This window comes from Lepidochelys kempii, chromosome 10 (assembly GCF_965140265.1).
Source record: "Lepidochelys kempii isolate rLepKem1 chromosome 10, rLepKem1.hap2, whole genome shotgun sequence".
NCBI lineage: Eukaryota > Metazoa > Chordata > Testudines > Cheloniidae > Lepidochelys > Lepidochelys kempii.
This window is the reverse complement of record NC_133265.1, coordinates 30,600,828-30,712,040: the sequence shown is the minus strand read 5'-3', so window position 1 is coordinate 30,712,040 and position 111,213 is coordinate 30,600,828. Positions and strand designations below refer to the sequence as shown.

General features: G+C 55.0%; 2 protein-coding genes across 8 annotated transcripts; both read right to left on the bottom strand.

The window, feature by feature from the left end:
* Positions 1-12,050: 12,050 nt before the first annotated feature.
* On the bottom strand, positions 12,051-20,402 carry LOC140918370 (myeloid-associated differentiation marker-like). Of its 3 annotated transcripts, none has more exons than XR_012161168.1 (2): positions 14,329-20,402; positions 12,051-13,447 (listed from the first exon to the last, which is right to left on the bottom strand). XR_012161168.1 is itself a non-coding variant. In XM_073362599.1 (2 exons), exon 1 carries the CDS (start codon positions 15,843-15,845, stop codon positions 14,970-14,972), a length of 876 nt encoding a protein of 291 aa, XP_073218700.1. In that variant the 5' UTR covers positions 15,846-20,402; the 3' UTR covers positions 12,052-12,945; positions 14,938-14,969. The 3 variants fall into 3 exon arrangements, 1 of the variants encoding a protein (XP_073218700.1); XR_012161169.1 differs by having other exon boundaries at positions 12,051-12,945; XM_073362599.1 differs by having other exon boundaries at positions 12,052-12,945; positions 14,938-20,402.
* Positions 20,403-20,493: 91 nt separating this feature from the next.
* Positions 20,494-102,635, bottom strand: SEPTIN12 (septin 12). 5 transcript variants are annotated; one of them, XM_073362595.1, is made up of 11 exons: positions 102,605-102,635; positions 72,893-74,239; positions 43,525-43,719; positions 28,556-28,684; positions 27,617-27,698; positions 26,938-27,075; positions 26,236-26,353; positions 25,475-25,570; positions 25,136-25,232; positions 22,332-22,383; positions 20,494-21,912 (listed from the first exon to the last, which is right to left on the bottom strand). In XM_073362595.1, exons 2-11 carry the CDS (start codon positions 74,217-74,219, stop codon positions 21,768-21,770), a joined length of 2,379 nt encoding a protein of 792 aa, XP_073218696.1. In that variant the 5' UTR covers positions 74,220-74,239; positions 102,605-102,635; the 3' UTR covers positions 20,494-21,767. The 5 variants fall into 5 exon arrangements, with proteins under 5 accessions (XP_073218696.1, XP_073218695.1, XP_073218699.1 ...); XM_073362594.1 differs by lacking the exon at positions 102,605-102,635 and adding an exon at positions 87,924-88,181; XM_073362598.1 differs by lacking the exons at positions 72,893-74,239; positions 102,605-102,635 and adding an exon at positions 58,529-58,598.
* Positions 102,636-111,213: the final 8,578 nt, after the last annotated feature.

Below are 111,213 nucleotides of genomic sequence, written 5' to 3'. Positions count from 1 at the left end.
CTATTACAGCAGTGTGGGCCAAGGGCAGTGTCAAGGTTCCTCCCCCACTCTGAACTCTAGGGTACAGATGTGGGGACCTGCATGAAAAACCTCCTAAGCTTATCTTTACCAGCTTAGGTCAAAACTTCCCCAAAGTACAAAATATTCCACCCGTTGTCCTTGGATTGGCCGCTACCACCACCAAACTAATACTGGTTACTGGGGAAGAGCTGTTTGGACAAGTCTTTCCCCCCAAAATACTTCCCAAAACCTTGCATCCCACTTCCTGGACAAGGTTTGGTAAAAAGCCTCACCAATTTGCTTAGGTGACTACAGACCCAAACCCTTGGATCTGAGAACAATGAAAAAGCATTCAGTTTTCTTACAAGAAGACTTTTAATAAAAATAGAAGTAAATAGAAATAAAGAAATCCCCCCTGTAAAATCAGGATGGTAGATATCTTACAGGGTAATTAGATTCAAAACCATAAAGAACCCCTCTAGGCAAAACCTTAAGTTACAAAAAAGATACACAGACAGAAATAGTTATTCTATTCAGCACAATTCTTTTCTCAGCCATTTAAAGAAATCATAATCTAACACATACCTAGCTAGATTACTTACTAAAAGTTCTAAGACTCCATTCCTGGTCTATCCCCTGCAGAAACCAGCATATAGACAGACACACAGACCCTTTGTTTCTCTCCCTCCTCCCAGCTTTTGAAAGTATCTTGTCTCTTCATTGGTCATTTTGGTCAGGTGCCAGCGAGGATACCTTTAGCTTCTTAACCCTTTACAGGTGAGAGGAGCTTTCCCCTGGCCAGGAGGGATTTCAAAGGGGTTTACCCTTCCCTTTATATTTATGACAGGCAGACGCGCAAGATTAATTTCAGCAGGGAGGGAAGCACTGTCCCTTAAAGTCATAGACCTGATTCAGCAAGGTACGTGAGCATATGAGCAGTCCCAGTGACTTCAGTAGGGTTACAGTCTGGGTGACAATGGGAGCACTCATGTGCTTAGCCACTTACATGCTTCCTGTGTTTGCACCAGAAGCAGCAAGTGCCTGGTGCAGGAAAGTGTTGAGTTTAAGATGAATATTCTCCAACCTCCCATAGAATGCCATGGACTGGGTTTGGGGAAGGAGCACAGAGGTTAGAAAACCCCAGGTGGGCTGCATGCCCCTTGAACTTAGCACTCAGTCCCCTACCCCAGTGGGTCCGAGCAATCAGGCACCCTCTTGATGCAGCCTCCGGTTCCGCACCAGGGAATAATTAGTCCCTAGGCAAAGGCTGCATGGAATGTGCATCCATACATTGCTATGGAGATGCAATGTGTAAGTCTCTTACGTTTCTGCAACACCTTCCTGAAATGCTCTGAAATCACACGTGTTAGCCCCTGATGCTAGTCGGAACTGACACCCCCTGTGACCATCAATCCATCCCAACGTGTCTCGTCTGCACTATCTGTGACCTTGCCTTTCAGCAGAGTACATGAGGCCGTGGTCTTTTCCCACCTCCCCAGCCACCTCTCCTGTAACACTCTGCACTCATTTCATGCTGGGTATTCCACTTAGGGCCTGATTTTCAGAGGCACTGAGCACCCACACCTGGTTGTCCCAAGCTGGGAACCCAAAAACGGCAGTGCCCAGAATCAGAGGACCTTTGTGAGAATTAGGCCTAAATCTCCCTGAGGCTAACTCCAGCTCCTCTCTCTCCTGCTGAACTCAGACCTGCCCTTGGCCCTCATTGTCTGACCCTGGCATCACACCCTAACCTTGAACCCTCCTTCTCCTCCCAATTCTCCACCTCCCTATCTCTACCACTGTCCCATTGCCCCAAAATGTAGGTTGCATTATTCTCTCCATTCCTTTCCCTCGAGTTAGGATTTAACTCCAGGGTTGGTTGTTGCATGGGAAGAACTAACCCCCGCTTTCCGCCCAAAGGTTGCCCTCTCTTCTCTATCACCACTGGCAATTCCACTACACCCTGTCCAGCAGACTCACAACCTTGGTGTCATTTTTGACTCATCTCCCCACTGCACTGATGTTTATCACTAAACCATGCTGCTGTTTCCTTTGTAACATCTGCCTGTTCCTCTCCATTCCCACTGCCAATAAACCCCCTCCGGCCTTGACTATTTCTCATCTCAACCCCTGCAGCTCCCTTCTCTGAGGTCTCCTGCACTCTCACCTCCATCCCCTCTTCAACCAGTCCAGAATGCTGCTGCAGAAGTTGTCCACTGGGCATGCTGCTCTGACTGTGTCCAGACCTTCTTTAGATCTTTTCATTGGCTTTGCCTTCCTGCCTGCATCAAACTGAATGTAAGGGGACTGTTGCCCCCTTACTAACATTCAGTGAGGGTGTTTTTGGTTGGCTAGCTCCCAGTACGAAAAAGGGGGAAGCGTCAATGGAGAATCAGGACCCTGAGACTGACAGCTCCCAGGTACAATGGGGAGAAGCCAATGCTCCAGGTCAACCTGAATGACAGGGCGGGCAGGCTAATCAGGGAGTCAGGAGGCCAGGGAGGCCCCATCCTCCGTGTGAGCTGGATTTGCCTGGGTCAGACAGAGTGGGGCCGAGCTAAGGAGAAAGCAGGGGCCCAAGCTAAGCTGGGAGCAGAACTGTGCCAGATCCAGAGGCACCAGAAAAGCAGCCCAGAGAGAGCAGACCCTGTCCTGGGAGCAGAGCTGCAGCCCCAAAGCCAGAGGCACAGCCCAGAGAGAGCAGACTTGCCCTGGGAGCAGAGCTGCAGCAACCAGAGCCAGAGGGGCCAGAAAAGCAGCCCACGAAGCAGGTCAGTGCTGGGAGCAGAGTCACAGAAGCAGCCTGCAGAGCAGACCTGTCCTGGGAGCAGAGCTGCAGCAGCCAGAGCCAGAGGGGCCAGAAAAGCAGCCCACGAAGCAGGTCAGTGCTGGGAGCAGAGTCACAGAAGCAGCCTGCAGAGCAGACCTGTCCTGGGAGCAGAGCTGCAGCAGCCAGAGCCAGAGGGGCCAAAGAAGCAGCCCAGGGAGCTGGAGGCAGAACAGCAGAGACAGAGGGATGGAGCTGGAGCAGTCCGGAGCTGGGTGCGGTGAGCAGCTGGGGAGAGCGAGGGGGACCCTGGGCAGTGGGCCCAGCACAGGGAGACGCCTCAGCCAAGAGGCTCTGCAGGCCAGGCTTGGATCCTAACCCCGACAGGGCGGGGGTGACACTGGGAAGAAGGGTCCTACCACCTAGAGCCTGAGAGCGTGAGGCCACCACCAGAGCAAGTGTCCAACCCACAGCATCCCTGCAGCACAGCCAGGGCCTGAGAAGAAGGCCTGGGACTTACAAGGAACAAACTGTGAACTGCCCTGATGTTCGAGAGACACTGTCTGTGATGTTCCCTGCCACAGAGCGGGGTGATGTGTTTCCTTTAACCTTTCCCATTTTTCCTTATTCTTTTTAAAATTAATTGTTGATTAAATAACTTGCATTTGCTTTAACTTGTATGTAATGGTCAGTGGGTCAGAGAAGTGCCCAGTGCAGAGAGAGTACCCTGGAGTGGGGACACCCTAGCCACTGACCTACGTGACCACAGCAGGGTTGGGGGGCGAGCCCCCCAGGAATCCTGGGCCCAGCCTTGTTGGGGTTACGAGGACTTGGCCAGTCCTCAAGGGAAGACAGGCCACTGGGTAAAGGAAGTGGGAGCGAGGACTCGGATCCTTTAGCTAGCCCACTTCACTGAGGTAGTGCAGAAGCCAGGAAAGTTCCCCACAAGAGCAGGACTATTCCCCCGCTTACATGAAGCTTCATGACTTCTAAACCTACCTTTTATCTGCTTTCTTCTTGACTCATCTCACCGACCAATCTATGGTCACCCCCCCACCCCCACACACACATCTTGGTCTGTGAGATGGTGGAAGGTTTCTATACTTGACTTCTGCTATAGCCCCAAGGTGCTAAAGAATCCCACAGAGCATTTCATTGGTGTGCTGCAGCCACTGGGATCTGCTCACTTCCTTGTGTGTGGCTCTCCCAATTCCCTTGGAAAACCTTCTCCACCTTGGCGTTTGCTGAACATCTGTGCCCTGTGGTCTCATTCCTCAGGTACGGTCTGTGCCCACCGATGTCAGTGAGTTGTGCCACCGACTCCCCTAGGAGCAGGGTCAGTTCCATGGAGCGCTGCCCTCCTCTCTGCTGCTTGGGAAGTCACCTCTGACCATTTCTATGCAGTTCTGCGAAGACACCTACAAACGCTATGATGCCATCCACTGAGCTGCCCCTTCCCCCACATAGCTCAGTGGCTGATTCCCACCCACTGAGCCCCCCATCCCTCAGGTCTCTCTATGCCTGAACCTGGCGATTCCTACCCAATGAGCCTCCTCTCTCCCTGCAGATTCGGACACAGAAAGGCAGAGCCTCACCCATGTTGGCATGGCATGGCACACACAGGGGGAGAATCGGACATTGGCCAAGAAACACACACACACACAGATGCCCCCTGGCACTGCGGTGCACTCACAACTCATGCCCAGTGAGCGGGATGGCAGAAGCTCACGGATCCACCTTTGCACTGGGACCCTACCCAAGCAGGGACTCACAGGCGAGACACACACAAAAGCAAAGTCACACGGAGATACAACACAAACTGAAGCAGAAAGTCACGTGCCCACCCACCCCCCTGGCCTCCCCCAGCAAAGCAGATTACACAGGCCGAGTGAGTCATATCACTGATGATTTAACTGGGAATTGGTCCTGCTTTGAGCAGGGGGTTGGACTAGATGACCTTCTGGGGTCCCTTCCAACCCTGATATTCTATGATTCTATGATATCCACACACCATCACACCGTCCCAGCTGAGCGGCACGGACACACTTGTGTGCTGACACACACATCCTGAAGCTCTGCTGGATGAAGAGTCTGTGAGCGTGCGACTTGGTAAACGGAGCCCAGAACAGAGCAAGCTGAAGGATTGCAGGTTGCTTTTTATAGCAACGTATCAATCCTGGGAGACAGAGGTTCTACGGAGCGCGGCTCCTCGTAGACACAATTAGAGCAGCTCACTGGTGCAGTGCTTGCGTCAAGGGCCGGCGTGCGTCCCCTGGAGGCATCCTCACGCCTGCGGCCTCGGCTCCATTCTTGGAGTCCCAGCCCCGCGCCGTCGCAGTGTGAAGGGCAGAGCCGAGCCCTGCATCTTTGAGTGTGCTGGGCTTTTCAGCCAGTCGCTTGGTCACGCCTCTACTTTGGGCTGGCTGGTGAACGAAAGGGCATCCCACCCTGCCAGGCTTGATGCAGGGCCTTGTGCAGGGAGGGGCGGGGGGGGGCATGACGACACCTCTTCATAGGTTTCTTAGCTAAGCATGTGAAATGCCTATAACAGGTGTAAACTGGCTCAGCCACCCCCAATCTACCTACCAGCTCCCTGGCCAGCAGCCAAAGCCTGTGCTGTGCCCATGCTGTGGTGACACTTAGGCGGGTCTCCTGTTAGCGCTGCCGGAGTGGTTCAAGGCGTGGTGCCAGGATCTGAAATCCAGGACGGAGCGATGCTCGGGCATGTCAGAAATAGAGCCCAGCGTGCGAGGCAGGAGTGGGGAGGGGCATGGGGCGGGGCCCACAGCAGTGTCCAAGCATGCCCTGTACGAGTCTCCCTACCCCCCCGTTTCCCCAGCCAAGAAGAGGCCAGGAACAGAGGGGCCTGCGCCAGAGGAGGAGGAGAGTGAGAGCTGCAGGGGCGCTGAGTGGCACCGGGGGTGGCACCTAGGCGGCCCCCAGCTGGACGCAGAGCAGGAGGCTGGTTCCCTGGAGGAGGAAAAGGCGGCAGTGGAGGCCATGATGCAGCAGGCGGGGGAGCCCAGGGGGCAGAGCCCCCACTGAGGTTCACAGCTTGTATCCAGACGGGTGCTGGCCTCCTGCGCTTCGTCCTGGTGGCCTGGCCTCCGAACAGGGCCCCCTCCAGCAGGATGTCTCCCACTTCCTGCAGCGGTGCCTGTCCTGCTGCTTTTTTGGCAGGGGCTGCCTGTGTGCCTGGCGGGAGGGGGAGTGGGGGCTGCCCTGCTGGACATGGGCGTGTTGTCCAGCTACATCCCTGTGCCTCCCAGTTTCCTTCCGCTGGCTGCAGGGGGCAGGATCCCCTTGGGATACAGATATGTCTCCCATCTCCCCACCTGGCCCGGGGCCGTGTACGTCCCTGCATGAAACTGCAGCTTTTGGTCCTCTCTGGTACCCCGCACGCGGGAGTCACTGTGTGCTGGTCCGGTACCAGGGTTCCTTTGGTGCACGCGCCCGACCCCTAGCTGTTAAGGTATTCAGAATCCCCTGCCTACGCCAGGAGATCTGTGGGCACGTGGCTGGCATTGCAGGCTGAGCCCCAGCTCGTGGGGGTGGTTGCTCCCTGTGGCCCATCCCTCCACCCCAGCTTGACTAGGCTACAAATGCAACCCCACTGGGGAACCAGCTCGAAGCAGTTCCAGTCTGGAGCAGGGATGCAGTCTCAGGCCAGATCCAGAACCAGCCTGGAGTCTTGCTCTGAGACACAGATACGTTCTGGATTGTGCTACAGGTGGGGCCAGGTTAGCCCACGGTGAGAGCAGGGTCCCTGCCAGGGCTGCATTTGTAGCGTGGGCACTGGGCGGATCCCTGGCAGAGGCCCTGTCTGTACTGCTGTCCCCACAAACGCTGGTACCTGACTTCCACTCGCCTGTGGCCACACAGGGCTCTAAGAGTGGAGCAGAGGGCGTGGCTGGGGCCTGCCAGAGGTTGTGACACCCAGAACACACCCAGCCAGCGCTCCCCGGGACAAATGTGGCGCTGCTCTGACAGGATTTACTCCTGTCCATTGGCCTGCCTTTGAGCTGATGTTTTCTGTCTGGATATCTGTGTACGTGCCTCTCACACAGTGTAGAAGAGGAACTCACCATGGGCGTGCACCTTCCTGGCTGAGTGTGGCGTAACAGGGTCTTCTCTATGGGTGCCCCCGGCCAATGGCTGCTCCAGCCCTGCAGTCATTCATTGCTTCTTACGACTTGGCCAGCGAGTCCCACCTTTCTGGGCGTAAACTGAGTCCATCTCAACAGCAGCCTCCTGGCTTCTTGCTGGGCCTTCAGCCTCACTTCAAAATTTATTGGCTCTCCAGCCCTTGTCACTGGGGACCTTCATGCTCCCATCCCCTGGGAGCCAACAGGGAACCCAGGACCCTGTAGCAAGCAGCTAAACTCTTGTCTATTCAGCCCCACTGCTGCCTCCCATGGCTACCTCCTAGCTCAGCCTGTCTCTAGGCCTCCCTCCCAGCCCCTTCCAATGCTCACTCCTCCACAGATCCCCAAAGGAGGGTGGATTAGTCACAGGGGACAAAGCCTATGCCAGGAGGCTCTGGCATCCAGCAGTCTCAGGCTTGCCCTGGGCTTTTCCTCTTTGAATTCCTCTCTCCAGACTTGGCACCACTCACAGGTGTAACGGGGCATGGCTGATTGAGCCCGCAAGCTCTCCCGAACCCCTTCCTGGTCAGAGGGGGGCTGCAGACGCCATCACACTGGGGGCTGTCTGGGGTTGGTCGGAGATGCATGATGGCCAGCAGGCAGCTTCCCCTTCATAGGCCTTAAGGGAAGTGCTGGGACGGTTAGAACATAAGAACATAAGAATGGCCATACTGGGTTAGACCAAAGGTCCATCCAGCCCAGTATCCTGTCTGCCAACAGTGGCCAATGCCAGGTGCCCCAGAGGGAGTGAACCTAACAGGTAATGATCAAGTGATCTCTCTCCTGCCATCCATCTTCACCCTCTGACAAACAGAGGCTAGGGATACCATTCCTTACCTGTCCCGGCTAAGAGCCATTCATGGACTTAACCTCCATGAATTTATCCAATGCTCTTTTAAACCCTGTTATAGTCCTAGCCTTCACAACCTCCTCAGGCAAGGAGTCCTGACACCTCTGGCTGGGTTGTCTGCGGAGTCCAAACCCCCATCGGCCCTGCAGGGTGACACGCAGGTGGTAGCAAAGGCTCCTGCTCTCAGAGGGTTGCCTGAGCCCCGTCGAGGGGCAGGGGGCCTGACCCCGGAGGGGTGCATTCCCAGGCTGGAGAGGGGCAGGGGGCCTGATGCAGGAGGAGTGAGTGCCCAAGCTGGAGAGGGGCAGGGGACCTGATGCCCAAGGGATGCTTCCCAGGCCGGTGAGGGGCAAGGGGCCTTACACCTGAGGGGTTCGTTCCCAGCCCGGTGAGGGGCAGGGGGCCTGACCCCCAAGGGCTGCATTTCCAGCCCAGAGAGGGGAAGGGGGCCTGACACTGGAGGGGTGCGTGCTCAGGCTGAAGAGGAGCAGAGGGCCTGATGCCCAAGGGGTGCATTCCCAGCCCAGAAAGGGGCAGGGGGCCTGACGCCTGAGGGGTGCATTCCCAAGCCGGAGAGGGGGAGGGGGCCTGACGCCAGAGGGGTGCGTGCCTAGGCCAGAGAGGGGCAGGGGGCCTGACGCCAGAGGGGTGCGTGCCCAGGCTGGAGAGGGGGAGGGGGCCTGATGCCTGAGGGGTGCGTTTGTGACCCAAACACCTTCAGGGTGTGGTGTTCTGTCCCATCTCGTGGCACCGAGACCACTTAGAGAGAGAGATTAATGAGTCTGCTCTACAGCCTTAGCTAACAGGCTTTTAATTCTTGCGGTAGAGGCTCATGCACCAAGCTCCAAAGACTCCAGGCTCCAGAGACTGCAGGTTCAATCCTGCCCACTGACAACTGGGGTCTGTTGCTGTTACAAACACGTTCCCAGCCCGGAGAGGGGCAGGGGGCCTGAGCCCGGAAAGGGGCCAAAGGGCCCTGTAACTCTGACAGAGCGGGGGCACTTGGGGCACCTGCATTTCTTCCCTATGGGAACCTGTGACCAGGAATACGGTGCTTTCTGCAAACAGCAGATTGTCTAACAGCAGGGACAAAGAGCTAGAGGGAGCAGGATTTTTGAACAACTAGTGTACGTGCACATGTCTGACCTAGAGCCCTACTGTAACTGTCCCCAGCAGGAGCTAGAGAGCCCAGCTTCTCCAGCCAGCCCTCCCCCAGGCTCCTGTGTCTGCATGTCTTTTCCATCTGCTTCCCCCTCCCACTGCGCTGTCCCGAGAGCAGCTTTTAAATCCTGCCCCGTTCTTTGTTAGTCTCAGCAGGCTTTGTCCTGCCTGGTCAAACCAGTTTTGTAGGCTCAGCAAGTGATGGAGCAAGAGTCCCCAGAACTAAGTGCTGGCAGCACTATCCCCATACCACCGCTTGAGCCACCTCCATCCTGCCCCACAGCTCCCCTAGGGAGAGGCACTGAGCTACAGAAAACACCAGGCCAACATATGGTGCAAACAGATTATCATCGAGCAGCTCTCTACTCCTCACGCTGGTCTTCCTTTTCCAGAGAACAGGGCCCAGGCAGGCCCCTCTGCCCAGAGAGGGGTTTCACCCCTTGTGCTGCTGAGAGGCACGGGGCACACAGCCCTGGAGAGCGAATCGCAGTGTTTATACACAGGACAGGCCCAGTGCAGGCAGGGCAGACTTCCCCACATGACCCTAGGGGAGCCCTCTGCAAACCCAACCAGGCCACGGATCAGCTGTGATTGGCCAGTGTGGACACTTCTGCATTAGGGACTGGGCTGACACCTCCCGGTACATAACACAACACACACACACACTTTCTACAGACCAGCTGGCAGGTCACAATGACCCACGTTGGATCTGATCTGGTGTTCACAATGTAAGTGCCCCCCCCGTTCCATCTTCCATGCTGTACCACCACAACTCCCAGAACAGGCAGGGCTGGAACAGGCTGGCATTATAAATCAGACACTTGCAGGGTCAAGCCAGGACACATTTTTGGACTGGTCTGTACTGATATCCCCAAGTTTTACCACTAGATGGCAGCTCAAGAGCAATTATTTGTACTGTATTACTAGATGCCACCCATAAATCAGGACCCTGCTGTGCTAGGCGCTGTACGTACAGACTCCCTGCCCCAAAGCTCTTACCATTTAAGTCCAAATGAGGGGCTGGCCAAACTGCAGCTGACAGACTTCTGCAATGTATCCTGCAAGGGTGTGGAGCACATGTAGCATTGCATTCTGGGACTTGTAGTCTTCACAGGCTGCAGCTTCATTGTAAGGCTGATGCTCACACATCCTTAAACAACATCCTCTATTTCATGCGAACTAGGTGGGAACTTGGGAAGCTGCCAACGCACACGGTGACTCAGCATTCCCTTTCTCTCACACTGCAATGGAGAGATCTTCAAGACACTCCAGTCCTGACCCATTCCTGGCTCCTCCTTCCTTTGATCTGTACCTCTTTGCACTTTGCCACCTGCCGCCCTTCCAGTGCATTGGCAGCACTTTGCTTTGCTTCCCACACACTGATAAAGAAACTTCTGGAAAGCCTGCCTGGGGCTTTTATTACTGGTGTTTGTATCTATTGGCTAGAGCAGGGGTTCTCAGACTTCATTGCACCAAGACCTCCTTCTGATAACAATTACTAGAGGAGGGAGAGAGAAGCCTGAGCCACCTACTTAAACCCTGCTGCCCTGGGTGTGGGGGGGAGGGGGGAGCCTAAGCCCCACCACTCCGGGCAGGGGTGCCAAAGCTGAAGCCCAAGGGCTTCAGCCCTAGGCAGGGGGGCTGTAACTTGAATTCTGCCACCCAGGACTGAAGCCCTCGGGCTTGGGCCCCGAGCGGTGCAGCTTGGGCTTCAGCCCTGGGCCCCAGCAAGTCTAAGCCAGCCCTGGTGACCCCATTAAAATTGGGTCCTGACCCACAGTTTGAGAACCGCTGGGCTAAAGCAAGGACTGCTGAACTCTGATCCCAACTTTCCTACTAGCTCCCACCTTCAGCTTGGGCAGGTCATGTCATTCATCTGTGCCTCGGTTTTCCCATCTGATGAATGGGAATTATGCCTCATGAGGGTCTGAAAGTAAAGTGCAAAGCCAGATCGGTTAGTCCACTAAAAGCTGCCTACCATTTCAAGGGAACCATTATGGAGCCCCTGTGCCTTCCAGAGACACCTACCCGACCTACGCCCTGCTGGACTCTCCCAACCAGACCTCTAGGGAGCTCCCATTCCCAGCATACACAGTATCTCTCCATTAGCATGCCATGTGCTCTGGGGACCTGACAGTGTCTGCCGTGATCTGCAATTTGGAGCCTCTTCCTGGCCCATTGCTGCACCTCCCAATCCCAGCTGTCGCTGGAGAAGTCCCACTCCATACTACTCCCAAGGTCTTGCTCCACCCCCAGGACGTTCTGCTTCGCTGCCCCACACACAAGGGTTGGCTGGGGGCAGGTGACTCCTTGGGACTAGACTACCCTGGGCAGGCATTGCCCCACACTGGAGTCCAGGTCACGGGGTAATTCAAGGCAGAGCCCCAGTATCTCTCCTAATGGGAGAGCCAATGGATGAGTGACATCTCCCCTGAAGTGGTGAATGCAGGGTCCTCTCCGATTCTGGCCACTGAATTCCAACTCATAGTCATAAAGCATAAGGCCAGAAGGTACCCCCAGATCATCCCATGAGATCTATCACAGGCCACCAACACCCACCCACTAAACCCAGCAGCCGATGGGAAATGAGGGGAACTTGTGACAGCAGCGGCGGGGACAGGGTCTGCAGTTCGGCAGCAAGACCCGATGTCCCTGTTTCCCTGAATCAGTCTCCTTTGGGAACAAACACAGAAATCCCTGCATGCTGGGACTCATCGCCATAGATAATTTACAGTTCAGACATCACTAAACCCACCACTCTGCTCAGCCAGACTGAAATGGGAGAATGCCTGTTAGTTGTGATGGCATTAGAGAAACAGGAAGTTTCAGTCTTAGAGCCATTGTTCTGGACACACTAAGAAGGCAACAATTATAAATTGGCAGTAGCACCTGGAGGCCTCAGCCAAGAGCAGGATATCTTTGTGCTAAGCACTCTGTGTACTCATAGTGAAAGACAAACGCTGCCCCACAGACCTTACAATGGGAATAAATAGTCAAACAGAGGGTGGGAGAAATCTGGTATTATCCCCATTTTACAGCTGGTGAATTGAGGCACTGAGAGGTTAAATGACTTGCCCAACATCTTCCAGGACGTCTCTAGCAGAGCCAGGAATTGAACTCAGCCCACTTGAGTACCGTAAGCACAATGTCCTCTTTAAAGTGCTGTGGGCCCAGGGATTCCGTAACAGCTTGGGCTGAAACACATGCTCAGATAAAAAACAAAGCAAGACATTAAAACTGTCAGTCCGTGCTAGTAAACTTTATTTACAGTGTGCACCTGACCCCAGAAACAATCACCACACGCCTGTGATGTGCACGGTCTGGGCCGTAACCAGGGCGGGCCAAGTGGGGCAGCTGCCCAGGGTGCAAAGCCGGGGTGGGGGTGGAAAAATGTGTCAGAAAAATGACAAAACAAAACGATACAGGGCACAAATAGGCTTGCTCGTCCCAGGCCTAGTTACAGCTCCATACATGATAAGGATCCCACTGCGACTGAGCACTTCCTGCGTGCTGCCTGGGATTGCTGGCTTAGTCCAAGGTTCGGGACTGTGTTAGCACCTTGACAATGCTGTAGGCAGGGAAGGGTTTTCCATCCATGGGTTTGCAGTCTTCATGATCTCACTCCACTTGGCTTGGACAGAGTTTAATCAGTTTAATCACTAGAGGTGGGATACTCTTTCCTGGGGAAACTTCTGTAACCCTTTCCTCATCATGTTGACTCAGTTTTTCTTGGACGGGCTGATACTAGCCAAAGGAGAAACCATGAACTGAGCCTTCCCCAGCCTCTCTCCAGGTCACAGCCCAAAGGTGACCTGGCAAAGTGTACAATACATTAGCCTTGTGTTCTTTTACTGCTTCTTTATGATGGAGAAAGACGGTCTGAAAGGGTTTGTCATTGAAAAAAAAAATTCTGCTTTTCACAATTCAATTCAAGTCCTGTCTAGCTTGGAAAGATTCGATGGTGACAGGAGAACTTGCGAAATGATGAGATCGCAAAAGCCAAGAGAGCGAAAGCTGAGTACCTGAGTGGGTGAGACAAAGGAATGTCTAATCAGACTGTTTTGGGGGGTTTCGATGGGAGGATGGGGGTGGTTTTCAGGCATATTTAACTCCAATGACAAATTAACATTCTGAAGAAAGGCTGCCTTTGCCGCTAAAGATCAACACACCCAGCCCTTCGCTTCTGCTGTGAGAGCTCACACTATATATCCCTAAGGCCCCCCACACCCGTCAACAAAACCAGGGAGACCAGACATGACCGTCCTGAGATTTCTAAAGTACAAAACAAGCAGGAAAACTCGCTCTCCCTTTTTGCAATCATAAAGCAGCCAAAAAAGAGCAAAAGCTCCATTTAAAAAACTTCCTTTGCGCGTCATCTTTAAACTTCTGTCCTGGGGAACGAGGACAGCTCGCTCAGGTTTCAGGAAGACTATAAAGCTGGAACGTGAAGCTGCCCCTGGAGACAATGCACTGCTTTGGCAGGGGGCACTCACACTGCGTGCATGCTGATGCACTTTTTGCTGACTGAAAAAGAATGGGAAGAAACACGTGGGTGGATTCACAGATAGCTGTGCATAGACGTGCACACACAGAGCTTAAAGCCAGGCCCGGTGCCAGCCCCCCTGGTTTGACGGCAAGCCTTACAATGTTCTGTATACACATGTACGGGTTTGCACAAATTTTGTTTCATTTTTGCCTTCCAGTTTAGCCCTGTTCTAAATGGCGGCCATCTCTCATCACTGTCAGCAGGGCCAAAGCCACAGGCTGCCCTCAGCAAGGTGGCTGCCATGTCCCTTTGACACTGCAGGTGAACAAACACCTTCAGTTCCCCCAGCAGGAATGGCCACCACCTCCCATTGCTCCCAGCGGGGAAGAAGCCAAGCTGCCCGCAGGAGTGGGAGTGGCCATGTGAGGGTCAGGCTGGAGAATGTGGCAACCCGGGAATGGGGCTGCCAAAGGGGACAGGGAGGGAACGGTGCGGTGCCAGACTGAGGTGGGGTGTGGCTCAGGCGAATGTGGGGAAGTAGAGGGGAGCACGAATGCGGAAGCTGCCCATTAGGTAGGGAGGAGGATAGAATGGCAGCTCCCATGCCCCAGGGATCGGGAGGGGAAGTGGAGGCCCGGCTGAGCAGTGAGGGTGTCTTATGGGGTCATGTGTTGCAGGTTGGATTTTAGCCCTAATGGGGCCGGTGAGGGGGGAGCTTTCCCGGAAAGGTGAGACCCTCAGATAGTAGGTCTATGAACACTAGCCTGACTGATCATAAAATAGCTCCACACCCTTGGGGCTGGCCATGCCGGTGTCACCCCTCTGCAGTCAGCCATTCCTACCTGCCACACCCTGCTTGCTGCAGACCCTGACATGCTCCCCTCCCCAGCCCGGTGCCCAGCCCTCTAAGCACACACACCTCTGTTTGCATAGCCACAGCCTTTGAAAGTTCATTTCCTGGAGGGAGGGTGGGAGCCCTGGGCGCTGTTTACCTGCCTTCAGACCAGAGTTTGAGGCACAGGAAAGTTTCTCTGAGTCGCAGCATCATAACACACTAACTAGCCAGGACTCAGTAACCCAGCCTCAGCCCCAGCCCCCGATGCTCCTTGGGCTTCCAGGGCCCAATCCAACACAGGTTGAAATCAATGCAAAGTCTCCCATTCGCTTCAGTGGGCTTTGGATTGGGATCCCCCCATTCCTGACCTCCCCGCCCTTCTGCGGCTCACTCACAGGTTGCTGTACACCCGGGCAACAGGCAGCACCTTCTGTCCCTTCCCCTCCCGACATGTCCTGCAAGGAACGCCCTGATTCCCTGCAGCAGCACCTGGGCCCCAGCGGTAGCCACCTGCAGCTCCTGGAGCAGCAGCCAAATCAAATACACACAGAAGCCCCTGGTGCATGGACATGCCAAGAAGGCTAGGATGTGGGGGAAGAAATGCAAAACAGTTGAGGCCAAAGCAGTTCCCCCTGCGCGACGGGCAGCCCCGGTCCCTTCCCACTACTTCAGTGCTGATGGTTCCCACCGTACCCCCGAAGGTGCGCATGGCTGATAACGCTCTGTTAGGCCGTACTGGTCATGAAGACCATCTTGGAGGAGTACACCAGGTCGACAATGTAGGCGATGAGGTTGAAGAAGGTGAGGAAGGTCACGCCCAGCCGTCTGTTCCAAAAGTGAAGGCTGTCACCTGAACTGGGTCTGGGGTTCCCTCTGAAGTTGAAGACGGGCCAGATGATGGCAGCCGTCAGGTACAGGAGTACAGCCAAGGCGTTGTAACCCACCAGGACTTTCTCCAAAGGGAAGGGAATGTAGGTGAGACACCGGCCGATGGTGAGGATGATGATGAACAGCGTGACAATGAAGCAGATGCTGTAGACAGCTATGCACCATAGCTGGCCGGGTTCGGTTTTATATGTCGTGGGTTTACTCACCAAGGAGAAGATAAGACAAGCCACGTAGGCTTCAAACACCTTCAGGAGGCCAGGGACAGTGGTGAGGAAGCTGCTCCTGTCTCCAGGCCTGGCTCGGGTCAGTCCAACCTCGATGGTGTAGGCAATGAAACAGACGCAGGACATGGCTGTAGTTGCTGCCTGATAAGCACATTTGTTGTCAGAGCAAATGTCGGTGATGAAGGTGGAAGGGTATATGATGGAAGAGGTGAAGATCATGAGCACCGCCAGCATGGCGAAGGCGCTGGTGAAGTCATCCCAGGACAGCGGCAGCTTCTCAGAAAAGCCAAACAGCTCCAGCACCACGATCAGCATGGACACCAAGAAGCAGAAGCACCAGGTGAACATGCACCAGGTCCCATAGGTTCCTTGGAACTGGCCGGAAGCAGCCGCCAGACTGAAGGCCGTGCAGGACAGGAAGATCTCAAAGAACCGGACAATCCCCACAGGGATGATCAAGGAGCGAAAATTCAGCTCGACGACTGGCATGATGCTCTGGGCATGAGAGAACCCCAGCAACCTGTGCCAACTGCAGCAGCCTTTGCCTCTCAAACTGCAGAGCCAGGTGGGAAGGCAAGAAATTCAGGCACCCTCGCCCACAAAGCTTGGCCCAGGCTGGCATGCACTAGGCGTGAAGGGCTGGAGCAGGTCTGGAAGGCTGTATTGTTAGAACAGAGTGTGAAGTGCCAATCTTGGGCACAGCCTACCTGCCCAGCTTGCAGCACCGCCCAAGTGAAGCACCAGGGAGAGTGGATGCAATTGGAGTTTGCTCTTATCTGGGGAAAGGGGGTGGGACCCTGGTCCAGGGAGATGGAGCTAGGGAAGAAACACTTAATAAAATGGCCGATTATCTGACGCTCTGCCTGAGCCCAGCCTGGAGTGAGCAGGAGGGTCCCACTCACAGCACTGCTCCCCGGCTCTCTGCCTTGCACTGTGCTGGCTGGTGAAGGGCTTCTTCGGCATCGCGGGGAATGGCTGCCTGGCTTGCTCCTGGAGCTGAATTCCAGGAGGTGCCCCTGTGCTCCCTCTCGGCTCAGGGCAGGGCAGCAGCAGAGTAGATCATTCACAGGGGAGCTGGTTAAAGAGCAACTCGTGGTGTCGCTGCAGCTGACTGGTTCCTGGGAATTCTGTGTAGCTAGATCGCCTGCCCCCTCCACTCACACGGTCATGCTCCAAAGCTTCTGTCCACACAGACTCACACCTCCCTGAGCCTGCTGCCCCCCCCCAGCCCCATGGGGTCCTTCACACCTGGGCGAGGTGCGCGTGTATGTGTGCGGGGCTCACAGGGCTGATTCAGATTTCACCCACGCTGGTGTAAATGAGGAGGCACTGCAATGAAGTCAACAGGGCTACACCACTGCACAGCTAGGGCCAGGGAGAATCAGGCCCTAGTACCTGGTAGCAAGTGTCAGTGGTACAAGGTGCCATGCGTTCACAATGGCTGCTCACCTCAGTGCTTCCCCCGCAAGCCGGTTCCCCTGAGCTGGGCTAGCAGCTGGCAGCCCACGTGCTTACCTTCTCTCTGTAAAGCAAAGGGGGGGTGCATGCCAGGAGGTTCCCACCTGCGCTGAAGGGAGGTGGAGACAGCGTGAGGCTGCGTTAAAGCCTGTGGCCCTCCAGAGAACGGGAGGTGCCATCCAGGAATGTGAAGATAGCTGGTGTTCTTTGCAGCTGGATGTGCTTGAGGCTAGAGGTGCTATGAAGCCAGGTCCTGAGCCTGCAGCTGGCTCCATGTAGGTGCCAGGGGTTGTGGGTGCAGGAGCGAGGCCCTGGGGTGTGTGTGGCAGGAGGCTGGATGATGCAGTAGCTGTTCCAGGTGAGACTGAGGAGGTTTGGGTGGAGTAGTGGCCCCAGGGGATTCAGCCCTGGAGCGATCCAGGCTGAGTTGGTGCTGACTGGCCCCCCTTTATCACCCTTGGGAGATCTCCTTGGCTCTCTTCCTCCTGCACTTTCATTGTAGGGCTAGGCCTAGGGCTGCTGGGGTATTGCACATCAGGAACTATTAACCCCTTCTCCCCCACAACTTGTAATCCCATGTAGTAAGAACTAGCAGGATGAGGCCTATTGCCTCAGCTACTGGGCAGAGGCTGTGAGTTGGGCGAGGACCTCATTCATCCTTCAGCAACAGCTTTGGCAGGTGACGTGAAAGGAAACCTGGCCCGAGCTGAGCTGGTGGGAACGGCTCTTTGCATAACCTAGTGCTTCACGCTCCTTTGGACGCTGGCCTAAGAACCTGACACGCCAGCCCCTTGTGGGGGAAACAGCCTTTGCTGTAGGAGGCTGCCCTTTGGCACACTCTGTCTGTGGGTTTGGTTTGCTCTGTGCTACTTGATGAATTTTGTTCCTCACAGCAGAGCAGGGTCCTCCTGGCTACTCCCTGTGTCCCAGTGGAGAAGGGACTAGCTCTTGAGATTGAAGCACAAGCCTGGGTGCAGGACTCCTGGGTTCCACCTACCTGCCTGCCTGCCCTCCACCCATCCACATCCTGGGAGTTCCCAGCTGGTGCATTATAACATTGCTGGGCTCTGTCAAACACCTGTTGCATTCTACCCGCAGAGGTGGCGGCATTTCACTGCTGGATGACGGGATTCAGGTGGTGTTTGCACATGCCTTGGTAGGGGCAGGGCTCCAGAATGTGCGAGGTTATTGCATCTGGGTTCCTGAGGGGTGGAGGGTGGTGAAAGGAGGAGAGCAGCATGCTCCTGGCGCAGGCAGTTGCATGTAAAATGGCCCCGATCCTGGGAACTCAGTGCTTGGGTAACCAGCTTGGGCACCTGGGGCCTGATTTCCAGAGGCGGGGCCGTGTGGCTGTGGCTCACCTTGCTATCAAGCTGCAGGTAAGGTACTCAGCCCCACTGAAAACCAGGCACAGGGGGTCACAGGTTGGCCTCCCAAATCAGTGGCTGTAGCATTCCTGGGTGGGAGCTCTCTCTGGCTAGGGGAGATGGAGACACCCAGTGAGCGGAGGGGCCCACTGGCTCATAGAACCTCTCCTTGCCCGCAGAGCTAGGGCAGATGTGATAAGCAGTGCTCGTCCCCGCTGGCACACTGCTGGGAATGAGGAGCAAGCCAGGTGGAGGCGCAGGCTGGGGCAGGGCCAGACTCCTTCTCTGCTGTTTGCGAATAATTAACAGGGCCTGCCAGCGGCACAGTGCAGTGATTGGAGAGAAGAGGCCGGTGCTACCCCCAGAGCTGGGAATGTGGAGGAATGCAGCTCTGTAAAGGGCCGCACTGCTCTGGATGAAGGGAATGGCAGGACTAGGCCTGGCTTGTCCCTGTCCCCGTATTACCTCCCGCTTGCTAGTGGATTCAGCCTCTGGGAAGAGGTAGCCCCATTTTCCAGATAGACAACCTAGGTCCAAGGAGGGGACGAAGCCCCTTGGTAAGGTCGCCAAGCCAGGGACCGTTGCTTGGTGCCAGACCCCTGGGGTTTCCTCTCCGCAGTGAGCAAACAAGCTTTGCAGGGGCAGACTTCGCACTGTCCGCGCATTAACTGACCTACCAGAATTGCAGGCCAACCCCACGTTGGGACCCAGCCTAGAGCAGGGATTCACCCGAGAATAGTGGTGCAGAGTCTTACGCCCTCCTTCCTGGGGATCTCCTCTAGCCTGGAGGCCTAGCCTGTGCCCCAGGGCAGGCAGCGCAGTGGCTGGGGCTGGAGAGCCCCTAGCATGCTCCTGGTAACCCTGTGAAGCCCTTGTACTCCGGGGGAGCGGCAGGGGCTGGGCTGGTGGGAGCTGGTGTTTTTATGCCCTGGCGACCAGTCTGCAGTATTTTATACTCTCTTTAGCAACCAGTGATGGGCAGTGAAATGGGCCTGCAGCACGCTGGCAAAGGAGTGGTGGGACCATTTGGGGAGCTCCCAGCAGCACCATTCAGCCCCAGCTCCTGGCCAGCCCTAAATGGGCAGGGGGGTTGGGGTTGGAGGCAGGCTCTGCAGAGCCCCATGGGAGCGTATTAAGAGCTGCCAGGCAATGCAGGGAGCTGCCCTCCTTCCCACTCCTAGACAAACAGGTCCTGCATGGAGCTCTGCATTGGTGGCTTGCACATATAGCTGGGGCCAGCCGTGCCAGCTGGACAGTACCCACCACAAGGGCTCTGCTCTCAGCTGGGGACTCTAGGGCAATTATCCCAGACCCAATACTTTCGGCCAGCTGCCCTTACAGGTGCATTGGCCCCTGCTGGCAAGAGGTGGGGAGCAGAGCCTTGCAGCCCGAGGGGCCAGCCTGCAAGGGCTGGGTTTGGATTGGGTCTGCTCACTCCTCCTGCCCAGGGGGTCAGGGAGGCAGCAGCCGTGTGTCCCGTTCCTGCCAGCTGCCACCAACTCACTGTGCCGATGCCATGCGGAGTGAGTGTGCTGAGGAGCCCACAGCACCCACAGTGCAGCGGGGGGGTTGGGGCTGGCAGGAATGGGGCATGCAGCAGCCTGCTGTGTTGACCCCACGGGCAAGGCAGCTGGAGACGGTTCATGGGTATGCGGTGTGGGGAGCCCCCTCAGGTCTGAGCCCCAAGGACAAGGGGGCAGGGACAGGGGCAGGGGTGAAAAGGACTCGACTCACTCTTGGGCTGGGTGGGGTCAGCTGTGCCCGAGCAGACCTCTAGGAAGGTGGGGCTAGGGAGCAGGGTGGGGGAATGGCCCAGGGGAGCTGGCTGGAGGGCCCTGTGGAGAAGGCGTCTGGCAGCGTGGGCCGCTCCAGGCTGGCCAGGGCATAGCCCCAGCTGACCACTGCTGATTCCTCTCTTCCTGTGAGGGGCTGGCTGCAGCCTTCCCTGTCGGGCTCGAGGCACTTGGCCTGTTGGGGACCTTAGTCTGGCTGATGCCCCAGGCAGAGCACAGCTGGGTCGGGATGGGGGGAGAGGGGACTCTCTGACTGGAAGGAGTCTCAAGAGCCCCACTGCTCATTCCCTCTCAGTGGCAACGGCTCAGGGCCCCCAGGCCTTTTTAGCCTCTAGCTCCCCTCTGGGGAAAGGCCAAGGGTCCCTGCGGAGAAGGGGGTCCAAACAGAGATGGGTTAGGCATAGACGCACAGGCGGCAGGAAGGGAACCCTGGCTGAAGCACTGTACATGGGGCCGGGGTGGGAACAACTCTGCATGGCTCCCTTCCCTGTGGGGGGATGAACAGGGGGGACACCAGGCCAAGGTTGCAGGGGGATCTTTAATGTGTGACCAGAGACTGCAGCGAGAGAACGAGCCCCAGCCCCAGCCCCAGCTTTTCAGAGGAGAGTAAATGGCCAAGCACCGCCCGCCCTGCGGGCTGGGGGGATTCCCCTGTGATACCCCTCGCTCCTTCTGCTGCCTGGAGCTCAGCCCCAGCCCTGGCCCTCCCACCAGTACCTCTCCCCCTGGCTGGGACAGCCTGCATCCATCTCCCCACCCCCCCGGGCTTTTCCCAGCCCATGTGTGTTTTGAACACACAGTGCTGGTGACTCTGCCCAATGGGCAGTCGGTTGGGCCTCCGTCCCTCTCTGCTATTCCCCAAACCTTAGCACTGCCCACCCCACCTTTTCCCTAACCCTGTGGGGCAGCTACAGGCTCTAGCCCTCTGTAGGATGGGTCATTCCACGAGGATTGAGAATCCGAGAGCGATTCCACGAGGCTGTCCCCTAAGGGCATAGGAGAGGCTGGCTGGCTGGGTACCTCCATCTCCCAGAGCTTTGCTCGCCCCCAGCAGGAAGGGCTGGCTCTGCCTCCCCAGCCCCAGAGCTCCCTCTACCCCACAGCAGGAAGGACTAGCTCTGCCCCTCTCACCCCAGGCCCCCTCTGCCCCACAGCATGCGGGGCAGTGTTCTACTCCAGTCCCCCCTCGTTGGGGGATGCAGGCACAGGGACTCCCAAAGGAGCTGGAGGCTCAGGGCAGCAGCCGACGTGGGGAAGACCAGGAGGGGAGGCTGTTCTCAGCAGCGCAGGCCTGAGGCTGCCCCAGTCCTGGGGACAACGGCATGAGGTGGGAAAGGCCCTGTGCCAACACACCTTCCTGTGGGTGCGTCGCGGGGGGTCAGGCCCACTGGCTCCAGACTGTGCCTCTTTGGTAGGGCAGGGCTCCCTCCAGAACTGGGGCATGCTTGTCGGGGCAGAGGTGCACGGGGTGCATGTGCCAGGAACCTACGAGCTCCATGCAAAGTCGCCAAGGGGGACGGGCGTCGGGGAAGCAGGAGGAACGGATGGGGAGCAGTGGGGCCCTTGAGGCCGCGCCTGGCACGGCCCCCCAGGAGTCACTCCTTGCTTAAGGCTGTTGCATGGCTGGAAGGTGTTGGTGCATCGGCAGAGTCAGTGTCTGGCCCAGCACTAGGGCACTTGGGCAGGGCAGTGAGAACAGAGGAGCTCTGTCCACGGGGTGGGGATCTCAGCTCCTCCCCCCTTCAGCCAGTCTGTGGGCGCTGTCTGGGAGGAGGACGCCCTGCTCTCACTGCTCAGAGGTTGCTCTCCACCTCGTCCTTCCCCAGCAGCCTGTTGACGGGGCTCAGCGCCAGCTGGTTGCTCTCGTTGAGCCGCTGCACGCGGTAGCTCTCATAATGCACATTGTGGGTGATGTCCTTGAGATCCTGCAGGTGGGAACTGGGGCGGGTGGAAAGTGAGAGTTAGGAGGGTAAAGGGGCAGGAAGAACAGCTCCAGCCAGGCCCTAGGCCCTGCAGCCAGAGGCCCCCAAATAGGCTAAGCTTGTGCTTTAAAAGCCATCCCACTATGAGGGGCTCCAGCCCCCTCCCTCTCCCTCCAGTAGCACCACCCCCTCTGCCAGTCCCCCAAGGGCTGCCCTCACTGTCCCATGGCTTCCCCTCCAGGACCCCAGCCCAATCCTGCACTCCCTGCTGAGTGACCCAACCCCAACAGCTTTCCCTGGCAGTGGAGGGTGCTGAGCCCCGCACAGGGATGGGCTCCCAGCTGGGGCCAGGCCCTCCCCAACCCTACCCTGCGTGCCTGGGGCTGTACCCCTCTCCCTGTGCGTTAGGGGGGTGGGCCGAGCCGGGCATCTCACCGGATGAGCAGGTCTCGGAGCAGGGGGAATTCACAGTGCGCTGGGTTCTCCACTGAAAAACAAGACACAGACTAGTTGTAGACCCTACCACCCTGGTGGAGAACGGGAGTGACTCAGATGCCCAAGGAATGCATTCAAAGCCACCCTGGTCAGAGCAGCACCCCATGTCCTGCCACCATCCCATCCCCCGCCTTGTCTTTTAGCTGCATCTTGTCCACTCTGTCCCTTACTGGGAGACTAGATCCTGCCCTCAGAGGAACCTTGGAGCCCTTCACTCCTGCTGGGGAACTGCAAGGAGGCAGGTGGTCACTAGGGGGCAGCAGGCTCCTATGTATGTGCACTGGGTAAATGGCAAGGGGTCGGGGAGGGCGGGAAGGCAGGGGCGACATCCAGGCAGCTGCAATCTCAACAGAACAGCGGCATCCCTGTGTTCAAAAGAGCAGCCCAACTCCAGGGTGCTACGTCTAGGCAGCAGCCAAAGCATGGTGCTCCATGAGGCCTGCCCGGATGGACTGGGCACAGCAACGGGACCCCAACAAGCACTGCAGGGGGACCCAGGAACAGCCCCGGTTTGCACGTCTCTGTTGGGGATCTAGTCATGTCTGAGGGTTGCACGTGTGTTCGTACGTGGAGGCGTGTGTCTGTGGGGCTGCTCCTGGGGGTAGCTATGCGTCCAGTGGTGTTCAGAGACTTTGCATGTGCAGTGAGAGTCTGGGTATGTGAGTGACAGGGAGCACTCACCGTGCGTGCACGTACAGGGGTTGTGAACAGGGGGGGAGGTGGGGAAGCCCTGCGATAATACAAATAAATACACAGTAGCACACGTATGATGGCTACACATGGGTATACCCGCTGACAAACACCTGTCGGGGAGGGTCTAGGTTTCCTTGGTCCTGCCTCAGCGCAGGGGGCTGGACTAATCGGCCGCTCGAGGTCCCTTCCAGCCCATGTCTTTCATATTACGTGTGTCCCCCGGCACAGTTCCACACACACAGCGCGTGCTTAGGGGCTCATGTGTGTCAGCCTGGCTTTGCATGGGTGTGGGAGCGCCAGGCCAGCTCCCCCCTGCAGCCGTGCCAGTCCCCTCCACGCACGGCGAGACGCTGGCGAGCTCTCCCTCTGGCACGGAGCAGCAGCTGGGAGCCTTCAGCCAGCGTTCTGACGGGTTACCTGGCAGCGCCGTGGCCGCACGGTTCCAGCTGTCTTTGATAAATGAAGAGGCCCTTGGTAACGCGCTCCAGAGAAGCTCTTCCCAGGCCCCAGCTGACCCCCAGCACCAGCCAGGCGCAGGTGCAAGGGCTCACAAGGGGAAAGGGCTTGAGGCTACAGCAACTGCTTGGGATGAGGGGGGAGGACGGGTGGTTCCGTTGCTCAGACTGCAGGAGCGCAGGCATGGCAGAGCACCACAGCGTCCCTGCCTGCGGATGAGGCCCATGGAGCCCAGCACACCCTACACACACGGTGCTGGAGGGTGGCGGAAAGCTCAGGGCCGTCTGGCAGATATAACGGGCCACGTTCCCGCTGGCGTCATTGTGACCAGCTCAGCAGGCTGCCCCCAGGGTGGCCCGAGGGCAGCGTATGTCCTGTCTGTGCTGGCTGCGAGGGATGGGCTCGGTGCTGCACACGCTTCACCCCAGCTCTGCCAACAGGCTCTCAGCAGAGACTGCGGATCCCTGGCGCCAGGGAGCAGCACAGCTCCAGAGTGGAGTGGGCAGGGCCCAGACAGGCTCCAGCTGCCCCAGCTCCCCACTGGGCCCCTCTGCACCCCATGGGTCTCTTGGGGCGGAGCTCCCCGCTGCACGGGCTGCATCAGTGCTCAGGAGGATACCTGCTTGCTGCACTTCCCTGGGTGCGGGCAGAGGCCCTGCGTGTCAGGTTTATTGCAGCCCAGGTGTGATGCTGGGAGGGGCGCTTGCTGCAGGTGCCAGGTATCACAGCAGCCTGGCAGATCGCTGGGAGCGAGAGGTGAAGGCAGTGGTGTGATCACAGCTGCATCCCACAGATGCTGGGCAGCGTTACAGGAGCGGAAGGGGGCTTAGCACAGGAGAGTTCCTAGAGCAAGCGCGGCGTGTCGGAGCTCTGGGGAGGGTCCCAGCCGCTTGGCAGTCTGCCCACTGCCCCAACACTCACGCACACAGGCCCCAGGACGGGGGCTGAAGGGCCTGACTAGGGATGTACGGGCAGGATGGGCCAGTCCGAAACTTTGCCCCACTCTAAGAAGTTTGGGCCCCTTTCCTTAACCCTCATCCACTCCTTCCGCCCCAATGCCAGCCCCGGGGGTCAGGGCAGGACCAGAAACCCTCAATACCAAGAGCCAGGCTTGTTGCTGCTGAGTGCCCTCTACCTGAGCCCTTGCTCACTGCTGGGTCACAGCCTACTCTCAGGGCCAAAGGAAACCTTCTGGCCTGGAGGAGGAGCTGGCCTGGAAAGGCGGCCCATTCAGTGGGCCCGGGAAGGAGCTGGGAGGACAGCTGGAGCTGGCTTTGGACACAAGGGCACCATTGGGCACAGGGCTCCAGAAGCCTGCCGAAAACAGCAGGGGCTGGGAGTGCAGATGCAAGAGGAGCGATATGCCGGAGAACCCAACTTCACCAGGGTGTAACCAGGCCCCTGGCTGGGTCGCATCTGCGAGGGACAGTGGATCTACCAGCCCAAGGCTCAGGAGCCCTCCAGACCCTCCGTCCACAGACCAGCCACGACAGGGGGACAGAGCCAGTGTTAGCGGGGGTCCACTGGGAGCTGGGGGACCGGATCCATCTCAGTGCTAGGAGCTGTGCCCCACCCACGTTCGAGGGAGCCGTTACCTTCAATGATCCCCCACTTGGTCTTGCGGCCCAGGACCCTCTTCCCGTTCACCTGATGCTCCTTGTCCGCTCCAACCACTGCGAAGGGGATTTTGTCCTGGACAGGAAGAGGGGGCAGAGTCACTGTAGAACTGGGACAGGCCCACCTCTCCGATCCGTGGGCCCTGGCACTGCAACTCAGGGTCAGGCTCCCTCCTCAGCGCTGCTGTCACTGCCCAGCACAGCTGTCCGTCCGCCTGTCCCAGCCAGAGAGGGACACAGAGTACCCCACCACAGCCAATCACCGCCCAGCTCAGCTCTTTGCCCCCCCCTGCCCCCACGCAGCCTCCCAGCACTCACACGAATTTTATTATTCAATATCCTGTCGTCTGGGTTGTCATCAAAATCCTCCTGGGGATAGACGCTGATGCCGTGGGCCTTCAAGTCCTTCTGGATCTGTAGGAGACAGCGCCTGTGAAATTGCTCTGTGCTAGCAATGGAGTTGGCTACCGTTCATCCTAAAGCCCTCATGAGAGCATATAATCTCTCCTACCACTGAAATGTGGCCACCTCTGGGGTGGAGTGGGAACTTGTTAAACAGCACGCAGCAACACTACCTATGTGCTTAGAACCCTGTATCCAGTTGACTCGCATGGGGGGGATTTCAGGTGGGCAGGGTGTCATTGCAGGAGCTGATATTTGGCTGGGACACTCAGGTTAACCCCCTTACTCGGGTGTCAGATGCCGTGACCATGAGCTGCGGCCTCCTCCTGCTTTCCTCTCTGTCCCTGTTGTGCCTCTGCTCAGCTGGGGGGAGAAGAGACACACAGATGCCTCTGTCTTACCGCAAGAGACCCGTGGGTTTTTGGGTTGCCCTGGCCCTATTGGAGACCGCCCAGCTGTTTGAGGCAATCTTACCCAGGCCGGCCCTCGGTGCTGTGGTCCTGGCCAGTCCCTTTAACGTCGCTCAGCCCCCAACCCACCCTGAGAGGCACCTCAAGCCATGCTGCCTATGCCCAGCCTTGCCCCAAGGGCTCTGGGGTTCCCATGCACAGCTGTGCTGGCCTGCCCTCCTCCCAGGTGAGGTAAAAGCTCCACCTCTCTCTTACAAGGCCCCTCACCCTTTGCTTGAACTCGGCCCGTTCCTCCAGGGTCAGGGTATCCGCCTTGGCGATCACTGGCACCATGTTGACGATCTTACTCAGCCGCCTCATGAACTCCAGATCCAAGGGACGCAGCCTGGGAGGGAAAGCCCTGGCTGTTCAGCGTGGCCAGAGGGGGGCGCTGGCGCAACAAGATTGGAGACGCTCCATGCTCAGGCTGCTTTCCCCGCCTCCCCCCAGACATGGGCCCCACCCTGGCAGACTGGGGCAGAGACGACCAGCCACTGTCCTCAGATCAGTGGCACCACCAGGTATCCAGAGCAGAGAGGCCAATGGGAATGGAGAGCCAAGGCCTCCAGCGACTGACAGCAGCAGCAGCGAGGTGAGTTCACCCACACAGCCCTAGCAGTGGGGCTGACCCAGAGGGGCCCGCTGAGATGGGCAGCAGGAGGCCAGCCAGGACGTGGACTCTCCTTCGCTAGGAACTGGCCAAAGACAGAGTCACACGTTGCACACAGGCCCACAGCCAGCTGAGCTGGTTATTGCCCCGGCCGGAGGCAAGCCGGCTTCCTCATCCTACTAGCAGCTCCATGAGCCAGCCAATCCCTTGCAAAGGGCTCAGGCTGCCCCCCCTAGGGAGAGGTAAGCCCAGCAGGGCATTTGGTTAGCCAGGCAGGGCACTGGGCACTCAGGAGCAGGCAGAGACTGATCACGGCTCACCAGTGGCCAGTAGGTGGCACGAAGTACACACAGCTGTGGACCCTGGTGTCTGGGATCTTCTGTTTGCGGCTGATGAGGATCTCCTCTCTCAGGTACTTCTCGTATTGCTCGTTGATGTACTTGATGATGGGGTCCCAGCTGGGCAATGGGAAAGGAGGCAAGAGATTGATCACCCGCAACCCCTAGGCACTGTGTGCACTGCACACACAGGAACTGTCCCACCCACCACTGAAAGGCAGCCACCTCTGGGGCAGAGAGCAGCACCGGCACACAGCAGAAGGTGCTCAGATCTGACAGTGTGGCACAAAGCCTTTGGCGAGGTGGGGCTGGAGGAAGGGGGTGGTGTTTTAACCAAATCCCTATCTCTTACAGAAGTGTCCCAAGAACTTTGGTGTCCCTGCAGAGCAGAGTACAGCTGGATTTTAGGGTCTCCTCTGAAACCCCCCATAGTAACTGCCTGGAGCTCAATGGATCTAGTTCACACAGCTGAAAGGCAGAGTCCACAGTGCCAGGGTATGACCCTTTGGTGCCAGGGTGTCATGTTATTACCAACCAGCTGCTCAGACTAAGCCTTTCCTGGTGCCCTTCCTTCTATGGCCCACCCCTGGCCAGCAATGCTGGGCTCCCTCCCGCCCAGCTCACATTGCCCTTGGGGTCCCCAGAACCGGGTGGAACTTACCAGTTTTCATTGTTGATCTGGTCGCCGAACCCCGGTGTGTCTGTCACAGTCAGCTTCATCTTCACGCCCTTCTCTTCGATAACTAGCGGGGGCAGAGGGTGCAAGGTCACGGGGTGGCTCTAGGAGTCCCCTGACCCCCCACTGGGTATCCCTTGCACAGAGCCCCTCCCCAGCTCCCGCTGACTTCCCACTGCTCTCTGGGCACACTCCGCTAGGGCATTTTCCCGGACACATGCAGCAAAGCCATCCAGGCCTGGAACTAGCAGCTGTGGGGGCTGGAGAGGGACCTTGGTGACTGTCTAGCACCTGGGGCACAGTGTGGCGAATCCCATCCACTAGGCTTGACCAGGCCAGGGGGCAGCAGCAACGGCCCTGGGGGCACCCTGGCAGGCCGGGCTGGGAGGACGGGGACTGTGGGGCCAGATCCTGCCCCAGTGAAGTCAATGGGAGCTTTGCCGTGGCCAGGGAAGTGCCCCCATGCCTGCTGAGCTCTCACTCCCCTGCCTGGAGCAGAGAGGCAGGAGCCACGGGCAGGCAGGCCTTCCCCTGGGGGGGGTCGCTCTCAGGACAGGGAGCGGCCAAGCCGGAGACTCGCAAAGGAGCCTATGTTTCCCAGGGCAGCAGGCGCGTCTGAAATTGTCGGGAAGAGACTAGCGAGTGCCAGCCGGCTGGGGATGGCAGGGTGGGCTGGGGCCCATGGGGCAAGGGTGAGGCCTTGCTGGGCCCAAAGAGTCCACTCTGCCACTCATGGGGGGAAGGGTCCAAGGCTATGCCAGAACTGCCAGAGGGATGGGGGAGGGGGTCAGGGTGGGGCATCTGGCAGGAGGGGGGGCTGCATGAGAGACAGATGTCATGGGGGCTCCCAGAGGAAAAGACATGGTGGGAGAGGAAGGGGTCCTTCCCGCGGCTCCTGGAGGGCTGAGGAGCAGGGGACCTTACCGTGGGTGACGGACTGCAGCTGCACTGTCTTTGGGACGTGCTCCTCATAGCCGGGGCCTGTAGGTTTCCGACTCACCTTCGACTTGAAGAGGGTGTTCACCATTGTCGACTTCCCCAGGCCGCTCTGCCCTGCATGGGGAGAGAGAGAGGGCCGTGTGAGCTGCGCTCCCACCATGCCCAGAGGCAGCAGATGGGCATGTGGGATCCAGGACACACTCCCCTGTCTTGCCAAACTGGCCACTCCTTTTTCCCCACCCCATCTCTCTGCTGAGCTCCTGGACACGGCCGGCAGAGCATTGCTGAGCCGCAGAGGAAGCAATGGACAGCAGGCAGGGGAGATGGCGGGGCCTCTGGTCCCCAGACATGGGGGTGCAGGATCGGCAGGGCACAAGCTTGGTTCACTCACGAATGGGAGGACACCACAACCAGCCTGCCCCCATCTCCTCCCCAGGTCCTGGTTTGGAAAGCACGGGCCACTGCTCACTTCCCCTCCTCTCTTCCCCTGCTTGGCTTTCTGCTGCAGCCCTTCAGCTATTAGCTTAGCAGAACCCCTGATAGTCCCATACACCCCAAGATGCCCTGGTGTCTAAGCTAGCCTAGCTCCCACCTCCCTCGACAGCCCCACATGCCCCCAGGTATCCAAAAATCCGGATACCCCACATGTCCCAGCACTCCCACCTGGGCATGGGACTAGGGATTTTACTGCTGTCTCCTTAGACTCCCCATGTGTTAGCAAATGCAGATGGCAGGTGTGCCACTCCCCCTTCCACCATCACTGCGGTCTAGGATCTCTTCCCTGCTGGAGACTCTCATGGGGTGACCGGTGACCCCCGCTGGCCCCTTATGTCACCTCAGGCGGGAAACCTAACCCGGGGAGATGCTAGCGGACAGTCCCTGCTGCACTGGGAGGCTAGGCTGGCACAGCCCCAGTGCCCGGATCTTGCCGCTCTCGGAGTCACGGGTGGTTTAAAGAACATTCTTCCCCGGAGCCTCAGTAACACAGACCAGGAGGGAGCAGACCTGGGGATTCTGCACTGGAGGGAGGAGCTGGCAGCCAGACCCCTGGGAAGGAGAAGTGAAAGTGACCAGCGTACAGAAGGGGAGTCATTGCAAGAGTCCATCTAGCCCCGAACACTGTATCCACCTCCCACTCTTCTGCTTCTGTGGTTGGGGTCTTGAGAATGGCAGGAGCTGGTGTTCCCAGTGCCCTGACTGGCCACCCACCCACCTGCCCTCTCGACTCTTGGGCCCTCTGTATGTTCCTCCCAGGGCTTAGGACAGCCCAGCAGGTGTCCAGTCCCTATCCTAGACCTCCCCATTGCCTCCCCATGCAGGACCCTTCGAGCAGCCCTGCACTCCCCTCTTTCCCGGGCTATAGCTTTCCCCAGAGGCTCCAGGTCTCGTCTTTGTGACCCTTCCAGGGTGTGGGCCAAGGAGGGGGCTGGAGTCAGTCATGTGTCCAGAGAAGGAGGCGGTGCTGGGGCAGCTGTTGGATTGCAGGTGCAGGGGGAATTAGCCTGAAGGGACTGAAGCCCACATGAGCGGTGGGGCTGCTTCTTCCAGGGCTGGTTGTTCACCATAAACAAACGCTAGTGGCACAGGAAATCAGCGTGCCAGCACAAGGTCTCTCTTAGCCCCCGGCACCACCCGAACCCGCGGCCAACCCGGCCGGGCCCCTGTCCCAGCTGGCTCAGCCCTTACGCAGGGGAAACACTGCGGCCAGAGGGCATGGTGGGGAACACTGCGCTGCCATCACATCTCACCCCCAGGATGCAACTGCAGGGGTTCCTCCCCCGCCCCCCCCCACAGCTGTGTGCAGATGGGAGGGGGATTCCAACACTGATGTGCTTTGCTAGGGGCACTTGACACAAGGAGGAGAGCAGGGATGAGCCTGCACATGGGTGGGGATTGTACAGACAGGGGAGGGCTGTGCACGAGTTGGGACTGGCACACACGGGGGCAGGCATGCACACAAGGTGGGATTTGTATGCATGGGACATGTATGCACGTACAGGGGAGGCTTTGCACAGGATGGGGTTTGCACGCATGGGCCAGCAGATGGTATTCGCCCATGGTGGAGTTTGCACACAGGAAGGGGTGGGGCTGTGTACAGGTGGGGTCTGCAGATGGAGGGGGGGTGGGTGTGCATGCAGGGTGGGCATTTGCACAAGGAGGAAGGGGTGGGTTTCGTATACAGTGGGGTCTGCAGATGGAGAGGGCATGGGTATGCATGCAGGGCAGGCATTTGCACAGGGGAGGAAGGGGTGGGGGTGTGTACAGGGTGGCAGATGGAGGAGGGGCGGGTGTGCACACAGAGCGGGCATTTGCACGGGGAGGAAGGGGCGGGAGGGTGTACAGGGTGGGGTCTGCAGATGGAGCAGAGGGTGGCTGTACATGCAGGACACGTGTTTGCACACGGAGGAAGGGTGTGTGTGTGTACAGGGTGGCAGATGGAGGAGGGGTGGGTGTGCACGCAGGGCGGGTGTTTGCACAGGGAGGAATGGGGGGAGGGTGTACAGGTGGGGTCTGCAGATGGAGGAGGGGTGGGTGTGCACGCAGGGCGGGCGTTTGCACAGGGACGAAGGGGCGGGGGTGTGTACAGGGTGGCAGATGGAGGAGGGGTGGGTGTGCACGCAGGGCGGGTGTTTGGACAGGGAGGAATGGGAGGAGGGTGTACAGGTGGGGTCTGCAGATGGAGGAGAGGATGGGTGTGCACGCAGGGCGGGTGTTTGCACAGGGACGAAGGGGCAGGGGTGTGTACAGGGTGGCAGATGGAGGAGGGGTGGGTGTGCACGCAGGGCGGGTGTTTGCACAGGGAGGAATGGGAGGAGGGTGTACAGGTGGGGTCTGCAGATGGAGGAGAGGATGGGTGTGCACGCAGGGCGGGTGTTTGCACAGGGACGAAGGGGCAGGGGTGTGTACAGGGTGGCAGATGGAGGAGGGGTGGGTGTGCACGCAGGGCGGGTGTTTGCACAGGGACGAAGGGGCGGGGGTGTGTACAGGGTGGCAGATGGAGGAGGGGTGGGTGTGCACGCAGGGCGGGTGTTTGCACAGGGAGGAATGGGAGGAGGGTGTACAGGTGGGGTCTGCAGATGGAGGAGAGGATGGGTGTGCACGCAGGGCGGGCGTTTGCACAGGGACGAAGGGGCAGGGGTGTGTACAGGGTGGCAGATGGAGGAGGGGTGGGTGTGCACACAAGGGGGGTGTTTGCACAGGGAGGAAGGGGCGGGAGGGTGTACAGGTGGGGTCTGCAGATGGAGGAGAGGATGGGTGTGCACGCAGGGCGGGCGTTTGCACTCAGCTGAGTGGGCGGATTTAAAGCTGCTCTCAGACAGGGCAGAGCGTTTGTTCTAGCTCCAGGCAGCACAATGCGGGTGGGAGGCCGAACGGCGCTCAGAGAGCTGTGATGTGATGGGCCCCCCAGGCCCGGACACACGTGCTACACAGTGGTAGCTAACTAGAGCACCCGCCTCTCTGACTGGTCTCCATTTCGAGCTCTGGAGGGGTGTGGGACGCCAGCCCTTAAAATGCAGGCCCTGCAGGGCTATTGCGCGCTGGCCCAGGACTTGACACAGCCCGACTGACCAGGGTCACTTCCACCCCTGCTTTGTCAAAGGAAACCAGGGCACGGGGGACGAGTTGCAGACTCCCAGGCCAGATGGGCCCATCGTGATCGCCCAGGCCGAGTTCCTGTCTCCCCCAGGCCCATAAGCCCCTGGCTCCCTGACACTCCCAGGCCCCTGCCAGGACAGCAGGAACGTTGCCTTTCTAGATTTTCCTGCCTTTCTAGACCTTCCTGGCATGAGGTGGCTTTGCCCTGCACAGCTCCCTTCAGCGAGGAAAGCAGCCTCACACCTGCTGAACGCAACCCCCAGCCTGCTGCACGGAGCTGGGGAGCGCAGAAGTTCCTCAGCATGATTTCCCTTCCCTTGTCAAGACACACTGGCTCCAGCTGAGACAGCCCTGCCGGCAAGGAAGCTGCTAATGGATCCGGATGGTGGTGTCTGAGACAAGGGCTCTGCGTGGAGTGAACAAGCTTCCTCCACATGCCTCTGCCAAAGCCCCTCAAGCCTGATCTGCAGCCCCACCTGCTAGCCCAGCCCTGCGACTCCCCCAGCTTGGCCAATGCACCTCCACCTTGTCCAGCAGCCCCCTGCCATCCCAGCTCTGCGATTCTCCCAGCTTGGCCAAGGAACAGAGACCTGCAACTCCCCCCACTAGTCCAGTATTGAGTCACTCTGTCCTGTACAAAAAGAAAAGGAGTACTTGTGGCACCTTAGAGACTATCTAATTTATTGGAGCATAAGCTTTCGTGAGCTACAGCTCACTTCATCGGATGCATTCAGTGGAAAAATACAGTGGGGAGATTTATATACATAGAGAACATGAAACAATGGGTGTTATCACACACACTGTAATGAAAGTGATAACTTAAGGTGAGCTATTACCAGAAGGAGAGCTGGGTGGGACCTTTTGTAGTGATAATCAAGGTGGGCCATTTCCAGCAGTTGACAAGAACATCTGAGGAACAGCCGGGTGGTGGTGGGGGAATAAACAAGGGGAAATAGTTTTACTTTGTGTAATGACCCATCCACTCCCAGTCTCTATTCAAGCCTAAGTTAATTGTATCCAGTTTGCAAATTAATTCCAATTCAGCAGTCTCTCGTTGGAGTCCATTTTGGAAGTTTTTTTGTTGAAGAATTGCAACTTTTAGGTCTGTAATCGAGTGACCAAAGAGATTGAAGTATTCTCCAACTGGTTTTTGAATGTTATAATTCTTGACGTCTGATTTGTGTCCATTTATTCTTTTATGTAGAGACTGTCCAGTTTGCAGGTGAATGAGCCTCTGATAGTGTGGCTGATGTGATTAGGCCCTATGATGGTGTCCCCCGAATAGATATGTGGACACAGTTGGCTCGTTCACCTGCACATCTACCAATGTGATATATGCCATCATGTGCTAGCAATGCCCCTCTGCCATGTACATTGGTCAAACTGGACAGTCTCTACGTAAAAGAATAAATGGACACAAATCAGACGTCAAGAATTATAACATTCAAAAACCAGTTGGAGAACACTTCAATCTCTCTGGTCACTCAATTACAGACCTAAAAGTTGCAATTCTTCAACAAAAAAAACTTCAAAAACAGACTCCAACGAGAGACTGCTGAATTGGGATTAATTTGCAAACTGGATACAATTAACTTAGGCTTGAATAGAGACTGGGAGTGGATGGGTCATTACACAAAGTAAAACTATTTCCCCTTGTTTATTCCCCACCACCACCCCGCTGTTCCTCAGATGTTCTTGTCAACTGCTGGAAATGGCCCACCTTGATTATCACTACAAAAGGTGTCCCCCCGTACCCCACACTCTCCTGCTGGTAATAGCTCACCTTAAGTGATCGCTTTTGTTACAGTGAGTATGGTAACACCCATTGTTTCATGTTCTCTGTGTATATAAATCTCCCCACTGTATTTTCCACTGAATGCATCCGATGAAGTGAGCTGTAGCTCACGAAAGCTTATGCTCAAATAAATTGGTTGGTCTCTAAGGTGCCACAAGTACTCCTTTTCTTTTTGTGAATACAGACTAACACGGCTGGTACTCTGAAATCTGTCCTGTACAGAGTGCGCTGCTGATTGGTCTCCAAGCCAGGGTCAGGCTGGTACCATATCAAGCTGACCAGGGCTTGACTCGATTAGTTGACAGCTAGTAGCCAAAAGACAAAGCCTAGTAGCCGGCGTGAAACAGTGGCACCCTCCCCTGTGCCCAAACCACACCCATCCCATGCTGAGCTGTGCTGATAGTGGGCTGCAGATAGCTGAAGTGGTAACCCTTCCTCCCCATGCCGGTAACACACCTAGTGTCCGTACACACGTGCTCTCCCAAGGTGCTGGTCAGGCACAGCACGGGCTCGGTTAGATGCGCTTCAAACCAGGCTAACTCCCAGGCCTTCAGCAGTGCCGAGGACCCCCGGAGCGTGGGCAGGAAGCACTGGTGCAATAGCCCCCATGGCGCAAATACTCCTCAGGTCACCACGGACGGGGCCAGCTTAGTCGACTATTGTGCTGCACAAGGGGCAAGGTTGGCAGCTGCCACTGACTGTTCTACATAGCCCCGGGGAGCCCAGGTGGGGGCTGTTTTGCCAAAGTGTGTTCTGAGGCGCTTGGCCTCTTCTCCCACAGCTCCCCATGCTCCCCCCCCCCCCCCGAAGCTCTGCCAAATCACCTTCGAGCCATCCCTTCGGGGGGCTGGGCTGGGAGCTCTGGGACAGTACCTAGAGAGAGGGCAACTGCAACGGAGCAGTGCAGCACAAATGCAGGGCAAAGCTCCCTGGAGAGCTCGGGCAGCCCTGGGGACACTTACGCCAGGGCCAGCCACCATTCAGTTTGCAGCAGCTCCTGTTGCTAATGCAGATGCACTCTGGTGCCTCTGCTGCTACCTAACCCAGGCCTGCAGGGAGTTTAGCTATTTCACCCTGAGGATCAGACCTCCAGGCCCTCCCCTCTCCTGCCTAAGCTATTGCATTAGCCTGCCTCCATCCCAAGCAGACTCAAGCCAGCATTACGTGGACTTGTGAGTCTCCTGCCAGCAAGCGCTGCTTCTGAGAGCAAAGGAAACGCTCTCCTCGAGAGGAACTGGAGGGGAAGGCAGTATTAACACTCCTGATGGGGTCTGGGCTGGACCCTAGGCATGCCACACACTCCACTGGGATAAAGCTACTGCAGCACAATGCAAGGGGAAAGGTCCACAGGTTCGGTTTGCTCCTATCTGCCACACAGTGCCCCCTATGGGCCATCAGCAAGTAAATCATGTGGGATTCACAACCAGGCTTGGCCAACATCGCAGGACCAGCCTTAACACAGGGGAGTTCTGGAGATTTGAGGGTCCTGATTTGCACTGACATGGAGTTTTTTTTTGCAAAGACACCACCTCTGGCCATGCAGCTGGCCAGTCCCCTGAACTGGCCGTGCCTGGTCTGTGGCGCTCACAGCAGCAGTTCAGATTGGGAACACTGTGGGAACACTTCATTTCCATGTGAATAACTCAAAGCCAGTTGAGCCATGCAGGGAAATGGCGAGATCTTGAAGACGGATATACAGTGCTGGGTCATCTACCTAAGCAAGGAACTCAGACTCCGTGAGGACATTGAACTCCCCACCCAGCCACAAAAGTGGGGCAGTTTTGGAGGAGGGTGAAATAGCCGCCCCATTTTGTAAGGTGCTACATGGCTGGGTTCGACAGCGATCCAAGGTCTCTCAGCACTAAAGTGGCTCCACCGCCGAGTGCAAACAGGGCAAGTTTGCAATGAAACCCCCGTGTCCACGCTGGTATTCTGAGGCACTTCTGGCTTGAGAATGCTTTGAGCTCCGCTTCCCAGCCCCAGATCTGTGCTAGGAGGAGATCACCTTCCTCCGGGCAGGTCACCTCTTGACCTCTGCCCGCAGTGAGATTGTGGCAGCACCACTGGGGGTGGGGGGGTCGGTGCCGCTCGAGGGTGGGGATCAAAGCTCACAAAGCTGGGGGCGGGGGCCAGTTTTACATCACCACAAGCCACAGGGAATTTCAGCCTCCAGCTCTGAGAGCGAGATGGGTGTCCCCTTCCCTCTGCAGGAGGCAGTGCACTGGTCAGCCCGATGCCGGATTCCCAGATCCAGAACAAAGCAGCCTTTCTTCTCCCACCCCCAGCTTCCACTCAGTGGGCGGCTGGCCTCTCCACTCGCTCCCTCTGGGGGTCGCCAGCAGGCGCGGCCCCTGCAGACGAGCAGCAGACGGCGGCACCGAAGACTGAAGTGTGTGGCCATACCGCGCCCGGGTGCAATGCCACTGGCAAAGGCAGCGCCTGCCCACCAAAGAGGGCCCCACTAGCAATGTGCCTATCACTGGCACCCGAGTCACTAATGCCTACTCCACGGCTGAAAGAGCATGTGCTCGTCTGTCAAGGCTCCTCAGCTCCCTGCCTGAGCTAGCCAGGCATGGGCCGAGGTGCCACGCTAAACCCGGCTCTGGGAGAAAGCGAATGCAGACGGGTGTCACGTGAGGGAGGGGCGAGAGGAATAACCCCGCCTAAGTCCAGCCTCGGAGGCATTACAGCCCTGCAGCAAGCACCAGGGACAGTCAATGGGCGTTATTGGGAGTTATTCCCCAGCAGTCTGACTGCGCCCGGGCCCCTCCCAGCAGCGTGGCAGACAAGCAGCAGCACCGGTCGCCCTGCTGCTGCGGCGGGGCCTGCAGTGAAATTGCTTTGGTGCGCGCTGGCAGCACCAGAGCACACGGGCCTCAGCTTCCCCCGCTGTGCTGAGCCTCCCAGCAATGAAAGGGCAGCAGCAGCAGCAGAGCTGGGCAGGGAGAAGGCTAGTGTGGCCCTGACATGGGGAGGGCGGATTGGCAGGCAGGAGGGGCAGCTGCGATATAGGGCTCTCCCCTGGCTTCTGTGGAGAGAGGGAGCCAGAGACGGGAGAGGGATGGCAGAGCTCTTCCAGGTGGAGAGGCAAGCCACTGAGAGGGGCAGGGCCTGGAGCCTGCTCCCCACACAGCTGTTGATTTTATGCCAGGACAGCCACTGGTGTGCATGCAGTGAGAAGAGGAGCCTTATACCTGTAGAGCTTATTCCGTCCCTGGTGGGGAACAGCCACACTGGTGTAAGCACCTTTATCCAATAACTGCACCCACACTGGCAGGTGACACCACTTTAACGAAACCAGTGTAGCCACAGAGCCCAAGGCCAGCAGGGGCGCCCAGATCACCTTGCTTGACCTCCTGGCTACCACAGGCCACCACCAACCTCCAGCACCCACCCGCAAAACCCAACTACTGGAATCAGGCCAAGGCACTCTGACCCTCGGGAGGCTAAACGACTGTGTGTCACAGGCAGAGAACAAGAGGGACTGAGGCGCAGTGCCTGAGGCCCCTGAGGCAATGGCAGGGAATTGATTGAGTGAGCTAGACCCAGATACTCCTGGCAAGTAACCTGTCTCCTGTCTTTTGCAGGGGAAGGCAAAAATCCCCCAAGGTCACTGCCAATCTGACTGCCAAACTCACCACACCACCTGTAGCCATCTCTGATGTTTCAGAGGAAGGAGTTAGAAACAACCAACAAAAAACAGATACAATGAGGAGGAAAGAGTGGAACAGCCCTTTGGGAGCATCCCAGAAAGCTTGGGGCTGACAGGAGGCCCCCAGTCAGATGCAAAGAGACAGAGAGGGGACCCACCCATGCTTTCCGGCTCTGGGCATCATCAAAAGTATTTTAATTAAAGAGTCCAGCACTCTGCAGTGCCCAGGAACTTGGAGGTGCTTGTTTTATTAGAGTAGGTTTGGGGGGGGGGGGCTGCAGATACTCAGGGCTGGAAGCTGGCCAGCTGCAGTTCACTTGAAAATGCCCCTTCCTTTGAGAGGGGGAGGCAGCAGTCACAGGCAACTGAGCAAGGAGAAGCAGGCATGGAGTCAGCCTTGCTATGCAGTAGCTCTATGGTCATGGGACAGCCATGGGGCCTGGTGATAGAGATCTTCCCCCTCGCCCCCCGGCCGCCTGCTAGTTCAGCACATGCTCTCTCGTGGTAGGGTTTATCTGGCAGGAGGGGGTTTCCTCTCCCTGTCCCAGGCAGCTCCAATCTCCCTCCCTCTCCCTTTTAAATCAAAATGTCAAATTTGTCCATATGAAAAATTCCCTGGGCTGATGAGAAGCAGATGTGCAGAGCCCCAGCACACAGCTGGAAGTCCTTAGCTTGAATGTTCCCATTTGCAATTGGCTGGCTTGGCCTGGCCTCCTGGGTCCCTCTACATGCCCTGCTGGGCCCTGATGCTGCTGCCCTCCTGGGCAAGCCAGGGCATGCTAGCAGATGCACACTGGCTCGCCATTCAGCTGCGGGCCACAGAGCCCTCGTGGTTAGAGGCGGGGGTGGCTCTCTTGCTGGGAGAGAGGGCAGATTGCTCCCTCTTCTGGCACCTCCAATAGCCCTGGGGCCCCTCAGACCGGGGGCAGGGAGCTAAGAGCGGGGGCTGTTTGATGTGGGGGAGAGTGCAAACCTGCCTCTCCTCTGGCAAGGAGCCCCACCCCCTTTCCATTCACTGCTCCGATTTCACTCTCCAGCTCCTTCGGGATCTGCCCTCTGCATCTGCTTCCGCCCTCCCCTCCCCGCTGAGGGGAACATGGCCCAGGCCTACAGAGGGAGGTCTGTGGGATGCATGGGATTCGATGCCGAGGTGGGCTCGGTGGGCCCCCTTCCCCTCCCCCTCCACAGTATCAGATGAAGCCCAGCAATATTATCCCCTCCAGTGACTGGGATGCAGAGATCCTATGGCAGCAGGTCTCTCTCTCACTCTTCCGGCCCAGCCCGGCAGCCTCTCCTCTGCCCGGCCGAGGTCACCGCGTAAGGGCCCAGCTCTTTTGCTAAAAAGTAAATTGCCTGTTAAATTCTCCTGAAGCTATCACTGTCTCCTTCACCTGCCTCTTGGCTCCTCCAGTGCGTGGAGGAATCCTTAGTGATTTATCTGACTCCCTTGGGTTTGGTTCTCTTTGCTTTTCTTATCATTGCTTAGCTCTTTTAAAACCATTATCCCGTAATCTTCCCCGTCCTCCTCTCTAGCTGATAGTTTATGCTCCACAGAGCCATCTTTCTTCCTCTGGATTACTTTCTGACATCTCCATGTTGGCTTGTTTCTCTTGATCTGGGAGTATTTATTGCTGGACAGAGCACATACCCAAGGCTTTAGAAAAAGCTCCATAAAGATTTGGTGAGGTACAGTGCCAAGCCGGGGCCAAAGAGAAAAGATTCTAAGTATGTTGGGGGTGGGAATGGAAATGAAGCACTGCAAAAGGTTGGCAGCAAAGTGGGCAAAGCAAGACTCCAGATCCAAATGCCTCAGAGCTTTGGGGAAGTTTGGATCTGGAGGCTGGAGCTCGTCCAAAACTGTGCCATTGGAGGAAAACAATCAGTGAAATATGGTGCAGAGATGAAAGAACCAAGAGGACTGATGGTAAATTTAAAGTTAGATGAATTTGACTAACTGTAGCCCACCAATAGAGGTTGTTTTAAATTAAAAGAACAGATTTTCAAAACTCTAACTCCAAAGAAAATAGATATTTCAGGCCAGCTAAGCAGATGATTTAAGCTAATGTGGCTTCACTAAAGTCAACGGAGCTCTGCTGATTTACACCGGCTGGGGATCTGGTCCTGTTAATTTAAGGGCCACTCAGGTCAACGTTTAGGTTTTGTAAACACAAGGTGATATAAAACTGAACTGCTTCGTGGTTGTTGCATTTTCATTAAACGCTAGGGGTGGATTTAAACATGCCTTATAGAGATACTGCAGCATCCCGTTGCATTCCCCACTGCCTGAGAGTGAAAGGGATTCGTTCAATTGCCAGAGGTGAGTAGAATGCAAGAAGGAAACTACATGAAGAATAAATAGGGGTTTGTCAATTGTTGCCCTTAGAATCATCTAAGGTGTTAATAGTAACAGAGCGAAGAGGTTTAGTTTTTAAAGTATGGTCATGTTAATGTTCTTTCCCCTTTAAATACAGATTCACAAGCTGTCAAACAACTGTTCCATGTGCCGAACTCTAGAAGCTTAAAGCAGTTCCATATCACGAACTGACAGAATGTATCTGAACACAATTCTCTGGCCTCATCTCTGTCCTCCCCATTCTGCTGCTTTAGCTAGTTGGATTTCACCCTGCATTTCCCCACATTCATCCAAAACCAGCTCTGCTGAATCCTAATGATCAGGCCCTTGACTGGTCTCACTCGGGTGCTGAGTACACACATCTGTGGATTACGGTCACTGCCTCTGCCTCCTCCCAGGTCTCAAAAATCAATAGCCATGGCCCTGTGTTTCCAACACACATGATTTTATCACAAGTCTCATTTTTCTTAAAGCTCCAGCTCCTGGAGCCATGGGATCACATGGGAATCCCAGCTGTCATTAAACACTAAGTTCCTAGACCTCAGAGCGGCAGAGAAAAGCTTGCAAAAGTGACCCCTAAAGACTCAAAAGCCAGATGGCAAATACCCTCCCTAAATGTATTATTTTGAAATCTCATGATTTTCGAGGCCTGACTCGTGATTTTGGCACGTAGGGCTGACCTGTTTCTACTCTGCCTCTCCCTGTTACAGGTCATGCAGAGAAAAGCCAGAGTGTCCCTATCCCAAGTCCTCAAATCTAGCGCCAAGCACAACAGGGCCAATCTGGGCCCTCGGAGTGGTAGCACAATACAGATATTATTAATAGTCTATCGTCTGGGCCCGACATTACCACAGCCATGTGCCGGATGCTCTCGCTGATGGTAGGGGAAGGAAGGATGCTCAGCGCCTGGCAGGAGGAAGCCTTTTAGTCCTTCCACCTAAAGTCAGAGTCAACCTTCGGCCAGCTGAGGGGCAAACTGACACCTTGCAGGGAGCGTGAGGGCTGCGCCTCATTCCCATGACAGCATGTTGCAGTCACCTCATCTTTACTCCAGAGGCGTGGCCTGCCCAGACTCCCGATTAGCATACAGTGCGTCTAGGTGGGTTGAGGAAGCAATGCCCGCTCAGACCAGTTCTCTCTATAGACCTCAGCTTTGGATTAAAGACAAGCAGTGTCGGCTGCAGTTAGCCCGTAGCTGGACTTTCTACAGCCATCCTTGATGCAGTGTCCCAGGGCCCATCCTGGGATCTGACTCTCCCATTGCTTGCTCTGTTCCCAGCCCTTCCTTCTCATTTCCAGCCTCACTATCTCTCTAGCCAGATGGTCACACTCCCCCGGTTATTAGGATCCATTGCAGAGCTGTAACACTCCCTCCGCCCCTCTCAGAGAGAGCTGTTCTGGCTCCCAGCCTGCTCATCCAGACGCCTCCTTGGAAAGTGCAGCCCGCTGACCTTGGTTTAAGCCCATGATATGTGAATGCTTCTGGCTTCCCCTCTGGCCCCTGGCAATCTCTCTCCGAGTATGCAGGCACCACAGGAATTCCATACAAGTGCCCTTCTCTCCCGGAGAAGAAATCCGCATGGAATTTCGTAGCTTTGAGAACTCTTTGAACTGTTTTTTGGGTTCCCAGTGGTAGCTCAGGTTCCCAGCCCTTCTCCCCCACCCCGCTGTGGGCACACACTTTTGTTATCTAACCAATCCCAGCCCTTCCCCCGGCTGATTCTTTCTTGACATGTTTTTTCCAGCTGCAGAGCACACCCAGGGTTCTCTTCATAGAGGGCAAGATCCTCAGCCGGAGTAAAGCGACAGTGACTCACTGTCTCCACTGAAATCAATGGAGCTACAGCAAGTTAAGTCAAAGCTAGGCTGAAATCATTGTAGTGCAGAAGCTCTGGGCCAGAAGCTCCCAAAAGCTATTAATTTGTACTGCACTCAGACCCAAAGGTCCCAGGCCAGATCAGGGCCTTCTGGGCTAGGTGTTGCACAACCCCCCAGAGTTCATAATCCAGGAAATGGGACAGATCCAATCAAACCACCCCTCTGCCATCTTCCCCACACTGTGTATGTGCTTCACTCTGCCCACTCTCGCTTCCCTTTTCCATGGCCTGTCATAGACAGAGAGCAAACCCTGAAATACCAGAGCCAGCCAGGCCAAGCCGTCGGTGCTCGCGCTGGGTTTGAATTTAGGCAGCAGGATTTCAGCTACGTCTTTCATTCTGACACCACCACATTACTGGCCCTAAGTTCATTGGCCTCCCTGCACACTGCGCCATTGCCAGCGGGCTGGGCAGTTCCCCGGACCGGTCTGAACAGGCCTCGCCGTGCATGCAAAATGGCCGGTCTCCCTGGAGCTCCACGTGCACATTCGTGACTATCCGAGCTGGGACAGTAACTCGGCAATCCCGGCTTGTTTCCTCTCGGTTCTCTGTCTGCGAGCCGGGCTTTAAGGAAGCAGGGGGCAGGCTGAGTGAAAGCGAGCATTTCACATTGGGGTTTTCCTCTCGAGATAGACATCTTCCCATGGGCACCTTACCCAAGCCCTCCCTCTCTCCCCTCCCCCACTCCTGCCCAGCACCCCCACCTCAGTATTAAGGAAACAAGTTGCAAATACAACTTGCTGTCCTGGGAAGGCTGCTGCAACCTGGTTACCACGACCCCAGGGCCGTGTCTAGGTTCCTCTCCCCTCCCAGCCCCCTGAGCTCCAATTTCTCTGCATCTCTGAAGAAACTGATCATTCCTCTCCTACGCCTTTGCTCCCCTTCCAATATTGATGCAAGCTGAAATAAGACCACATGAACATGGCTCAGCTGACAATGAGACAACAGCTGAGCAGGGCCTGGCACAGTGCTGGGTGTTTTTATCAGCCTAGTGAGTCCAGAAAAGGCTCTGGGAACCCTGAAGTCCTGGACTGGGGTAGGAACTAGTAGGAAGCATCCCTGCTAGGTGGAAAGGGACAGAGGATGTCATGCTGTGATGGATGCAGAGAGAGAGGGTAACTAGCACACAACATCCCAGCAGCTGAAAGAGGGAGAGAGCAGAGAGGAGACCCTTGAGAGAATGACCCCCACAGACAGCGGGCGCGAGGGACATACACATCTCCCAGCAGAGAGAGAAGAATGCATGCCCCACCACACGCAAAGCTGCAGCCTTCACTCCAGGAGGAAGCACCTGAGCTGGGACAGGGCCCTTTATTTACCAAGAAGGTGTTAACACCACATCCCAGGCATCCTCTCTGCCCTTTGCCAGCTTTGCAGGATCATCAGAACTGCTGCCCTAAGCTGGGGGCTGCATGGCACCATGTGACACAGGCCAGGAATGCCTGTCAGCTGCCTGTGCCTCCCTCCCTCTGCCAGGCGCCTGCTGTGACCAAGGTGAGAACAGAGCCATGGTTCATGTTCACAGAGCACAGCAATGGTGTTAGATCCTGGCCAGGTGACAGGACCAGCTGGGACTCCAGCAGTGCGGGTTTCCCCACCACAGCGCCCCCATCAGCATCCCTCTGCAAAGCCCAGAGAGAGGGGGAGCAGTCCACCATGGGAGTTAAACCCAGCGCTCACCTACAACCATGAGGTTGAATTCGAAGCCTGTTTTCATGGTCTTGATCCTCATCTGATCCAGCACCGCCTCGATGCCCACGTAGCCAAAGAGCTCCAGCCCCACGTTGGCCGGGTTAGCATTGCGGGGCGTCTCCTCGGGCACTGGCTGGACGGGCTGCCCCTCCATGCTGATACACCCTGGCTCCAGGCTACTCCCTGGTAGGGGAAGGAGATTCCTGAGTTAGATACTTGGCGGCTTCACCAAGTGATACAAACAAAAACACACAAATGCGTTGAGGTTAGGAATAATCTAAAAATCATTAGAGCCAACCCCTGTGCCCAAAAATAAATTTGTTAATAAGGATTCTAGAGCAGTGCTTCTCACCTAGGGGCACACATATCCCTGGGGTTAGGCAGGTCTTCCGGGGGACTCAACTCATCTAGATCAGTGTTTCTCAACCTGGGGGAGGGTCATAGGATGGGTTTAGGGGGTTGCAAGTGCAGGGCTGGCATTAGGGGGTGGCACCTCTCTTGATGAGCTCATGACCTGGACCACTCTGCAGCTTTGCAGCTAGTTTCCCAGTCTGTCCTCCAGGAGCTGTACAGCTGGCCCCCATCTACCATGCTTCCAAGAGCAAAGGAGAGGATGGCAGAGCAGGGGGCTGTGCTGCACCATCTGGGATTCTAGAGGACAGCAAAGAGGCCTCTGAAGAGAAGGCCAAAACTGCAGAAGGCTTCCAGGAGATACCCACCCTGAAGGGAGCACAGGTCTGACTGCAGCCTGTGTGTTTGCTCTGTCAGTCTCTCGCCTGCTCAGAATCCACCTGAGCTCAGCCCCAGCCAGAGAAACAGGAAGGGCAGCAGTGTCTGGCAGGATCCTCCCCGTTCCACACACCGTGCCCTGCCACTGGCACGCTAGAACCAACAGGACATCACAAAGTGCCCTGTAAGTGCAGAGGCTCAGAGACTGCCGCGGGTCAGGCCTTGCTCCAGCTTGCAGCTCAGGAGTCTGAAAACATTCATTTTGCAAAAATGGCTGAGGAAGTGAAACTCCCCCAGTCCCGTTTACGCTTTCTGCAGGGCCTGGCTGGTTGGAGACAGTCTCTGGAGGCCAGCATGTATTTACATATCTGGAGCTAACAGCAGGGGGTTAGCAGGTAAATCTAGAGATTGGGGGCTGAGGCTTGGAGTGAGAACTGCCTTAAATCACGAGGTTCTGTTTCTGTCACCACCCCCACAAAGGGGCCCAAAATACGCGCTGCCGTAAACCCTTTCTGTTGTGCGCAGCACCTCGACCATCCTCCCCGCTGTGACGTACTAGGGCTGTGCTCAGTCTAGTTCCAACGGTCCCACCACAGGCTGCACCCCAAAGCGCCTGGGCGCATGGTACCCGATTGTTCCAACCCGTGGGCAGGGCTGGGATTTGGTGCGATTACCCTGACAGGCCTCCACAGTACGTGCAAGCAGCCCAGCCCACTGTGTGCAGCAGCAGTTTCTCAAGGGCAGATTCTCCAGGGGGTGCAAAAGCCACAGGAACCCACTTTGCAACTCGGCGATAACGGAGTATCAGCAGTAGAACCCGACTGGCTACTGCGCGGGGAGCAGACTGGGTTAACGGGTGGAAGGGGGCTGAGGATCCCAGCACAGATTGCCCCGACATCAACATGGGAGACTGGTATTCTCACCGGGGCATGGCCGTTGCTACCAGGTAGCAAGCACAACCTGACTCATTTATTACATGCCTTATGATAGCATGTAGGGGCTGCCAACCAAGCTTGGAGCCCTGCTGCGCTTGGTGCTGTACAAACACAAGGAGGTCAGGGTCTGAATGAGTTCGCCCTGCCAGGGCACATGGCCAGCTGGCCACACAACCACAGCTGGGTTCGCAGATTGAGGATTCCAGCCACATGAAGGATAATGGAGAGTCCCATGGAAGTGCCATGGTGACGCACACAAAGCGGGAGGGCGAATATCCCAGACACTACCGTCAAGTCCAAGCAGAAACATAGGCAGCATCTAGTTCCTCTGGTGCCAGACGATGGACTAGAGAGCACACTTCCCCCACCCTGGCTCAATCTCAGACCTCTATGGCTCTGTGACCAGCAGAAGGGCGGTGACGGTTGGTGACAGGACCAATAAAGGTTTCCCATCAATGGCACACAGGAATGTGCCTAGCAAAGCAAATTAACCTTTACAACGTGTCACCATTGGATTGAGGAGGAGCTTATATTACACGTATTACAGTAGTACTGGGAAGCCTCCAATACACTCACATTTTGCTTGGTGCTGTGTCTGACTACCAAAGGCACTAATATGCCCCCCTCACCATAGTATCTGAGCCCCACACAATCGTTAATGTATTACCCTGTGTAGGTAATAGGGCACTGCTATTATCCCCATTCGACAGATGGGGAAACTTTCACAGAGAGGCCAAGGGACTTGACCGAGGTCACACAGGGAGCCTGTGGCAGAACCCAAAATTGAATCCCGTCTGCCAACTGCTGGGCTAGCACCCTAACCCTGGGCCCATTCTTCCCCTCCCCACTTCGCACACTAAAAGAGACAGTCCCTGCTTTTGCTGAATTAGAAGACACCCCCCAGCTTTAATTTATACCCAGGATGCCGGGCCATAGCAAGTGAACATTTTATTCTACAAACACTGCCTGGCAGAGAGAGAGAGCACAACAGGACCCAGATCCCGCCCATACGCCAAGAAACCCTCGTGCTGCAGCCTCTTCCTGTAGGTGGCAGGTGAGGTCACAAGGTACTCTGGGGACAGGATGCCTGAGCACTCAAGTCTCCAGCTCTGGACCTGAGATTTTTACAAGTCACTAGAGACAGGCATGAGGCAAGACTGCTGAATGCCTTCTGGGCCAGCCTCTGCCTGACCAATAACCAGATCGCTTTGGCAGGATATTTCCTTGTTGGTGCACAGCACAGATGACTGACACTCACGCCCAGAGCCACTAGGAGGGTCTCAAGGATAATCACTGGGACACATAATACCTGGGTGCTCTCCTGCCCCCTGGGGCCCTGTGCCTCCTGTTTTGGACTATCTTCTTGGTGGCCCTTAGATGCAGCTTGTGCTTCTCACTCCCTTCTATCTACAATGATGCATGGGTCAGATACAGAATAGTGTGAGAGAGTAGCAGCCATCGCACAAATGTGGCATGATCACTGACCATGCAGCAAAGGGATCATGACACAGGACAGCAGTGGCCCCAGTTACTTTGCACAGTTTTTGCTGTTTGCTGCAGCAGAGGGGGAAAGGCATGGGGCTGACCGAGCGGCGTTTGCAGTTTTACTCCTGAGCCTTTGCACTGTTATCCAGATGTAGCGTGGGATTTGGCTCCCTCCCAGATTATGGGTTGTACACACTGGGAGAAAGAGGGGATGTGGAGAGAGAAGCGCCTCTTTCCAGCTGCCCTGGCAACCTCTCAGACACAGCCAAGGCTGGGACAATGGCTCAGAGTTCATCAACACATGCTTCTTGAGTAGTGACAAGCTCGCAAGATCTGGCTAGGGGCTTGGGGCGCGCCGAGAAGCTTGCAAATTTAGCCCAGGCGCTCTAGTGCAGGAGTCAGGAGAGATTTCATACTGAGGCAGGGTCTGGATTTTTTAAACAGCTCGGTTCAGGCTCAGATGCAAATGCTGCGTGAAAAGCTCTTTGCACTGGATTTCAGAGTCATACTGAAACCAGATGGCTGGCATGTGGGGAAGGGAAACATATGCACAGGAGTCACCAAACTTCTAAGAAGTTGGCATGGAGCATTGGGAGCTCCATGGAACAGGCTAAATTAACAGCTCTGAACCTGTCTATAACCTTCAGAAAAGACATAGCGTGGGCAAAAGCAGTGCACGCTTCCCCCCCACCATCTCATTGATGGGCCTCAACTCTGGGCCAGTCAGGCCCTGTGCCAACAAGAGCACTTAACCCAGCATCATGGATGGCACTTTGTGCTGGGAACACTCACCTGCCAGAGAATTAAGACCTTTGAATCTCAGCCTACATTTCTGGGTGCCTACCACAAGTCAAGCCGCACAGTACAAATGCTGGCCAGACATATGCAGCCATGAAGCCTCTCCAAACCTCAGCCCACGCCCTCCCTAAACAAAGATGGGCTTGCTCTGGCAGATCGAAGGAGCAGATTCCAAACCTGAGGACACCTCTTGGAAAACATACTGTTGGTAGCTCCCTCATTTATACTGGCAGTGTTCAAGCACCACAGCAGATCTCAACTGTGGCAGTACATCATGGCGTGGTTTCCAGGTCCGAGACCATATAGCGCTTCCGAGGTTAAACCCAATGCCTTGAATCCCACCTGGAAGCCGGTACACCTCCCAGAGCACTGATTTAATGAAAGTACGGAGCAGGCTGTGGGATTCTGCACTAACTTCAGGTTCTGGATGGTCTTGGGGTGCAGCCCAATGCAGAGCACATTACAGCAGTCTAGCCTCAAGGTGACAAGGGTGTGGATACTAGTGGCAAGGACCCTGCTTCAGAGACAAGAGGTCGCATTCACTTCGCCAGGTGCAGAGGAAAATACCAGAACTGTTGGCCAAAGACACATCCAGGAGGGGCCCAGGATCTAACACTGCGCGAAACTCAGGCACCTGTTTGACAGACACGGTCCCTCACTCAAGCCAGCCTTCTCTTCTCTGGACTGCGTCACAGCCGGTAAGCCCTCATCAAAGGCCTGGCCTACAGAAGGGTTGCTTTGGTTTAACTACTAGGCACTACTTTCAATGGGTACCTCATTGTGTGTGGACACTCATGTTAGTCTACACCTGGTTTACATTGGGTTAGCTTGCACCTGTACATTTAACTAACTCAGTGTATCATCACAACTTTAGTTTAAGTCAGAACAATTTCTGTATTTAGAAAAGCTCTAAGGAAAGCTCATCTAGCCATTGGCTATTTCATTCTTCTGCTCTGCTCAGGTCAGAGGTGAGAGATGCAGAGCTAGGGGTCAACAGCAATCCAAGGCCTGTTCATTAACTCTCCCAGCAGCCTCATATACACATGGAGCAGAAGCAGTGACAATGTTGGTCACCGGGATCCCTCACAAGACAACGCCTTGGGCAGAGGAATGACTTCCCACTGCTATTCTGAAAGGTAATGATGGATCCTCTCCCCCAGGTCTGCAAGTATGTCAGCAAAAACCTCATTATGAATGGCATCAAAGGCTGACAACAAGTCTGAGAGAACTGGCACAATCAACTTGTTTTCCTCCATCGTTAGGAGGAGATCATCAATGAATTCAGCTGGTGCAGTTCCAATCCCATACCTTGATTAACTGAAGCTAGCAAGTCTGAGATACCAAGAAGCCACCAGAGTTGCCCCAGCGCACACATCTCCTTGTCTAAACATAGGAGACGTGCCATAGGTCAGTAGTCAGCCAGATTGTCAGTGTCAGAAATTGGTTTCTTGAGCATGGCCCTCATCGTCGATTCCTTAAGAGCTACGGGCACTTGTTGACAGCCTTGACCCACAGTGGATCCCGTACTTCCCCGCGAGCCTTCACCGGCAGGAAGGACAAGGCTCCAGCTCATGACTTGTAATGCTGGCACTTTCGCCACCTCAGTGAGCGACACCCGCGGCAGAAGACGATGCACTTTTACTTCCCTCAACACACAGCGCTGTTTCCACGGCGTAGACAGCTGGACTCAAACACATTTCTCTGCAAAATTTTTCTTGGTGGGAAAAGTCGGTCGGATAACCCAGTGGACGCAGCGAGGATTCGCCAAGCTATCTGCCACTCGGGACAGTTGTGTGGCTGCTATGATGGAAGTGAAGAAGCCATTGCTTCCTGTACAGCCATAGGGCACATGTTCCATTGGACTTAGCACAGGACCGCTGCCACCAGCATGCTAGCTGTCTCCCCTCTTACAGGTCATCAGTAAACCATGGTGACTGTGAGGGCAAGGCCAGCACAGAGGATATTTCAGGGCCACTGGAGCAATGAGGGGAGGGATGAAAGACAGATGATGAAATCCTCAACCATCAACAGAGTGGCCTGATTGAACAGCCTTATCTGTGGCGTCAATGGTGTCCTCAACCTCTCAAGGTGGGCCACCAAAACAGGCCATTGGCTTTGTAAGGAGTGGTGTGCCCCAACCTCAAAACTAAGAGACCACGCCGGAGGTCCATGCCGGAGGGTAGCATCAATGCCTCCTCCAACATGCGCTCCCAATTCAAAACCAGACCCAACACAGACAGTCTTTCAAGGGAGCTGACAGCCACTCAAAGCAGTCCAATTGCTGTTCTGGCAGTCACGGAAATCTGAACCATGCCCGGATTGTCATCTACCTGGACATTACAATTATCTAGCACTGCTAGCCCTTGGCTATTTAATCACTACCGTCCCAACGAGGCGTCTGCAGGGTCATCTTGATTATGCACACAAAGACGGGGCCTCATCCTTTATCAAATCCAGGATGGCATTAACTGTGCTAGCCAGCAACTCAGCATTCAACAGCCCGAACAGCGAACCAGAGCCTTGCTCGCTAGCACCTTGCACTCCTGGGAATTGATACCCCAAAGGAATTGAGTCCAAACGTCTTGCCTTTGATTTACACCTCTTGCACTGACAAGTGTGATGGTTTCTTCCTGTCTCCCCTCCCCTGCACGCCACAGCAGTGAGGGGCACAAGCCATCACACCAACTATTCCCTTGGGTCCTCCATATGCCAGTGCACAGCAGCCTTGTTCAGCCTTCTCCGCTGCCCAAAGGTGCTCACTGGGGGGTGGCAGCTAGGGGCCTGAATAAGAACCCCCAGGGCAGGTAACAATGTCCATCATAAGCAACCACCAGTCCCACAACTGTCCTGCCCAACCCTCTCCATGTAGACCAGCGCCCAGCACGGCCCCTCACTCACCATCATGGATAAGAAGCAGAAATAACGAAATAATCCATCCATCCCAACCCGCACCCAGGCAACCTGCTGGTCTCTCACCCCCATGAGTGCCCAGCTCCCTTTCTGGGGGTCTCACACCAGCCCCAGCCACCACTCACCCAATACTCTGATCTCAGCCAAACAGTGCTGCTAGAGGGGCTACCTAAAGGGTTGCTGAGTTTTGGGTTAAGGACAATAAGGACCAGGCCAGCCCACAATGCCTGGTGGCTCCATAGTACCAGTATGGCAGACCAGCACAGGTCATCAGTCCAGGTGGGAATTCCAGCCCAGGGTCTGGCTAAACATGTTGCCCCTGTCCTCATCTTAAGACCCATACACCAAAATTCAAAGCACCCATCTCAATGCATAGTCTCCAGGGGCAGGCTAGATTACTAGGATGCCAGGTGGCTGTAGGGAGGCTACAGGATGCTCCTGCTCACCTGCTCACACCTGCAGATCAGGCGGGACTTGTTCTGCCTCCCCCCCCCCCCCACCCCATGGATCTTCAGGCAGTAGGACAGATGGGCATTCAGAGCAATAAGGACCAAGGTGTGGAGCCATCTTAAATGAGCATCTCCAAAGGGAGAGAGGCGAGTGTCCCAGGTCCTGGGGGAGGCTGGGAACCATGCTGCAGCAGGAGTGAGCAGACACGTTCCCTGTACCCTGACACCAACCACGGGATTCAGAGACCTGACAGCCCCGAGAGGACACTGGGGACACCAGATGGCAGGCAGCATGGGGCAAAGAAGAGCAGTGCCCCTGCTAGGCTGCTCTACGGTTCCAAGGCCTGCCAGGGGAGCATCCCCAGCCTGTAATCAGCCACCTGTGCACAATGCACACCCCGCATAGGCACCTGGCACGCACACAGATTTCCACAAGGTAATCCCCTCTACAAGCTGAGCTTCAGGACCCCCTCCCACCCCCCCGCCACCAGACCCATCTCCCAGCTGTGACTCCAAGGGTAGCAGCATGTGGGAGATCACGGCTCCAGAGCTATTCAAGGGCTGCCCATTAAAGCCCATCCCCCCTCTAGCAGGGCTGCCCCTCATCCCCAGCAGGGATGGGCCCAGGACTCCTGCCTGCTTGGAGGCAGAGACAAAGGGGCTGGTGAGCAGCGCGGAGAGAAGATTCAGCATCTTTCCTCCTCCCTGAGCTCTTTGTCTACCACCTCCATAGTTCCTCCCCCAACATTTCCACTGTCTGAGTCCTACCTGTCTGTGAGGTGCCGAGATCCCCAGCCCAGGGCTACAAGGCAGCCAGTGCAGGGTGCTCTCCGCTCCCCAGCTCCATGGGCAGTGCGCGGAGCATGGACAGTCCCTTTCCTGCGGGTTTGGGAGTGCAGCGAGGCTCCCAAGCTGGTCTGTCAGTACACAGAACAGTCCCCTCCCCTCTGCCAGCTCCCCCACAGGGATCAAGGCTGTCACACATGACCCGCATGGTAATAATCCTCCCCTCCTCCCCCCCCACCCGGGATTCCCTCCTTCAGCAACAAACCCATTCAAGAAGTTTGCCCAACTGCCCAGGCATGCTCAGTGTCGCGAGCCAGCCTGGCTGGGAGCAGCAGCGCGGCTGGGCTTAGAGAAGAGCTGACCAGTATTGTTGGTCACAGCCACTCCAGCGAGGGCCTGCTCCTGGCATGACTGCTCACAGGGAGGCAAGCCTGGTCTGTCCATGCAAAGCACAATTTTCCAGCCACCTCCTTCCTCCCAAGGGGAAATGCAGTCTCCGTGGCCTCCAATGCTCTCTGATACAGGATGTCGACAGGTGAGCTTTGGACTAGAAAACAGCCCCTGTGCTGCCTTGTAGTTTTGGTGCCACAACAAAGAAGCCCGTGGACCACGTCGGTCTCCTACTGCGGAGCTCAGGCTGCAGGGCACTTCGACGGCTGACTAGCTGAGGCTCAGCTCCTCACCTGCTTCAAATGCTTTGGCTCCAGGGTCCCGCGTGGGGCCGCTGGGGAAAGTCAGAGTCCTGCTCTGCCCCTTCCCTGCTGCAGCAGCTCCCCCTGCACCAGCCCAAGTTCTCTGATCCCTTTTAATAAGGGTGCACGACTCTGGTGGCTCACTGTTAGCATCCCCGCAGCAGCCGGCAGCCGGCAGCACTTCTCCCACCCCCAAACACCCAGCAAGCTGCCTTTATCCCAGCCTCCCCCAGTGCTGGTAGGGCTGGTGGTGGCAGGGGGAGGGGAGCATGTGCCCAGCACCTGATGTTAAGGACCTCTATTTGCTGTTGGTTCCAACAGCATGAACCTTCTGTGCAACCAACCACTCCCCAATCCCAGCTACATCCCAGAAATACAGGGCATGAGCAGGACATGCGACTGACGAGGACACACCAGAGAAGTGACACTGTGAAAGAGGTAAGAACAAGGAAATCACACCTGAGAGTCCCCCAGCCCCGCCAGAGAACAGCACACAGCTGGGCTGGCCCGGCTGCGGGAACTTGGAGAATCAAAGGCTGAGCTGCTCTCTAGTGACTTGAGGAAACAGGAAACCCCAACAAGTGCCACCTTCACCCCAAAGCGGCACTTGTTTAACCCATCACCGCTGGTCCTCCACCACCCCAACTACCTCCAGACAGTTCTAGAATGCCACTTGCCCTGTTGCTCTGCCAATGGCTGCCACGTTTCACTGGAGTGAATGCAATGTTAGGACACACCTGCTTCATCCAGGAGCACATTGCACCTGGGTGTGTGGAGTATGGTAGGACAGACCAAGTGATGGGTGTGCCGCATCTCTATGCACCTGGCAGTGCAGCAGGCAAACTGCACCTGGGTACACCGTCTCCCCCAGCTGCGTGGCAGGCTCATTGCACCTGGACATTGCATGTGCCAAGAAGTACCACGCCAGGTAAGATGCACTGCACCTGTGCAGACCCAGTAAGGCATAACTGGCTGCACGACCACAGTGGAGAGCAGATGGAGCTGGTAACTACCCAGACCCCAGAGGAGAACGAAGGACATGGGTTCACCGCTAGGTAACAACAGGCCTGAATTACCTATACAGTCCTACAGGGATCTCAGACCACACTGAAATCACACTGTACACGTCAGCCAGGGCTGCAGGCAGCGAGCAGCAACCTGCAGTCAATGGGTCTCTTCGCTGACTGGCTTCATGCCTCAGAGCCTTCTTGGCTGGGGTAACCTAGACCACATTTTCAGCTTGCCACCGCACGAGGGAGAAATGCCACAAACAGAGATGGGCCAAACCCCCAGAGCCCCGCAGAGGCCTCAGGGGGGAACCCAATGCACTTATTCGTAAGCCCAGTTTCACGTGGTCCACAACTGCCTCCACCCCGACCCCCCCCCCGAGGCAGCAGGGTTAAAAAGAGGGAGAGGACAGTTACCTCCTAGGCAGAGCAGGGCCGTCTCTCCAGCCCCCTATGCACGCGTGGGCTGCTCCAGGGGCAGAGCCGTCCGCTTCTCGTGCGTGTGACGCTCAGGCCAGAGCGGGTGGTGGCAAAACCGATGCTGCGCTTCCTGCTTGGTGGTTTCGGCTTCCTATCAAGAGTGCTGAGCTGTACTGAGCTCGTTGTCATGGGAACGAGAGCCGAGGGTGGAGGGGAACGTCACTGGCACCAGGAGGGGTTCCAACGTGGGCTGGAGAACGGTAGAAGCAGCAGGGCAGCAAGGGGTGCAAGGATAGGGCTAGGCAGGGCAGGGCGAGAGACCAGCACCAAGCCTGCATCCAACCGAGGTGCTTCCGAGATCATCCCACCAGGAGCCTCTTCTCCAGCCCAAAGAGCCTGACTTGGAGCTTGGCACGCCAACATGGCATGGCAGCTGCGTTTGAAAACACGCTGCTGAGCTCTTCAGGATCAGCTCCCGGGGGAAGATGGCACACTCTGCAGATGGAAAGTCCTCTCCTAGGCGGACACTAGGCCTCTCCCAGCTGCTCTGTCAGACTTCTGAGGCCCTTTCCTTCCCACCACAACAGCAGGGAGAGCCTGGGTTTGGTCTCTGCGCAGGAAGCTTTCTGCAGAATGTGTTTATAGCTTGACATTTGCCTGGCTGGGCTCGGGCGCAGTGACTTTTTCAGCCAACGATAAGCCATTAACCCTCCCGCCCTCAGAAACCCTGCAGCTGCAACCCACACCATCCTGCCTCTGAACCTCTAAACCTCAGCTCACCCCACATTGTCCCTGCCACACATCTTCGTGAGCAGCGGCAAAGGGAGGGAGCGTGCAGAAGGGCCTTATGGGAGAGGCAAGGAAAGAAAAGAGCAAGGAAAAGGTTTAAAGAAAGAGAGGCAGCGCTGGGGATGGGGAGCTGGCGAACAAGTGGCAGGCAAGTTCAGCCACCCTCTGGCGTCTCCTGGCATGGAAGGCGCAACAGAGGAACGGACTACATTCCTGCCATTGTGCCATGGGTGCTGAGAGACCCAGCCATGAGGAGGGGAATTCCACTCCGCCAAGGGCCTGTTTGCTCAGGGCTTCCAGTTCTCCACTTTCTCACAGCTCCAAGCAAACATTACAGCCCTGGGACACAAAGTAGGTGAAGCTCATTGCAGAGCACTTCAGACAGGCATCATGCTGATGGGTATTTACCCTGGGTTGCAGGTGCCCCAATCTCCCAGTCCTCACCCACCCCCCTCCTGTAGATTCAGGCGCTTTTCCCCTCATTAGACTTGGAAAAGCAGTAGGAGCAGACGTACAGTGCAAGACACTGGTCTCTGACTGGCTACAGGGACAGCCATGTATGCAGTATGATAGCAAACAAGCCAAAGGTAGCAGGCTGTAGAGCACGGCCAGTGGGTAGCCTCAGCGTGTGTGCACGGAGTAGTGTTGTGCGAGAAGTTCCATCTCTGCACTGCCAGAGGCTGTGTCACTGTTCACATAATGACCACGAACAGGAGGGAGGGAAGGGGATTTTGCGCCAACACGTGCAAAGACACCGTATTTTGATGCAGATGGCAATCTTTGGGCAAGTGTGATTTCTAATGCTGACATTCAAAGATGAAGCCAAGGCAATGGTTGAGTGGGGGAAACTTTTTCCACTGTCACTCAGAGAAAGAGGGATTTCCCTCAAAATTGGACTGGGTTACTGATCATCTGGCCATTTTCACAAACTGGAAGCCAAATGGAATGCTGTTGTGAATATTTCACACACATCCATGTGCATGCAGGATACATCCAGCAAGCCTGTGCCCTCTGTCTTCTTGATAGGATAAGGTGGCCTTTCCAGGAAGGAAGTTTCAACACCAGTGCCTTCAGGCAGTAACTGCTACCAGCTGTGACAACACTGAAGGAGACCGGGACTGTCTAAACCGCACTCCCCTACCCACTCCTGCTCCATCAACACAGCAGCCAGAGTCAACCACCCCAGGAGCTAGATGGGGAAGGAATGAGGGCAGAGGAGTAGTGACCCTGTTGGTACAAGGACGGTGGAACCTGGAAGGAACACCAAGGGGAGTCTTTATACTAGGGCTATCGATTAATAGCAGTTAACTCACACAATTAACTAAAAAAAATTAATCGCAATTAAAAAAATTAATCACGATTAATTTCAGTTTTAATTGCATTGTTAAACAAGACTACCAGTTGAAATTTATTAAATATTTTGGATTTTTTCTACATTTTCATATATATCTTGTATGCTGTGTCGTAATTGAAATAAAAAATGTATATTTTGATTACAAATATTTGCCCTGTAAAAACGATACACAGAAGAAATAGTATTTTTCAATTCATCTCATACAAGTATTGTAGTGCAATCTCTTTGTCCTGAAAGTGCAACTTACAAATGTAGATTTTTTTTGTTATATAACTGCACTCAAAAACACAACAAAGTAAAACTTCAGAGGCTACAAGTCCACTCAGTCCTACTTCTTGTTCAGCCAATCGCCAAGACAAACAAGTTTGTTTACATTTACAGGAGATAATTCTGCCCTCTTCTTATTTACAATGTCACCAGAAAGTGAGAATAGGCGTTCACATGGCACTGTTGTAGCCGGCATTGCAAGGTATTTACATGTCAGATATGCTAAACATTGGTATGCCTCTTTATGCTTTGGCCACCATTCCAGAGGACATGCTTCCATGGTGACGTTACAAAAATAATGTGTTAATTAAATTTGTGACTGAACTCCTTGGCGGAGAATTGTATGTCCCTTGCTCTGTTTTCCTGCATTTTGCCATATATTTCATGTTATAGCACTCTCGGATGATGATCCAGCACATGTTGTTCATTTTAAGAACACTTTCACTGCAGATTTCACAAAACGCAAAGAAGGTACCAGTGTGAGATTTCTAAAGAGAGCTACAGCACTCTACCCAAGATTTAAGAATCTGAAGTGCCTTTCAAAATCTGAGAGGGACAAGGTAGGGAGCATGCTTTCTGAAGTCTTAAAAGAGCAACACTCGGATGTGGAAATTACAGAACCCAAATCACCAACAGATACCTCTGTTGGTGGCATCTGACTCAGATAATGAAAACAAACGTGCATCAGTCCTCACTGCTTTGGATGGTTTTTGAGCAGAACCAGTCATCAACATGGACGCATGTCCCCTGGAATGGTGGCTGAAGCATGCACATCTGGCACATAAATATCTTGCAAGGCCGGCTAAAACAGTGCCATGAGAACACCTATTCTCACTTTCTGGTGACATTGTAAACAAGAAGCAGGCAGCAGTATCTCCCATAAATGTAAACAAACTTGTTTGTCTGAGTGATTGGCTGAACAAGAAGTAGGACTGAGTGGACTTGCAAGCTCTAAAATTTTACATTGTTTTATTTTTGAATGCAGTATTTTTGTACCTAATCCTATATTTGGAAGTTCAACTTTCATGATAAAGAGATTGTATTAGGTGAATTGAAAAATACTATTTGTCTTTTTACAGTGCAAACACTTGTAATCAAAAATAAATATAAAGTGAGCACTGTACACTTTGTATTCTGTGTTGTAATTGAAATCAATATATTTGAAAATGTAGAAAACATAAAAAATATTTAAATAAATGGTATTCTATTATTGTTTAACAGTGCGATTAATCGGAATTACTTTTTTTAATCGCTTGACAGCCCTACTTTATACCCTGGGTGGTTCTCCTAGCCTTCCCACCTATTCCACTGCCCAGCACCACCGCACATACTTCCGAGTCCTGGGATGGACTAAACGGTCACAAGGAGAGAAAGTCTGGGAGGGGGGTGACAAGAGAAGGGCAGAGAAATCAGAGGTGGGGAAAAGACTGGGAGAGGGCAAAGGATGGGGGGGGGGATGATGAAGGGGGAAAGACACTGAGCCCAACTGCTCCCACTCGCTCATGCCCATGGAGCAGCTCACCCAAGGAGCTCGCAGATTGCAGCTCCTATGCATGCCACAACACCCTTTGCCCCCAACAGCTGATCACTGCCGGCAACAAAACAACCCAGCCCCAAACTCTTACAGGTGTCAGCAATAAGGGAGGGAGGGGGAGAATCCAGGCAAAGAGCAGCTCCCAGTCTCGCCTAGAGCATGGGGAGGAAGGGATGGCAGAGCTAAAGGTCATGGATCCTTTCTGAATGCACCACCCCTTTAAGGGGCTTAATTAGCCCCTTCGGTCTGCTGGGGTCCCGGGTGCGGGACACAACTCCTCCGCTGCAGTGAGTCAGTAGGGAGACACCTGAGCCCATCAGCAGGGGAGAGCAGCACACTCCTCTGGGCTGTGACCTTAGAGGAGGCGGACGTGAGGATGGGAAAACCCCCACCCTTTGCTCAGTCCCAAAGGTGGTTAATCACTGTTCAAATGGAGTATTGGGGCGAGGCCGGCTCCAAACACCAGCAGCTGAATGGGAACCCCTGCAGGGCCCCATGGGGAGGGGACAGGTAGTCTCCGGGGTCCCCTCGTCCCAGCCTGGGGAGGGGCAACTCGTCTCTAATCCCCTGAGAACCCCTCAATCACACCAGGGCAGATTATCCTTCAGAGCACCCCTCTATCCTACCTGGGGGAATTGTCTCCCTGCCTGTCTGTCCCCCCAAGCCCCTCTCTCCCCCTGAGCCCCTCTGCCCCCAGCTGGGAGGGGTGCCCATGCCCCCTCTCACTCCCCTCTCCCCCACAGGGATGTGTGTCCCTGCCCCTGTCTCCCCCAAGCCCGCCTTCCCCACACTCGCTCCCAGGACTAGACGGCTGCTCCCCACCCCCCGCTCTCTTACGTTATGTCACAAGCCAAGCGTGGCACTCTTTCCTTGCCCAAACAGCCATGGAACCTCGGGCCCAGCTGGTACTAACTGAACTCAGGGAGACTGGAGATGGTGCCGGGGCGGGACCGGAGCACAGGTGATGCAACGGTTGCTAAGAAGCAGTGAAGTCACATTGGCCTCTCTTAAAGGGATACTGCCAAGTCCCAAGAAGCTGCAAGCACAACAGTCCCACCCAGGGCCCACGTGCAACGCTTTGTACGGCAAGTGCCACAGGGGACTCCTCTCTCTCCCTCTCCAGTACCTCTGCTGCATCCAAGCACCCGCCACCACCAATGTGACAAAACAACCACGCACAGGGGAAGGGAGACACCACCTTGCAAACGTGTAAGGGTGTTCAAAAACTTGCGGGACTGACTGAGAAGTAAAAATGCAGGAGTCCTGCAGCTGCAGCAATGGGATCATTAAAAGCACGCACGCATGTGTGGGTGTGGGTGCGAGAAAGGAATAGCCACCTTCCTTTTTCTGCCATTGTACTGATGCCTCTTTTAGTTGCCATTTCAGTTTCCAAATGCCTTGACCGGGCCCACTGGCTGCAAGGGGGCTGCGATCAGGGTTAAAGTCAGGTACGTGCCAGTGTAACTGACACTGCCCAGAACTGTGTGACTGTTAGAGGTTCTTGCTTCTTGGGTCTGGTGCAAAGGCAGGATTTGGTGGGCACGGGGTACCATGTTGGCATCAGGAATTTGGTGCCCCACTTGCTGTTTGGTCCTCATCGGCTAAGTGTTGATTGCAGGTAGTGGAGGGTTGCTCTGCATGCAGGACGTGCTCTGGCAAGCCTCTTTATCTGAGCCAGGGCTGAGTAAACAGCAATTCTCACTCTCAAGCTGGTTAGTCTCTTTCTATTCCAATCTGTTTAGAAAGGGGAAACACTGGCTACCTGCCCCGCCCTCTCCCTGACAAAAGCAGTGGCTATGCCTACTCGGGGTAGCATGACTCTGTGGTTAATAATACACGAACACAGGGGTGGGAAGTACGAGATGTGGGTTCTCAGCGCAGCCGCTTGCTTTGTGACCATAGGCAAGTCAGATGTGGCTGTTAATTTTGGGTGCCCAACTTGAGACAACCGTAAATCTTTACATACGCCTCTTTGCTTATCTTCTAGACCAGAGGTGGGCAAACTATGGCCCGCAGGACCGTCCTGCCTGGCCCTTGAGCTCCCGGCCGGGAGGCTAGACCCTGGCCCCTCCCCCGCTGTCCCCCCTCTCCCACAGCCTCACCTCGCCATGTTGCCAGCGCTCTGGACGGTGGGGTTGCGAGCTCCTGCCGGGTGGCGCGGCTGCCAGTCCTGCTACTCTGAGCGGCATGGTAAGGGGGTGAGGAGCAGGGGGGTTGGATAAGGGGCAGGGGATCCTGGGGGGCAGTCAGGGGACAAGGAGTAGGGGGCGGTTGGATAGGTGTGGGACTCCCGGGGGGGCTGTCAAGGGGCTGGGGTGTGGATAGGGGTTGGGGCAGTCAGGGGACAGGGAGCAGGGGGGTTGGATAGGAGGTGGGGTCCTGGGGGGGCAGTTAGGGGTGGAGGGTCATGGGAGAGGGTGGTCAGGGGACAAGGAGCAGAGGGGGTTGGATGGGTTGGAGGTTCTGAGGGGTGCAGTCAGGGGGTGGGAAGTGGGCAGATAGGGGGTGGGGAGGCTGTTTGGGGAGGCACAGCCATCCCTACCCAGCCCTCCATACAGTTTCAGAACCCTGATGTGGCCCTCAGGCCAAAAAGTTTGCTCACCCCTGCTCTAGACCAATGGTTCTCAACCCTTCTGGGCTCCGGACCCATTTGTAAATTGTTATGGCCTGTCGTGACCCCATAAATAGTCAGGGGGGTGGGGCGGTTTTGGTCGGGTCCTGCCCAGCACTCACCCCACAGTGGCAGCTCCTATGCTGTGGGGCTGGCTGGACTTGGCTCTCCACTCTGGATAGTGCAACTCTGGGGTTGCAGCACTGCTCAGGTTTGGCCCAGCCCCCCCGACTGGACCAAATTTGTGAGAGTGGAGTTGTGTCCTGGCTCTCAGGGTTGCAGTGCCATTCACTCCGATTTGGCCTACTTGGACTCCTGTTGTCATGACGACTGGGCCAAACCTGCGTGGTGCTGGGAACCCGGAGGTTGCAGTTCCTGGAGCAGGGAGGCGAGCCCAGTCAGCCCTGTGGGACAGGAGCCTCAGGAGCTGGCATGCGACCCTTTGAAGCATTCTGGGGATCCAATTTTGGATCCCGGCCCATGGGTTGGGGCCGTATGTGGGAATATAGCAATTACCATTTCAGCTCAGCCCAGCTACCTAGTGCTGTAACCTGTCTTCAGCAATGGTCAATGGCAGAAACCTGAGAGGAAGCAGTTTCTGAGCTTCTAGAGATTGACCCATTGTGAGTATCCAGCACATGGCAGACACAGGCAGCTCCACTGTGCAGGGAAGCTCGGTCTGAAGGGTGAGGTGAGAAATGGGAGCAAAGGCAGGAAGGTTATTATATGTAACAAAATCTTCTGGTCAGCCCCGTAAGTGTCACCCGGTCCTGCGAGACCTGCGTGGAAAATCCCGCTTTCATTCACTATGTTCCACAAAGAAAGTACCCTGCTTCGGTCAGTTTTGTGTAGAGGAGAGAGGATCTGGGCATGCTCTGAACACAGACAGATGATAGTGACCCTTCACATCTAATGGCACTTCACATCTAAGCACTCTGCAGACATGGCTCAGGGGAAAGTCCGAAAGTGCCCAATTTGGCCAGGAAATGAGGTGTGTGCCGCGTGTGTGTGTTGTGTGCGTAACTGTGTGCATCTGTGGAACTGTGTGTATGTTGGGTGCGTTTGTGCAGCTTTGTGTGCTTGTTGTGTGTGTGTCTGTAGCTGTGTGTGTGTAGCTCTGTGTGTGTTGGGGGATCTTCAAACTGGTGCAATTCAGGAGTGACTCCACTGCAGACCATGGAATGAGACAGGTGTAAAAGTGGTGTGAGAAGCTGGCATTTCGCGCAGTCCTCTCACATTACCCCTCTAGGGAGAGCACCCCTGGGGTGGATCTTCTCTGCCTCACCTTGCTCCCCTAGTGGGAAGGGTGCCCATTCGGGACCACTGGAAATTGGGCGCTGGGCTCTGAAGCTGGCATAGGGAGGTGTTTTAGGGCAGGGTCTCAGGCAATGGAAGGAGCCAGACAGGGCCTGCGTAGGTCTGTGCTCTGCACAAGTGTGCCCAGGTCTACATTCCAGGCCTCGGACTCACTCGCCCCGCCTCACTGGGCTGTGCTGAATTCTCATTCGATGCTACTCATAGCTCTAAATTCTCCAACCAAACTTCCCCTGGTCAGGTAAATCCCAGCACAGAAACAGCCTCCTCCTGCTGACAAGTCAGAGGTGACGAGGACTAGCCAGAGGGGCTGGTGGAGCAGGGAGTTCCCTGCTGCACTGGTGAATTCCATCATGACCTTCTTCCACTTCTCAGAGCGTGGGAGGGGAATTTGAGGCCCTTTCCATCCACTCTGCCCTGGGTTTCCCCATATTGCCCAACAGCCTTCGAGCCTGGCCCATAGGGACCACTTTGTGTTGGGGTGAGAGGGGGAGTCAGTGTTCATAGCCCACTAACCCGATCGTCATTGGCCATCCAGACCACCACATCCCCTACAGGCCAAGGTCAGCTTTTTTTACACCCCCCCGCCCCCCCGCGTGTCATTCGAACACAACAGTGCAGTCTGCTGGGGGCTGTAATACTCTGGTCTATGTCTGGTTGCTGGGCTTGCGTGTGGGGTTCAGAGGGCTGTGATGGACAGACGGTCAGACTAGATGACGGCCTTAAACTCTGTGCCTATAACTTTACCAAGCAGGGGTATCCAGACAGCCTTTTGGCATCCTCCCCTGAAGACTGGCCCTTGCCAAAAGGCTGTCTGGATCCCCCTGAAACCAGGTCACTTGGGAAAAGAACTCCCAGGACTGGCCAGGTGGCAACCTGGGCCAATCACACGGGAGTCTGGAAAATGAGAAGAGCATCCCCTTTGTTGGTGTGCCAGGTGGGAAGCCACAGCCGCGCGAGCTGGCACCATAGGGGGCTTCGCCCCTTACTGCAGGCGGGGCCTGTCGGGAAGGCTGAGCCATGGCAAAAAAGGAACGTTAGTTCGTATAACGGTGCATGTCTGAGACCAGATGGACCATGGGGTGACCCTTCAGGAGCAGCGGCGCTCCGGCGATGCCGTCTTAAAGGCAGTGGAGCTCAGAACGAAGGGAGCCATGGGGCTAAGGAGGGTGCTGCATGTTCTCCTTTGTCCCCCGCCCCACTAGGCTGGAGAGTGGCTGTTTTAAGCAAGCTGATGCGCAAGCTGCCGGGTTGGGGCAAGGAGCAGCCGCGGCTCAGAGGGGAACCTGGGATGCCAGAGCTGATCACAGCGTCAGCCCCCTGTCACCCTGCTGCTGGGGGGTGAATTAGCTCTCCACGGGTGTTGTAAATCAGCGGAAGAACTCCTGCTGACTAATAGGGGAGCAAAATTGAGGCCATCACTGGTGACTCTCTTTCCCTGGTTGCAGCTAGTGCCACGTACTGCTTCTGCGCAGCCCACCCCGGCTCTAAACACATGGCTAGTTATTCCACCACAGCCGACCTCTCCACTCGCTCTCCCAGCTCGCCATGAGAGTCGCTGCTCAGAAAACCAAGCCCCAATGGATTAGTGCAAGCACCGCGACTAAGGAGTAACAGCTGTGGAACCCACATAAATCCATCCAAAAGCTGCTCATTAAGAGCTAATGTCGCAAAATAATGGTTCCCTATGGACAGACCCGTTCAGGGACTAATTCGAGCTGTTTTATTTTCCAGGCAGGAGGTGAGTAATCCCAGGGCCACATTCTATTACAATGATTTAATCACTGATGAAGGTTTAATCAGCGTGTGATCTACAGAAGCCCTAAGATTATAGGAACACAAATGGGTGTTTAGCCCAGCCATCCTTATCACTGTTCCATATCCAGTGTCCTAGCACTGTCTAGTGGTCAGAGCACAGGACAGGGAGCCAGGAGATTTGGCTCACCTTGGGTGACCTTCCCCGAGGGCCTGCTCCTCAGAAGTGCTAAGCATCCATGGCACCAATTAAAGTCAATATGTGCTGCAGAAACTCAGCTCCTCTGCCAGTCAGCCCCTCAGCACTGGGACATCAGTTTCATTCTCTGTAAAACGAGAAGACGACTCCTTCCCCAGCAGCGTCACAGGGCCTGACTGCTCCACAAGTGTGTCCAAAGCACCTCAAGGAGCTCCCCGTAAGCCTCCACAGAGCTCCCTCGTTTGGCCTCCTGCAAATCCCTCCTTAAAACTCTCCTTTGCCATGATGCTAACACAAAACTGGCCAGTGCTTAGGTGCCAATACCCCTGCCTGTCATGCTGACCTGTGTTGTCTCATTGTTTCCTTGTGCTCCCCTAACTGTATCCATCAGTTGTCGCTGTGAGGTCTTTGGGGCAAGGAACTGTTTGTACAGCACCTAGCACAACGGTGTCCAGGACGGGCTAGGTGGTACTGCAATACTACTAATTAATAACAATGGCTGAGATGATCACAGCAATCAAGCTGCTTTCCAGTTAGCTGAAGTCTCTTTTCTTCTCATTGTATTAACTTTTATCACGTGCTGTTTGTAAAGCACTTTGAGAAGGTGAGATGCTTTGTACGTTATTTATATAGGATCAATAAGTCAGAAACCAGCCACCCTGCACGGCCTGGCACAGATGCCAGTCGTCCAATGTGGCCTGGCACAGAATCCAGCCATCCCACATGGCCTGGTTCAGAATCCAGGAGGCAGAGGCCAGCATTTTCAGAAGGGCTCACCCAGCTCCATAAGTGAGGCCAGTGGAAGGTTAGAGGTAGAAAGGCAGAGCAGAGAGGCAAGGAAGAGAAAGAAGAAACACCAAAATAGCTAAGTACACTTCTCCTCTGAGGGTCCACTTCCTCTTGGTGCCTCTAAGGAGCAGAAAGCATTCCTAAACCGTTTCAGTCAAGCCTAAGTAAATCGAGAGGAGGGGTCCCCTTTACACACCCCACCGGGCGTGATCTGTGCCAACAGCCACCTCCCTTCTATCATCCCACTCGCACTGGGGCAGGGCCTGCTCCATGCCTGCTGGTCACTTCTAGTCTGTTCTCACTCTGATGGCGGTGTCAGTTTATGCCTATGAGGAGCTGGACAAAGCAGCCCACATCAGCCCAGGAATATTTGGGCCTTTCCTGGTTTTGTAACCTGAGCCAGAGGAAAGCGGCTGACAACTCCCATATGTTTAGAAGGAAAATGGTGACCAGCTCAGCAGTTTGGCAAGAGAGGAAGATTTTTTGGTAGTGCAGGGACAATGCAGGGTAATAGATGCTCCAAGCACTGGTATACACAGAGCTATTAGACCCATGGCTCTCTGCATGCAGCGGGAGAAATGGAGAACTCTTGGGAGGTTTGATAAAGTTTTTAGCTCACACTCCCTCGCTTTCCCACCACCCATTTTCACAGCTGAGCAACTCTGCTCTTTGCAGGACTGGATGGGAGCAGAAGCAGAAGTGAAAACTGCCAAGAAAACTGCCACACTTGAAGCAGTGCTGGCCTGGCAGGAACATGAGAAAACTCACGGAAGTCAAGTACCAGGCTCCTGTACCGTCCCCTTTCTTGCCCGGAGATTTCCCGCCTTTCAATGGGATAGCTACCTCAGACGGCCAGGAGAGACTTCAGCTTAATGAGATGCAAGCCATTAGCAATCCAATTCCAGACCCTGCTATAGGTGGGGGGTAGACTGAAGATCTGAGGTTGGAATCGGTACTGGAGAACCGAGGAACGACATACAAATAACCCTTTGGTCCCATCATCATTTTATCGCCCCCTTCCAAGAACACAGACCCGCCCCCACTGCTCAGCATAGTCCCACCTCACTGCAGAAGCAGGCATCGTCCTCTACCTCAGACAGCCCATGAGCTCCCATCTCAGCAGTTAGGGCTTTCATGTCAACTGGGTAAAATGGGGGCTTTGGCCAACAAGATGTTTTGCCAAGAGGGGAGCGGAAATTCCAGCCCTGAGCCGCTTGTCCTCTTCCCCCGCTATCGCGGGAGCCCCAGGATCTTTGTGGGCGACCCTGACACAAGAAGTGGAAGCGAAACATGGCCTGCTGCCCCATTGCTCGGTGTGCTAGCTTCCCGGGGAGATGAGCAGGCCCAAGCCTGCATCCTGAGCAGCTTTCTCGTGCCTAGAACTTGGCTACTGGAAAACGAAATTCCTTTGTCTGTCTCAGGGGAACTGAAAGGCCCAGGAAACCTGAGTGGCCTGGAGGATCAGAATGGACTGGAGAGTCTCTCTCCTCTAGGATGCTAGCTTGGCCTGGATGGGATCCAGATGGGAGAGTCACTGATAGTTGCTTTCATGTGGTGGCTGTCTGGTGGCCTGGATGACATAAGCTTGTTTGCTTCCTTCCAATTCTCAGCAGACATGTGTCCATATGACAAAAACCATCCTCATTGTCACTAATTGGGGGGAGGCTAAGGGTGGAATGGGCCATGGAGACTGCACTATTCTCTCTCTCGTAGAGGAGGGCCCTCTGGGGTAGGTCTGAGGCACCTTGGAAAGGAAGTGTGAGGAGCTTGCAATGCTGGCTTCCCCTGCTTGGAGGACCAAGAGGGGACAGAAGATAATTGTTATTCATCAACAACTGATCAAAGAAACCCAGGAGCAACCCTGAGATGTGTTAGCAGCAATGGATGTGTCAATCAGCCATCACAAAGGTCAATGGGCAGCACCAAGGCAGGAAACCCCAAACCTGGCCCAAACGGAGTGGACACACTTCCAGCCCCACACACTCCCAGACAGCTGGGCGAAAGGACAAATCTTTTTTGGCAAAAAAATAAAAAATTGCAGATTCAGTGACACCAAAACATCTTGCCAAATTCATGGACGTTTTACCAATACCTAAGCTGGACAGCTAGAGGCTCCCCGTGCATGCAAAGAAGGGCTAAGGTTCCTGCTGAAGCTCAAAGCTGGCTTGTTCCAGTCCCAGAGGAATCGGGAGGAGGCAGTCCGAATGTATGCACTGAGCCATGCCTGGAGGCTCTCCCTCTGGAAAGTCCTGTGGGGAGCCCTGTGTTTGGGAGAGGGCAGGAACAGGTATGCTCAGGGACCAGGAGGGCTGGCGAGGGAGGAACAAGCTTATTCCTAATTTGAATTGGACCCAGGCATGCGTCTAAGGAATCTGCTATAGAGCCAATGTGGCCCACCTGTCATTGTGCGGGTTTGTTTATCTCCAGGGTTCAGGCAGCTGGGATTTGCCTTTCTTCAAAATCAGGGGTTGTCCCTTATCAGAAATTTGTTTAAAGAGTTTCACAGCCTCCAGAGTAGCGCAGGGACCAGAGGTGAAAGTAAGCCGATACGCCCCGGTACGGCATACCGGTAAGAGCCAGTGTGCCGTACCAGGACTGGCTTTCCCAGAGGGCAATTTAAAGCCCTGGGGTAGCAGCGGTGGGGCTCTGGCGGGGATTTAAAGAGCTCCAGAGCTCCAGCCGCCACTACCGCCCCGGGGCCCTTTAAATCACGGCCTGAGCCCTGCTGCCCAAGCCCTGGGGTAGCGGCGGTCGGGCTCCGGAGGGGATTTAAAGGGCCGGGGCGGGTAGCGGCAGCTGGAGCCCCAAACCCTTTAAATCCCTGCCTGAGCCCTGCTGCCCGAGTCCTGGGGTAGGTGTGGGGGGCTCTGGTGGGGATTTAAAGAGCCCCGGAGCTCCAGCCACCGCTACTGCCCCGGCCCTTTAAATCCCCTCTGGAGCCCCGCTGCCAAAGCCCTGGGGTAGCAGCAGCGGGGCTCTGGTGGGCATTTAAAGGGCCTGGGCGGTAGCGGCGGCTGGAGCCCTGGGGCCCTTTAAATCCCCGATGGAGGCCACCCACCGCTACCCCAGGACTCGGGCAGCAGGGCTCAAGCTGGGATTTAAAGGGCTCGGGGCTCCGGCAGCTGCTACCACAGCGGAGCCCCAGGCCCTTTAAAGCTCTGCCAGAGCCCAGAGCCCCGGGGTACCGGTGGCAGCCGAGAACCCCCAGGGCTCCTCAGTGATTTAAAGGGCCTGGGGCTCGGCTGCGGTAGCGGCAGCTGGAGCCCTGGGCCATTTAAATTGCCCCCGAGCCCCGGGGCTTCCAGCTGCCTCTGCAGCTGGGAGCTAAGGGGTTATTTAAAGGGCCCTGGGCTCCCAGCTTCCGCTACTGCAGCTGGAGCCCTGGCCCTTTAAATCAAGATTTAAAGGGTCCGGGGATTTAAGGCCCTGCCTCTTCCAGTTGAGGCCACGCCTCTTCTGGTTGAGGCCACGCCCCCTGCTCAAGACTTGGGGTACCAGTAAGTCCTCTAACTTACTTTCACCCCTGCCAGGGACCTGCTGCCTTTGAAATCAGCTGTTCGAAGAACCAGCTTTAATGGAATCTTCAGTACAATAAAGACAGGACAATGGCTACAGGCCCCACTTCAGCAAGCCCTTACACAAATCACCAGAGTGGTTCTGCTGAACTCAGCAAGGGATCGTGGTGCAGGCAGTGGGGCTGCTCGTGACTTAAGCACCTTGCTGAATCGGGATCTTTTCCCAGGGGCCAAAAAACTGTCCAGAAGGAAATAAACAGAACGGAGAGAACTGGGGTCTGGTATCAAATCTTCCCTTGCCAAAGTGTGGGGTAAAGAACTGGTTTAATATAAAGGCAGTAAGCCAGGACTGCTCATCAGCCTCAGCCAGTTCCCCCATAAACTCCGGCTTTGCTTATACTCAGCACATAGTCCTACTGCCTTCAGTAAGCGACCTGGTGAGTAAGGTCTATGAGTGAGTGAGTGCGGGCTGTGGGATTGTGCCCCAGACACATCTACTGGGCTCAGACTTACAGCGGGACTCTCTGCAAGATAGTCTGTTATGCTGAAAGCCAGCAGAAGGGATGAGTGGAACACCCTGCAAACCTGCTCATTCTGCCCCCTTCTGTGTCCGCTCCTGGGAGATGGGACCCTTCAGCCACATACCCCGGGGGTCTGATCCCCAATGCTAGCCAGGCCCTTGGCAGTGTGAGCTTCCCAGAGGACTGCCCTGTCAGTGCCAGCTCGGACGCCAGCCACGGGAGCTCTGGGATACCCACAGCGATCTTCCTCCGCCCCACGGCCAGTCCACCGGAGTTCACACTCAGCGCTGTGCAGCGCCTGTCGCTCCAAACAGCGAGCACGCAGCCTGTGCACGTTCCCCACGCCCCCTGTTCCCAGAGGGAGCTTTCTCAGGGCATGCAGGCTTAGAGATGAGCTCAAACCGCACAGTGTTATCAGCCACTGTCAGGCCTAGTCCGTTCCTTACCTGAGCAAACACTGCGCTCTGCAGACCAAGATCTGGTTACTGCCACAGGGAGGGGAGAGGGCAGGCTCCATCTCCAGTGGGGATGCAGAAGTCCTAGGAACCACTCTGCTTTGCTGGGTCGATTTGCTCAGGATTTGTCCCAGCAGAGCCAAGCTCTCCAGTGGGAACCACAAACCTTCCCAGTCTCTGGCTGATAAGAGTAAGTGGCAGGTTTATGAACAGTGATAAGCAAAGGGGGTGGAAGGCTCCAGGTAATGGAGAACTCTGACCTTGCTGGTGACAAGGGTGTGGGCTGAGATTTGCCAGCTCTTTTAAACCCAGATATGGTGCCCATCACTGGTCTTGCTTGGAACATGTCATGGGGGGCGTGGCTAGAAAGCCACCGTGGATGTAGGGTTGGCACATTTAAAAGCTTTCCCTGCGGGGGGGATCCTTGTGTTATGCTCTTACTGCTCAGGCCCCATGTCAGGAGGAGACAACAGCCAAGATGAAGAGAGCCTTTGCAGTGAAGGAGCCAGATTCAGGAGACGTAGGTTCAATTCCTGGCTCCACCACACACTCCCTGCATGCCGTTAGGCAAGTCACTTAGGCGCAAATCCTCAGAGGTATTTAGGTGCCTAACTTCCACTGAAATCCAGAGGAGTTAGGCGCCTAAATGCCTTTGAGGATCTGGGCCTCAGTTTCCCATCTGTAAAATGGGGATATTATCACTGCCCTCTCTTGCAGGCGTGTTGGATACCTTATATGATTGTCAGGCTCTTTGACCCGAGGGGTAATGGTAGCCAGATATTCCCCTAGATGGATAGATAGGACACTACAGGATGGAAAGACAGGATAGATACTTAGTGTCACACAGGGCCCCAAAATGCTTTTCCAGCAAACTCACTAGCTTGTAAGTGTACAGTGCAGTATAAAGCGGGGGCAAGTGGGATCAGCAGAAGCGGTGAACAGGTCTACAGAGCCAATGGCACTGCAGAGTAGGGAGTGCCTAGGGATGGCGGGCCTCTGCAGGACGTAGTCTTCACCGAGGGTCCCACTTCAGGGATCTGTTTGAAAGAGACCACTGCCAAGAGAACTGTTCGGCCCCAGCTCCCCGCAACGCTGCCAGCTGCGCCCTGCTTGCTCGGGGAGGTGAAACATGGCAAGGCACTTGGCCAACTGCCACCTTCTCCAGCCCCAGGAAAATGAGGCAACGATGCTGGAGTTCAGCACCTGTCCTTGTGTCAAGGAAAGGAGGGGGGCTTCTGTGCGAGTTCCCTGTGTTAAATTACAAATATGGCCCTGGCGTGGGTTCTGCCATGTGTCTTGACCTGCCTTCTCAGCAGAAATGGCCCTAGGAGGCCTGCCCATCACCAGGGGCAGAGAGAAGGGAAATGGGGGCCAGCTGGGATATCTGTGACCAGGTCAGCGCAGACCAGACCAACATGGCCCAAACAGAGCTCTCTATCTTCCCCCACCCCTTTCCCCAACACTTATTTGAATCTCAATGGTCTCGTGGTCGCCTTGTGCTCCCTGTCTGTCTGTTGTACCCACCGGTTGTCTCTTGTTATATACCCAGGCTGTAAGGTTCTTGGGGCCAGGGCTGTCTTTCGTTTGGGGTGCAGACCACGCCCAGCGAGGTGGGACCCTGATTGGGTTCTCCACGATATGCACCAAGATCTGGGGTGAGCTCCTCAGAACGTTGGAGGATGTGGATCAGAGGGGCTAGTTTGGCTCATCCTGGAGACGGGGCCCAGCTCAGCTCTGACTCCAGATCCAGTTCAGGGATGCCTGTCTAGATTAAGTCTGCTCTGGTTCCCAGGACAGAGTTACTGACAAGAGGCTGGCTATAGTTCAACAGAGCCTGTAGTGTGAAACCTAGGGTCTAATTCCCCCCAGCGTGTGGGATCAGGGGTATATGCAGCAGACACATTCTCCTCTCAGGCCCCCATCACCTCCAGCCCACTGCAGTTTTCTCACCTGTTAGACTTTCACGGGGCCCTCTTCCCAGTCCCAGCAATAAGAGCCATTGGACAATCACCCCTCACAACACCACTTACAGACGCCCTTGGGCTTGCATCCCCTTACTGAGACACAACAGAACCAATGCCTCCTTTAGCCTCCCAACCGGGCCCCCTGAGTCTGGGTGAGGCAGAGCCCAGGAGCAGGAGCCCCGAGGCCTGAGATCTTGGAGGCTGAAGGGACTAACCAGGAGGCCAGCATCAGGGTAAAGTGCCCCAGTCACTCTCCCCAGCCTCACGTTCACCAGCTCTTGGTGGCCCAGCAGCCATTTGAACTGATTTTGTGACTCATGATGAGGACCCAGCAGGCAGTGCTGGGAGCTGTCACATCAGAAAAGCCCGATCGGCCAATCAAAACATGGCTGCGAGCCATCACTGTGTGCAGCCGTACTCTCGGCCACACCTCCTCCTAGTTCTGCGGTGTGTAAGTGCAATGGAACACACCCCTGTATTCACACCCCGCACACTAGTGGAATAATATTTGTGCAAAATATGCCTTGTGAGGCTTCATTGGAAAACGAGTAACTCACTGGCCAGCAATGTCATAGTAAAATGTACGCAGCAACATTTACATGGAAAGTTATGAACAGAAGCTAAAATAATGACTGAAGTGTGTTTACTAGACAAGTCTGGGGCAGGGTACCTGTTTCTCAAAGACAAAGGACAAATTGACGCCTGGCCAGGGGTGGAAGCTGATGGGCAATCACCTATCAAGTGACCATTCTTTGGCCAGGAAGGAACAGATCTGCAGCTTAGCAAACAATTTAGCAAACCGCTCCCCCCACAAGACTACATGTCTCCTTGCTTGCTCTCCGCTGGAAAAAACTTTACCGAGGGGTCACTCTCAGGGAAATGCATTTCAAAGGGCGACTGAACTAAACACCCCAAGTTCTCTCTCCCTGGCCATTTCTCTCTTTTCCACCAAAGAAGACGGCCTGTGGACTCTGACTGCAGATCCTGACCTGAAACTTGGTCAGCAATGATACTGGCAACCTGCGGTAAGACCTTCACCTTCAACCAAGTCTAGTTTGTTAAGTTTAGAAAGTGTTGCATCGTTATTTTCCTTGTAACCATTTCTAACGTTAATGCCCTACGATTTATTCTCACTTTAAACCTCTCTCTTTGTAGTAAATAAACATTTTTTGTTCTATAATCAAAATTAATCCAGTGTTGTGAACTGTGTGGGTAACTCTATTTAAGGTCTCAAGTTACTGTATATTGTTCCCTTACAGAGACAATGGACCTTTGTTATCTGAACTGTCCAGGAAAGGGCTGGACAGTGCAGTACAGAACATACATTTTTTGGGGAGAATCCAGGACTGGGAGTATGTTGGGGTCACCCTGCATGTGGTAATCGAGGCTGGTGAAAGCCACAGTGTGGCTGGCAGGTTTCAGCTACACACAGATGCTCAGGGCATGACTTGAATGCTGGCAGGCTGCTTATAAGCGGCCCCCAGGGGAGCTACCACAGCAAGGCATTGGGAGGCACCCCAGGATATGGGAGGGGTGACACAGCCTCTTACTGGTCTGGATTGCACTCCAGAATGTGATAGTAAGTTACACCCACTCAGACTCCCACTCATCCATGTGTAACCCCTTCTGAGCTCCTTCATCTGGCCCCACATCTAGCTCTCCCCCGGGACTGGCCCCCAAAGCCAGAGGAACAGCTGATCCAGGGACGCGAGGGCTGGCTCAAAGAGTACGTCAGCCCCAGCATGGCAAATGCCTCGGCAACGTCTCTGGCTGAGGTCCTTCTCATGCCTGCTACCTCCGAACACAGAGGTTCCCATCAGCTGGAGAAAGCGGGGAAAGAGAGAGAGCGACTGTTTGGGACTGGCAAGCCTGGCAGTGCTTCCCAGCTGCAGATCCCAGCTCATGCGGTGTCAGTTTCTTTCACCAACACCAGCAGAGTTAGGAGAAGAGACATCTGACAGGGCAGCCTTGAACACACAGGACAATGCTGTGCCCTGGATGCTCATGCTCAGCTCTCATTGACCTCAAGCAGCGTTGGGCAGAATACAACAGAGAAATAAGAAAGAGAAAAGTCCTACCTTCCTTTGTCTTCTCTCGGCTGTGCATCTCCTCGCTCATAGAAAAGACCCTGGGAGAACCTGTCGGGCCCATGTAAGGGGCTTCCCTTGGGCAGGAACTGGAGAAGGAGTTGACTCTTTCAGCCACGGATCTGACATGTTCCCTTGGGTTGGGTGCTGCTGGGCCCCCAAGAAAGGAGGGTTGAGAAGTCACTTGCATTATCTGAGGCCGAGACATGAGCCTGAAAGGAGCAGCTTGAGCAGGAGACAGAGACGGTGGCCAAGGGCTCTCATTGACCTGGGCACCTGGGCACTTCCCTGGAGAGGGCACTGCAGAGACACCACTCACAGCGGCTGCGACTGCATCCTCCTTGGCCCTACCGGGGGGCTGCCGAGACAGGCTGGGGCTGGTGCGGAGGCTGAGCTGGAGCTGCGTCCTTGGCACCAGTCTGGATGCAGAGTCAGCACTCGGCGCTGGATCAGAGCCATCCAGAGGCTTCCCCATCAAACCATCCAGGCTGATGGGGAATTTCTGCAGCTTCGGTGGCCGCCTGGAGGGTGGAGGAGCGGGGCTCAGACTGGGCCGCTGGGCTGCATCGGAGAGTGGGGAGGAGGAAGAAGAGGAGGAAGAGGAAGAGAAGGAAGGCTCCCTACTAATGGGTGTGCTGCTCTTCTCTCGGAGCAAGGCACAGTTCTGGCTATTACTGCTCCAGGCTCCAGCAGAGTGAAAAGCCAGGGCAGGAGTGAGTGGGATGGGGGAGCCCTGATCTTCGGCAATGTGCAGGTCCAGAGAGGGCAGCGAGCCATGGTTCACTCCGGCCTTGGACACCAGCTGGACAGGCTGTTCCGCCTCGGAATGGAAGACATTACTGTGGGAAGAGAATTTCTTCAGTACCGGGCTGGTGACTGGGGCGGCCTTGAGCCCCCGAGGCTCTGGCTGCCGGGCAGCGCTCTGGGGTGTGCTGTGGGGTGGCGGGCACTCCAAGCTGGAGGAGGAGCTGTGGAGGCTTTCGCTGCCCGGGCCCAAGGAGGAGGAGAAGCCGTTGGGATCGAGCCTGGCTTGGAAAGAGGCAACACGGGTCAGGCTGGAGCTCATGGCGCCGTTGGCCCTGGCCAGCTGGATGGTTCCTCTGTTGAAGGAGAAGCTGGTGCTAATCCTGGTCTTCAGCACAGGGCTTTGGGCTGGGCTGGGGCTCGAGCTGAGGCTGATGCGGGATTGATAGGTGGGAGGTGGGAGGCTGGCCAGCTGCCCGCTCTCCCTATTGCCCGCAGCTAGGCTGTCTGCAGGCATGCTGGGGCTGAACGGGCAGGAAGGAGGAACAGCTGGAGCCTCTTCAGCATCCTCCATATCGAACGACCTCTTCAGCGCTGCAGGGAGAGAGGAGAAGGGTGGGAGAGTTAGAGCAGGACCCCCCAGCCCATACACACCAGGGCGCACACCGCACCATGCAAACCCAGCACGTGGCTCCCACGGGAACCTTCCTCACAGGCCGACTCCTGCCCCCAACGGTGGCCATGCAGCCTCCTCCCGTTCAGTCCCACCTGCCCTTCTAGCAGGGTCTAGAGTTGTGCAAAGAAATCAAAGCAAAAGGCCCACACGACTCCCCTTGGGCTCAAACCCTTGGGGATCAGGTCTGGGACTATCTCTGCGTCCCAACAAGAGCTGGAAGCACAGGAAACTCGCCCGCTGTACAAGCTGGGGCTGCATTCACACAAACGGCCACTGGGTTTTGGAGAAGCCTTGGATCAGCTTTGGGCAGAGCCAGACCCAAGTTTATGGTCTGGCCCCCATCTGGTTCTGAGCTGGCACCAGGGGAAATATGGTAGATTTGAAGCCCAGATCCAAAGTGGAACTCCGAGGGTATGAAACCCACCTGGACCCAAATGGGGGAAAGATTGGCACGACCTCCGGTCTGAGAAATCAACCCAGCACTGCTCCCCACAGCATCCATGCTAGCTACATGGTTCATTCCGCTGCGTTGCCTTTCAAATCCTCCGCCCAGCAAGCCCCCCCCATGAGGCAGAGCACAGCCAAAGCTCTCCCCAGCTCTGAACTTAGTGGGGTGGAGGGGCTAGGCCTGGGCTAGGGAGGCAGACGATCGGCCGGGCTCCCTCTTTGCAGCCTGCATGGAACAGAGGGTTTTGTTAGCAGTTCCCCAATGGAAAACTGGAGCTGTGCTCTTGGCTCCCCTCCTGAGGCCTATAATCTCTCACATCTCTCTCTTTGCTGGATTGTACCAGTGTCATGAGCTCCAAACATGCCCCTCGGGAGCAGCACGCTAACTGCTTCTTCGCCTCCAACCAGCACATGTAAACGATCCTGCCTGGGGCATCCTGGGTAATCAGATCTGCTCCCTGCGCTGCCCCTGCACCCCCCCTTTGCTTCAACAGGCTATGACTGGGCTACGGCATGGAGAATGCAGGGCATTGCCCACCCTAACAGAGTCACCCGGCTCAAATCAAATATTGCAAAGGGAGTTCAGGGCTGAATTCGCCACGAGTTCCATTGCTGCTGGCACATTCCCTACAGCAACCCTGCTGGCAGAGCCTGGGACTGGAGTAGAGGGGAGCTCCCCTACAGCCAGCACTCCTACCCCATTCCTTACAGCACCCCCTGCTGGCAGAGCCTGGGACTGGAGTAGAGGGGAGCTCTCCTACAGCCAGCGCTCCTACCCCATTCCTTACAGCACCCCCTGCTGGCAGAGCCTGGGACTGGAGTAGAGGGGAGCTCTCCTACAGCCAGCGCTCCTACCCCATTCCTTACAGCACCCCCTGCTGGCAGAGCCTGGGACTGGAGTAGAGGGGAGCTCTCCTACAGCCAGCGCTCCTACCCCATTCCTTACAGCACCCCCTTCTGGCAGAGCCTGGGACTGGGGTAGAGGGGAGCTCTCCTACAGCCAGCGCTCCTACCCCATTCCTTACAGCACCCCCTGCTGGCAGAGCCTGGGACTGGAGCCCCAGACAAGCTGATGCCAGAGTCCTGTAGTGAGCCAGCCATCAGTCACCACCACTGACAGCTTGTGAAATGAGATGGCCTCACTGCTGGGCTGTGTGAAGTCCTAGCAAAAGGAGGAGGTGGTGGGGGGTGGGCTGCAGCTGTTTGAGGCAGGAGGCAGCAATCGCTCTGCCTAACTAATGGCTGAAGAGGACAAAGCTATCCACAGAGCAAAATTAGCCCCTCAGAGTGTGGCAGGGCATCTTCCACAGGGGCTGGGGGGAATGCAGCTCGAACTCTCTCCGCTGGCAGGTACTTCCAACAGATGTAAAAATGTGAAGGAGATGGCTTGGAGTGAGAAAGCCACAATGTTCCGAAGTGCGCATGTTTTGGGGGGAGGGGGGGTTGGTCTGGCTCCCTCTCGAAGAAGAGCACACATAAGTCAACAAATACACGGACCACACAGTCACAATGGGCCAGATTCTCTCCTTTCTTTGGCCAGCCCCAGTGAATTCCCACCCGGCAGGAATATAGTCCATTGCACATGCTTTATTCCAGTTCAGTTATGGGGAATGTTTTCAGAAGAAGCATTTGACAAGAAGGGGGAGAGCATGGCTTGTTTGAACACTGCTGTGTAGAATACTGTTCATAGCTCTATTACAGAAACATGCAGCTGCCCCAATCAGAATCCGCTCCCATTGGTCCAGGTGCTGTTACAATCACACAGAAAGACCCAGATAAGCAAGACCCTCTGTATTCTCCAACTCCACAGCAGCACAGACCTCTTCCCTTCCCCCACATCTAAACTTTCATTTAAAAAAATGTTTCCAACCCTCATGGATATGAAGACAAACTTGAAAAGATGACCCGAATGTAACTAATGCAGGGATGTCTGCTTGAGTCTGCAGAGAGCCTGAAACAATAGCTTCGAGAGATGTTGACTGCCCCATTTGTATTACTGGGTTGTTAACTCTGAAACCTAAAGATGACAGTGCAGGGTCAACCTCTTAAACGACTTTGCAGATCATTCTAGCAGAAATCTTATTGTTTGTATTACAATGTCACTGCAGTGGGGACCCATTTGTGCTAGGCACCCTACAAATACATAGTAAGAGACAATCCTTGCCCCAAAGAGCTTGCCATTAATTTAAGAGGAGATACAACAAGCAGGTGTAACAAACAGCTAGATACGAAGATGGCTTCTCAGCAAAGTCCAGGAAAGAGGTGTGGGTGGCATATGTACACAACTGACCTCAGCTCTATGCCCAGCTACCACAGAGGAGAACCACAACTACCACTTCCTTAGCGATGGCCCGGAGCATTTTCTCATGATTTGCACTGCCCATGGGAAGCGACACCCTGCTTGGTTTCCTACTCTGCTTGATGCCCAGGAAGGTGAGCTGTTCTGACCTAATGGACAGAGATCTATATCCACACGGGGACTGTGCTTGCTCACGTCCCTAAAAGCAGCGTGGTCTGGGAACAACTCAGCAGATGTGGCTAAGATGCCCTGCTCCACCCAGGAGCTATTGGACTGTAACTGACATGAGGGCCACTAAAGGCAGGGGCTTACTATTTCCTCTTGGAGTAGAGTGGAAGTAGGGCATTGAGGGTGCATCATGGCAGAGGACACTGGCTAGGACAGCTGATGGAGGAGATGCTGGAGGCTGTTATGTGAAGAGCAAAGTCAGGAGACATTGCAACCAGAACTGGGCGAAATATTTCCAGAGACAGCGAATTTTGACAAAAAGGGGCATTTCAAAGAATGCAGACTGTTTTGTGAAAACATCAAATTTCTTTGCAATTCTCCTTTTCCGCAACAGCAAGAAAAATAGAAACCCCCCACTTGCTCTCACGCCCTTGAAAAATGTAGTTTGTTTTGATTTTTAAAATGTCGACATTTTCCTGTCAACAGGATTAGATCGGAAACACTCAAATTGTTATTGCATGGACAGTGTCCAACTCTTGCCCTTTCATTCTGGTTTGGAATGAAACCAATCGCAAAGATTTCTTTTTTGTGAAATTAACATTCTGCTCTCCAGCCAATTCCAATTGTAACTTACAACTTTTGTATTCTGAAAAAAAACACTATTTGATGTCTATATCTGGTCATCTGTGTTGTTTTTAGACAGTAACTTTTTTGAGGCAGGGACCGTCTTCTGCTGTGTGTTTGGACAGTGCCTAGCACAAAGGCGGTGTGATCCTAGCTGAGCGCATTAGGTGCTCGTGAATAGAAAGTAATAATAAGAATAATGGACACATGCTTATATTGAGCCTCCGGAGGCTGCTCTGCTATTGAGAGAGACAGTTATTATCCTAAAGTTAGCTCATTCTTTCACAGGCAAGACATGGATTTACATCCTCTCCGACTGCCCCAGCAAACCTGCTGTTCATTTTTAATTCTTTGAGTGTTGTGAAAATTGGAGAATCGGTTGGCAGGTAAATCCCTTCCCTCCCCAAAGGACATTCTCCCTCGCTGCCAGAGGGCTAGAGAAAACATCCTGATTGTTTAACAGCTGAAGGCACTGAGATGCTGGAGATTTGGGAGGGCTGGAAGATGTCTGCTAGCCTTAAACTTCTTGTTAGAATAGCTGCGAGGGGGAGGTTATTTGCAGTCATTGCACGTCATCAGAAAAACAGGGCAGGGGGCTGAATTCCAATCTCTCGCAGAAGAGGGCGATTCCCTTCAGATCAGAATCAAGGCCCTTCGGGACACTTGCATGGTAAAGAGTGTGATGATCAGCCCAAGGCGCTGGTCACAGGGTTGTCTCCGTCTTGGCAGACAAACTGCTGTGGGCACGCACAGCTGGAACCCCTTCGTAAACACATCTGGTCAGGAAACACATTAGCCAAGCCTCAGCCTCCCACGACGCCAAATGGAGCTGCTCCGAGGGGGCCTCCCCGAGATACAGGCTCATCAGCTCTCCCCCCATCCTCCAAAACACACACATGCTCTGCTGAGCACAGATCCATTTGGTGCCCTGATCTCAGCACTCCACAGCATATTGCTTGCCATTTGCTATTCCCCATTCCCCTCTCCCGCGCCCCACTTCACACACCTCTGGGGTGTTGAGCTGTTTCTGTGATTAGACCAAAGGGCTCTTTGGCTCTCATTTCTCCCTTCCCACAGATCTGCCAATAGCCCCATTCTCAGCCTTGCAGGGATGAGGGAGCACAGGCAGTGACTGACCCTCGGAAGGGCCCAGATGGCTCTGCTTGCTGGTATTGGTCACTATCCGCATTACTGTGTCAAACCACGTGCTGGATTTAGCGCTATCTGTGCCCACATGGCAAAGCTCCCACTGACTTAAAAGGTTTCAAAGCGCTGGGGCCTGGGCCTCCTTCCTGTGAAGGGCCAAGCTGCAGGAGGCCTGTGTTCAAGCCCAGCAAGGGAAGACTGGGTGGTGGGTGAGCATGGGGCAGTGCTCCTGGCTCCACACTCTGAACTAGTGTCATTGATCTGGAGCAGCACTTTAGAGGATTCACTAGAACTGGGTCTTGCGCTCCTCCCAGGCTCTCCCCCGATGCTCAGCACAAGGCCCAGGCACTGGTATAAGCTGGGCAAGCGTGACCTCCTCCAGTCCTGTAATGGATAATGCAAAGCAGGGAATCATGGGACAAAAGCATGGTGCCATGGGTTACAAAGGAGATCCAACCTCTTCCCCAGCTGGACAGTCTGTGAAGATCTTGGCAAACCATGGACCCATGGGGCTTGGTGAGGTTGTGCCCCAGGATTCCCAGCTGTGCATAGGGTGACCAGACAGCAAGTGTGAAAGATGAGGGTGGGGGGGGGAGGAGGGAAGGAGCCTATATAAGAAAAAGACCCAAAAATTGGGACCGTCCTTATAAAATCAGGACATTTGGTCACCCTAGCTGGGCAAGAGGGGCAGGTGCACTGCCAGCCCCCATCCTGGCGTCATGCTGTGTACCCACTCGGAGCAAGGGGACAGAGTGCCCTCCCTGAGAACCCTCCAGGTTCAATGCTGTGTGATGGTTCATGCTAGCTGCCAAATAAGGCATAATAATGCCCAGAGATGCAGACAGGTGTGGGAAAGGGGGTTCACCCTTCACCTCCCCAGCCCCTGACTCTCAGAGGATCCTAGGAAACCAGAGGAGACTAAACTCAGAAGGATGGAAGCGAGAGGGGTTTCCCCTTGAAACCACCCACGCATGAGAAGCTGCCTGACCAAGGCCCCTGCCCTCCCATTCCAGCTAGGGCAGCTGCAGAACTTGTAAGACAGGGGAAGGAAGGCTCTTCACACGGGGTGAAATCCTGGCCCCGAGGAAGTCAAGGGGAGTTTTGCTGTTGATTTCAGTGGGGCAGGATTTCACCCATGGTACATGGAGCAAGCAGTAGCAGGCAGTCTGTGCTCCTGAAACCGACAGCCCAGTTCTGCAGACTCACACAGCTCAGAGAATCATTTCAATCGGCTTCCAAACCTTCGGTTGTTTCACCTTTCACCATTCACCCATGCTCAGGCAACTGCTGCTTTATTAGAGGGGCTAGTCCCCCTGCATGAGATTTTACACTGAAGTCTCTTCTGCCTACTCTAGTAGGTCTCCAGATGCCAAAACTTGGAGTGACATAGGGCAGTCTCCTTCCCCTGACAGTGCCATGCCAATGAGTCTCAAGTCTGATCTGCTGGCAACACTTGCAGGCACAGAGAATGCCCACAAGGGTGCCAGGGTGGTTATCATGATGTGGCCACCTTTGGACAAGGAACCAGCCTGAACCACCAGTTCATTTCACACAGGCCCCTGAAATGTAATTCCCCTTACTGCTAACCTGTGCACAGCTGATCAGTGACTTAGGAGATGACCGGTGCCAGCTCATATTAATGCTTATCAGAGTCAGCCAGCCTCCAATAACACATCTTCTCCCGTCCAATGCTGCATGCCAGCATGTGCTGAACACAGCGGAGCTGCGACGACTGCCTACATGGCTTCGCCCTCAGCCCCGCTCCCAGGCACGGTGCTCGAGAAACCCCAACAGATGGGATATCTGGAAGGCAAGCGGTGCTAGAGAAACCCAACAGTATTCTGATCAGCTGTTCCCCAGAAGGGGCTGGGAACACAGTGTTGGTTCATTGAGCACCTCAGTGCTTGGACACAGACCATAACCCTGGCTTGAAGGACTATGATCTCCTGGGGGAAGACAGAAATTAGACTCATCTCCTCCCCCTCCTGAGTTCCGCTCTGAACCACTAGGACAGCTGTTCCGCCACCAGAGGTCCTCCAAGACCCGGGTGCTGCTCCCTGAAATGGCTGGAGGCTTGGAAATAATGATTATTGGCGGTATAGAAGGGAGATCTGCCTGGGGGTGATCATGGCTCTGAAGCGCAGAGGCTCTTGCAGCTGTGTGCTCCGTACATGAACCCTGGTTAGAATACTTGCTCTTTCTGCGGAAGAGGAGGGGAGAGGGACTTTTGGGATCCTAACAGAAGGACCAAACTAAAGCCACCGTCACGGTAGAAGGAGCATCTATGACCGATGTTGCTGAGTCAGAAGCGAACAGCATTTCCAGCAGGAAGCCATGCAGAGCCCGGGGAGGGCTATAGTAGAGCAGAGGTGATGCAGATTAGGTCCCAGCACAGCAGATGCCGTCCTGCGATAGAGGGCAGGTGAAGCAGGCAGATCTCTGGGTGCAGAGGGTTCCTGAGTGCTAGGGCGGAGACGATGCAGTCATGCCTTGGGGATGGGCTATAGGGAAGGTGATACACTGGTATTGCAAGGTGGCCGGCCCTGAATGCATTCAGTATGTCCGAGGGGACGCTGTTGTAGCTTAAGGCTAGAATTGCTCTAAGAGGAGACAACGCAGTTGTGCCTCAGGGTTGGAGGTCCCCACACACGGTGCTGTAGCATAGCAAAGCTCACGCAGCTGGCAGAGGTTCCTGGTTGCTGTGCTGTCAGAATGAGGTGATCCACCCCTCATTGCAGACCCCAGTTCTCCTCCGCTTTCCACCCAGCCACACCTGCTGCTGGCTGCCCCTTTACAGGCCCAAATTCCCACCTCTCCGCGCCTTATCTGTTATTTCACAGCCTCTGAGGTGCGCTGTGTTAACAGGGATGTCAGTGAACTCCCCTGGGCGCTGCTTGGAGGCTGGCCTGGTGTTCCGCTGCACAGTACTACCAAGCTGCGTCCGAGCTCCCCACCTCGGCCTTTTCCTCTATGGCCCGGCTGGGTGCTGCCCTGCTGGCCAGCTGTGGTAAGAACAAGGACAGCAGAGACACCCTGCATACCTGCTACGAAGAGGCCCCTCTCTGAGCAGCAGCACTGGGGGAGGGAGAACGTGCTAAACCCCTATGGTTAACTCGTGGGTCCACCTCTACTTAGGTCATGTCCAATCCTGGCCAGCCCTAAAGAGCCAAGCTGGTGCGGGGTGTACACCAGGAGGAAGTCTTCCAGCAGTGGAGTAGAGATGGGGGCAGGCGGCCTCCCCCTGCAGGAGATATGCTCCCCAGCCAGCCCAGAGGTGGGCACCTGACATTAATTCCCTTGTCGTGGTCACTCTTTGCTCTCAGCCCTGGAGAACCTGGTCTGTCAACTTCCGTTAGCTCCACCCAGTGCACAACTGAGGTCAGGGGCCCGCGGATCCAGCTCATTTATTACACGCTCTCTAGCAGGGCAGGGATTTATCAGGGTCAGCAGGTGGATGGCTTGCCCCCTTTTCCAGGCATCCTATGGGATTCTACAGCTTCACAGACCCAGGACATGGGGCACTCACATATCTCCTTCAATTCACTGGGGGCATGCAGCACCCTCAGGGCTGGCTTTACGCATGTCCTCTGCACCCACAGATCCACCAGAGCTAGGACTGGGTTGTACATAACCAGAAACTCCCCAGGCAACGAATGACATGAAGTATTAATGTTTTGCTCTTGTGGACACCTTTCAGTGGAGGATTGCAAAGCCCTGCATTAAAGGTGAGCAACCTTCATTATTCACATATAACAAACGATGTAACAGATACAGTGAGGGGTAAAGGGACTCAGCCAAAGTCACATAGCTGGAAAGTGGCAGGGTGAGAAATAGAACTCAGTTCTCCCAGCTCCACCCCTTGATCGACAGACTAGGCCATGCTGCTGCCTTCTTCAAAAAGGCCTGAGTGCACGGAAAGCTTTTGGTACCGTGGCATACGGGGATCGGGTCAGTACTTGATGAGGCTGCATCATGTGAGGAATCAAATGCGGAGGGGATGGGGTGGGGTTGGGACACCTTCCAATAGAACTTCAGGGAGCAGGGTGAGCCCACAGGCTAAAACCAGTCCCAAGTACACACACACACGAGGGATATAGCACATATGGAGCCCACGGGCACAGTCTGTACCCAGGCCACTGACCCACAGCATGGTCCAGTGGTGATCACCATGGATCGGCAGGCATGGGGAGCTCTCCTCTCTTCCTGGCTCAGACTTGTGGTGTCATCTTTGGCCTCTCTGTGCCTCACTTTCCCCAGGGGTGAAGTAAGGACACACTACTTTCCCCTCCCAGAGGGATAGCAGGAGACCTAGCCAGTGTGTACACAGCGCTCGGAGAGCTTCCGACTTCCGAGAGAGGAGCAAAATGTTACGTTGCTCTAAGCGATGCCCGCGCGGATAGTTCTCCAGGAGGCAGAGGCGAGCCTGCGCACTCAGCAGACTAGCGGGCAGCATTGCACACGCAAGGACAGAAGAGATCAGAGTCCCGCAGCAATTAATGAGCGGGCTGGGGAAGGAGCCGCCATGGCACCTTGGCAGGGGCAGCAGGGCCAGCAAAGAGCAAGGGTCAAAGGTTAGGGCTGTGGGCAGGGGAGCATGAGGTCAATGGCATGAATCGGAAGGCTGGAGAGGAAAGGGGTGAGGAAGGGGGAAGAGAGGAGGAGGTGGAGGGTGGCAGGAGATGAAGGTATGGGGGACAGGAGAGAGCTTGTAACCTGGGCTCTACCTCTGGGTACTGCTTACTTTGCATTATTAGCAGAGATTGGACCAATCCTGCCACGCTGAGCTGGGCCCAGACGGCAATCTGTACCCATTACCAGATGCCCATGGCAGGACCATGTCCCTCTGGGCTAGGGGCTCCCTGGGAGCAGAAGGGTTAATACAGGCCATCTTAGGTATGCACATTCTTTTCCAGGCAATAACAGGCTGCGGCCTTCCAGGAGCCTGGCATCAGGTTACTTTCTGATCCTACCTGCCCTGCCTCACTCCCAAGCCACCTCCAGGATCCCAGAGGCCACTGGCTCCAGGAAAGAGCGAAGGATAATTAGAGGGGGGAAATCCTCCACCTCCCACCCACTGGCTGCCTGCAGGGGCCAAGCAGATACAACCCCTCCAGCCTGATGCTCCATTTCCACCCTCAGCAAGGCCAGGTCATGTGATCCCCACCAGGGGAGGGACTTTGGGGACCCAAGGGGGAGAGGCACTGGACACCACCTGAACTGCCAGGGACCTCACTGTCAGCCCCATAGGTGCCAGCCTCCAACCCCTTTTTGGACACCTATCCCAAAGAGATTAGGTACTACAGTGCTCACCCCATGGAGCACTGTACAGACTGCACTAGCTGCTCCTCGCTTTTCTCTCTAACCAGAAGGGTCAGAAACTGTCTTCAAAGAAACAGAAGTCGAGAGTCTCACATATTAACAAAAAAAGAAAAGGCGGACTTGTGGCACCTTAGAGACTAACCAATTTATTTGAGCATAAGCTTTCGTGAGCTACAGCTCACTTCATCGGATGCATTCATGGAAGCTTATGCTCAAATAAATTGGTTAGTCTCTAAGGTGCCACAAGTCCTCCTTTTCTTTTTGTGAATACAGACTAACACGGCTGCTACTCTGAAACCTCCCATATTAACCTGACCCCAGGAGCTGGAGCCTTAAGATCATCCCCAAATATCACAGGACTCATGCTGGAAATTGTGCACTGGCAACCCTGCTGTGAATTGTCTCCTAGAATGTTCCCAGCATCTGCAAACACAGCAACAACCCTCTGCAAGAAAGCGAGACCGTGGGGGAAAGCGTGGCACTGCTTTTGCGCCTCCCACGTACGAATCTCAAAGCACATTACAAACACCAGTGGATTAAGCCGGTACCCCCATGAGGTAGGTAAATCAGCATCAGCATCCCCATTTTACAGAGACACCAAGCGCTTGTCCACAGGGGGAAGTTGCTCAGGCCAGCTCTCCTGGAATAGCTGCCCATGGGGTCCCTCTGTTCCAGAATAAAAATGATTTTGTTTCAGAGTAATTACTCAGCTTCCAAAGAGCACTAATTATTCCAGAGGGCAGTGACCTTTATTTAGGAACAGTGTCCCCACGGGGAGCTATTCTGGAATAGTCACTCCAGACAATTGCCCCATGGAAAGAAGCCCTAAGTCACTTGCCTAGGGTCAGGGACAGAGCCAGAAATCAAACCAAGGGCTCCTGATTCTCAGGTTCCCTCACCACTCTTAGGAGCAGATTGGTGGCCAGGGACTGTCAGATCTTAGAGACCAGCCCCCCACATCCCCCCAAACAAAGCAGAGCTGAAGGGAAGGAAGAAGCTTTGCTTTCAGCTCAGTGGCTTCTCCTGTGGACTAGCAATGCTGCTCTGTGAACGAAGTTCCCTGGCTCATCCCTCAGCAGCACAGCCTTGGATCCTCTCCAAGAGCACAGAGGGAACCTGTAGGATGCTGCAGATCCCCGTCCAGAGGGGGCAGTGGTGTGAAACTCCCACACCCCTGACTCAGGATGGATCCCGCTTTCTCTTCCACCTCCTGCATCCTCAGAATTTCCATGAGAGCCAGAGGGAGCAACAGAGAACTGATAAGAAGGGGGCAGTTTCCGTTTCTTGTAGGGGAAGGGCACCAGTGGGAGTCCTAGGCCCTGTTTTCTCTCCTCCCCGGGGTATTCTCTGCAGGAGTGGCATTCCCCTGCCCCCGCTATCCGTGCCTTCTGCATCTGCCACTGCCCCAGTCCCTGCCCCTAGGAGGCGGCAGCAAAAGGAAAGTGCAAAGGCTGGTCCTGACCTAGTGAGGAGGTGCTGAGATGCTGCAGTCCAGCGATTTGCACCGATTCTGCTTAGAGCTTGTCTACACGGGAGACTTTTCCGGTTACACCATTATCACTGAACCACTCTAGTTCTCCCGGAATAAACCCCCCGGGGCCACTCTTGTTCCAGACTAAGAATGGCTTCTTCCAGCACGGTTTAAACCACTTCCCAAGGGACACAAGCTCCACCAAACAAGGCCCTCCTGGACCAGGAGGAGCCAGGTCTCCCCTAGGAGGGCTGGGCCAGTGTAACTACACCACTGCACTGGCCCAGCGATCCTGGCACGGACCCAGCTGAAAGGGGGGCAGGTCACAGGGCACTGGCAGTGGTGTCAGGACACTACACTCGGGGCTTTTGCTGGGACAGCTCTGTCACCTCTTCACCCCCCTGACTACACAGTTGTGCCCGCAGAGGTTTGTAGCACAGCTTGTACACATGGGACAGGGGCTACACTGATATCACACTGGTTGAAATTCACACCCTACCTTATGCCAGTATAACTTTCCCATGTAGACGAGCCCTTAGGAGCTAACTGGCTCCCATTTACTGGCAGCTCCCAGCTCTGCCCCAGTCTCCCTGGGTGACTTTGGGATTAGTCTTGGTGCCTCAGTTTCCCCAAAGCAGGGGATAACAGTCCTTCCTTTCTCCCATAATTTTTCTCTCAAGATTGCAGGCTCTTTGGGCCACATTTTTGTGTTGCACCTAGTGCAACAGGGCCCCTGAGTACTACCCTAATACAGATAATAAAGACAAGCAAGCTCATATTTCACCCTTTTTACCTCTTTTCTCCCCCCGAGAGCTCTGCCAGCTACAAGATTGCTTTTAGGATTGGAGCTGCTGTTTGCTGCAGCATGCAGAATCCCCCCCCCCTCCCCCACCCCATGAACCCCTTACAAGCTGCTCCCGGAGCACTGAGCGAGCCCCACATCACCCCAAGAGTTACAAAAGCACTTGGCCACTGGGCTCAAAAGCTTGGGGCAAGTTTTTCCAATCCCACAATGCACTGGCCCCTTCTCCGCCCCCTCGAACAGAAACTACAGACAGCTCGGTGATGGCCTGGGCCCCAATCCCAGCCCCTGGGTGTGCTCTCAAAGGGGAGATTGTTCTTGGGCTTGCTGGGCTGCACATTTGCCTTGTAATCTAAACAAGAGCCCTGCCTCGCAGGCACTCTGCAGGCTGGCGAGAGCCCTTCCTTAATTACAATCTGTGAAATGCTGAAGCGGAATCAATGCCACAGCAACAGCTGGTAACTGGAAGCTTTTTCCCTGCTCCCCTTCCTGTCTCGACAGACACAAGCTGGTTATAGGAGCCTCCCCCTCCAACCCCGCCTCCCCGGCTTTCCCCCCAGACCCAGAGCTTTTCCAAACTCAAGTTGTATCTGACTCCTACTGCGGGTTGGGTTTAATTACCTGCATTCAGTCTAATGCCTGAGCCAGCCCGGCCCCTGAGCACTGCTTAGTGCTTTCAGGCCTCCAGACAGCCTCAAATCCCAGACCAAACCCCCTGCCATCCCCCCCACCCCCATCTCCACACAGCTGTGCTGCATACACCACACCTACGCACGCTCCCTGACACAAGTGCATTGCTCTACACGCACACTATATTCTGCACACACAAGGCCCAGGCACCGTTCCGGCCCGGCCCAGGCGTGCGATCAATGCCATTTACACGTGTTATCATATTTCCTCTTCGTGCAGGTTGGGTCCAAGTCCCAAAGGAAGCTTGAGCCAGGGCTCCCAAAACTAGAGAGAGCAGCCTGGCTTGGGGCAGTCCTTTCCCCCCCTCCTCTGGCTATTGTTTTATGTCACACGCCAGGAGTCACTTCTCCTGGGCATTGTTTCCTGGTTTCCATAGGCCCTTGGGCAAGGACCTAGGATGGAGCCCCCCACTGGCAGGAGGGGGTGAAGCTCAGCGGCTGTGCCTGCTGTTGCCAGCGGGGAGGCAGCTGGCCTCACGGCTCGTGTGTGCTGCACAGCATGTATGCTCCGGGCGGGTAAATGGGACGTAAGAGAGCAAAGCCGGGTAGGTAGCTCATGCTGCGTGGGACAAGGTGCCCAGCCTGGACAAAGCAGGAGCCGGCCGTCGAAAGCCCAGGCACCCCATCCCAGCCCTACCTTCGAAGTCCGAGAGGATCCCCTCCAGGTGATCGTTGACGGACAGCTGGGACATCCTGGCTCACTTCACCCTGACAGCAGGGTGGGTGGGTGCTGCTCTGCTCCTGGGATGCCCCTCCACGTCTTCTAGCTTGGGCAGAACCTCGCCATGCCAGAGGGAGAGGAGAGACTCTAGGGAAGGGAAAAGGGGGGAGTCTGACCCAACTGCCTTCCACCCCCAAGCCAGCCAGCCCCCTCCAGAACCCAGAGGGCTTCTGCTCTCTGGGACGAGTAGCAGCGGAGGAGAGCAAAGGGGAAGAGAGAAGATCCCCTCCCCCTTGCCCAGAGAAAGAATGACAGACCCCCCCCCCCATCCCCGCACCATACAGCCCACCCCCAGCTAAGCCCTTGCTGGGATCACATTGGCTGCACTGGATTGCCTGTTCCTGCCCTGTGCAAGGAGAGGAGGGGAAAGCAAAGAGGAGGAGAAAGCCAGAGAAAGGAGGGGTGGGGGGCCCAGAGTCAGAGCAGCTCTTGGCACACAGAAAAGTCAGAGAGAGGGAGAAGGGGCGGGGGAGGCTCTGCAGAGCGCTCCAGCAGTGGGGGCTGGGGGGGTGAGTTCTGCTCCAGCTCAACCCATGGCTGCCCCCAGCCCAGTCTGGCTATAGGGGCTGGTGGTGCCCCACCCACTTCCCGGCGCGGTCTGCCCATGTTCCCGGCCGTCCCAGGGGGTCAGCTCCTGGAGCCCTTCCTGGGGAGGCTGCCAACAATGCACCGATTGCGGGCCGCACACCCACCTGAACCGATAGCGGAGGACACAGGCCGCCCTGTCTCCGAGGTTGAATCGGCCCCCACGGTGCACTGTCCCAGAGGGGCTTAGGGGGAGCAGAGATCGGGTGCAATAGGGAGAGAGAAGACAGGCTCGGCTGGACTCGACAAGGCAGGTATTTTCCAGCTCCAGAGCCCACAGGTCAAAGATCACCTAGCGTTTCTTGACCTCCTCCACCCCCATCAGGGAGGGACCCGTTCTCAGCTCGGGCCCATCCTCTGCAGCCAGACTGGAGTAGGACTGGCCTTACTGCCCCAGAGCCAGAATCAGTTACAGGGCCTGACCTGGGGGCAGCCATGGGAAGAGAGATGTTAATCAGGGATTCCCAACATCCCCCTCTCTGGAATCCCGGAGGGGGATTTTTGGGGTAACCAGCAGTTTGGGAATCCTCCTCCCAGCATAGCTGCTGCAGGAGCTGACAGCAAACCAGAAATGAGGGATGTCGGGGTGACAAGCTTTTGCCACTCCCTGGGGATTTACAACACCCCACTAGCCTCTCACTGCACAGAGCATGGGGTGCAGTGGGGTGGGGAACAGCAGGGGCATTCTTCCATGCTCCCCCCACGAACAAAGCTCCCCCCACAGTAGATTGTGAAGGTGCTCAAAATAGGATTGATTGTGCTCTACCAGGCTCCTTGGGCACAGCTACACTGTGGCCGGGGGGGGCTCCGCAGCATCACTCCACTCCACTAGGCTCCTTGGGCGTAGCTCTTCTTCACTGGGTCTCGGCCGCCCTTCCAGGATCTGCTGGGCTCCTGGGGCTTGGCTTTGCCTGGGTGGGCCTCAGCAGCGCACTTCCCAGCGGAGCACCTAGCAGACAGGTTGGATTCTTCTGCCCGACAGCCCCCACATCTGCGGCGTGGGGCAGTTCTGGAGAGTTGCTGGCTCAAGGAGGTGGTGCTAACTCAGGCCTACCGGCGGGCACATCATTCTCCTTCTCTCTCTGTGCCGGTGGACCGGTCTCTCTCAGAGCCCCGGAAGGGCTCCCTCTCCCTTCGATTAGCCAAAGGAATATTGCCCTCGACCACAAAAAGCTGAAGCCTAGCCAGGTCCGCCAGGGACCCTAGCACGCGACTCCACACCGGGCTCAAGTGAGATGGCCCACGCTGGGCTAACTAGGGCTGCTACTGCAAGCAGGAATCAGTGCCGGCCTCCCGCTGCTCCCCAGAGCTACAGCAAAGGCACAGTGAGCGTGTGGCCGGCAGGGAAAGGGTTAGCTCTCCTGCCGGCTTGTGGCTTGTGCAGCGTCTGTTGGTGAGGGGGTTCACAGCCAATGTGGGAGGGGCAGCGAAATCCCTTCTCCAAACACAAGATCCCCCTGCAGAGGCTTTCCCCAAACTACCCAGCTTGACACCTTTTAATCTAGCGGCTCAGCTGAAAGTAAACAGCCAGGGGCTTAAATGGATTCTGGGGCCCCTCCCGCACTGGGGCGGGGAGGTGAGGCCCCATTCCATGGGGAGTGGAGCTGTGGGACCGGGGGCTTTTTGTAGGGAGGGAAAAAGCTTCAAACTTGTCAAAACTGACCCTTTTGTACACAAAAAAGTCTGGGTTTCCTATCTGAAATGACCTTTCATCTTGCAATTTAAAAGGGTCTTGCCCCCAGAATACAAGGAAAGCTCTGTCTGGAGAGCAATGCCCCGCTCTGCCTCCGAGTGGAGGCTGTGAGCCCTCCTACGGCCTGCCCCGCCCGAACGGATCTGCTGGCTGGGCCACCTTCTCCCTGAGCACATCCCAGCTCAGCAAACACACTGATTCCAGGCTCACACTGTAGTCATGAATCCAGCCTGCTCCTGTGATAGGGTGAAGTCCCAGATACCCAGAACCTCTTGTTAACTCCAGAGGTGTCTAAGCCCTTGAAGGTCTTCAGGACACTCATCTCATGAGCTGCCAGTTCTCAGCAGTGCGCTCTGTTGGGGGGCTTCCTGGTTTTCCCTCCATCCTCATCTCCTCTAATCCAATAGATAATTAACTTGATTTTTTCTTGCCTGAAAAGACTGGAGAATGTGACTGTGAGAACACAGCTAATGCCCCAGGAAAGGGCGAGGGGGCAGGTAGGGAAGGCCCCAGCCAGCTGTGCATTGATGAAGTAACAAGGACTCAAAGGACCCCCAGAGCAGTACAACGGCGCTCACAGAAACATGGCCTCTGGCCAGATGCAGCATTCCCTTTTGCTGTGGCTGACTACGGTTCTAATTTGTTAAGCACCAGCAGTGTGCTCGGCCCTGTACGTATGATACAGACAGTCTCCGCCCCAAGGAGCTTACATGGGAACGTGAGATCTTGGTAGGACCTAGGAGGTGGATGTAGAGGAACCAGGAAGCACAAGGAGGACGAATGACTTGCTGCTTGTTTGGATTTGTTCAAGCACAGGAGACTTGCTCCTTGCAGCTGATACAGAGATCATTGGAGGGATCTGAGTGAGTGAGGAGGATGGCTTGGTGGGTAAGGTGAGCAGACTCTGCAACTGTGGTCTCAGCATGAAACACTGGGGGACAGAGGTGGGTCCATGAGAAGTCTTCTGTTACCAAGCTAAAGGGTCAGCGAACCCTGGCTGTAGGTTTTGCTGGGCACCGATGTGCACCACAGTCCCTCTCTCAATAAGTGGGGTCTGTCCGACAAGGTGCTGTTTACATCTGGTCGAGTTGTATATTTCACCTCATTACAACTCACTGCAATGCTGCGCTGCTCTCTGGTGGTCTCTGCAAAGGACACTTACAGCGTTTAAAGAGCCCACAATCAACAGGAAAGTATAGATCAGGATTTAAGTCTCCTTCGTTAGCATAGGGCCTGCCCAGCCCTGGATGGCCAGGAGCACTGGTTGCTATGGGACTGCAGCCTTCAGCCCTATTCCTGTCTGGTCACCGTGGCTTTTGTTGGCAGGAACAAAGCAGCCCATTCTCTCAGCGCAGACGCTGCTTCCCCACCTGAGCCGGGGTAAGGTAGCAGAGCAGATGTCCTCCGAGGGCGTGTAGGAGAGGCCCAGGGACACCTGCCATGGAGCAGCAGACAACCCCCCAAGTCACTCTCTGAAGTAGCTCTGCCTGGTAACCTGGCCTCTGCCACCCGCTCAGCAAGAACTGCAGCTTGTGAGGCGAATTCCACTCTAGCCCTGGCAGCAAGCCATGGTAATGCAATCAAGAGCAGGATTTGGACCTGTATGTTTAGGCTGAGACAAGGGACAGCAGGGGGGAGTTTTGATTTGAGTTCCTAGAAGATGGGGCCTCTCTTCACGTCATGATGGAAGAGCAGTCTGGGGAAACCCACACTAGGCAGTGTTCCCTCTAAGGCAGATTTTGGGTGGTTGGTAGAACGGCAGAGGGAAGGTCAGTCACAAGGGACAGAAGATCTTGTATCAGGGATCAGAACAACATACCCTTTTCTTCTAAGGGGTGCCAGGACTTTCTGTCTTTAACCATTTCCCAGGATATTCATTCGAATCCAAAGAAATGCCCATTGGCTTTGGCTGGCTGCACAGCCACATTTGCATTTACGTCCTGCCAGCTTTCTAGCAAACCAGCGTTCTGGCAGAAACATCAGTAAACAGTCCCAGACAGATGATTTCGGACTCCAGCATGAGTATCAGCACCAGAGAACAGGGTGTAAACAACACACCACATGACCCACGAGCCCAGCCAGAACAGCTCACGTATCGGCTGCTCACATGCCACTTCTAGATAGACGCTCAGTCTCTGGTCACTGATCTTGTTCGGCAGCTAATTCTCAATGATAAACAGGTTAGAGGCAGTCCTGCACCGATGGGAGACTGTTTGGAAAGAGGGTGCAACAAAGGAACATAGACTCAGAGAGGAGGGGCAATTCAGCTCAGCTATCGCACAGATAGGAGCAGGACCATTAATGGGGCAAGGTCTGAAGACCAGGAAGAGTAAATTTCCTCAATCCCACCCTCGCTTTTTCCACCAGCATTACAGCCCCAACAGATGCCCACTGCCTTCCGCTGGGAGGGCAACTGTGGTTTGGACTTTACTCTTCCCTGGTTATTTTCAAGGCCCATCTGCTTCTTTCCTAACTAAACCATGGCTCCTCCTGCTAGCCTTACCAAGCCAGCAGGAAGCTGGATCCTTACTCAGCCTTGGGCATCTTCCCCCAAAAATTCTTTGCAGACAGTTTGCTACTGGCCATGATGCAAGAGCCAGAAACACAGCCAGATTTTTCCATCCCAGGTGGAGTTGGCAGCGTCTTTCGCCTCATAAGCTGCAGCCCATTGTCTGGGCCTCACTGAGGGAAGGGAGAATCCTGCAAAGTCTTTTTAATGAGCCACTTTCCCCGACTGCTTTGATTTTCAGCCCTGTTTTGTCCTTCCATGGCCCGTCACCAAATACCTTTCAGACTGGGAAGATTTGTCCTCTTTACCAACAGTGCTTCATTCCCAATTCCTTTGCTTCATGCTCCCACGTGATCGCCTGTTCAAAGGAGGAAGGCTCTGCATCAAGGCCAGGAAGGATTGTCTTGGGCAACACAACCCCAGCATAGCCATCTGTCTGCCTGCAGGGAGCATTTCCAATGGCCAGACAAGCCAGCCTCAGAACGAGGTGTCTCTCCTCCAGCTGCCGGCACAGGCCAGCCAGGAATTTCCTATATAGCTCCTGCCACTCAAAGAGCAGGGCCAGCTAGACATGCCCCTCTCACACAGAAGAGAAAATAGGGGCTCATTGGCTAAAGATCTCCTTCCCCTTCTGCCCCATCAATAGCAGAGGATTTCTCTGCAGGAAACCAGTTACCAATCAATAGCAAAACCATCCCTGATGTTAACGCACGAGGGGTAGGCTGAAAAGTCTAGATAAAGCTAGAGATGTGAGATGCCCCAGGGCAGGGCTCAAATGAAGTGGGAGAGGTGATGGACCAGCCGTTTGTCTGGGTTCATTCTATTTGCATTTTGCTTTGACTTGCAGACTCCGCACCTCGGAGGGACAACTCCACTGAAGCTACCAGCGTCAGCAATGGCTTCCACCCCAGACCATACGTGCACAGGCCCAGGTTCTCAAATCAATGGGAGTTAGGCACCGAGCTATCTTTGAAGATCTAGACCTTTATCCCATCGGTAGGTCTCCATGATGGGCACGTATCATTGCCCTCACTTTACAGACGCAGGAACAGAGGCACAGGGAGGGGAAGTGATTTGGCCAACGTGGGACTAGAAGCCAGGTCTCCTGGTTCCCAGCCCATTGGATCATATTGCCAATCTAGTCATCGCAGCTTCAGAACCAGCTCCAGAGCCAGGCGACACCTGCCCGGGTCCAGGTGTGCTAGTAGGTTCCACACAGCTCAACCCAAACGCTTCCCCCTTTGCAGGTCCTGGGGCTGAAATACACCCCTACCCTCAGGGCAGAAGAAAACTACCAGCACACCTACACTCCAAGCTGAATGGCGGAGCGTCAGTGGCCCTATTCCCACAGCTAGGAGAGAACAGACCAGCCCATCTGCAAGCATTTAATGCCATCCCCGCCTTCCTCTTGTCTTGTTCCCTCAGCAACAGAGACCAGGAGCAGAGGGAAACATCGAGCACTGAGAGAGGAGGGGAAGGAGCGGCTCAGGGCCCAGCATCAGAGGGACCAGAGGCTGCACACTCCCGTTTGGATAGGAAGAGTCTGTTGAGCTCATCATCCCGTTCGCAGGAGAGTCTCAGACTAGTGGCAGGCTGGCTCAGGGCTGAGGAGAAGGAAGGCTCCGTCACTGTGAGCAAGGAGGTAGAGCAGCAGTGTGAAGGTCGGTATGGACAGAACCATACCTGGGCCCCAAATGCTAACTGAGCAGGTTCCCCGAAGCCCCAACTTGGACTGGAAAAGCCCGGAAGGCCTCTCTGAGATGATCTCTGGTGATTCCCCCTCCCCATCAACTTTAAGGGGAAAACACGCTGGTGTTGACTCCATACAGTTGAAAGAGCCTGCGTGACAGCCCTGAAGCACACCGGCCGGAAGCCAGCACAGCCCACTGACTTGTTGACCGAGTACCCCACCAGGCTTCTGCACTGTGGCTCTGGAGCCAGGGACTCTTATCATCCTGGGGAACTCCTGGCCACTCCGCACGCCAGCCCCACCATTAACCATGGCTGGTGAAGCCCTATTCCATGGGCTCCAAAGGCCACCAGGCTCTAAGTCACTGAGACTGCGTTCCCCTCCTCCCCCGTCCCCCTGGGAAGGGTCGGAGGGTGAAGGAATTAAGCCAGGTTTCTCCCTTGGTATCTGTTAACACGCCCAGCTCCAGGGGATGGGAGCTGCACCAGCCGCAGGAAGCCAAAGGACAGCAGGGGGAACTGCTACTTAGATCACATTGCCTCCTGTTGGCAGAAGTGAGAACTTTCCAACAGGAAGAACTTTCAGGAGATTCAGCCAGGGCCCCGTTTGCAGTGGGGGTGAACGGCCTGGTAGCTGCCCAGCAGCGCACTTTGCGAGGGATGTCTTGCTCCGGTGCATTCCTCAGGAGAGGCAGCAGCTGCCCACCCCGCTCGCTGACAGGAATACCCAGGCCGTGTTCATGCAGAGGGGGAGAGCTCACGAAAGTGGCACCAGCCAAGTGCCCTGCTCATTACGAGCCAATGCCTGGGTCGGCTTTGTCCTGCACTCCTGAAGCGCTACCATGCAGAGAGAAGTTGGGAAGCAGCATGGAAAGATGGCTTGGGATCCCCCTCATCCCAGGGGAGCTTTGAACTGGAAAGTCCTCTCACTCGGCCCTCCTTCTCCCTTTGGTGTGGAGCAGGAGGTGTGTAGCGATCTCACCGGGGAGTAGAGCTCAGGCCCACAAGGCACATGGGGAAGGGCAGTAGAGATACCCTGGTCGATTGATCCCAGATCCCACCCTCTGCTGGTGTAAGCACATTAAATACAGGGTGACTCCCCACCCTCCCTTGTCAACTCCCCTGACATCAGAGCCCAGGCTGTTGCCTTATCCTAAGGCCAGCAGCGACCTCCTAGAGGATGGCAAGACCAGAGTGCGGAAATGGAGCTGCACCCAAGGTTACAGGCTGCTGCCGACCAGGACAGAGCCACACCACCCACAGACGCCTTCAGCAAGTCAAGGGAGCTGTACTAGCATGGGCCAGCTGAACATCTGGATGGTTTGCGGGATTGCTCTCTGGACAGAGAACAGTTCCCATTTAGAGCATCAGTTTGGCCAGCTCAGGCCATCTGTGCCAGAAAGCTGCTACCATCTGCAGGCCCCATAAAGCACCCCTAGCCCAGTGGGGTTGGTGGGAGGAGTCTGGCAGTCACAGAGGGAGCTCAGTCCAGTTACAGAGGAGAAGTCTTCATGTTCCTATTCTCCACTTCCCAGAGGCCAAGGACCAAGTGGGCCACAAGGCCTGAACAACCCTGTCCCAAGAGGTGGGTCCTTACAGCTGGCCTCTGCAGCAGGGGCTGGTAGCAGTTTGGTGGGGAGCTAGGCAGCTCTGGGCTCCAGGCTGGCACCTTTGCCAGCACCGCATGGGCCTCTTCTACTGAATCGCTGCAGGAGGCAGGATGCTTTTCCGCAGCCTGGCAGTGTGCATGACACCCCTCCTGGGACTGGGCCTTTGGGGAGTTAGGGAGCTCTGAGGTCTCCTGGGGCGACACTCCTGGAGGCCCTCTGCCCTGCTCCCCAGCGGCTAGTGCAGCGTCCCACGCCCTAGTGCCAGGTGGCTGCTGTGCTCCTGCCAATGCCGTGTCTGATGCAGAGAGCCACACTCAGCAGCCTCTGCCTCCAAAGCCAGGGGCTGTCTCCAGGGAGTGCCTTGGGCCACCGCAGAACCTCTGGACACCTCCCCCAGCCCACGCACAGCCGCCAGCTCCCCACAATTTGACACCACATGTCTGCACCGAGGCCACCCTGCCCCTGCTGGGTTATGGACACAGCCATGAACAGGGGCACAGGGACAGCTGGTAACAACCCTCTATAGCCAATCTGTCAACCACGCCACCAGCGTGGGGCTCTTTCCTGGGCACACGTCACTGGGGCACAGAGGGGCGGATTGCGACACAGAGAGGGACCCTGCCACGGGGGAGTTTCCAAGGCAAGGCGAAGAGACTTGCTCCATCCATAGATCCTGGAGACCGAGAGCCGCCCCCCCATACACATGAAAATAAGCCCTGTTATTTCCCATAAAACTGCAGCTCATCAGATACACCGGTGGGGCTCTCTCACCACGGCATTCGCCCTGTAGTTCCCAGGGAAGCCAGGAAGTGGCACTGCAAGACAGCTGACTGGCTGGGGAGGCACCGGAACTACTTTCCTCCACTGGGGCCCCCAGTGATTAGTGTTGTGTGAGGTCAGGCCCCCCGGACTCCCCACTGCTCCATGGCAGGTTTGGGAAGCCCAGCTGAGGCCAAACTCCAGCAGCATTAATGGGATATGGAAACCACTGCCCCAGCGAAGGCTACCGATGGGGCTCAGCAGGGTGATGGAGGGGCTCGGCCCTGGGCTGGTCTCCCGCTCCCTCTCTCTGACTCAGGGGAGGTGGAGATGCAGCCTCTGGAGGGCATGGAAGCCTGCCCTCCCCTCACACCTCTGCAGGGCCCTCCCAGTCCCCACTGGGAGCAGGCAAGGAGCCCCGGGGGGGCCGTGCATGACCAGGGTGCTCACTCTCACCCTTCAATAACAAATGGCCCACTGTGGGGCGTCTCTGGAGGGCACAGGGCATGCCCTACTCAGAGGGCCATGAGGGAAGAATTAGAAGTTGGCCCAATAAAACCCTCAGTGTTTAATTTGTAATAAAGAGGTGCCGGGGCTCAAGGAATTTTTTTTATATTCATAACTGATGCAGCAAGCCTAGAGGTGCCAGGGCTACGAACTGCCAGTCCCAGAGGTGCCGGGGCTACAAACTGGCACAACTTAAGCACTGAAAACCCTCCTGGTGCAACACGTGCCATGGAGCAGGGGCAGCTGCAGGAGAAGAGGAAGGTGCATTGGCTGGGCTCGGGGAGGACTGGAATGGCAGGGGGTGCTGCGGTCAGGATTGAGGGGCACTGGCAGCACAGCTGGGGGAAGGGGCAGGACGGGGGTAGTGGGAGTCTCTAGATACGGACCCAGATGCATTAACCACACGGGGCTGGGAAGCAGGACAGCAGAAGCAGGGGCTGTTGTGGTTCACAAGGACAGGGCTGGATGGAGTGTTCGTATGGGGGTTGGGGAGGGAGGGGCAGAGAAAGCACAAGTTCGACCAGGCAAGTACTGCCTTGCATTGGCATATTTGCTACTCAAAGGCTTGGCTCCTCCTTTGCTCCCTAGAGTTCTCTCCTGGGCACACGTCCCTGAGGGGCACAGCGAGGGGCGGATTGTGACACAGAGAGGGACCCTGCCACCCTCCAAAGCAAACCAATTCCAGCACTTGTGCAGCGCTTCGGGAACCGATGGTGCTGAGTGCGTGAAGGCTAGAGATTACGCTTCCTTCTCCCCAGTTCTTTGGCATGTTCTCTTGGGGAACAGACTTTGGCTAAGCTCTCCACTCCATCTGAGCTCTGCTCAGCCCAGCGGGATGGGCAGGATGGCAACAGGGAGCCAGCTGCTGCTCTGTGATCCTGGGGGCCCATCTGGGCCGGGCTCAGCTCAGGCACAAGTTACAGCAGCCTATGGGCTGCTCTAATTTATGTCACTGGTTTAAGGTTCCTAAAAGATCCTACAGCAGTGGAGGATCAGCATAGCAAAGCTCGGACACACTCTCTGCACTAGTGGGCGTGCGGGTATGGGGCAGATGGCATAGGTGGTAGCTCTATGAGCTTGATGGAGAAAGTTCCCCTCCACCAGAAGGGGGCCACCCTCTTTGCACCCCCTGAGTAGTGCAGAGGGGCCAGATCACAATGAAAAACTGGACTTCTGGTTAGAGGCAAAAAGAAAAAGCAGCTACAGGCAGAGGGTTAAACAAATGCCTAGAAACCGATACATCTCAAGGGATATGTCCTTGTAGGTGATGCTGAAGGGCTCTCAGCTTTCTGACTGCTGCAGGGAGTGAACACTGCTTCTCCTTCCGAGGGTTTCCAGGCTCCACGGAGCGCTGAGAAAGGAGCCTTGACCCTCAAGGCTGCTGGGTGGCTAAAATAAGCTACTTTGAAGATCTCTACAAGACGCTCATAATGCTGAATGCACTAGCGGCACACGGCAGGGATATAATGAACAATGAAAAGAGGTGCAAGAGGCTACAAACTATCTCACAGCATGGCCAAGATATCCTGGGGAGAATCCAGGCTGGGACTTTGGAGCAACTGAGCCATGCCTCTACCAATAAAAAGTCTGACACAAGCTCAGCTGTGCTGTGTGCAGAGATAAGCCGAGTGTTTGCTGCAGGCAGGTTGCTGCCAGCAATGTGAATTTCACTCCTGCAGCAGACAGACAAGCACTTGACAGTTTGTATCAGTTACCGGAAAATAAAATTATAGGACTAGACCCTGGTGTAAAGCAGCACTGCTCCACTGAAGTCCAGTCAGGTAGATTATTAGGTCAAACGTACATCCCAGCGAATGTGTGGTTTTTCTGCAATCCCTCCAAGCCAGCTAACAGAGACAGGCCAGGAGCCAGCGTGGAGGTTCAGGTCAGTGACTATTTAGCAATGAGTAGCAAGCCCTTAGCCTTAGTTAGATAAACAGCTGAGGGAGAAGTTCCAGCTTGGTGAGCATCACCGTTCACGGTACGCAAGTGAGCCCAGGTAGGCTCCACTCCAACCCATGGGGCAGCCGCTGCGTCCATCCCACTCGCTACCCAGCCAGGGCTTCGGCTGTTCGAGGATGCCTAGGATTCTGCCAAGCTGCCCGTTTCGGGCCAGCGGGGATAAAGCGAGCTCCGCTGCATGCTGGGGGATCGGGGAGGAGTTGCCCTGTCTGAGACCCGAGACTGTCTAGGGCAGGAAAGTGGGCCTCGCTGCCAGCCCCCAGAAGTAATGATGTGAGCCATTGAAGGATGGGTGGACTCTCCCCCCTGGTGGGACAGGAGGATCGTGGGTAGGGGGTGCTGAAGGAGAGGGCTCCTCAACAACTGGAGACACTGACGCCCTCTACCAAGCATGAGATACCAAGGCTCCCACATAGACAGATTCCCCCAGAATTAGAGCCAGCCAAGCCCGTTTCTCCTGCTTTGAGATACCTGCCTCCATGCGCTTCCTGTATTAACCTCCCATATTAACGATGAAAACAAATTACAATTGCCCCAATGGGCACTGCACACACACACCCTCCAAGATAGGGGTCCTGCCCCGGACAGCTTACATCCTACCCAACCAAGGCCAAATTCCCACCCCCACTACCCACCTGGGGCAATGAGAGACCAAAAGTGACTTGGCCAAGGTCACACAGGGAGTCTGTGGCAGAGCCAGGAACTGAACCCAGAACTCCTGACCTTCATCTTAGCTCCCTGGCACTTTGTGGAGAACCAGTGTGCTCTCCTTGGTGCCCCCGGTTGTGGAAAGGCTGGGCCCACTGCTGAAACAGATTATTTCAAATTAAAGTAAGGCAGCGGCCCTCCCCGATATTTTAAAAGCAAGATTCAGAGCATGTTTCCAGCAAAGATAGGCGGGGTCAGACTCCCCGGCTTTCATTTTAGGCCTTTTTACCTCGAGGGCCACTTTGCTTCAACTGGTGGCAATGGGCCATGAATCAGATGGAAAGGAGCGTTCATTATAAATAGCTGTGTAGCAGCCATAAACCTGCCTCTTGCCATTCCAAACCTGAGCCAATAAAGACTAAAACCTGCTGGCACCTGCCCCCCAGGACAGCGGTCTGACCAACAGGGAGGGATGGCTTTTATCCCCATGTCCCAGCCCTGGGACCAGCTCGGACCTTCATGTGCATTGCCAGCTGCTCTCAGCGTTCCTCCTTGTTCCCGTGATTCCAGCAGATTGCACCATTCCTGGCCCCACAGTATGACAGAGGGAATCAGTGAGCCCTTGTGCCCCCAGCAAAGTAACCATATTGCATGCACAATGACGGGGAGATAATTTTAACAAGCTGAAATGACCAGCAAGTCCCCATTAGCGAGGCTGCATAAGGCAGTTAGCTGATGACCACAGCTCTGCCACAGCCAGAACTGGAGTGGCTTTGAGAACTCATTTGTCTCCCTCAGTAATGAGATCAGAGAGCAGGGGAGGGGGGGTGTTAAAAGTTTTTTCCTCCCCTCACACAGTGATAGAGATCTGCAGTTCGGGCTGGAGTGACACAATCTTCATTAGCCCTTATGGGGATGCTCCAGTCTTCCTCCCCGACCGAAAGACTGTGTTGGGGAAACTGGATTGGTCCTTGGAAGGGGGAGCCTTTCCTACCGTTCCCACCTGGGGTTGGAGAGGCTGTTGGGAGTGGAGAGAAGGGATGGCATTGCAATTAAGGTATTGGCCAGAGATTTGGGGTCAATTCCGGCTCTGCCACAGACTCCCTGGGTGACCTTGGCCAAGTCACTTGTGGGCCAGATTCACAATAGACATGGACCAGGGGTCGGCAACCTATGGCACACGTGCCAAAGGCAGCACGCGAGCTGATTTACAGTGGCACTCTGCTGCCAGCCTGGGGTCCCAGCCGCCAGCCCCGCTCAGCCTGCTGCCAGCAGATGGATGGAACCCCGGGCTAGCAGCGGGCTGAGCAGGGCTGGTGGCCAGGACTGCAGCTGGCAGGGGCCAAGTGGCTCAGCCCACTGCTGGTCTGGGCTTCCGTCCGCCACCCCCCACTGCCTGTCTAGGGTCCCGGCCGCTGGACCCGCTCAGCCCACTGCCCGTCTGGGGTTCCGTCCGCTGGCCCATGTAAATAAAAATGTATTACTGGCACTCAAAACCTTAAATTACAGTGAATAAATGAAGCCTTGGCACACCACTTCTGAAAGGCTGCCGACCCCTGACATAGACATGGCAACAACTGACCCCGGGCACCCAGGGGAAGTCTCAATGCCAAGTTAAGTGCCCCAAACAATGACTGGGCAGAGTTTGGTACCTAAGAATGGGATCCTCAGAAGCCGGTAAGCTGAGCAGGGCACTCCATTGCCCCTCCATCTCTCTGCAACCCGCATCAGGCCTCCTGCCATAGGTGTGCTCAGAACATGTCTGCAGGATTGGGCCCTGCTGATGAGACAGGCTAGGGCCATGGAGTTTGGGCTGCAGCTTCTGCTGGGGCACTGAGCAGCTCATTAGTGGTAGCAGCAGGATTTAGGCAGCATTGTGCATGCCCACTAGCAGAAACTTGGACCCCATGGGGCCTAGGGTGTCTCTGGGGTCAGGCAGTGGCGGGGCAGTGGTGTTTGAGAATTTCAGTAGCGCCAAAATGTTAGACTTTAGGTGCCAAAGTATCTTTGTGAATCTGGCCCTTGGTAGCTCTGTGCCTCAGTTTCCCCTCCGTTTGTCTATTGTAAGCTCTTTGGGGTAGTCCTAGCTCTTACTATGTGTATGTACAACACCTAGCACCATGTAGGCCAAGTGTAGAATTACTGACCTAACTCCCCGAAGAGCTTGGATCCTCCCAGCTGGTACAAACCCAGAGGACTACCACCCCTTGAATCAGGCCTGCCACCCCAGAGGATCCAGATCTTGCATTTCCATGCACGTGGGCATAGAGCTTTCCTCTCTGCCTTTGAGGACCGCACACAACAGCTCAGCTGCAGCGCTGCTGTTCTGGAGAAGGGGGGATTAGCTGCGGTCCCAGGAGACATTTTTGCAGACAATCTTCCACAGCTACATGCAGCCACCCGAAGAGCTCTTGGCAGGCAGCTAACAGATAACCAACCTGTTTATCAGGGCTTGGATTGGCCAGGTGCCTCCCTCCAACCACTGGTGAATGTGGGAGCGGCCCCCTGGCAGCCTTCCTTCCCCAGCCTGGCCGGTACCCACAGCCTTCCAGGACCCCCTCCGCCCAAACCCAGAGGAGAGAAAGCAGGACAGGGGACGGTAAGAAAAGCTTCTAGATCTAAGGCTTTAACTCACAGTGTCCTGCAGCCAGCTGGGCTCCACAGCTCTCCCTCCAGCCCAGTACAACAAGCCCCACCTGAAAGACTGGCCCTCCCCAATTTCTCCAGGTCAGGTGCTCTCCCTTGTTGTGCAGCTGTTAACCCCTTCCTTGCCTGGCTCCCACCACCCTTCCCCTAGGGCCTGGGCTACACTACAAAGTCTTGCCAGCAAAACTTGCCTTGCCAGACAGCCTTGCCTGCATCCACTCTCAATTACAAGTCCTGCCAATAAAACCCTGCCCGTCTGCTGGTGAATTTAGACCAGTTCCCAAGCAACACAAGCCCTCTGCCACTACCGTTCTACCAGTATGATGCCTGCGTGGATACCGAAGAACAGGTACTACCACAAGCAGTCCTCCAGCAACAATCCCACTGCTGTCCCCATGGCAGGGACCACTGGTCAAATGTTTGAATTCAGCTGCCCGGGAGTCACAGTGCCTGGAAGTCCCCCCGCCCCCCAGTGTGTTTTGGAAACACCTCTTTTCCTGCTAGTGCTAGCCCACCTTTGTTACTGCACACATACGGTTCCAGGCAAAACTCCAGCTCAACCTCATTCTGCAGCCCTGGATGTTTTCATCCTGTGGGGGGGAAGGAGCAGTGCAGACCCAGCTGCGGGATTCTCACAGGAATAAAGATGTCTATTGCAATATTGCAAAGGAGATGCAGACGCAGGGGTACGACAGGATGAGTCCTGCTGCTTGGCAAAGGAGAAGGAGCTACATCAGGCTTATCAAAGGGCAAAGAACAGTGACAAAAAGTCTGGTACCATTTCCCAGACCTGCTGCTATCATGTGGAGCTAAATGCCACATGGAGGGAGGATCCCACTACCAAGTGTTGTGCAAAACACAACATGCGGCGGTAACAACAGGACCATTTGGCTCACTGAAATCCAGGCTACTCATGAGGCATCTCCACCGGCCCTACAGTCTGCCAAAGGCACTCTCCACGGTCACCCTGCCCCTGTTCAGGTGGTAGTTACATCTTTCCTCGCTGCTGTCCAGGTGCCTGGTGGATGGCTTCATGAGCCAGGGAAGCAAAGGGGAGGCTGGCTCCCTGGGAATCACAGTAGGCATTGAAAGAAATCCCACAGATAGGAATGTGCTGGTCCAGGAAGAATGTCCCTGCATGCGGCTTGTCAGAAAGTCCTGTGTTCCTAAATACATCAGCGTCCCGGACCTTTCCTGACCACCTAATGCTAAGAGTAGTGAAATGGCCCCCCATGAGCTTCCAACACTTACATAAAAAGGGAGAGGTCTCCCCTTCTGTTTATGTGCTCAGAGGCAAGGTGGGGAGGGGGGTTTCCCATCTGTTGTCCCATCCGAGTTCAGGAAGCCCAGTTCAGTGACTCCACCTATTATCTCCTGCACACTGTCCAGTCACAGTGCTGTGCAGCAGGAGGTGTTCGGTGCCCTTGTACACCTGGATGATGACTGCCCCCACTGCAGACTTTCCAATGCCAAACTGGTTGCCCACTGACCAATAGCAATCTGGGGTTGCCAACTTCCAGAGCGTGATGGCCACCTATTTCTCCAGTCAGAGCAGCTTTTATGTTGGTGTCCTTGTGCTGCACCCAACGCCAGAAACGTGGCCTCCGTAGACAGAACTTCTGCTCATCAACCCAGATTTGCTTAATGATCCGGTGCCAACATTTGTTGCTCATTTCATGGGCCTGAACCATCACTCCATTGTCAGGAGTGCCAGAAGCTCCCAAGAAGGAGGGGGCCACCAGCACATGGACCATGGCCCAGCCCCCACTCAGCCTCTTCCCTGAGGCCCCGCCCTAACTCAGCCTCTTCCTGCCTCCATTCTGCCTCTTCCCCTTAGGCCCTGGCCTCACTCTGCCTCTTCCCACCCCTACTCCGCCTCTTCCCCCTGAGGCCCGGCCCACTGCTCGCTCCTCTCCGCCCCTTGTCCCCCCCGCATCACTCACCCTCAAGGCCCCCTGTCCATTGCATGCATCTGGTCAGTGAATGCCTACAGTGCCTGGCCACTGTCATTCATGTCTGTAACATTCACACCTCCTCAGCATTTGCCATTTCCCTGCTGCCTGGGTAGCCAGGATGGTGGTTCCGCAAATACAAAAGCAGGAGTTGCCCTGTCTCTAAAACAGACAAGAGAGCTCCGCCGAGCCATTCAACATCCCTGTTTCCAATGGCAAGATGGTGGAGAGGTTGCAAAACGGTGTGGAAACAAGCAGATTATGGGACTGACCAGAGGGAATGGTGGGAATTTGATCCCAAACCAAGAACGGTGCTGGTCTCCCACAATGCATGGCAAAAAAATCTCCCTCAAGGCAATGCACTGGAGCATGGTGTGGGGGATGCTGGGATGCCTAGCCACCATGCCACACAGTCTTTTGCCGGTACAACCTGACACTGCAAGATGGCAGCCAGACGTGAAAGCCCTCAGCCAAAAGAGCTGTCAGTAGCAGTCCGCTGGCAGGACTTTTGCCAGTGAGACGTTCTAGCATAGATAAGCCTTATGTGGGCAAAGAGTTAAGAACCCCCCTGCAGCCATGGTACAAGAGTCCCCATTGGAGTGGATGAATGGATTTGTGGTGACGGTCTTTTAGCTGTCCTGGATTTCAAATCTGACATGGATACTGGGAGGACACAGGTCCTGACCCTCAGTAACTGCACTGGGGGCAGGAACTAGGGGGCAAACTTTAAGTCACCTTTGTGCTCCTGGTATTCTGGGGCCAAACAGAGCCCGCCCCAGGCTCCAGCTGCTCTGATTCACACCCTGCTTCTCCTTGTCCCCTGTAGGCTGTGGGGAGCAGAGAATAAGAACATAAGAATGGCCCTACTGGGTCAGACCAAAGGTCCATCTAGCCCAGTATCCTGTCTACTGACAGAGGCCAATGCCAGGTGCCCCAGAGGGAATGAATAGAACAGGGAATCATCAAGTGATCCATCCCCTGTCACTCATTCCCAGCTTCTGGCAAACAGAGGCTAGGGACACCATTCCTGCCCATCCTGTCCAATAGCTATTGATGGACCTATCCTCCATGAATTTATCTAGTTCTTTTTTGAACCCTGTTATGGTCTTGGTCTTCACAACATCCTCTGGCAAGGAGTTCCACAGGTTGACTATGCGTTGTGTGAAGAAATACTTCCTTTTATTTGTTTTAAACCTGCTGCCTCTTAAAAGGGTTAGCTGTAGTGCAGTACTGTGAGAGCAGATGGGCCATGGTAAACTCCTTAGGCCAGTTTTACATTGGCCTGAGAGGCCTTCTGCATATGGTATTCTCAGGGTCCCATTTCCCCCTCAATCTGAGGCCCCTTTATGCTGCCAGGGTGGGGTAAAGGGGCTTTGACATAACTGAGAAGCAGGCTCTGGAAGCTTAGGGGTAGGGGAAGAGAGAGTAACCAGTTGGGAAAACAATCCCTCCAGTGCCCTGTTTGTGACACAGAGATCATTCGTGGCTGACAGAGAAAGTGGGCTCCATCTGGGCCCAACAGTAATTCTGCCTGGATAGAAAAATACAGAAGCAGCCCTGAGCTCTTTCACTGGCGTGTGGGTTTTGTGTCATTTATGATCATATTGTACTGTGGGAACAGCAGACCGAGGAGATGCACATTAGCACTGGCCTCGTTCCACCAAACAGGAGTGTAGTAAATCTAACCAGCTTGTCGGATAACACAGGACACTGGAGCTGTGTGCTCTGCAAGGTATCTTCCATCAGCCCCATGCTACACAAGACACTGGTTGCACAGGAGGCAGAAATGCAGCCAGGGAAATATACCAGCATTTGTGTGCAGTGGATGTCTCTGACTTTATGACATGGAGGTGCCAATACAGTAAATGCCATGGGTCTGATTCTCCTTTCACTTACCTGGGTGTAACTCAGGAGCGGCTCCACCAAACCCAACAGAGTTACAGGGGGAGAATCAGGCCCATAGAGTTCAGTGGAGTCATTCCTGATTTATGCCAGTGTAAACAAAGGGACAGTCAGTTCTAAAAGCTTCCCTGTGTTGTGTGGTCTCGGCTTGTGCCTGATATAAAGATGCCCAAATCACACCCCACTGGCACCCCGAGCACAGAGGACGAAGACTGGGGTAAAGCCCAGCCCCCTAACTCCTGTGCGCTTGTGCCACGGGCAGTCGGAAGGTTTCTTCACGTGCCCTTTAAGTGCAAGATGCACAGAGACCACAGCACTGCCTGGGGCACTACACACCCCCAGGGGAACCCGGCAATCCCCCTACCTGCTCACTGGCCCTGGGACAACCGCTGCAAAGAGCAGTTCCAGGCCTGCACGGGCACCGTGACTCCAGTCACGACTAGTGGAGCTGCACACCGCCACCGTGCACAGCAGCCAAAGCCATCATGGAGCCCTGGGCTAGCAGGTTTTGTTCTGAGCTCTTTGGCAGCACAAACTGCTGCCTGGCTTGCAAGGGGAAAGGAGTCCGATGTCTTAGGCACAGGCAGATTTCCCTGTTAAATGGCGACTATTAAAACATAGCCAGAAAATATCACTGCCGGGAGAACTTCCTAGTACCGTCCCCCACCTGAGCAGTGCCAGACGGGCAGTCGGACGAGGGAGCAGGGCACTGGCACAGACTGAATGGCGAGAGGAGAATATGACCCCAATGAACCATGTCGTTCGGTCCAGTGGGAGGTGGACCTGGTGCATTAACACATTCCCAACGTGCGCCGTACTGAGCATGTTAACACGTGTGACCTTTCTGCCGTGTGTTTCAACGGTAGGCGGGGCCAGCTGCCGCAGGAACACCCCTTCACTCATCCTTCCCACGGAATGAAACACTTGGCTCAAGCTCCCACCAGACAGACATTTGCATCCAAAATCTGGGACCTAGGACATACAATGAAAAACCCTGGCTTCCCAAGCTGGGGTATCCCACCTCCAGGAGTGCTGTGTCAAAAGCCAACCTCTTCGATTTATATGGCTCCCGTGCTACAGCATCTGAGCGCCCCACATCTCTAGTGTATTTATCCTCACAACACCACTGTGAATTAGAAGGGTTATTTTCTCTATTTTAGAGAGAGGGCATTGAGGCCCAGATCCTCAAAGGACTGGAGGCCCTTAAATCCCTTTGTGGATCAGGGTCTATGCAACAAAGTCCAGGGTAGAGCTGGAATTGGACCCAGGTCTGGACCATCATGTAGGCAGAAAGGTAGCCGGCTGCTACGTTCCCCACAAAAGCGGCTATAGTATTCAGGAGTCTCGGGCGGGAAGTGAGAATGAGCAGTATCCCACTGAAACTGCAAGGGGGACGTAGGTATGGAGAATGAAATCACTTAGGTGGAATTTGGCCAGTAAAATGGTGTTAATGACACTCCTGACTTCGAAAAAAACATTGTCCCATCAGAAAACAGGAGCAATGACTTCAGGTCCTGCAGCATCACGATAGTGAGATGCGGTGTTCTGGAGCATTGCCGTAGAACCCGGTAGGGTTTCGTTTGTTCAGTAATGACTGAGTTGTATCGGCTTTTCTTGGTGCTCATGACCCTACTATGTGAGCAGCACACAGTCGTGCAGTTAGCCTCACAACATGCCCAGGAGTAGGGAAGTATTAGTCCCATCACAAATGGGAAACTAGCACAGAGAGATTAAAGACCCAATGCTACTTTCAGTGGAATCATTAGACAATTAGCCATTGACTTCAATAAGACCAAAGTTGTATTCCCACAGACTGCCTGCAGCCGGGAATAGACCCAAGCCCTCCTGACTGTCCGTCCAATGCCTTAACCAGAAGGCCGTCCTTCTCTCTGACTCAGCCAGCTACTGAACACACCTGACATTGGTTTGCCATGAAACATGAAAGCGGACCTCACAACACAGGAGGGTACAGTGTGGCTAGTGGCAAAGCTTGAAACTGTGCTTAAAAATAACAGCATTGATCCTATTCCTCTGCATAGCATTTTGCAAGTCAGTCTTGGGTTTGTTTCTCCCACTCTCCCCCAAACACACAGTTTTGGATTTAGACGTTGGAGGTCACACTGGTTTTAAAAAAATTATTTTGGTGCTTTCAAAGTCGCAGCAACCTGCTTTACCCTAATTACCAACTTCTGTGGATGGAGAGACAACATCAGCCAAGGGTGTGCTGAGTTAATACGCAGTGAGAACCTGAGAAAGCCATTCCAGAGGGCATGTTCCATGGGAAATACATCATTCAACAGGAGGTTAGAAGGACTCTCAGCCCTCGCACTTGTGTATGGAGAGTGCAAATAACAAGTTTTCTGGGAATTAAAGTAAGAATAAATAGGACCTTAGTCTGGGCAGGTTCCTTCAGAAATTAAACAGAGCAAGCTTTATGTCAGTTTAACTTAAAAAGGAATCTCTCCCCAAACAATAAACCACATCAGGGCGGAATTGCTGCTGCAAAGAGGGTACCAAAGACACGGCAGTTTCTCACAAGTGGGTTTGCATTTTGGAAATGGGGAATTTCCTTTTGATTTGTATTGGGGACGGTGGGTGTAAACCCTCAGCTTGTGTAAATTGGCAGAGGTCCCTTGACCTCCATATAGCTCTGCTGACTTCAACAGAGCTACGCCAGCTGGAATCTGCCTGATGTTCACAGCACAACTACTGAGGACTTCCTTGGCTCTGCTGCCTTGTCAAAGGTTAAGAAGAAGGTCCCTGGGTGAAATTCACTCCTGCATAGAGGATCAACACAAGCCCCTTAATCACTGAAGCCAATGCACACAATGGAATAACAGCAGGCTGCTACTTCTCTCAGATGGATCTGTGGGTGTTTATCTCCCAACTCACCTCTGGTCACCTTCCCTGTTACTTTGGTAGGGACACTGCTCCTGTGTTAATTCCATTTCCATCTCTAAGTTCCTCTCTTATGCATGTGCAGGGGACATACTGCAAAGAGATCATAGAATAGAATGGGCTCAGAGCAGGTGGAGAACTGGGGCAAAAAATCATGACAAATTTCAAGATTGTGTCATTTTAAAAAAAATGATTAATTTCATTTTTTGGAAAACAAGTGTTTACAAATTGTTTATTGTAATATTACATTTCTCACTTCAAGTTTATCATTTTCCATTTTGACAAATGTTTAAAAAAATCCCACCAGGTGATGCCAAACAAATTAATCTCTGAAAATAGTTTCAACATTTAAGAATGTTTTTGGAAGATGTCTTATTTCAAAAATGGAAACACCATAAAGGAAGATTTTTGATCATTTCAATCAAAATGTTGCAGGGGGAAAAAAATCAAAGACAGGCACTTTTCAACGAGAATACCTTTTGTTCAAAAAAGATGTTGCCTAGTGCTAATTAGGCCCAATTCACCGCAGGCCTGGTGCTTGTTTGGTCACTTACACCTACACAAAATGAGCACCGGACACTACCGCACCAGTGCTAGGGCTTTGCAGCCTCTTTGGGCAGGGATGGCAGCAGACGTGCGGCGGAGGAGGCAGACCCAGGTGAGACATCTCTTACCATCCTTAGCTCATTTAAGGCATTGGCGGCCCCTCAGATAAGATTTTTGAAGAGTCTTTTAAAAACTTTATATGAAGAAAATAAAATGAGCCCCGGTATGGTACCCAACGTCAATTTCAAGTAAACATTCTGTCAGGAACCAGGACCTGCAGCATTGCGGGTGTCCAGGCAGCCTCCTCAGTACAGCTGGCTGCTGAGGCCAGCAGGCTAGCTTGTAAGTCAGCAACAGCAGCAGCTCGCTGGCTTCTCAGTGCTCATGCCCGCCACTGTGCCCACGCCACCTTGTTCCTGCCCCTCTTGCCTTGCACCTAGTCTTGCCTCAGTGCCACCCCTGCCTTGAGCCCTTCCTTACCTGATCCCCTGCTTACTGCAGTTCCTGACCTCCGGTTCTGACCCCTGGCTCCGGCTCCTGATTCCAGACTCCGGCTTGACCCCCTGGCTCTGGTATCCCATTCCTGACCTCCGGTTTTGACCCTGGCTCTGGTGACTGACTGTGGCTCTGATCCTGGCCACTAGGCCTGCTGCCCAGCCTCATCCTGGTTGGCTGACACATTCATCCTTTCCAGACCAAGAAACAACAATGATGGGCACCAATATTAGAACCTCTGTCATCCACCTTCTCCACCAGAGAAGGAAGTTACAGATCAGAGCAATTGCTGCATTGAGCGAGACAGCCCTGAGAGGACAGTGAAGCAACCGGTAATGAAATTCCCACCCAGACTGCATTGCTATAATCACTCCTCAGACACACAGCTTTAAGGCTTTCGGTTTTTGTTCCCGGCGATTGCTCTTGCAGTGAAAATATTAAAACAAAATAATTCCTCATCTCGACTATGTTACTGGAAACAGAGGGGTGGACAGAGAATGCAATCTCAGGATGATGGCATCCAAAATACCATTCTGCTTACATTTTAAATCACCTCTGATCGCCACATGGGCACATTCAGATCTGGGGTGTGTCTATGTTATAAATAAATTTAAAAAAATCTCAAGTAAAACATATGAAGTGGGAAGGGAATAAGCCAGGTTGGGGAAGGCTGGACTGACCAGGAACATATATTGGCTATACCTGCCTGTAGGAGCCTCAAAGGCAAGACTGTGGCTTGAGTTAACAGCCAGCTAAGGCCACTCTGCTTCTAAAGAGAGCATTCACATGAGCGCTTCATGTACTT

Coding starts and splice junctions, on each gene's coding strand:
- LOC140918370 (XM_073362599.1), bottom strand. CDS start 15,845: ATGCCAGTCGTCGAGCTGAATTTTCGCTCCTTGATCATCCCTGTGGGG.
- SEPTIN12 (XM_073362594.1), bottom strand. CDS start 87,978: ATGTCCCAGCTGTCCGTCAACGATCACCTGGAGGGGATCCTCTCGGAC. Junction 28,685..43,524: donor ATTCAACCTCATGGTTGTAG/GTGAGCGCTGGG, acceptor CTCCCCATGCAG/GGCAGAGCGGCCTGGGGAAG. Junction 26,354..26,937: donor GTGCCACCTACTGGCCACTG/GTGAGCCGTGAT, acceptor TTTCCCTCCCAG/GCTGCGTCCCTTGGATCTGG.